This window comes from Lichenostomus cassidix, chromosome Z (assembly GCF_008360975.1).
Source record: "Lichenostomus cassidix isolate B80296 chromosome Z, HeHo_3.0, whole genome shotgun sequence".
NCBI classification, from domain to species: domain Eukaryota; kingdom Metazoa; phylum Chordata; class Aves; order Passeriformes; family Meliphagidae; genus Lichenostomus; species Lichenostomus cassidix.
The window spans coordinates 64,706,270-64,822,911 of NC_139511.1; the positions used below are offsets into that span (position 1 = coordinate 64,706,270).

Consider the following 116,642-nt stretch of genomic DNA (forward strand, 5'->3'; position numbering starts at 1 on the left):
AGCAAACGGGTGACCCCGACTCGGCGAGCCGAACGATGTTTCGCGGGGATGACCCCGGGGTCCGCACGAGAAGGAGGAAGGAACATGGAGGAGGGTGTGGGCAGAAACTGGACGAAAAGGGGATGTGGGGTGGTGGGTGCTCCCCGGGAGAGGCTGAGTGTGAGGAGACACAGCAGCGCCGGCGAGGGGCAGGGGATGAGCCAGGCCAAGGGAAAGCAAGGAAAGGTAAGGAAAGGAAGGCGAGCCGGGAACTCCAGGTAGGCGTATCCCAGCCGCCATTTTCCTCCCCTACTCCTCTTTTCCACGGCTCGCGTCGCCCCCCAGGAAAGGAGCCGAGACCTGAACAAGGATGGGGGCGAGCGGGTGGGCAAGCCAGAACACCCAAGTCTTCCCAGGGCAGGGCGGCAGCAAAGGGGCTGCGGGCTATCCACGGTGGGGCGGAGAAAAGGGCAGCAGGGAAAGCAGCGGGCCGGGGGTCGCCGGCGGGCCGGGTCCGCTCCCGGCGCGGGGGGAGCGCGGCCGGGCGCCATCTTCTCCCTCAGTCAGACGCCGTGCCCCCCAACATGGCAGCTCCCCCTCGGCAGCAGCGGTTCGCTCCTCCCGTCCCACAGCGGGGTATCCCTCCCGCTGGGCACGGCGAGCACTCGAGGAACAAGGGGAAGCCTCGCCTCGGCGCCGCCCGGCTGCGGCCGCCCCGATCGGGCCGCGATGTGCCGCGGTGGGGGCCGTGGGAAGGGGCGCGCGGGAGAAAATGGCGGCGTGGCGGGGGCGCGCGGGGCACCGAGCACTCACGTCCTGCTCCGCGCGTGGCTCCTCCGCACCGCACGGCGACACAGGCGGAACTGACGCGGCTCGGAACGCCCGCCCCGGGCCGCTCACGTGGAGGCGGCGGGCAGCTTTAAAGGGGACGCGGGCCTTTGTCCCTGACGTCGCTCGTTCCCGCCTCCGCTGAGGGGGGTGGGCGTGGGACCGCAGTGCTGTAAAGGAGCTCTTAGGGGATCGCAGAGAATCCCAAATTGGCGGAGTTCCACCGGAAACATCGGATCGAACTCCTGGCCTTGCACCGGACAGCGCAAGAGTCAGCATGTACCTGAGAGCGTTGTCCGAACACTTCTTGGTGCTGTGACCAGCTGCCGGGGAGCCTTTTCTAGTGCCCAAACACATTTTCCTGTAGACTGCGACAGACATTAAGAAGAATTTCTTCACAGAAACCATTAGCCACTGGAATGGGCTGCCCCACGGTGTGGTGGAGTCACTGTCCCTGGAGATGTTTAAGGAAAGACTGGGCATGGCACATGCTGCCGTGGTCTGGTTGGCGCGGGGTTGGGTCAGAGGTTGAACTCGACGGTCTCAGAGGTCTTTTCCAAATTGATTCTGTGGTTCTCTGAAGTCTCCCCTCAATCTCCTCTAGGCCGAAAAAAAAAAAAACAAAAAACAAACATAAAAACCCCAAACCCAAAATAATTCACAAGTAGCAGGGGTTTTTGACGTGCTGCAGCGGTTCCTGGATGCCGCCCGGAGCCGCGGGGGCAGCGGCGTGTGGCGGCGTGTGGCTGCGGTGGCTCTGCACAGAGAAACCACACACCTGGGGCGCCTCTCGGGAACCCCTGCTGATGGTTCCGCTGCTGGTGGTTCCCTTTCTGCCACCAGGTCTCCTTTCCGCCACCGGTGACCTGGGTTTCTTTGTCTTACCGCAGGGCTGTGCAGCCGGGGACCAGGGAGCATCAGAGCACACCCGTCCTGCCAGGCTGAAGCGCCGCGGATGGAAGGTTAAAGCAGCCTCAGCGCCTCTTTTAAACGCCTACTCTTTAAAAACTGTCCAAGCAAATAAGGATCTTGAAAACATGTTGACAATGTTGCTTTCTTCTGTAGCGTGTTCACACCGGGATGCATCCCGAGAGCCGTGCTGAGGAGGACTTGACAAGGCCTAGTTCATCTAAAGGAGTTCTGCTTCTGAGACACACCGAAAGGGAAGGGAGGTGAGGAAAGAGCCCTCTGCCCTCAGTTTTGTGAGGAGAGACTTTTAGCAGCCTTTGCAGACTGTAATAGGCCAGTCATGCAATCGGAGCACGAAGTGGCTTCATGTTGTGTCTTCTGTGTTACCTGTTCGAACTTTTCAGTTTATTATGAGAGTTACTAACATTAAAATATGGTTATAATTCACACAAAACTAACCTGGCTTATTATTTGCTGATTGTTTGCAGCAATAGGTCATGTAGTTGTGTTGTGAGCAGTGACAATCCTTGAGACACCCAATACCAGTTCAGTTTAGTCCTCTTCTCCTTCTTAGTTACTCTAGACTTATGCTTTTGCTACCACGTGGGTGCAAGCCTTTGGTACAAAGTGCAAGCAAGCTGTAAGAAATAGGAAGTGGACTGTTATTCCAATCCTAGCTTTCAGACAAAGCTGGTGCAGGCAGCGAGTGAGGTAGTGGCTGATCAGCCTCCATGGTTTCAATAACACCTATTAATAAAGTGTTTAAAATCAAAGGTGTTTGCTTTTTTTTTTAATTGCAAAGATCTATGTTTGTTAGTATAGGCCAGAAGGGCAAACATCATTTTTTGATAGGGGATAATTCCCCAAATTCAGCATAAGCAGCTGCAAATCCTAAGCAGTGTTTCTGAAAAAGTACTTAAAGGAGGTGGGCAGAGGTTTTTAGAGGGGATCCATGAGGTCCCTAAAGGCCTCATCATGAAGTAAACTGGCTTTTGATGAGAGAAGTGGCTTTCACTTCTTCACCTTAATAGCAGGAAAATAGGAAGGACATACCAGAAAGAGGAAGTGTACTCATCTAAATAATCCTTGGTAACTTGCAGTTTCACAGTGTCATGTAGGTCACAAAATGAAAAGAAAAACAGAAAAATACACAATTCTTTCAACATATCTGACCTCTGGAACATAAAAATATGGATTTTTATATAGGAATATAAGCACAGTAAATCACATGCAGTCAATATAGTAATTATCACCACTGCACAGACACCAGCCTTGTCAAGCCATGTAATTGTGAAAGATGGACAGATGATATTGTAATTCCAACGAAATTACAACTTGCTTAATTCCAACAAAAAAAAATTAAAGAATCCCCAAAAAACCCAACAACCAACCCCCAAAAATCTCCAAATAAGGAATATTAATCTGTAAAAAAACATAGTTACTCTTTTCAACTAACTTTCTCTAACTTTTCATGTTAGAAGCACAATGAGCGTTCAGGTATTTGTAATCCCTGTATGCCTTGCTTTCTTACAGGTCAACACTTGGTACACAAAGAATGTTCAGGTTTTAATAAAATCATTAAGGAATTGTTCATTCAAATAAACAATTATTTATATGTTTTTAATAAAGTCTTTTAGCCTTGACATAAATCTAGCTGACTAAAACAAACATTTTCTGCTGGCTCTTAATGAGTTAATTTCTCCCACCTGCAGCATTTCCTCCAGAGCAAGCACCAAGTTTATTTTTACAGCTGAATTCCTAAATAACAGGTCAGTGAGGGGAAGATTTGCCGCAACTGGGGATTTCATATTCTTCTTTTCAGTAATGATACATTTCTTTGAGAAATACTATGGTTACTGAGTGTAGCGGCTGTTTGAGCTTTTGGTGAATTGCCCTCACTATATTTTATTGTACTTAGAAAAGAAGAAAGCTGCTAAGAAAAAATGCTGGCTTTAGAACAGTGGGAAAGGAGCCATAATTTTTCCAAGGTAAACCTCTGCTGTTACCTTCTGACTGAGTCATCTATCCCCCCAAGGGGTATAGTTCACTTTCGGAGCTCTTAAAATAGACTTTTGTAATGGGTTTGTTCCTTCATCAGACACTTTCCTTCTGTAGCTGCCTTAAAAGGGCTTAAATTCTTCTAGTTACTGCCTGATTGCCTCATTTCATATCCCACATGTCTTCGGCAGAGAAGAGTGTTGAAGCATTATTTTTTTCTTCGGTAATAAATTTTAGCATGCAGATTTGAATGGGAATGCTGAAAAATATACACTTGTGCTTCTGATTACGTAGCAATTACAAACTGCAATGGGTGACTCCTTTGGTTAGAAATAGAACTAGCAGGAAAAGCATTTTGGGGCAAATCTAAAGAGGGACAGTTTTTAAAGCTTTGGTGTTCTGTGCTTACTAGCTTAAAAGATGCAAGGAGAAATCTGCTGTGAAAGGGAAGGTTAGCTTGTAAGATGGAGAATAGTTTTATTAAAGTGTCAGGAAAGAGTAAGAGTTGCTACTACACGTTATTTTTGCTTGTGGAATTGGAACTGGTTTGTTTCTCATGTGTATCATGTAATTTGAGTTTGCATGAATACTTGCATAACTTCCTCTTATGTTTGGGAAGTGGGGTTTTTTATGTTGCAATTTGTAACCTAAACACTAATAACTTCCAGCTGTGGTTTAATAAATTGCTTTATATGTTTTAATATGTCTGTTGTTATACTCACTGTGCAATGTCTAAACCCTGTTGTTAAAAATAATATTTTTTTGCTTTAATAATTCAAAAATGTGGGGTCTTTGTCTTTACAGTTTAAAAAAAAATGAAATTTCACTTTAAAAGAAGAAAGTTGATCAGCTGGTGAATGCCTTGTCTTTCTAGCTATCTGAAATAATTTCCCGGTGAGAAGATAGCATTGGACTCTGTATGCTGATTGTAAATCTTCTTCTATCGAGAGCATTTTCAAAGGGAGCACTAAGTATTAAATTACCTTTTCAGGAAATAAAAGAGTGGCTTTTGTTAACATGGTCTGTTCTGTGTTGGAAAGCTTTAACCTTGTGCTGCGTGGCCCTGCCCTCTGGTGGGCACGCAGAGTCTGGCTGAGAGCCTGCTTTTACGTCAACTGAAAGGTTGCCTCCAAGAAATCTTACCTAATCTCACTTAGCGAATCTAGAAATTTAAGAACATTTCGTTTTCCCCATTGTGTTTCAACCACAGTTATGCAGTCCTGTGGCTGCAGCAGAGACATGTATCTCGGGACATGGAAGTAAAATAGTAGGATTGATAACACTGCATGTTATTATGGTACTTTATTCTTCTCACCATATTTCGGAGATCTCTTCTCACACAGTTGAAATGAAGGTTGAAAATGTATTTTTCTGAATGCTAGCTTGCTTGCCATTTTTGTCTGTGATATTTTTAGACACTTTGAACTTTGCACGGATAGAGTATCTGTTGTATTTAATCCCAAATTAAAGATCTGTGTTCCAGCTTACATTTTCATTCTGGAACTTCTTGGCTGTTCTTCTGTAATCTTAATAGGATCAGGGACAGAGAAGTTTCTTTTTCCTGTTTAAAAAATACCTTTTCCATGTTTCACTAAATCTTTTCTGCCTTTCTCTGCCACGACTTGCACTTTATCACTCCATGTATTTTCCTTCCAGTTAAAGATACAGACATCAGTAAAGGTCAAAATGCCCTAAAGGATCTAATCTGAATTTATTACTGTTTCATTTTGAAGCAATCTGATACATGTCTTAAGGAGATAGAATCTTGTTTTATAACCCACTGAGGTTTTTTAAGTATAGACCATGAATCTGATCCTGCAAGCTAGTAGTAACATAAATAGATGTTGTGTAATGGTTCACAAAGTCACCAGGAAGCATCAGGTTCTTATTAGGAAACTGCTGAGGGAAAGACTTGTATAATACTAGTGGGATTTTTTTTCCAGGAAAAAAAGGAAACCTTGGTTTTTAATTTTTTTTGTCACACTCACAAAGTACGAATTCTCATAAAGTTGTAATCTTTTTAAAGTGATATATTCACTGAAGATTCAAAATGCAAAATTCACCCAGGAAAGTAATCTGAAATATCTTCTGAAACTGCAGCTGAATTGGGCTGCCAAATGGCAGCTTATGCTCAGAAATATGCAGGGCTGAAATCACAACACAAAGGGTGTAATATTTGAATTATAACTACTAGAAATTACCTGGATGAAGAAAAGTTATGAAACCTAAGTCAAAAGTCTCAATTGTGAGTAAGAAAGCTGGGGGGATTTAGCGTTTGTTTTTGTTTTAAGGAGATAGTTGAAAAGAGGGTAACTATTCCAAGTTTATTTGGGATAATATATATTAATAGTAGTATATATTAATAATGTAGATATATATCCATGGAGAAAGTCCACAGGAATGTCACCAAGATCAGAGGGATGGAGCACCACTCCTGTGAAGAAAGGATGAGAGAATTGGGTTTGGTCAGCCTGAAGAAGAGAAAGATTTGGGGTGACCTAATTGGGGCCTTCCAGTATGTGAAGGGAGTTTATGGTAACGACAGAGAGAGACCACTTACAAGAACATAGTGACAGGACAGTGGGGAATGAATTCAAACTGAGAGAGAGCAGGTTTAGCTTAAATATTCTTTACTGTGAGGGTGGTGAGGCCCTGGCACAGGTTGCCGTGGAAAGCTGTGGATGCTCCATCCCTGACAGCATTCAGGTCAGGCTTGGATGGGGCTCTGAGCAACCTGGACTAGTGAAAAGTGTCCCTGTCCATGGCAGAGGAGTTGGAATTAAATGATCTTTAAAGTCCCTTCCAACCCCAGCCAATCTGTGATTGCTATTCTATGAAGTTTACCTCATAAATGAAAGGCAATGTCAGGCCTGCCTGCTTTGAAAACATAGCTTTAGTGATGCAGTGATAAAAGGTCTGTGAATGTCTGTGTGTGTATATAGATGCTTGTATTTTTAATGAACTGTGTATTGAATATTGTCTATTTATCACTATATTGGAAGGTTTATGACTGAAAAAACTTGAAAGACAGCAGAACAAAGAAAACTTCTGTTGTCTTCTTGTCCAAACGTCATGATCCAGGGGTCTAATTATGAACAATTTTAAATCAAAGTAAGGATATAAATAACTATATAAATCATATATCTAATTATAATTTGTATATCCATGAGGTTTTCATGCCAGAGATCATATCCTCTAAGTTCTTCTACAGAAGTTTGCTGTAGAGTCCTCTCCTCAAGTACGGTCATATAGAATTTGGGGTTAAGGCTTTCTTTTATAACCTGTAGCAATTAAATATCTTCACCCAATAGCCATCTTCTTCCCAGAAATGCACTTTTCTGTAGAACCGTGCAGATTCCTTTTACTGTTGTGCTTGGTTAGGATAAGAATGAGCAGGAAGCACAGTAATATTCAGTAATATTCAGTTCCTATGCAAAATTAATAATAATGACCAACAAATTATGTTCACCGAATTGGCAAGGATGTTTAGCATTGGAAATAGTTGTACTTCATATGCAGCTGCAATAATGTTAGCTTTAGGTGAGAAAGTACTTTCCTCTTCTCATTTTATGAACAATAATATCTTTGCAGTCTTACTGCCTATGACCACAGCTATTATGGAATATGGGAACCCCCTGCTTTTGTGAGGACTATGGGAGGATGTCCCAAGCAGGGGTGTTTTGAGTAGGCTTGGCTTACAGTAAACTGTAATTTACTTTAGATAAAAAAAACCTGTAGATTAACTAAAAAGCATCATTCTGAAATGATGCTTTTTAGTTAATCTAAAAGCATTTTATAGATCTTGATTAGCTTATGAATAAAGCACACTGTAACACAGACAAATGGGATGGAAGTATTTAAGCCTTTAAGTTTTGCTTTGTTCAGAATTTATGGAGATATCTGATGCTGAGAGGGAAGGATTGCCAGAAGGAGGGGCAGAGACACGGGGAGCGGACTCTCATTCAGTGCCTTTGGTCGGAAGGTCACTGCACTGGCCGCAGTGTGCTGCCCAGTGCATTTGAGGAGAAATCTGACGGCGTGCTGGCTTCTGGAAAAGTCACACGAATGGACCCGGTGTGGGTGAGGCCGTACCTGCGTTGCACGTGCAATAAGCACGCAGGAACTATGGCAGGATTGTACGTGTCACATACACATAGGTACGTCTGCACCTGAGCATATATATCCTATAGCCTGCCCCGAGCGCGGCTCCCCATGGCCGGCGACCGGGACTACAGCTCCCAGCGGCCCCCGCGCACATCCCGCGCCTGCGCACGCGGGCCCCCGTGGCGGAGGCGGCTCCTTGTTCTACGGGCGGGAGACGTGCGGCGGCCGGACTACATCTCCCAGCGGCCTCCACGCACATCCCGCGCACGCGCAGGTGGAGCCGGCCCGGCCGCACTCCGCCGTTGTCGCCGTCGGTGGGTGGGTGGGGGAAGGGAGCGAGCGGGAGGAGGAGGAGGAGGGAGGGGGGGGAGAGTTGAGAGTTCACCCGCCGCCGTCGCTGCCAGGCCGGACTCATGATTCCCATATGCCCGGTAGTTTCGTTCACCTATGGTGAGTAGTGGTGCTCGGCGTGTCCGCGCTTGGGGAGAGGGCGGTGGGCGGGGGTCGGTCCTGAGGCGCCGAGTCTGACCCGGCGCTCCCGCGCTCTCTGTCTCTCTCTCCCCCTTGTCTCTGTGTGTGTCCCGTTCTTTCCCCACCGCCTCCTCTCGCCGGGCCTCCTGTCATGGCCCCGGCCGCCGCCGCCCCTCGGTCGCCGCCGCCGCAGTGCCCAGCCGGCTGGGGGAAGATGCCAAAATGGCCACCGGCAACTACTTTGGATTCACCCACAGCGGGGCTGCTGCCCAGTACAGGTAAACACCGCCGCCGTGCCCCGGGAGCCCCCAGGGCCCCTCTCCCCGGCCGGGACCCCGGGCAGCTCCCGCCCCTTGCCCCCTGCCGCGGGCTGTGCCCCGACCCTCCTGCCGCGCCCCGGGTGTGTGTTCTTATCTCCCCGCACGCCTGGGGGAGGGAGGTGGGGCTGGGCACCGCGGAGCAGGAGGAGGAGGGTGATCAGCAGCAGCATCGGGTCCCCGGGCCCTTAGATTAAAATGGCCACTTGCAGTCAGTCAGCAGCACCGGCGAGTCACCGTGTGCCGCCCCCAGGCCCGTCTCCTGCCTCAGCTTCGGGGAACACAGGCCTTGCTCCCCTAGGCTTTGCTGTCAGTGTGGGAGCACGGAATCCCATCTAACGTAGGTTGGAAGCCAACCTAGGGGAGGCTGAATGGATCAGGGAGAGAAGGAGCGCCGGAAAATACAGGGGACTTAATCCAATTGAAGTAATGTTATGATTGATGTGTCTAAGAAAGTAGAGAAGGTACTTTTAGGGACAGATACCTTTTTAAAAAGTGTCCTATTCTGTTTTTTAAGGCCAGGAGCAGTATTCTAGTGGAACTTGAGGTGTACAGTATGCATACCTGTGTCTTATCTGTCTAGATAGATCTATCAATACAGATCTGGTGTAGACTCACTGCCACAAGTCTTTGTATCTTTGTAACAGTTTTTATTCATCTAAATTGTGGCCAGAGTGTTAGAAAGTAACTGGTAGCATTTATTATATCTCATTTTCTGACATCAGATTACTTAATTTGATAAATACAGTCAGGAACATATTTCTTAAAGTCCACGTTTGAACCTTATGTTGCTCATTCCATAAATCTGTAATAAAGACATTCCTTGATCCCTAAGTCATTGTGAATGAGAGAAAAACCAAAAGAACAAAGCAAATATATTGGGGATTATTAACAAATGAATGCAGGTATGTGCTACGAGTTAATAAAAATTGCATACATAATGTAGTTTTAGGAATGTACACTTCTGTGGAGGTGTTGGGATCACTCCAAGTCTTTTCTGTTGATTTTTTTCCTGAGCATGAACATGAAGTACGTTAAATACTCCAGTGTTTAATAGAAGATTAAACTTAGCTCATCTGCTAGTTCCCTTGGGTGCTCACAGTGTGTGTATGTGTTTACATTTTATATTATAATTACAGAGAATTTACAGGACACATATATAGGATTTTTTTTTAAGTATAAAAGTGGATAATTAACCGAGATCTATATGTCTGCAGTTTTGAAGTGCAGATGAATTTTTGAATTAATGTTTTATTGTGGGGCTGAGGTGGTCTTTAGGCTTAAGATCCTGAACAACTCATTTGAAGTTTCTTTTTGAATTGCAGTATAAAGATGTATAATTGGAATGACATTCAAGTTCAATACTTGTTTTCATAGTTGATCCTAAATGTGTTCTTGAGAAAATGGAAAACAGATCAAAAGCTTTTTCCTTCGCTATTGTAAGTTCAAGATACTGTTTTATTTCGTATCAGTTAAAGACTCAATGTCCTGTAAATGGTTTGTATATTTACCACATCTGTAAGTGAAGAGACACAGCAATCAGTGCTTAAGCAGTCCTTTCCTAAGAAGGAATTTAGTAGTTTGAGCTGAAAACACAACAGTCACTTAAAATGTTTGAAGGGGAAATTACTGTCACAAAGCAGTAAGGACCTTGGTAGGTAGAGTGCTGCAAATCATGTATTCCACTCCAGTGTATTTGAGAAAGAGATTGTGGTGGAGCATGGTAAGATTTAATATTACAAGTCCTTTAAGTTTGTTTCTAGTGTTTTAAGTGACAGTTCATAGAAAAAAAAAATCACTGTGTTCTTGGAAACCAGGACAATAGATAAACAAACAAATGCTTTTCTACATATTTAATACATAGAAGAGCCTCATAAATTGTAAGAAATAAAAGGTGATTCTGGTTGTTGTACTAATCTACGGATTTTAAAAAAGTTGCTTAAAACAACAAGTTGTTTTAGGAGAGCAAATCACACTTGCAGTTGAAATCTTTAATTCTTTATATGTGCACCATCTAGAAGTCCTGACACTGTAGTTTTATAGCAAAAAACAGAAATTCTAATAATAAACACAATATTGGTCACATTTTTGAAGGATCTCTTTTGCCAGAATGGCTGTGAAAAATTCTGATATTTTGATAGACTATTAGTCTGTAACTTCATTTGCAGACTAATAGTCTATTGCAGAACCTACAGTGATTGTCCAGTCACCTGCCTGACCACTTGAGGGCTGGCCAAGCTCAAGCACGTTGTTAAGGGCACTGTCCAAATGCCTTTGAACACTGACAGACTGGGGCATCCACCACTTCTCTAGGAAGCCTGTTGCCGTGCTTGACCACTGTTTCTGTACAGAAATGCCTTCTAATGGCCAATCTAAAGCTCTCCTTCTGCAGCTGTGAACCATTCCCACATGTCCTGGCCCTGGATAGCAGGGAGGAGAGCTCAGCACCTCTCTGTGCCCTTCCCCTCCTCAGGAAGCTGCAGAGAGCCTCAGCCTCCCTTTCTCCAAACTGCACAAGCCCAAAGCCCTCAGCTGCTCCTCACAGAAAGTTGCTTGCAGCCCTGCCAGCAGCTTTGTTTCCCTGCTTAGGACACATTCAAGGACCTTCACATCATTGCCCAGCTGCAGGGCCCAGGCTGAGGCTGCCCCAAGGCTGAGCCCAGCAGGATCATCCCCTCTGTGTGCCAGTTGTGCTGTGCTCAGTGCTCTGGGATGGGTTTTCCCTCAGGGCTGCCCAGGCACTGCTGACCCACACTGAACCCAGCCCAGCTGGCCCCACATCCCTCTGTGCTGCTGTCCAGCCACTCCTCTCCCACTTCATACCAGTGTCTGGCATTACTCCATCCCAGGTGTGGAATCTAGCATTTGGACTTGTTAATGCTCATTCCATTTAATGACTGCCCAGTGCTCCAGTCTTATCTAGATCCTTCTCCAAGGCCTCTTGTCCCTCAGAAGGTTCCACAGCACCTCCCAGTTTGAATCATCAGCCAACCTGCTAATGCTGCACTCAGCTCTTGGTTGCCAGACATTTGTAGCCCCATTCAGTACAGCCCTTTGAGCACTGCTGTCCAGCTGGTTCTTCACCCGGAGTGCTGTGAACCTGCTCATCCCACAGCTGGGCATCTTGTGAGAAGCGTGCTGTGAAGGACAGTGTTAGCAGCTTCAATCAAACCAGAATTGCATCCACTGCCTCCCCTTCATCCAATAGGCAAATGACCTCATGATAAAAGGTTAGGTTGGTTAAGCAGGACTTTCCCATTGTGAACCCGTGTTGACTGTGACAGATGATTGCATTGTTCTTTAACAATTCTTTCACCTTCCAGTCGCAGTTAGTATCTCCATAATTTTTCTAGGAGCTGAGGTTACACTAATAATTCTCTAGTCCCCTGTTTCTTTACTCACACCTTTGTAAACAGGAGTAGCGCTGGCAAACTTCCAGTCAGCAGTGACCTGCCCACACTCCCAAGGCCTTTGGTAGATGGTTGAGAGAGGTCCTGCTGTAAGGGCTGCTGGCCCATTCAGTGCACTGGGCTGAATCTCATCAGGGCCCACAGAGATGTGGGAACATTCAATTGATAACTGAATGTTCTTTAGAATGTCCCTTAGAATATCAGTGTTCACTGTTGTGGATCTCCCACTCAGAAGACTCAAAGGAGAAAATCTGCTTTACTAAATAATAGCTGAAAGGTGCTTTTAAGGAAAGTTCCTGTATTTAATTCTAGACTTGTTGGAGACCAGTATAAACCCTTTGAGAATTGTAGTTCCTCAAAATGACAATATTCTGCATTATTAGTAGTGAATCATAGAATCATAGAATATCCTGAATTAGAAAGAACCCACAGGGAACATCGAAGTCCCACTCCTGGGCCTGCACAGGATATCGCCAAGAATCACACAGTGTGCCTGAGAGCATTGTCCAAACACTTCTGGAACTCTGTCAGGCTGTGACCACTTCCTGGGGAGCCTGTTCCAATGCCCAGCCACCCTATGGATGAGAAGCCTTTTCCTGATACCTAACCTAAACCTCTCCTGACACAACTTCAGGCCATTCCCTCAGGTCCTGTCACTGGTCTCCTCTGCTTCCCCTTATTAGTGTGTTGAAAACCACAGTGAGGTCTCCCCTCAGTCTTCTCTCCTCCAGGCTGAACAGACCAAGTGACCTCAGTTGCTCCTCACACATCTTGCCCTCCTGACCCTTCACCATCCTCCTGGCCCTACTTTGGATGCTTTATAGTAGCTGAATAGTCTTTCTTACATTGGTGGCACCGAAAACTCCCCCAGCACTCGAGGTGAGGCTGCCCCAGAGCAGAGCAGAGCAGGACAATCCCCTCCCTTGCCCAGCTGGCACTGCTGTGCCTGATGCCCCCAGGACAGGCTTGGCCCTCCTGGCTGCCAGGGCATGGCTGGCTCATGTTCAACTTGCCATCGACCAGAAACCCCAGGTCCCTTTCTGTGGCACTGCTTTCCAGCCTCCTGTTCCCCAGTCTATCCACATGTTCAGGGTTGCCCTGTCCCAGGTGCAGAATTTAAATTAAAAACTGAAAAGGCAGCGGAGCTATTATTGGCATAGAAGTCGCTGTGTCTTCCTGGAATTCCAGTTTATCCATGGCCATGGTGAATCATTTAAATACTCTCTCATTCTTCACATGAAGAAGAAATTCAAATTTGTCGAACTCTTAAAATTAAATACTGATATTTGAAGCAGTTACAATGGCCAGATTAGTAGCTGCTCAGGTGGTAAATCTTGCATTTGGAAAATTTAGGAATACTGGGTTGTTGCTGTTTTAACCCCAGCTGGCAACTAAGTACTACACAGCCTCTTGCTCACTTTTCACCCACCCTGGTGGGTAGGAGAATCAGACAAGTAAAACTCCTCGATTGAGATAGGAACAGATAATAGTTGAAAGAAAATAAAGTGTAATGATACGAATTATAGTAGTAATACTAGTAAAAATAATAGTAGTAATGAAGGGAATAGGGGAAATAAAACCCGAGAGAAGAAAGCAATGCACGATACAATTGCTTGGCACCTGCTGGCTGATGTCCAGCGTGTTCTCCAAGAACAATCAGCAATTCCTGGTCAAATGCTCCTCGTTTATGCACTGGGCATGATGTTCTATGGTGTGGAATATCCCTTTGGCCAGTTTGGGTCGGCTCTCCTGGCCATGCTCCCACCCAGCTTCTTGTGTACCTGTTTGCTGGCAGAGCATGGGAAACTGAAAATTCTTGACTTAAAGTGAACCCTACTGAGGAACAACTAAACCATGTGTGTGTTACCAGCACGATTCTCATGCTAAATCCAAAATACAGCACTGAACCAGCTAGTATGAGGAAAATTAACTCTACCCCAGCCAAAACCAGCATGCAGGACTGGATAATATTTACTGTTGTGACAGTATTATCAGTAAAGTTCCTTCAATGGATCAGATAAGAAGAGGAATAGATGACTGTCTTTATAAATACCAATTTTTTTAAAGCATACTTGAAATCTAGTTTCATATTTAATTAAAGACAGCAAAAGAGCTAAGTGCCCTTTAAACCTGTAAATAATGTATTAGAAGCATTCTTGTTCCTTTCAGTGTTATTGCTGCATAAAATTTCCTGCTACCCTACTCATTTAAAATTCTTTGTGTGCACTACCCAGTAATAGTATGACTTACTGAGAGAAGCATTAGATTATGCAAATACTAATTCAGGAAATTTCTCTATTACAAGACCTTTTCAATTCATGCTTTCTGCTAGTGGTGGTATTAGGGCCTAAGGTTATAAACCTGCATGCAGTGCAAACCTCATTTGTTACTTATTTAAGTGATTGTACTAATTCATCTGTTTAGGAGCCTGAAATAACTGTGGAATTTGGTGATACTAGTCTTCTTTGTGTGTGTGCTCTGTGTATCGTCTGAGCCACTATGTATCTATTCAGTTTGAAATTAACACCCTAATATTGGCTTGTCTTTCCCATGTAAAGTAATATTAGCATGCTTGGTTCAGTGCTGGAGAGAGGTATAGTTATGCTTTTAATCATAATTTAGTTGGTTAAAATGCTGATGGAGAGATAGGGGCATTGAGTAATGTTTGGACAGAGAGGTGTGCAAATGTGATAGTTTCTTTTAATTAACCTTGTGTTATGGTTTTGGTTTCTGTTGAAAAGGTGAAGAATTTTTTTAGTGTTTTGAGTTTCATTTTGATGATATTCATACTGTGTCTTGCTCTAATGAGACAGGACATGGATGGGAGATGCTTGGGTAGTTAGGAATGATTTGTTAACTTTGAATTGCCTTCAAGCAGCGTGAATATTACTGAGTGTGGTGAGCCATCACAGATAAAGGCAATTTTAGCAGTTCAGGTTCAGAGCAGACCACAGTGCTTGTGAGTTCAGGTTAAGATGCAATCTTCTAGGCAGCCATATGGAAGTGAGCTCTTGCAATTACACCTGGTTTGGAATTCAAATGTAGTGCACCATGTTACAGTATATTCAAGTGTTGCAGAACAACAAAAGAAAGTGAATTGCTGTGCATGGGTGAGTTGTCTATTGAGAATTGATTGGGGGGTGGAGTGTTCTTTTCACAGTTGCTGGTATTTCTAATTACTTTTGTCTTCAATGTCTGCCCAAGTTAACTCTTCCTCATCTAGATACTGGTTTGAAAAGTATTCAGTCTTTCAGAGGTGTTAGGGCTATAATTAACACAGGCATACCAGACCAAGCTTAAGGTATCACTAAACGTAATTCAGTCTTGTGTTGGTGAAAACAGGATAGTTAAGGACAGCGATGGATAGGACTTCCTTCTGAAGATAGCATGTACTAGTAGACTTAAATTCATGTTAAGGAAAGCATTTATTCATCTTACAGTATATGCACTTGTGTTGGTTTTGCTTAGCCCAGAATATCAGCAAGGTATCTTTAGCATTTAACAGAAATTTAAACCCTTCAAAAGCTGTTTTAGGCTTGAAGAAGTGGCTGAAGGGTTGGGAGATAACGTACCCCTGTGTTCATGAGTTAGTTTTGCTTATCCCCGTTTTGCTAGGGGTGGGCAGGGGCACAAAGATGGCTCCTGTGTGTCCTGTGTGAAGGTTCTGGAAGTTTTGCACGATGTGCAGCAGAGCCAATCTCTGATGGCTCTGAAGATGATGGACATGCTGCCGGCCAAGCCTGGGCCAATTAGAGATGTTAGTGACGCCTCTGTGATAACATATTTAAGAAGAACTCAAAACAATGTGAACATACACTTCTTTTTAGCCAGAGGAGGAGGAGGTGAGAATACGTGAGGGGAAAACAACATGGAGACACCAAGGTCAGTGGAGAAGGTGGGGGGCGGGGAGGAGGTGCTCCAGGCGCCAGAGCTGAAAACCCTCTACTAGCTGTGATGCAGACCATGGGGGGAGCAGGTGGTCCCCCTGCAGTCCATGGGGTCCTTGGGGGGGTGCAGAGATCCACCCGGGGGGAGGTGCCCACACCAGTGCGGGTGGATGCCTGGAGGAAGCTTTGGGAGTCCCAGAGGAGGGAAAGGCTTTGCTCCCGAGATGGAAACAGCCTGGCCTTGGCTCGGAGGTCTGCACCCTGTGGACAAGGACTCATGTTGCAGCAGATTAGGGCAGGCTGATGTTCCTGAGATTTGGACCCACACCAAAGAAGTTCTTAGAGGACTGCATGGGTGGGACCCCATGGCAACCCCTGAGGACCCCTCTCCCTGAGAAGTGGAAGAAATTTCGGTGATGGACTGACCAGAAAAAAACCCCACACCCTGTCCCCCCACCCCGTGCTGTTGATGGGAAGGAGGGAGGGAGGTGAGCTGAGAAACGGTGTCTTAAGAGCTTATTTTTACTTCTTATTTGCTTCCTCTGACTCTGTTTAGGGTTAGGTTAGCATTAAATGACTTTTCAACTTTAAGTTTTCAGCCTGTTTGCCCTTCGGTGCATCTTCCCCAGTTCCTTATCTCAAGTCATGAGGCCTGTGTGTTCGGTGTGTTAGTTTTTTTCCCCTCTGCTCTGCACAGTTGTGGCAGGAGAGAGCAGAGAGAGCAGATATCTTAAGTGCCTTGCATTTGGTCAAGGGCAAACCACGACAGCACCTTACTCTAAAATGCTTAGACAGTGAAAGTAATCATACCACAGGATGAAGCTAAAAACTCAGAAGGCTTGCTCTGAGTACTTTATGCCCATGCTTTCTTGAGTTGTATCACATATTGATGCATACACATTCTTAGCAGAAGATACTTCTCTTGTGAGTGAATATGACAGAGCTGTGTGGAGCTGATTCTCTTTTGGTCAACCAATGTTAGTCTGAAGTGTTATGCTAAACATGCTATTCTTGCTTAGTGTACATGAGAAGCCTCTAGTACTGTTGTTTCTGAAAGGATTTTGATGGACCTCTTTTCAAATCAGTGAGGTTTCAGTCAAATGAGATACACCAACATTAGAAAGGCAATAAGGAGCTCTGAGTTTGTTAACATGGGTTGTATGCCAGTATTGCAGAAGGCTATAATGGGGAGACAGAGAAGGTAGTAATTAAGGAGGAAAGATGCCTCGAGTCAGAGAAGCCTTTGTCATTTTAAGGAGGGAAGCCTGCCAACTAGTTGAAATTTGCAGCAGGCTCTTGTCGTTAGGAACTGAGCACTTGGGGAAGATTTTCTGTTAATGGTATAGTTATGTCCTTTGTAGTTGTATCCCCAGAATGGATTGATGGTTGTAGGCTTGACTCTGGGGTGTTAAATTATGTGTAAAATTTTGTCTTCTACTAAAATACAACAATGGTAGCTTAAAGCATAGTTACATTATTGGTGCTAGAAAAGCAAAGTAGTAGCTTAAGGCAGGAAATACGGAATGTTTTAACAATTTAGCACAATTTTCCATACTAGAGAAGTTTCTTTCCTTTTACGGAGAACTTGCCAATTTTAGTGTTTTTTCTGTTTAGTATCTTCATTAATGGTCCAGATGTTAGGGCAGAATGTACTCTCGGCAAGTTTGCTCATGACAGAAAATGAAGAGGAGTGACTTATGTGCCAAAGAGTTACAGTGACATCCAGAGGGACTTCAAAGGGCTGGAGAAAAGGGCTGCCAAGAATCTGAGGAAGTTCAGCAAGGGGAAGGGCAAAGTTCACCATAAAAGAACAGCCCCATGCACCAGTATATGCTGTGGGCCACCCAGCTGGAAAGGAAGAGGACCTGGGGGTCCTGGTGGACACCAGACTTGAACATGAGCCAGCAGTGGGTCCTTGCAGCAAAGGAGGGGAATGGGCATCCTGGGATGCATTAGGCCAGGCATTACCAGGAGGGCGAGGGAGGTAATCATTCCCATCTTATACAGCCCCTGTGAGGCTACACCTGGAATCCTGTGTCTGTTTCTGGGCTTCAGTACAGGAGAGATATGGACATACTGGAGAGAGCCCAAGAAGAGGCCCACCAAAGATGCTGAAGAGTCTGCAGCATTTCTCTTATGAGAAAAGGCTGGGATAGCTGGGACTGTTCAGCCTGGAGGAGGGTGAGGGGAGTCTTCTTAAAGAGTATAAATACCTGGAGGAAGGATGCAGAGAGAACAGGCAGGCTTTCTTTCAGTGTGCCCAGTGTCAGGACCAGAGGCAGTGGGCACAAACCAAAAGATGGGAGGTTCCCTCTGAACATGAAGAAACACTTTTGTTATGAGGATGACTGAGTCCTGGCACACGTGGCCAAGGTAAGTTGCGCAGTATACATCCTCGAAGATACTCAGAAGCAGTCTGGATGCAGTCCTGGGTGTCTGGCTATAGGTGACACTGCCTAGGAGGGATTGGACCCCTGATGACCTCCAGAGGTCACTTCCAATCTCACTGATTCTTTGTTTCTGAGATTTTGACAGGGATAATGTTAGTAGTTGCTCCTTTTTTAAGCAGGTGTAACCTCTCAAGCTCAGTTCTTTTTGTTTTGCGTGCTGTCATTCAAGGCTGTTGAATAGACTTGAAAAAATCAACTTTTTGAAAAAAGCAGTGGAGGCAATGGGCTGTCTGTTGTGTGCAGCTGAGCAAAAAGACATTGACACAGAGCATATATTACATCACTGTTACAGACACTTGCAGTAGGTACAGTGAACAAAACATGGCAGAATTTGATTTGATTTAAATTACGTTGTGAGAGTAAATGTACAGATTATCAAAGAAGAAAGGTGTGTTGAAAACACAGGTTCTTAATCCTTGAGGTGAGTTATTGATAATTACATGGTTTAGCTATCTGGTGGCAATCACTAATTTGTGTTTGATGATGCAAAGAAGTTTTTAGAGCAAGGAAGAGGAAGGGAAAACTCAACATTGCTACAAAACCCTGTCTTTTTTAGGCTTGATGTAGTTGAACCATAGAATGCATTACTGCTGAAATTTAGCAGTATTCAGGAGGATTGCATATTTGCATGCGTTCAGGCCTGTCTTGGATTCCTGGTTAATTGCATTGCAGTGTTCTGTTCACAAAATAGTAATAGGAAAAAAAATTTCTGTGAAGTTCTAAGAAGATATATTCAAATACCGAAAATTTTATGCCTGTAGTGAGGGACAGGCTCTAGAAATACAGAAGCAAAATCACTCCTGAAGTACAATGTACTGTAGTGTGACATTTAATTTCACCATTTTATGCTGTTTATTGTCAAGTGTGTTTAGGAGAATAATGCTCACTATTTTTTTTTTCTGTTAATTATTATTTTGTTTTTGCTTTGCTCTGTCCATGTTCCATTAGCACATCTGAAACTTCATCTGACCAGTTATTCAGGAGTGCCTCTTCTCAGGTTAGAATCTGAAGCAGTAGCAGATTGCACTGCTTCTAACAGCTCTTACAGAATTAGATCATACTTGTTTTAATCATCATGTTCCTTAAAGAACTGCAAAACTGTGTATTTTCCTATTCTGCTATTAATAGAATAATCCGTGAAACTTGAAGAAACGTGGCAGATAGATGTCACCAAATATGGTTTTCTTAATGCTAAAATGTTCCAATGTTCTTAAAAGGTACAAATCAAAAAATACATCCTAATTAGTGAAAGGTTTCATTCAAGATACTTGTCTTTTAAAAACTATTTTAAGACTAGCTTAAATGTTATGCTAAGCTAGCATGAAAATCACTTCTTTAAATGAAAAAAAACCTGCAAGGAGTATGTTTCAGAAGTTGTCATTTCTGAGGAATATTGGCTTTTGGGTAGAAACATGCTTGGTTTTAGGCCAGATCCTAGCTCTCTATCAAAACAGCACTCTTCAGAAAACTGAAGCTGAAAAATTGGAGATGTTCTTTGCCTCTTGCAAGAGAGTTTTCTGTGTTCAGCCTAAACAGAGCTGCAATAGTAGCAGCATTTGTGTGCATGTCTTGGTTGTTAGTATGGCAGCGTGCTGAAGATGAGCAGGTTATGTGCACATAAGTAACAACTTTTTTTTCCAAATAAATGAATGAAGTGCAATGAAAAGCAAGGCTACATACCTTTTATGTGCTGTTTATCTTACTTGGCAGTAGACTGCCCTTTCCTGAAAAAATGTTATGTCTCTGACAGTAACTGCTACAGATGGATTATCGCATTTCTTAGCACATGACTTACTCTGCAAATATCTTAATGTGGAAAATTAAGTATTTTACAGTCTTCTGAGATTCAACTCTTTTTACTAACTTACGTAAGTTATTTGATAAAATAGATAGCATTATATCAAAATATTGTATTTTCTATATAGTGTTAACATGAAAACAATAAATAAGGCTTTCTGCTTCCCATTTAGTTTTTAACAAAAAAATAAAAAGGCTCCTTTTTTTTCTAGAAAAGGGCAGTAGCTGGAAATTAAAAAAGACATGACACAAGTATCTCAGAGAAGAGAATTCAATATTTGTTTCAGAATTGCTCTTAATACTGTGTCATTCTTTGGTAATCCAGATCTTTTTTAAGTGTTGCTGCCTGGGAGTAACTAACAAGGGTTCTCCTGTATTCGGTCTAACAAGTTCTCATCTAAGCTTTTTTTGTGGAATAATGTTGCTTATTTGCAAACCTACCTTACATGGCTATTTAAGTTAGACAGACGTGGTTTTGGAACTGATGAACAGTGTTTTGCCAAGTGGACACCTGTACCCCATTAACTGCTGTTGACCAGCAATTTCTGATCGCTACAACTTTGGGCTGCTTAAATGTGCTGCCAGCTTTTTTTTTTTTTTTTTGCTTTGAAAGTCCATGTTTCTTTTTTGCATCCAGAACACTGCTACAGTTTCCTTGCTGAAGATCTTTGTGCAGTTCAGAAAAGGTTATTCATTGCTGCTTGAATTTTCTGCTTTTTGACAAGATAAATAAAAGTTAACAACAGAATTATGAAATTATTCTAGTTATTTTAATAAATACAGAGTAGTGATTGCTAGCACCTTCTGTTTGAGAGCTTGTCAGTGTGTGGACTTTTTGTTGCTGATGCTTTAATACAACTTGGCCAAATGTTCAGGGTAGAATTTTTCTGGCTTAGTATCTACCTGTTATTGCACTGGTTATTGTAAAGCTATGCTGTAGCTGATTTGATTTTGTAGTGTAGAATTGGGCAGGGAGAACTTTGTAACTGTTTAGTGCCTCAGTGTTTGCAACGGAGGCTTTGCAAGCAAGAAAAATATTTTTACCTACTACTCTGTTTCAGAATGACAGTTCTGGGTGTACACAACAGGCCCAATGTTGATACCATGGAAGCAGCTGCTGTGTTACTCTTATATCCAGCTTGCAAAGTGTAGGGGCAAAACATGCACCTCCTTTGAGAAGAATACTTGTATTTGAGGAAGGAAAGTCCATGCACATGGCAGCAGTGTGGACAAGGCCAATTTTTGCTTTGACCTTTGCTCTGGGATGAATTCTGCAAGATTGTGGGGTGGCCTCTCACCCCCACCCCTAGGAAATCAGATTATCATGGAATTAGAGATTACTGTCGAGAAAGATACAAGGTCATAGCTCACTGCAGTCAGTCTTATCTAGGGGGTTTAATATCACAGTGATATTTCACAATATGGGGTACTTGTTCTGATAGTAATGCAACAGACAGATTAGGATTTCCCATCATTAGTGTCAGTAGAAATTATAGTAGATGTTATTCAAAGATTTGAGTGAAAGGTGTTTTACCGAAAATACTTATGCACAGTAATACAATATTGCTAATAAAGAATTAACCTCTCATTCTTGAAGTTACTTAATTAAAATATGAAAGGTGAGGGCAAGTTAATACACACTGGAGTGTAAAACTTCTGAATAGAGATGACCTTGTTGAGAAGAGGAAGCAAAGAGCATGAGAAAATAGTGTTACAGATGTAGAAGTTAAAAAGCAGGTAAAGAGAGAGAAAACACTTTAGGTAAGGTCCTGCAAATGACCTGTAGTTAACTGAAACATATGCCTACAGAACCTGGAGCAGAGCAATTGGGTTCAGCATGTGCACTATACACTGGCTCTGGATGAGATGGTGAAATGAAGTGACACAGACACCTGAGCTAGAAGATGAGCATGGAAAAATGTGTTGTTCCTAGAAAACAGACATTAAATCAGCTTGGTAGGGAAGCACTGTTACTATTACAATCGGCTAAAGAAGTAGGTTTGGTATCAATAAAATACATTCTTTTTGAACAAAAATTTCTGGTAGAAGATGTAGTGTAACAGTAGTACAGTAACAGTAGTACAGTAGTACAGTAATGGTAGTACAGCGGAGTACAATTTGAAGCTACCCATAACTTCCTAAATTAAAGAGTGATTTATTCTGAAAGTGAATTTAAACACTGTAATAATTATTAGTTATATGTTATATTAGTTATATTATTATATAGTTATGTTATTATTAGTTATGTGAAGTTACATTGACTTGAATGGTCAGAAACTGGAACTGCCTTTGTAAGTGTTGGTCTAGAGCTCATTTGCTTTTGAATGTACTGGAGCTTCATAAACTAAGGAAAAAATCTGTGACAGGATGCTCAAATGCAGTGTGCTGGTTTTGGCTGGGGTAGAGTTAATTCTCTTCATAGTGGCTGATAGTAGTCTGTGTTTTGGGTTTGTTCTGAAAGCAGTGTTGATAATACAGAGATGTGTTCATTACTGCTGAGCAGCGCTCAGACAGAGTCGTGGTGTTCTCTGCTTGTCACCCCATGCACCAGTGAGGGGTCTGGTGGTACACAAGAAACTGGGAAGGGACAGGGCCAGGACTGCTGACCCCAGCTGACCAAAGGGACATTTCATACCATACAGCATCATGCTCAGCAGTAAGACGGAAAAAGGAGGAACGGGGTGGTGTTCAGAGTGATGGTGTTTGTCTTCCCAAGTAACTATTTTGTGTGATGAAACCCACCTTTCCTGAGAGGGCTGAACACCTTCCACTCTTCCACTCTGGACATTACTGCAGCACCTCAAGGTTTTGTGAGGAGCCCAGAAATGGACAAAAGATTCTATGTGTGGCCTCACTAGTGCCAAGTACAGGGGGGAAATCACTGCCCTGGTCCTGCTGGCTACACTGTTGCTGATACAGGACAGGATTCCATTGGCCTTCTTGGCCACCTGGGCACACACTGGCTCATGTTCAGCTGCTGTGGACCAGTCCTTTTCCACTGGGCAGCTTTCCAGCCATTCTTTCCCAAGTCTGTCATGTAGCCTGGGGTTGTTGTGACCCAAGGGCAGGACCTGGCACTTGGCCTTGTTGAGCCTCATGTGATTGGCTTTGGCCCATTGATCCATCCTATCCGAATCCTTGGTTTGCCTTGCTTGTGTACATGGCTTTTGCCTTCCCTATTAAACTTGTCTCTCTCAACCCACAAGCTTCATCACTTTTCTACTTCTCTCACCGCTTCCACTGTGCGGGAATGAGCAAATGGCTGCGTGGGGCTGAGTTGCCAGCTGGGGTTAAACCATGACACCATAGTGGAACAGGTTGTCTAGAGCAGCCTTGAAGTCTCCATTGGTGATGATCAGAACCTGCCTGAGAAATCTAGCTTTGAAATAAGCCATGTTTTGAGCCTGGGCAAGAACAGATGACCTCCAAATCTTTGTTTAAACCTAAATTATTCTGTGAGTTTTAAGCTCCTCCTAGTTAATAAAGCAAATTGGACGAGTGTCTTTTCCTATTACGAGAGGTGGAATTCCTTGGACTCAAAAACACTAACAAGGGATATTGGAATTTATTTTGAGGAAGAGAAGAATTGATTTACAAAGAAAAGTGGCTAGGTCAATGAGTCAGCTTCTCTCTGCAGTCCTGCAGTACCTGTTGTATTCTTAGCTCATAGAACATACAAAGTAATTTGTATAAATTCACCTTTTCCCCCCACCGTGGTGAAGAACATGCATGTGGTTTGTTACGATAGCTCAGCTGACATACTGTATTTCACTGTTGCTCAAATAACTCAGTGATGCACCTAGATCTTTTGGAGCCTTTTTCACTGAGACAGGTTAAATACTTGATGTGGTGCAGAATTAAAAACTACTACTTCAGACAGAGTTTAGTAAAAGAATTGTAGAGAAGAAGCTGATAAGAGGAGATCAGTAGAATTTGAAGAGTGAATATCAAGTAGGAGTAATTGCAGTGGAGTTCCCTAGGGATTGGTTGTGACAGTATTAGTTTTAGTGTGGCATGTTGTGCTATTTGATGTGAGGAAAATAGTCAGTACATAGGTAATGTTACAAGAAGCTGCTTGAGGATGCTAGACTGCTGGGAAAGAAAGTGTCTGGAGCAGAGTGGGTGGCACAGCTGAAACTTCGTATGAAATGACGCATGAGGTTCTTGCCATCTGTAGTCAAAGCAAAACAGATAATACTAAGATAGGTGCACAGATGAAGGAAGAGTGGAATAGGGAGTTTGGGAAAATAATCTAGGAGGAACTAAGTTCATCTCAGCAAACGCGATGAGGCACTAATCACCAAACAAGGATAAGAACTCTTGTAAATTAATTGAAGAAGTTGACACAAGGATATTTTTATGTAAATTAGTTACATGAAAATGTCTGCTCATTTTAAATGTATTCAGTAAGAGCATGGAGAGAAGAATGTCACAAATGTAGAGGAGATGTCACCATAAATTACATAACATTACACAACTTTTAGAAAGGAAGAAGCAGTCAATTCTAGAATACTTTTCCTGCAGTCTTGCAAACTCGATCACTAGCTCTGCATGATGTTGCAGAAGCAAGGGGAACAGGTTTGCTAAAATAAACATGGTCATAGAATTGTATTAGCCTTAGAAATCAAATTATTTGGGTTGTTAATTCTGTGCCATGATAAGGAATTTTGCTGCACAGTTGCACAAGAAATTAAATTGTCTGTACCATAATCTTATTAATAGTTTTGCTGGTAATGTTCGTAATCTAGTCACAATTTTAAATACTGAAAACTATCAGGTATCTTTAATTGTAACTATTCTGAGAACAAAAGCATTTTCTTTGATACATTCACTAGTCCTGTTACTTTGTAGTGTGTTGTGAGCATTGTATCTTATTTTGCAACAATAACAAATGCAGTTCCGTGAAACTTGGAAAAGCCAAGCTAGCGCTTCAGCGCAAGCCTTCTGATCCCTTTTTTCCCCTTGTTTCGCTATATACATATATATATATATGTATGTATAATTAATATGGATTCTGGCACTCAGCAGACTTATTTTGTAAGCTGCTGTGTTTCTCAGCATTTCTGCCATGCTAGAATATGACCCCAGCAGAACATCCTCACATTGTTCTCTGCAGATTAATGAGCTAAGTCAGTGCACTGAATGGCCTGACAAGTAGCAGAATTAGCACCAGGGACAGAATAAGATGGCTTAGCCAGGATTGGTATATGGGAGAAGGAAAGACTAAGAGTGGGAATACTGTGAAGCAAGACTTACCTTGTACACAGTATTGGACTGTTGATGTATTCAACTGCAGTCAGTAAACAGTCTGCTGTCTGTTTACTCAGTCTAATGTGATTTTAGTAGATAAAAATTGATGCCTGATGATTTTCTGCCTTTTATATACCCTTCAATACATTTTTATACCCTTTTTGTATTTTCTGTACCCTTTATACACTCTTTGTACCTTTAGCCTACATGCTTGTAATTTTTATAATCTGATATTCTAGCTTAGTTTTGACGTCCTGCAAGGCAGAAAGACCAAGCATTCACAGTAAGAGGCCAGAGAGCTCAATACTATTTCAAAACTCAAGGCTTCAACCTTGAAGCCTTTTCTCTGAAACATTTTGTAAACTGGGCTCTAGCCTCACTGGGTGGGGGGAGTGATTAGAATAGGGGAGCAACTGCTTCATTTGTTAAGTTTCTTATTGGGAATTTTAGACAGATATGCTAATTTGCAAAGTCCATAAAATTATATACACGATGTATGGTTGGGGGCTGGGGGTGTGTGTGTGTGTATGTGTGTGAGCATCTTGGTTTGTTCCACCTTTGAAGAACTGTGTACCTAGGATCGTATTAAAATACCGAAGTAAAACCCTTTTACCCCTTTAACTGTGTCTGCACTAGTAATTCTGCCAGCTGAAAGGCAACAAAATGACCATGATAATTACCTCAGATTTTGTGAATATTTTACACTTTTGTGCTGTTAGTTAGGTAGATAATGAGGCCTAATTTTATTGATTGCAATTCACTTTTACCATCATAAAACAGTCTTCCTGAATTTTTTGATGGAGTCCAGTTTCTCATGTTAAGTAAACAGAGAATTTTGCTGTGAACTTCAGGGAGGAGGAGTTGTTGCAGGCAGTGATGGGAGGTACATCAAAGTGGTTTAGGTCTTTTCATTTTGCTCTTAGACTAATAAATTGAAAAGAACGTAAAACACTATTTTAAGTACAACTCACAACTGAACCAAAGTTGGATAGAATGCAAGTAGTCTTTTAAACATACGATGGGAAGAAGGTGGAGGAGAGGCATGTAAGTCCATCAGGAATAAAATTTTCTCTCCTTCTGCTGCGAGAATGTTTTGGTGGGGGGTTGTGGTTTTCTATTGTATTGAAGTGGGTTCTGCTGTAATTGAAATGACAAAATCAGAGGTTTTTTAAAATAAGTAAGTGAATAAAAATCACAGAACTCAAGGGAGTTGTGGAAATGTCTTTTGCAAAATTAATATTATATAGATATAGCTGTTATTGAACAACAGTGCAGAAAATGTACTAAAAAATCAGAATTATCACTGAATTCCCACTTGATGTCATTGTTCCGGATAGTGATATTTTGCCTGTTTCACTTTTTTTGCTTAAAAATCAAAACAACTATTTTAAGCTTCTAATCATAATCCACAGTTACATGTCATAATAGGACAACATCATGCAGAGTTACCCATCAGTACAGGACAGTAATACTAGTTTCTGTTCAAACCTTGGAAGCTATCATTTTTTATTTCTGCTGTTAATGTTTGCTGATTTTTAGCAAATCGTCACATATTAAAAGTCCTAACTGCAAATTTTAGAGAGGCAAATTAGTCTCAGCATGTGCTGGGAAGATTGCCAGAGCTCTGGTAGCTGTTTTCTTGCTCTGTATGATTATCTGCACTTTTGATGCTTTGTGTTGCGTCAGTGGACTTCTGCTCAAGCAAGTGGGGCCAGCTCTTATAATTCTAACCATCTGTTGGAGAAGACCTCTATCAGAAGTGTGTATCTAAGTAAATGAAACATTTCTGAGCTAATTTTTGTGGAAGTCTTTAAAATTTTGTTGCTTGAATGTGGTGTTATGAAAAGCTTTGTGCTAGTACAAGTCAGTAATAAGCTCTCACAGAAAAGGAGCATTTTTCTTAATTTGACAGCTGTGCCACTTTGATGAAGAACTACTAAAGCATTTTAAAACTTGCCAGACTGGAAAAGATAACAGGTTGAGACTACTGCATTATTTTGAATGAAAGACTTGTGTTCCACTGCTTAGTGAAAACCCAGCACAAACACCTCCCCTTAAAAAGTAAATCATCACCTGCATGATACGTTAGGAACTGTAGAGATAGGACATGGAGTAATGGGTACAAGTTGAAAGAGGGAAAATTTAGGGTAAATATTAAGAAGAAATTATCAGAAAAAAATAATCAGAAGAAGTGGCAGGACACTGGGACAGGTTGCCAAGGGAGTTTGTGATTGTCCCAACACTGGCAGTGTTGGCCTTGAGCAGTTTGGTCTAGTGGGAGATGTCCCTGCCTGTGGCATGGAGACTGGGACTAGATTATCTTTAATGTCCTTTTCCATGCCTTGCCATTTTATGATTATGTTCTTTGTGGCCATCCACAGAAACTTAAGAATGATACAGCCTTTTTCATTGGGATGGAAGATGATTAATAAAAACCATTAAATAAGAGTATGCACAGATAAAAAGCTGCTCCAGATCTGTCTGTAGAACAGGCAAAGTACCAATCAAGTCTGGGGTTTTGAAATATGTAGGCATTAGCTTTGTACATTGGATTAACTTCTTTACTGTCTTCTCCCGATACAGCCAGCAGCCAGCTTCGGGTGTAGCCTATTCCCATCCAACCACAGTTGCCAGCTACACTGTCCACCAGGCCCCGGTGGCGGCGCACACGGTCACTGCAGCCTATGCCCCGGCCGCAGCCACGGTGGCAGTGGCCAGGCCTGCCCCGGTGGCCGTGGCAGCTGCTGCCACCGCTGCTGCCTATGGCGGGTACCCCACAGCACACACAGCCACAGACTACGGCTACACACAGCGACAGCAAGAAGCTCCACCGCCACCACCTCCTGTCACCACGCAGAATTACCAGGTAGGTTTCTACTCTGCGATTTTTAAATGGTACTTTAGGAGGAGGAAACCTGTTTGGAAAAGAGAATGTGATTTTGTGCAACTGCTGCTGTAAAGAAAAGCGCTGTTTTGTGCGTGCTGGCTCAGATTTTGGGAGTGGTGTGCAGCAAATTGGGTCATGGAGCTGATGTAACTGAAAAGAGTGTTCCAGTAAAAATTTTCAGTAGAGGTAGAAATAGTTCCTTTGTCAGATTCCTGGGTGCCACTGGAGTCTAGTGCTAAGCCTGTGAGGATGGAAGATAAGAGATAAGCTACCCTGTGGGTAGTTTTTGGATACCCTCTTCTGAGATCCCTGCCAGACCTTCTGTGGATACAGGCTTTTGCAAAAGCGAGCCCTCTGTCCTCTTTCCTCCTGGAATACTGTGTTTCTTATAATAATTTTTCAACTTTCTTGTCTTAAACTTATCAAAGCATTGTCTAGATTCTGATTAGCATTTTGGTTTTTTGAAAAGGACTGTATTATTGCTGCATGTTCTCAATTCATTTGCACATCTTCTGTAATTTGTTATGTATTATAATTATGAGGTCAGTTTTTAGATACATTTGGACAAAAAAGAGTGTCCTCTAAACTAAATAAAATAATTCCTGTTTACACAGGTTGGATGAAAAAAGATTTTGTTGTATTTCCTGGAATTAAAAAGAGTTTTAATACATAAGGATATTTAAGCTCTTAGCAGCTCATGCCTTGATCAACTCTTTGTGCTTTGCCATAAACATGGTGAGGATGAGAGAACATATGTACATGCCTATTGTGGCTCCCAGGTCATGCCCTTCTAAGCTTATTAGTGATCTACTGAGTTTTAAATGTGTCAAATGAGCTACTTGCCTTACCTTCATAGACTAGTTATGGTACCCTAATGAGCTTGTTGATACACCAAAAAGTAAAGAAGGCTTTAAAAGTACAATTTCACACTATAAAAAATATAACCAAGAAAAATGTTGATGATGAGATTTTTAAAGCCAATATAGGCTCATGTTTCTAACCTTGAGAATTTATTAGGCCTCTGGTAGAAATTCATGTTTTGTAGAAATCTGTGGTAGGTTTTTTCTTAATATTTTACAGAAATAGAATCTGATACAGATTCTATTAAAAACTATTGACAGTAGATGCTTTTCAAAAGTAATTTGGTAGAGAAAGTGATGAATAGCATGAAGATATTTCCTGTATTGAGTCTGAGAAAGACCATTAGGGTTGTTTCATGCCTGAAGTGTCTATAAAAGTAAATTTAATTTCTCTAATGCATTTATTTGTGTCTGCTGTATGTGTAGGTGGGGAGTTCTTATTCTACTTGGATAGGCCAGAAGACAGTACATTGTTAACATGACTCTGCTGATGACTTCAGTTCCTCTAGCTGTATGCCTACAGTGGTTTCTCTGTTTTGACTCCTTAGGATTCCTACTCTTACGTTCGATCTACCGCCCCGGCTGTGGCTTACGACAGCAAACAGTATTATCAGCAGCCAACCGCGACGGCGGCAGCCGTGGCTGCTGCTGCCCAGCCCCAGCCATCAGTGGCTGAGTCCTACTACCAGACAGGTGGGTGGCATGATTCAAGCTGCTCTTGTTATTCACAGTCTGTTGACTACTTGAAGCTGTAAAAGTAGTTGTTTGACTATTTCACATTATCTTCTTCTTTTTTGAAGTTTTGTCACGTAATCTCTGTCACTGTGTAGAAAGTTCTTCTGTGCCTAGAACTTCAAAATTGTTTGATATTGCCATAGGTAGCTGTCTGAGGTTTGGGCTGCCACTAAATACAGTCAAAACATACTTCTAGGCAAAATTCCTACTGATTTGTTTAGAAACCTTGCTGAAGTAGGTTGACATAATAAGTGTTGGGTTCAGATGATAACTTGGTTAGAAATACTACTTTAATTCTCTAGTTACTTCATGTATATAATTCTTCAATAATTCATATCATGATTGCTACAAAGCATGACTCCTGCTTAGTTTTTTTTTTACTTCACTTAGAAATAAGTGGAAAGTATAGGTGTACTTTGATTTAGAGTACTCTAGTAAAACTGTAGGATAAGAAGGTTCTTTAAAACCTGTTAAAACCTATTAAAAACCATGTTAAAAGCATGATAGCACAGTTAAAAAAAAAAAAAAATTTGAGGCTTACTACTGTGATCTGTGACATGATTGAATTGATATGGGATTTATGGTATACAGTGCAAAACCATTGCAGTAAAACAACCCAAGACAACACAAAAAAGCAAAACAAATTAAGCAAAAATCCCAAAAAAACCCTCACTTTTTATGCTTTTGTTCACCAGCGTGTTGTTAATTTTCCATTCATATGGTTTGCACTTCACTGAACTAAAACATACCAATATTTGTTCACATGTGCTTTCTATCCTCATTAGCTCCAAAAGCAGGATATAGCCAAGGGGCAACTCAGTACACCCAAGCCCAGCAAACACGGCAAGTGACAGCTATAAAACCCGCGACCCCAAGTCCAGCAACAACGACATTCTCCATATATCCGGTGTCCTCGACTGTACAGCCAGTGGCAGCTGCAGCCACTGTTGTTCCATCCTATACTCAGAGTGCGACATACAGCACAACAGCAGTAACTTACTCTGGTAAGAATTTTGCATGTTTTGTTGCTGGGATCTTTGAAGCTGCTGCAGAAGGGCCTTTCAACGCTCAGAATTTCCACAGTTCGTGCTTAATTACATCATGGTCTGCTGAGAAGTATCTACCAGTTTAATCATTACAATGGGAGAATATTTTGTATTTTTAAAAGAGGTCTGGTGTCTTATGTGCCTATTTTATTACATGTGAGAATGTACAAAGTGCTTGCATTGCTACATGAGTAGTCACTTATTGTAAGGTGGAAAGGAAAAAACAAGGGATATAAAAGATAAGTAAATGCATCCACACAGATGTTCCCCCCAGGGAAGTGGGAAGGGTGCATGCAGCTGCAGAGATAGGGACGAACAATTCAGTATCTTTTAAGTTTGGGTTGTTGTGACCCAAAATGGAATGAGGCTTGTGTGCTGAAAAGGCTTTTGTTCAACCATTAGGAATCCAAAACATAGTTAAAGAGGAAAATATGGTAACTTCATAGCCATAGATGGTAATTAATTGGCAAGTTATAGCTACCCTGAACCTTTTGTTTTCTTTTGTTTTCTGCTTAAAAAGGGATTTTGATACTTCCTTGAGACAGAGCCCAATTTCCTTGATTTATTCAACTAGAAATCAAGGACTGTGTAGACATGTTTTAGTAAGCAAAGCATATTCTGTGTACCAAAACAATTTAAATCACTGAAATAGGATGTAATAGCACTAGACATTCTGTCTTTTATCTTAATTTTTTCCCCTTCCTCTGCATATTAACCATCCTTGCCATTTGGAAACTTGAACCGCACATCTGGTTCTGGAAGACTGCTTGCTTCATGTGGCCTTTGCTAAATCTTTCACTAAAATTCTTGTTCCATCATACCCAGTCTTACCAAATGTACCAGGAAATTTCATATGTTCTTTAGGGATGCATTGATACATCTAACATAACTGTGTGTCTTCAAAGATGTGTCTAAAATTGAATATATTCCAACACAATTGGTGGCTGTGTATTTCTCTACTATGAAACATGAAACCAAATTCAAACTGCATGACAAGGTCTCAGTAAATTACTTATATCGTGCCTTGCCCCTCAACAGTTATGCAACATGATTTGAATTAGTGTATTATGTAGTTGATACATTATATATGGTGATGTAACATTTGTTTTTATTTTAATTTTTCAGGTACCTCCTATTCTGGCTATGAAGCTGCAGTGTATTCAGCTGCATCGTCCTATTACCAACAGCAGCAGCAGCAGCAACAGAAACAGGCAGCAGCAGCAGCTGCTGCTGCTGCTGCAACAGCTGCTTGGACAGGGACCACCTTTACTAAAAAGGCACCATTCCAAAATAAGCAACTGAAACCAAAACAGCCTCCCAAACCGCCCCAGATCCACTACTGTGACGTTTGCAAGATCAGCTGTGCTGGACCACAGGTATCTGTATTATGTATTATTCTACTATACTTTATTCATAATTTCTTTGGCTGAAAACTTGACCCTCTTAAGAGTCACAGAATTGTAGAATGGCCTGGGCTGGAAAGCGCCTTGATGATCATCTCGTTCCAAGCCCTGGGCCATAGGCAGGGACACCTCCCCCTAGCCAAGGCTGCTCAAAGCCCAATCCAGCCCCATCCAGTTGAACACTGCCAGGGATGGGGCCTCTACAGCTTCTGTTGGCAACCTGTGCCTCACCTGAGCCTCACCACCCCCGCAGTAAAGAATTTCTTCTTAATACCTAAAACTACTCTCTTTCAGTTTGAAGCCATTTGCCCTTGTTCTGTCACTCCAGGCTTTTGTAAAAAGTCTCTCTCCATCTTTCTTGTAGGCTTCCTTTATGTACTGGAAGGTCCCAGTTAGTCCAACCCAAATCCTTTTCTTTTCAAAACTGAACAAACCAAATTGTCTTAGCCCTCCCTTGTAGGAGGTGTGCTCTATCCCTCTAATCAAGAATATTTGTTAATTTTTAGAGACCTGATTTTGTACACTATACTTTTACTAAAGGAATAATTAAATGAAAATGTGTACTGTTATAGAAAGACTTCCTATTGGAAGATTAAAAGATACATCCCCTGAGCTTGAAACTTTGAATTTGATTTGCTTCTTTAGCATAGGAAACTTCTTAGATAATACTTCCTTGAAAGCTGGGGAACTACATACATTTTGTGAATGGTAAATCTTGAAACTAATTCTTCATTGTATTTCAGCTTGCCAGTTTAGTTTCACAGTGGGTACTAGTGCCTAGAACATAGATACAAAGTCATGCAGAGTGTTTATGTGTGAGTCTGGCTAAACAGTTCTTTTTCTTTAGGTAAACTTCTCATTATTTCATACTCTTATCTGCTCTAGATTGCCAGTGTTAATATAGAAGCTAATGTCAACTTCTGCATTTCTTTTTCAGTACAGCTTTATTTGTGCATTACCTTCTTTTAAATTGATTTTTCTGTTTATCTGGATACACTTACAGTTTGAGGGAACCTCAAAATGAAGAATAACTGAATGCAATGCAGGAAACTGCAGTTTTCTGATCATGCCAAGTTTTCAGTGGTGATATGTGTTGACCACTACTTGATTGGGGAATTGAGAAGTTAGAGGAGAACAGCCTTAGGTATTGTTTTACCTAAGTATGGAATCCTGGTGCAGGAGAAGAACATTTTCTGATCTTGGAAGCGGCCTTTTAATACCTTAGAGCATGTCATACAGCAGAAATATTCAGTGTAGGAAGTATTTCTTAGGTAAAATGTGTGTTTTATGCTATTTCTGTATTACATATATTCATGTGAATGATGAACCAGCAGTACAAAGCAGTACACAGCTTACCGTGTGTGTTTTGTTTATTTAAACAGACTTACAAAGAACATTTAGAAGGCCAGAAACACAAAAAGAAAGAAGCAGCATTAAAAGCTTCCCAGAACACCAATAACAACAGTACTTCTGCTCGTGGAACCCAGAATCAGTTGCGCTGTGAGCTGTGTGACGTATCATGCACTGGGGCAGATGCTTATGCTGCCCATATCCGTGGAGCCAAGCATCAGAAAGTAAGAGTTTTCTCTTGTTCTTGCCATGCAATACAGTATATATATTTCTCCCTATCATTATTTCTCATTTTAAGGAAGGAGAAAATATGCAGAAACAATATTATTTAAATTGTTTTATTTAAAGACATTTAGTTCTTCTTTTCCTTTCAAACTTGTCTTTAGGCTCACTATTAGAAAGGCCTTGCTGAAAGAAAGGGGGGAAATATTTCCATGGCAGCAATGGAAAGAAGATACATTTGGGTATCATGCAAATTGTAGGAAGAAGGTGTGGAGTAAGATGAGGAGAAGGTACCACTATGGACATGTACCATGCTTGTGCCCCCTAACTTTATTCAAGGCTTTTCTTGACATTCATCTTACTTACCTGGCTGTGACAGTAAATCTTTCAGTGCACTTTGAAACACTGTAAGCTGGGCCAGTGCAAAGAATAGGCGTATTAGGCATCATTCCTTGGTAGTTCTTGCAAAGAAAATTGTCCTGAGGAAGTAAGGAAAAATGTCCTGTAGTAGACTTTATCAGCATGCTTGGAAGACTTCTGGTGCACTTGTTTTTCTTACTGTTTGAGTGCTCTTAATGTGAGCATTCTGGAATAAAAACCGTGGGCTGCACTGTGAAATACTGTGACCAGTGTTTTAAATTTGGCCATACAACACTAAATGCAATGATAGGTAGAACATGTGTTTAGTTACTACAGATTTTCCTCATAACTCTGGAAGGATTAATGTCACTAACAAGTGCAGTATTAATACTCTGCTTTTATAGCTCTTTGCATCTAAGAACATGGGCATCAGTAACATTGTTCCTATTAAATAAATCTCACAGCGTATTTAAAATAATTTTCCCTCAAACTGCTGCTGTTTTAGTTTCTTAACAGAGTAAAAATGATACTTCAAAGGACTCTCTCTATTGCTGTGGTAACTAAAGAACTGTGTGCATTCTACTGGAAAAAAGTAATTTTGAAGAGTTGCTTGAGCTTAAATGTATAGTATTGTGTGACATTAATATGTCTGTATTCTGGTAGGGAACATAAAAACTAAGAAAAAAAGCCTAAGAAATTAATTTATACAGTAGTGTGCATATTATAACTGTGTACATGTTCACATTTAAGGCATGTTTGACAGATTTGTAATTTTTTAGTCTGGTCTTTAGTTTTGATTTTGCATGTTTTTTTCCTGTGGACTACTTGCATTGCTTTTCAGGTGGTGGTCAGCAGTCAACAAAAAGAAATATTATTTTGTGACAGACATGTTGTGGAAAGGCCTCTGCTTATTACTTCTTAGGAATAAGCATGTACCTCTTTACTTTCTATGAGATACCAGAGAGCTCTGAAATACCATTTGAATCGTCCTTAATATTTCTGTTCATTAAAAAAAAAAAAAAGAAAAAAGAAAAAAAAGAGGAATACCTTTGCCTAAGGAATCTCTTCAACTTGGCTAGATAACCTGGAAATTCTTTCAGGATGAATACGCATCAAGTGTAGCAATCAAAAGAGACAATGTTGTTGAATGTGAATTACATAACTCTTAATTACAAGTATTGTTTGGAACCAAAATAGTTCAATATGTTGCACTTTCAGAGGGAGATTAAACAGTGACCAGGCAGCAAAACAGATACATTGAAACACTTGGAGCAAAATGTTTACTTGACTTTTCCTGACTTATAAGCTTGTGATTCTGTTCTTAGCCAAAGAGCTGTGGGAGTAAATGCCTGAAGTTCTGATGGAAGTAAAGAATGTGAGATAGCTATTAACTATTTCCTTGTTACAGCTGACAAGAATTTTTGCATGTCCATCTCTTTTTTTTCATAAGACCATTTTTTGTTAAAAAATAGCTAACTTTTTATTTATATTGAATTTTTTCAGCTACATTTATGTTTGTGATACAGTATTTTTGTAGTTATCCCAGGGAGATCATGTTATGAATTTCTCTTCATACTTACAGGTGGTAAAGTTGCACACAAAACTTGGCAAACCCATTCCTTCAACTGAACCAAATGTGGTTACCCAAGCTACTTCCTCAACATCCACATCTGCTTCCAAACCAACTGCCTCTGCTTCAAATATAGCGACTAGCAGCAGTACAGTGAACTCCTCTGTTGCATCCTCTGCAGTGAAAGTTCTTACACCCACGGCAAACACACCACTTAACACTGCGTCCAACAACAAAACATCTTCAACTGCGGCTAATATAGCTGTAAAGAAAATATCTACACCGAAAATAAACTTTGTTGGCAAGTACAGAAGTCAGTCTTTATTTTGAAACCTAACCTATTCTGTAATTTTTTATTAAGAAGTAGTGCAGCAGGTACAAATGTATTTAGTTAACTCCATGAATGAGTAACTCTGTTGTGTTTAAGGGAGTTACTGGGAGGTGAGAATGTCTGTCAAAGTTCTGCTTCAAAATTGATGGTGTTTTCTGCCCAGTTGTCTTCACCTGGCCTCCCTTGAATACTTTTGCCACCTTCATAAGAAGCCTCCCACCTTTGGTTTCTTATGCAGTAGCTGCTGGAGTATTGCAGCTTATAGTCCTAATTTCAGTTCTCAGCCTGGGCTGTTAATACACCTGCAGTAGATTGGCAGGTGGTGATGGGCAGCTGAAACATCCTTGTGACAGTGGAAAACTAACCATGGAAACTTTCATCTGAGCATAACAGGGATGGGAAGCAGCTGTTCCACAATAAGCTATCCTGCTCTTCAAGGGTAGACCTATACAGTTGCAACACTAAGGGTATACTGCCTTTATTAGTACAAACATTATAAGGTCTTGAAATACTTTTTTTGGATACATTTACAAAATGACAAAAAAAGATATTATTATTCTAAGTTGTTCCAATTCAGTCCTATCTCTTGAAAAAGCAGGAAAACAAATAACAAAAATTGTAATTTTGTAAAGCAAAAGCTTTAGTTGTTAGAATAAAACACTTCAGTGTTTAAGTAACTTTAATATTGTTAAACTTCCTATTAAAATATTTTATTGTATGGTATTTAAGTTTCGGTTGCATTTAAAAGACCAATAATGCTTTAGCCAGACCATAGACACCTGCAAATAAAATCTTTGGTTCATACATCATGTTTTAACACATTCTCATTTTATGAAGGGTAATAATTTAACTTTTTTTGATTTCTAGGTGGCAATAAGCTTCAGACAACAGGAAGTAAAATGGAAGAAATGAAATCAGCTGAAAGTGTTAAAACACCTCCTGCTGCTACAGTACAAACACCGGAAGCAAAACCTGACACAGCAGCTGAACCAGTGACTCCCACAACTCTTGCTGCCTTGCAAAGTGATGTCCAACCAGTGGGCCATGACTATGTGGAAGAGGTATTAATATGAAAATATGTATTATTATTTTTAAACTGTTTTAGTGAAACATAATCACAGAGTGGTTGAGGTTGACAGGGACCTCTTTAGGTCATCTGGTTTAGTCACCCTTCTTAATAAGGACCACCTACAGCCAGTCACCCAGGACCATGACCAGATGGCTTTTGAGAATGTCAGACGATGGAGACTCCCTGACTTCCCAGAGCAGCTGTGCCAGGGCTGTACAGTCATGTACAATAAAAAAGAGGTTTCTGATGTTCAGCTGTGTTCCTAGATAATCATCTAGGTGAGACAGTTGAGGTCCCTCTTGCAGCCCTTTGGCATATCAGCCACTCTTCTCAGTTGTGTGTCATCAGCAAATTGGCTGAGGCCAGCAGGAGTGCTGAGGCCAGCAGGAGTGCTGAGGCCAGCAGTAATGCTCCTCATCCAGAGTATTACTGAAGTTGTTACAGGACTGTATTGATCCTGAGAATGCACTGCTGGCTCCTGGCCTTCAGATGGGCTTCATTCTGCAGATCACCACCCTTGGCCAGGCTGTTCAGACAGCTTTCAATCCACCTCACTGTATGCTTATCCAGCCTATGCATTAACAGCTCATGTAGGAGGATATTGTGGTGAGACTGTGTCCAAGGCTTTACTGAAGGCCAAGTGGACAGTCTTGACTGCTCTACCTTCATCTGCCAGGCCTTCACCTTGGTGAAGTCATGCTGACTGCTCCTGATGATTTTCTTGTCCTCATTGGACCTGGAAATGGTTTTCAGGGTTAGCTGGTCTATCACCTTCCCAGAGATCAAGTTGATGTTGACTGTCTGTAATTCCCTGGGCTCCCCTTGAAGATAAGAGTGACAAGGCATTGAACCTGCAAAGCCTTGTGCATTTTTTTGTGTTATTGTATTGTGCATGTTTCTTTTTTGCTCAGTGGGGCATTCTTCTCTTGGTTGGTGTGAGATAGGTGGATCAAGTCTGATGTAAATTTTGCACAATATACAGGTTTGTAATTTATTAGCTCAGTGTGTTCAGCATTGAATTCCCAGCTGTGCACTCTTCAGAATGGAAGTACCTTGTTCCTTGCCCATTACCAAGCACAGTGGTGTGTCTGTCAGAATTGAAGGTTCTACTTCTCTAATTTGCCTTCTTTCAGTTATTGTGTGAACTTCTTAACCTGTTTTGAGACAGGTAGGCATTATCTAGTGTCACTAGATAATTAGATTATTGGATAATTAAATTTTATGTTGGTTTTATTAAAAAATAAAGGCCAAATGTGTTATAACTTTATTTTCCAGGTAAGAAATGATGAAGGAAAGGTGATCCGCTTTCACTGTAAACTCTGTGAATGCAGTTTTAATGATCCTAATGCCAAGGAGATGCACTTGAAAGGGCGGCGGCACAGACTTCAGTACAAGGTAGAAATGCTAATGCTTCTTTCTGAAAATCCACCAGATACCAGCTAACTGGTCACCTGTTCTTAGATTTAAAGACTAGACAAAAGTAGGCACTGTGAGTAAACAGTGTATAAAAGCAGAGAAATACATTTCTTAGGCAGTATGATCTTTAAAGAATAATGCAAACTGTGAAGCTGTATTTTGGTTGGGTTTTTTTAAAATGATTTGAACGTTGCTTGTATTGTTGCTATGCAAGCAACAATAGGTTCTTTATGTTACTTACCATGAATTTTAAATAGTATAAAATAGTATTGCTGTATGTTTTTGGTAGGATAAACAACACACACCCTTTGTGGAGGCACTGAGAAACAAGTGTTGCAGATTTTTTAATGATAAGTGCATTTGTGCAGCTCTAAAGCTGCGTTTTAATGAAATCCCCTTGATTTCATTGTAGATAAGTAGTGTATGTTAAATATGTCAGAATGACTCTGTAACCTTGAGATGAGGACAGGAAACCAACATTTAATTAATTATTTTTCTGAACTAGAAAAAGGTAAACCCAGACTTACAAGTAGAAGTAAAGCCCAGTATTCGAGCAAGAAAGATTCAAGAAGAGAAGATGAGGAAACAGATGCAGAAAGAAGAATACTGGAGGAGGCGAGAAGAGGAGGAACGCTGGAGGATGGAAATGAGGTAATGCATTCTGATGCATGAATGAATGAACGTGACAAAGCTTCTGTCAGATTGTCTGAAACTAAACTCTGTATTTACTTATTTTAAATACTTCAGGGAGCTCTGTACTGTCTTGTTTTAAATTGTCATTCTCTCTCTGGGGTTTTTGTTTGCTACTGTTCAATCCTTCTGAGGAATGCAGAGTTAGTTGAATTACTTTGCTATAAATCCAGACCTACTTTTACAACAATAATTCACGTTAGTTACCCTCTTTTCATTGGTATTTGCTTATGACTGGTGGAAGTTGTTGAGGACAGAGAAGCATTTCTTTATAGCAGTGGCAAGTATTAACTGCTGTATAAAGAGAAAACTTTGATTGATCCACTGCAGACGATATGAGGAGGATATGTACTGGAGGAGAATGGAGGAAGAGCAGCATCACTGGGATGACCGTCGCAGAATACCAGATGGAGGATATCCTCATGGCCCTCCAGGACCTCTGGGCCTGCTGGGAGTTAGACCTGGAATGCCTCCTCAACCCCAAGGGCCAGCTGTGAGTTTCTTAATTTGAGAATAACATTAAACCATTCTTACCAGGAGGCACAGTTAAGAATTATAAATTATTCAGTGCTACTTCACTTGTCTCCAGTGTTTCTTAATAAAGGATTTTGGAAAGTGAAGAAGAAATTATATGCTAATGAAATGGTGTAGGTGGACTAGTCTTCCAAAATAAGTCCAGTGAAATGACAAGAGGATGCTTTAAATACTGTTTCTTCTGAAATACAAGTCATACTGGATTTTCGTACTTTTTATTTTATTTGATTGCATTATACAACATAATTTACGTAATTATGGACAAATGTATGGATAAAAAGTGGCTGGATTGGCAGTCTCAGAGAATAATGCATAGTGGTGCATCATACTCCAGCTCTATGGAGTGTGGTACCACATGGTTTGATCCTGGGGTTAGGCTGATAAGCACCTTATCAGTGATCTGAAAGGTGATGGAGTGGGTGCACACTCCTGAGGTTTGCAACTGGCATGAGTCTGAATCAGCTTGGGGTGGGGAGAATAGCTGATACCTTTGAGGCCAAGGACACCATCCAGAAGGACCTTGGCAGGCTGTAGGAATGGAACATTATGGAATTCTGCAAGGATAAATGCCTATTACTGCACTCAGAAAGGAATATCCCCTTGCACTGGTACAGGCTGGGTAGCAGCCCGGCTGAAAGGGGTCTGGGGATCTTGGCAAACAGCAATAGCATGAGTCAGCAGCATGCCCTGGCAGCAGGGCTGGCAGCAACCTAGGCTTTAGTAACAGGAGCATAATCAGTAGATGAAGGGAATTGATCAGCTTCCATCAGACCCAAACTGCAATTTAATCTTGGGCTTTCTAGTAGAAGATATGTAAACCATAATACGTTCAGTGTGGAGCTACCAGGTTGGTCACAGGCTGTGGAACACACACCCTTTGAGGAGAGAATGAGGCATCTGGGCTTGTTCAGACTGAGAAAGAGAGAGCTTCAGTGGGACATAATAGCCTTGTAATACTTGTGCATTATAAAGAGTATGGTGCCAGGCATTTCGTAGTCATGAGAGGGTGAGATATATCCAGTTTAAGCCAAGAAAAAAGAAGTTTAGACAGAATACAGGAAATCATCCTTTTTCATACCTGTTGTGCAGCCTCTATCCTTGAAGGCTGCCAAAAACCAACAGGCTAAAGCCCTGAGCAACATGATGTGGTCTTACAGCTGACTGTGTTGTGCACAGGAGATTGGACTTGATGACGTTCTGAGGTCCCATCCTATGATTGTACGAAAGGAATCATAGGTATTTTATTTTGCAGCATTATGCAAGTATTTCCCAGTGGATAGGCAAGAGATACTAATGTTAGGGAGGTGCCTCTGATCTTGGGATTTGGCCTTTAATTTTTATATCATTCATGTCTTTCCAGACACAATTGATTGTGAGCAGTTGAGTAGGCTGTTGAGTAGACTTCATGTTTTGTTACATTTCAGTGATGTGAGTTTTGAGTATTCTGTTCTTTAGCCACATGTTTGGGTTTTGGTCATTTTGTCTCATTTGTGAACTTAGAAGTGCACCCAAGTTTCAGAAATACACTTTTTTGTCTGTTCAGCCTCTGCGCCGCCCTGACTCCTCTGACGACCGCTACGTGATGACCAAGCATGCTGCTATATATCCAACTGAAGAGGAACTTCAGGCAGTCCAAAAAATTGTTTCTATTACTGAGCGTGCTTTGAAACTTGTTTCTGACAGCATGACTGATCATGAAAAAAGCAAGAACAAAGAGGGAGATGACAAAAAGGATGGCAGTAAAGACAGGTATTTTTTATTACTTTTTAAGATTTTTATTGTCTTTCCTTACCCTGTTGTCAGTGCTTTCAGGATCTCATCTCTTTGGGTTTTCATACAGTATTTTAAAGTATGTGGAATAATATTTTGCTTCACTTTTCTGTCTTCAGGATTATTTTCTTCTATTTTTACATTATTATTTTAAATGAAACTTTTAACTGTAATTCACAGAGCTTTGAAAGGCGTTTTGCGGGTGGGCGTTTTGGCTAAAGGTTTGCTACTCCGTGGAGACCGAAATGTCAATCTTGTTTTGTTGTGTGCTGAGAAGCCCTCGAAGACATTACTCAGTCGTATTGCTGAAAGTCTCCCTAAGCAACTTGCAGTAAGTAGAATTCAGATTTTTGGATTTGAATTTTTGTAAAAGTACTGTAAAATCTGTGCTCAAATCAAATGTCTGCAGGGCTCACTGTACTGCTGCATGACGTAGCTCAGGTTCAGTTTCTTTCCATTTTCTGAATGTTTTCATCTGAATTCAGAGACTGCTGCATGTTCTGCTTTCTCTATATTGTATCCATACAAGTGTGGGCTCTAGCAGTGTAGTATGAATCACCATTTAATAGATTTCATTTAATTGGGAAATAGAAATGAGCACAAGAAAGACCATTATTCAGTTATCAGCAGCAATAGAGGTAATTGTGCAATGTTACAGGAGACCTGCTGCCTCAAGGTCAAAGTTCTCCTTTAATGCCAATCTTTGTGCTTACATCTTGTTTTCTATTAGTATGTGTATTCCTATAAAGCACTGGCTTTATAGTTCACAATTAGTTAGCTAAGTCTTGTGTGGGTTTTTTTTATAATTTGGACCTTTAAAAAAGCAAACATGCAGTCTTAGACCATTCAGCAAAATTATTATAAACCCTTTGCAGTATTTCCACAAGAAAGTATAGAATAAAGGCTCTGCTCTCTGCTAAACAAAGTTTGTCACTATGGAGTGCTTGTTGCAGCATTTGTATTTCAGTGCAATCTGGTAAAATGCTTGACAGAATCACTGGCATGGTAGAAGCTTTAGCAGGATGAAGGTTAATTGCAAAATAGTCTCAAGTGTGCTCTTGTTTGAAGTAACAGAACAGAAGAAAATTTAAAAATTGGACATCTTATCTGTCTTTGTGGAAACGTTCACTTGTCCATGTATGTGGAAGGAGGTCACAAATGTGCGTACAGCTTACTTTTGGGGCTATTTAGAATTGCTAAATAAAATTGCAAAAAGTAACTAAAAATAACCACTTCGTTAGGTACTCTTAAATTTTTTTCCCTCTTTCATATCTTGCCCTTTATTCTTAGCATGTTGTGACACCCAAGCACAGGATGTACCTAGAAATACCCATCTGTAACTGTGAGCTTGGAAAATAACCACTGCATCTTGGCATTTTAACAGCTTCTATGTTCCAGTGAGAAACACCCTGCTGACATTTTAATTGGCACTGAGGCTTTTCTTAAACACTGTCAAGATTCTTGTTATGTAATTGTTTATTAATTTCCTTTCTGGACGGTTTTTTGTTTTCTTCTGACTTTTCTTGGTTGTGTATTTTCATTAATAATTTGGAAACAATCTGCAAGTCCACATATTTTTCTATCTTTGTAGTATGTACTGTGGTTTCTATGACCACGCAGGTATCTGTTTTGTATAATTATATTGTGTTTCTATCTTTCTGTTAAAATATTACTATGTTGGAATCCTTTTTCTTCTCCATATTTTTATTGGCCACGTGCTAACAGAAATTTCTGTCTCTCGATATTTAGGTAATAAGTCCAGAGAAATACGATATCAAGTGTGCAGTCCCAGAAGCAGCAATAATTTTAAATTCGTGTGTGGAACCCAAAATGCAAGTTACAATCACACTGACATCTCCAGTCATTCGGGAAGAAAACATGAGGGATGGAGGTTGGGAAGTTGTTAAAGATGTTACTTCTTTCTCACCTGGTTTTTTATGTTTATCTATTCTGCTTAAGATGGCACTAAGGTCCTGGAAGGCAACATGCTGGCACATGTATTTGATCTAAACCTTGGTTTTCAACAACCAGTCTCAGTAGAGAACAGCTGGTTAAAATAAATGTGTATATGATGTTTTATTTAATTTTTTAAATTTCTCACTTTATGTCCAACCTCAGCTTTCTGGAAAAGGTACAAACTTGACTTTTTTCCCCCCACTTTTAAAATTATGTGAAAAACTAAGTATTTTATAGCAAGTGGCTATAAACTGGCTTTCTAGAGCAGCCTTGCCTTAAGAGAAAGATTGTGTGGATTTAGAAAATCAAATCACAGGTTTTTGAGTTTGAACTGGATCAGTATTACCATCACTTAGACATTCTAAATAGTACCACTTAAAATGCACTTTTACAGTACTTTTGACGGTAACAGTGCTTCTAACTTTAAAAGATGATGCGATTTTTTCCAGCTCTCTGAGGTTGTTTTTTCGGTCTGGAGTGCTTTTTGAGTATATTTAGGCTCCTGGTATTACAATCAGTCTTCTATCCAACTGGCAAACCCGACTAGTACAATAAGAAATGGCTTTGTCGTTGAGCTGAAGCAGAAGGTGGAGCTTGGGAATCAATTTGCATTTCTGAAGTCCACAGTTTCTCTGGTGCCAGCAGTGTTGCTTTAGGGTCTGTTCTGTAACACTTTCAAAGCTCCAAAAGCTTTTAAGCCAACAAGCATGATTAATGTCTGCAGTACATTGGTTCTTTTTATTTATGGGTCAGATAAAATTAACTTTTGTTTCCTTTTAATCCTGTATTTTCATAGTTGAAAGAGATATAGCAAACAGGGTTCTGGTGTTTGACAGTGAACCTACAAATAGGAAATCTGAGGCTGTTTTAACACTTCTCATATACAGGTTGAAAGAAATTGTATGTGTGTATGTATACATGTGCTTGTGTATATACGTATTTCTATAAGCCACGGAGGTTTTTTTATATTCCATCTCATCATTACATGTCCTCTAAAATACTTGAGGTTTTTATATTGCATTAATAAGTGTCCTGTAGCTGTGACTAGTGCATTTATAAGCAAGCTATGTTAACAAAGTCATCCTACATAATCAGAAAGAAAAATTTCAAGATGCATTCTGTGGTTTGGATGACTTCCAAAGAGTCTTAGAGTGCTTTGTACATGATTTTTAAGCTGTGCATATTATTCCTAGCTATTAATGGCTTTGTATGTGTACTGTCACACCCAACCAATTTTACTTGGTTTTTGACAGTCTGAGAGTAACATGGCTCTGGGCTGAATCCAACTTTCCATATTACTTAAGTTTATAAACAATGGATATTATTATTAAATTAGACTAACCATTAAATGAAATTAACCTTAAACACCATGTTTATTTCTTGATGTACTGTGCAAAAGTGCAATATTGATTCCTGCTACAATACTCAATTTCAACTAAGTGGTTTCTGGCCCAAAATTATATTATGTGGACTAAAACTAAAACAAATTTCAAATTACTACCATCAGTCCCCTAAGTTATGCCACCAAAAGGAAACAAATCTGTATTTTTGTCTGACCCACACTTGAGTTAAATTATATTTGTGAGTTTATTCACTGCTGAATGCAGTACTGCCTCTAGGCAAACAAAGTCAAGTTAGATTTCTCTTCAAGACACTGAGCAGTATAAAAAGGACGTGCAGAAAAGTTCACTTTTGAAACTGAAGCAAACAGGAGACTGAATTGTCAATTATTGCAGCAAAGAAGTTCCTTATTCCGAAGACTGCTGCTTATTTGCTGCAGAGTGACAGTATGTGTTTGTGTTTTCCTTACTGCAGCTTCTCATGCTCTGTGTCTTACATTGGTTTGAAGTTTTCATTTTCCCTAGCCCGCTTGGGGAGCTAGTTGAGGTGTTAAGGAAGGCTTTGCCGGAAGAACTAGTTTGCGTAAAGATGCAACTTGAGTCTTGCACATGGAGGAGAATCATGTTTGATGTGTTACTACATGATAAAAGGCTAAAAAATAAACGGTGAAACTAAATTGTTAACCGCATAGCTACTGTTCCTTACAGTATTGTGCGTTTGACAGTTGACCGAATCTGATGTATTTGAAGAGCTCTAAGCCAGCTGTGGAGTCTTCCTTCAGCAAACCAAGTGTACATACTTACAAACACATCTGTGTGTGCGTGTGTGTCTTTTTTATCCTTAGCTAACAGCCCCGGTCCAAAGCCTTCTAGCAGAGGGACTTGATTCCTGTCAGGGGTTGCTGCCAAGACATCGGAAGGATTTTTGACCAAGGTTTTCTAAAGCTCAGTGTCACACCTGCCATGCTTTACAAAGGAGGGGTTTGGATGCATAGGCCTAGCATCTGCTGTTACTTTGTGTTTGGTTTTGGTTTTTTTTTCCGTTTCGTCTTTGTCTCTCTCCTAGAATGAAGCAGTGTTCACACTAGTCTTATAATAGTTGACTGGATAAAATGTATTTTACATAAAACTTACCTAAATTGACATACCTGTTAACTTCAATGAAGAGGTAGTGTGGACACAGCACGTCTAACTGAAGATTAACCCCTTATGTTTAGGCTAGTCATAAGTTATACAGGGTAAGAATTCATGCCCATGTTTTGTAAATTAATTCCATTTTTGTCTTAGTTTAGTAGGGTGGTAGGTTAGGCATCTGATTTTAGTTAAATAGTCTTTAAGGGGTTAATCCTGAAGTGTGAAACATATGCAAAAATCCACAGATGAAATATTACAGGAGTTCCCTTGACACATTTTTTCAGTCAATGTTTTCTCAGTGTATTTTGTGCCTCAGCAACTTCTGACTTTCAGAGTCTTTTAAAGTTCCAAGGGTATTCTTATGATAGCTATTAGTAACTCATTTTAGATCAACATTTAGATCATTTCCAGCATGGAGTAAGATTCTTCTCTTTACATTTAAATTGCAATTCTCCTTAGTAAAATATTTTACAAAATTAAAGTTTTCAGAGGTAGAAGTAAAGTTTCAAATTATTGAATGAATTATTGTGCTAAAAGTTTGCACAGTGTCACCTATTTGCATATTAGTTTTAGAAGAAAGTAAATAATTGATGGATTAGGCTATTGGCCCAACAGCACATACTTTCATTTTTAATTTCTCAACCTTACTTTGCCACTTTTTCCTGTGGTGGGTTTTCTCAGGATGTGCTCCTTAGCTCATATATTCAGGCTGTACTCCTTTCATCACTTAGCTTTAGCTGGCACCCCTCTTGTATAGGTTTGGAGGGGATTTTTTTATTGTTGTTTTGTTTTGGGGTTTTTCAAACAGTGGTGTTTTAAAAGAAGCACCACTTTAAACATCTTCTGCTCTGCAATAGCCTTGTTAATGAAGATTTTAATCTTTCCACTATAATATACACTCTGTAAGTTGGAATATCTGTGTGAGAAGTTAACTGTGTTCTTCTCAACTTTGCTCTGATGAAGTCCTCATATTTTTATCCCTGTGTGGAACAATGGGACTATCCTATCAAAATGCTCAAATCTGAATGTAGTACTTCACATTAAATTTAGTTACTGTATTGCAAAGCTATACCACCGTGTTAATTCATGGCCTTTTAGCTCTGTGTGGTAAAGAATCCTACTGTTTTACATTTGTGGTTTCAGAGCACAATTTCTGCAACATTCGTAAAAGCTTCTCATTGCAGACATGTTTCATGAGTCTCTTTTTTTTTTTTTAATAACCTAGCTTACCTAAATTTAGATCTAGGAGGATCTAAATTGTACTGTTCCAAACAGACAGCTCCTGTGAAATGTGTGCCATTGAGTGAGGGCTTTTTGTTTCATCTTATCTAGTGTATCACCAGTTATGCTACCAACATATATTGTGACTAGTCACAATAGCCATTTTCATAATGAGTAAAAAAAGAACTTGTAAAGGTGATCACTGATCACTGATCTGATTACACCCATAAAGTTTTCAGATAACCCAAGGATACCATTTCACACTGTTTAGTGGTTCCAGTTTCACTGATTATACCACTTCTGTGGTCTCTTCATTTTTGATAGCAAAGCAGTCAGCTTGGTAATTATTTTCTAAGCATTTAAATATGTACGGTGTACTATGTTTTCTGCATCTTTCAGAAATTTTGCTTTGTTTCTTAGACTATTCCTTGCTGAGTCTTATGTACAGCAGTCCCTTTTCAGGTGCTTCCTTGCATCCCAAATGTTGCTGGAACACATATATTATGAGCTGAGGAATTTTATTTATATGGGTAAGAGAGAAGGTACTCAAAAGCAAGGAACTCTGTAATATTGAAGAACATGTCACATTCCTTTAGTCAGGTTTTTAAAGCAAAATAATTTAATGTTTAAGGCATGATAAAAATAACATCATTACTAAACATTTAGTGCATTTAAGATTTGTTATACTTAGTTTTTCTTTCAATAATAGGTCCCAAATAACACATGACAAAATTTAAAAGAAACTAAGTTTGAATGTTTCTACTTGGTTAAAGTGGATTTTTGTGTTCCTTCTGTCTTGTGTTCTCTGTGCTGGTGCACTGTGTCCAACCATCCTTCCTTCAATATTTAATTTTAGGGGATACTTGTTTTTCCAGTGTTAGCTGAAATGAAGAAGTACTACGCATTGCATAATCAGCAATGCAATTGAAAATAACCTCAGAGCTGAAGTGCATTATGCTCTTGATCTTCCTACTGGGTTGATGCTCTAATCCTAATTGAGCGACTTCTACTGAGCATTTACATTTCTGGCTCAAACGTTTAAACTTTAAATGGCATGTGTGACATTGAAGCTATTTAAGGAAGTGTCTTGCTCACCTGGTCAAACACCCATTCCTCACTGCATTTTGCCAATTCAATCCATTTTAGATGTAACCTCGGGTATGGTGAAAGACCCACCGGACGTCTTGGACAGGCAAAAATGCCTTGACGCTCTGGCTGCTCTACGCCACGCTAAGTGGTTCCAGGTTCGGAACATCATTTTACTTTCTTCTTGTAGCCTTATGAGAGATTAGTTCAGTTGCAATATAAATGTTTAACTGTGTGAAAACACTCAGCGTTGTTCATGCTAATAATACTTAATATTTTTCTGGTCCCTAAATTTAACTGTAGAAGGTTGAGTATGGAGGAACTGCTTTATGCAGTTATTGCTCATTTGACATCATTTTTTTTTCTGGTCATTGAGAAGGCGATGTTGAAAGCTTGACTCGCTTGGGGTAATCATCTGTTGTATATTGGTTATATATTCCATAAGGCTGCAGAGTAACTTGGCTTTAAATAATGGAATATGTGTTTAAAGCTTTGTGTTTAGATTTAAGACTTTTTTTTCTATTTCTTTAAGTGCATTAAGTGTAGGGAATGAAAGGTGAAAACTGTTTGGTTTAGTGACTTTGCATTCTGGCAAAGGCACAATAAAGAAACCAAACAGATTCCCTTGACCTTTCAGTCTCTATACCTATTTCTTAGATCTTTACTTTATCCTTTTTATTTCTAATATAGAAAGATACTGTATTTATTGTTACAAATGAACATAGGTCAAAGTGTATAGGGGATCAAGAAATGTTATTCTTGTATAACCTGTGCACTTTGACTTCTACCACTTTAAATTACTAACCCTGTATAAAATACTGCTGTAAATGGCAGCTCATGGAATAAACTTGTAGAATGATTTATTTCAATCTTGTATCTGAGCTTCCATTGAACAGTGGTGTTTTAGTCTCTCAACAAGTCCTGTTTGCTATAGGTGCAGGGGTTAATTAATTTGATTTTGTATTGCTCTCAAGGCTAGAGCTAATGGTCTGCAGTCCTGTGTGATTATCATACGTATTCTTCGTGACCTCTGTCAGCGGGTTCCTACTTGGTCTGATTTTCCAAGCTGGGTGAGTAATGTTTTGGGTTTTTTTTTTATGAGTCTTCTTAGTAAATATGTTACTACAAGGAAATTACAGGGAAGTGTTAATACAATTTTTTAATTCTAATTTTTTCAACGAGTAGTGTAGGGTTTTGTTTGGGATTTTGGGGGAATTTTTTGCTAACAAATACTCCAGATTCCCTTTTAAAATGCAATTCTCTGAGGTTTTGTCATTTGGAGCCGGAAGTTATTTTTTCCAAAAGGAATTTTCTTATTCTTTTCTATTCTTTGTGGGTAGATTCCTATTCTAGGCTTTAGCACTTTTTTCCTTCACTCTGTACAAAAGTACCTTTTTTTTTTAACCACTCTGGATTGCTTGGAGTTTGCTGAAGCATTTGTTAAAATAATGTCAGCTGTGTCCAGATAGTTCTGTGATAACAGAAAGAACTTGAAAAAAAAAAATCACAGTAATACTTACGATCATTAATATGTCCCTTTCGCAAGTTGAAAGGCCACAGTAGTTCAGTAGAGTCTGTGATTGTGTCACCATCACATTTCAGTCACTGTCACTTAAATCTCTGGGTTGTATCAGGTCACCTCTCTTAATTCTTGCAGTTGAGTCTTTTTGGAGCATCCCTTTTGCATGGACTATCTTACATTATCTCTAAAGGAGTACAAGTTGTACTCCAAATACTAACAGATGTAGGATCTGTGGATTGGACAAAATTAGTGTGAAACAAATACCTGAAACATGTTTCATGTAGAAGTAGACTTAGCTCTGACTCTTGTGTTTTGCAGATCAAATCCAGTTGCACTGTGCTGCTTCCTTTTTGGCAGGAAGAGCACTAACATTGTCAAAAGAGTTTGAGCAGTTGGCTTTATTTCAATGAGAAATGTTTTACAACTCCACTAAATTTGCATACAATTTTATTAAATTTCTCCTAGTAGTATTTATTGCTTCTGGAAAGGAAGTCGAACAGTAATGTCTGTTTTTTAAAATATTAAAAAAAAAAAAAAAAGCAGTGCCAGTTTCAGTGCTGCATTTCATGAAAAGTACACTAAACAAATACAACATAAAAGATGCTAAAAAGTAAGTGCCCTCTTAATGTCACTGTGATACCAAGTAGCAAAAGAATAAACCCTGGCATTCTTTCAGAAAAGTATCCTTACAACTATTGCAACACAGAGCAGGCACATGGGAGAAGAGCAAGGATTGTGGTTTCTTAATTCTCACATTATCTGCTCCAAGGCACATCCAGAAGGGAAGAGAGGTATGCAGCAGTGTATCAGACCTCAGTGTATCTCAGTTCTCTTTAAAAGTGATTCCTGATTTGCTCCTGGTACCTGATGCATTGTGATCAGTGACATGGATCAGCAATCAGCTGTTCTTTTGGCCTGTAGGAAAAGTCTTACTGATAAAAACAATGACAGAATGAAAGTGGTGATTTCTGCAACTACAGATGGAATTTCATAGATTGGAGTAATATAGTTTTCTGGATACAGAGCTTCTCCTACCCTCTATACTAGAAACCTTTTACAAACCAAAGAGAAGACAGAGCTTTTTTTTAAAGTAAGTTGTAAAAAGGTATTAGGAAGTCTGAGTGTTCACAGTAGTAGCACTTACGTGCCTTAAAGTGAAAACTAAATTAGAAGAATTTTGTCAGGTTCCTGCACATTGTTCAAAGTTGAAATCCAGCCTTTTGTGCGCATAAACACCAGGGCATCATAATTCATATTTTTGTAGGATTGAGTTATAGACCTTAGTATATTGTATGAGGATCCAACAGAACAAGATTTTGATAAATGCAAATCCCAAGTTCTGCTCTTTTGTCTTTGCTGATGCACTTTCCTTCCTACTTGGAAACACCTAAATTACTGTTGCCAAATCCAGACTGATACAGTGGGAGTATGGAAATACTCAATAATTGAAATCTGTCAGTTAAATGGAGCTAAAATAGAAAGGAATGGGCAGCATTAGTGAAGGATGGTGATCAGCATTGCCTGTAGTTGCTTGCATACATCAGACCTGGAAAGGAAAAACAAAAGGTAGCATTTGAATAACTGTACATGTGGTGAGGAGGAGAAGGCCCAAACAGCAAGTGCCTCCAAAAAACCTACCAAAACCTATTGTTCGAGAATTAAACTTGCCAAAGAGGTAGCAGTGAAATATCCATTTAATGCTGGGAAAGAAGATAAGGGGAAGTTGTTCTTTACTTTTACAAATACTTCTGTAGTTCTTCTGGAAAAAAATAGTGTCTAATAAAAGTAAGCAATGGAAATATTCACAGAAAAAACCATCAATATTTAAAATGCAGCTGATTATTTAAACCATTTTAACTAACATCAAATAATGCATACATTTCAGAAAACACGTTTATCACAGAGATTTTTTTACTCTTGTTTAACATCTGAGTTAGTGTTGGTCAATAACCAGGAGAGAAACTGCTGCGAGCATCACTTTTGCTCAACTGAAAGACCAGTGAGAATATTAAGCATTTTAGGAACATAAAGTTTTTGATGTTTTAAGTTTCTGTACTCTTGTAGAAAAAAAATTACTTTTATTTTTCTAAAGCATCCTGTTTCATTAGGTATACTCTGTACTGTATTCATCTGGCTGACAGAATCAAGTGTCCTGCAGTGTTTCATACTCCCAAAAATGGCTGGGCAAGTTGTCTATCTGCATATGTAGGCTACTACTGTATAAATTTCTGCAAAATTATTGAACAGCTTCTGATGGGAAGAAGCCCATCATAGAATCAGATTGGGAAAGACCTTTAAGATCATCAAGTTCAGTTGTTAACGCAGCACCACTAAACCATGTCCTTAATTGCCATATTCACATGTTTTGTGAACTTTTCCAGGGATAGTAACTCCATCAACTCCCTAGGCAGCCTGTTCCAATGCTTTACAGCCCTTTCAATCAAAAATTCTTTCCTAATATCCAATCTAAACCTTGCCTGGTGCACCTTGAGGTCTTTCCTCCTGTCCCATCACCAGTTACATGGGAGAAGAGACCAACCCCCACCTGGCTACACACTCCTCTCAGGTGGTTACAGAGAACAATAAGGTCACCCCAAGCCTCCTTTTCTCCAGAATAAAGAGCCCCAGCTCCCTCAGCTGCTCCTCACAGCACTTGTGCTCCAGACCCTTCCCAGCTCCACTGCCCTTCTCTGGACATACTTCAGCACCTCAATATCTTTTTTGTAGTGAGGGGCTCAAAACTGAACCCAGGGTTTGGGATGTGACCTCACCAGTGCCCAGCACAGGGGGATGGTCACTGCCCTGGTCCTGCTGGCCACTCTTGCTGACACATTCTGGTTGTCCTTGGCTTTCCTGCCCTCCTGGGCACACTCCAGCTCATGCTCAGCACTGCTGATCGGCACCCCCAGGTCCTTTCCCCCTGGGCAGCTTTCCAGCCTCTCTGCCCCAGCCTGGAGCTGCCTGGAGTTGCTGTGACCCCAGGGCAGGACCAGCACTTGGCCTGGTTGAACCTCACACAGTTGGCCTAGCCCATGGGTGCAGCCTGTGCAGATCCCTCTGCAGAGCCTTCCTGCCCTCCAGCAGATCCACACTCCCACCCACCTTAGTGCCATCTGCAAACTGACTGAGGGTGCCCTCAGTTCCCTTATCCAGGTCATCATTTAGAGATATTAAACGGGACTGGGCCCAACACTGAGCCCTGGTTGACACCACCAGTGACCAGCTGACAGTATCAAGCAGTACTAGCTCAGTGTTAATCTTGCACCATCTTTCTTTTTATTCATCTTTATAACTCAGGCTTCTTTCCATTTTAACTGAAAGTGTTCTATGATGTGTAATGTTCTTCAGAATTCTAGATTCAAAAGTTCTCTATTGAACAACAGTAGCAGCTTTTTTATGTCTTAGTCCATCTTCTAATTTGGCTGAATCCTCCTGTTGTTGGTCTAGGCTATGGAGTTGCTTGTGGAAAAAGCAATTAGCAGTGCGACTGGACCACAGAGTCCTGGAGATGCACTGAGAAGAGTTTTTGAGTGTATATCTTCAGGAATCATCCTTAAAGGCAAGTTGCATTTGATCCATGTATGCATACTTACGCTTAACTAATCTGTAATTGTGGTTGTAATAAGGTAAAGATGTGCTACTAATTAGCCTGGTTATTGTAGGTGGTCCTGGCCTTCTGGACCCTTGTGAAAAAGATCCTTTTGATACACTTGCTGTAATGACAGATCAGCAGCGAGAGGATATTACTTCAAGTGCACAGGTAAGGGAATGTAATTGTGAAGTAACTAAATTTGATAGATGGTTGTGTTTTATTTTGCTTTGTTTTTTCATGGAGCTTTATACTGGACATGAATTTTGTTTTCTTAGAATGTAGTCAGATCTTACCAGTCTTAAGATAGACATTGAACATGTCACAGGAGAGAATGTATAATAGCATTCATTTTTGCACTAAAATAAATGTATTTTCCTGAAAATTTTGTAGCATTCTCATCTGTGTCTCTACCTATATGGGTCTGTAAACAGGCTCACTCTACAGTGTTGTGTTACTAGATTAGAAATTACTTTAACATTTAATATTTTATAAATACATCTGTGTAAGTTTCAGGTGACGGTATTGACCATTCATGGTTGCAGCTTAAGAGGCTACTGCCACTGCCTCTGCATTTGATCCTTTTGCTAATGATTCCTAATACCTAAAGGGACATGTGACAAGCCTTGGCTGCTTCAGTGCAAGCCCAGAAGCTCAAACACACATACATTATTTTTAAGCTAAGATGCTGCACATACAGAAGCAGCAAATGTGACATACATGTCTTATTGCGTTAACTTTGTTGGGGAAAAGAAGGACAGGATAATTAGAGCTAAGGGTAGTGTCATACATCACTGATGTTCTTCCTTAATTGTTTGACAGAGTGCTCAAAAACAGACATTTGTTTGTAACACAAGTCCTTTTTTTTACCATTTTTCTAGTTTGCACTGAGACTCCTTGCATTCCGTCAGATACACAAAGTTCTAGGAATGGATCCGTTACCACAGATGAATCAACGCTTCAACATCCATAATAATCGTAAAAGGAGAAGGGACAGTGATGGGGTTGATGGGTTTGAAGCAGAGGGAAAGAAGGATAAAAAAGATTATGATAACTTTTAAAAATGTTTGTCATCATTGCTAAGATTGATGGAAATGAAAAGTCCATTTGTTGCCTTGCTTTTACTTCATTCATAATGATGTCTGTTTAAAACATCCAAAACCAGCTTGTGAATTAGATTTGGAAGAGAGCAACCTAGCTCTTCTGTGAGATTCCGAATATTTTAATTGGATGTACTGTACCAGACAAATTATGGATGGAAAGACTGCAAATGGAAACTGTTGTCATAGGAAAAAATAGTTTTCCGTCATTGCATTTTCTTTAAATGTGTTTAGTATCTTTTATTCTTTTTTTTTGGTCTTTTTTATTAACAAGTGCATTGTCTTCCTATCTTGACTGTATTTAATGCAGCATTTGTGCTTCTGTTGCTATGTGTATTTTGACTTTTTATTTAGAAGTATTTTTGTTTGCCTTTGACACTAGTTGTATGAGTTACTTTGTGTTAGGTAGTAAAACTGTTCCCTTCCCAATTAATATTTTACAGAAGTTTTTTGGTTTTTTCTTTTTTGTAAAGTGAGACTGCAGGATCATGTTTTTTTCTAAATGTGAAGGGGTTACAACACATAACTGTCCTGCCATTTGAGTGCTCAGAATTAAATGTTTTTGCCAATCTTGTGGCATTTGTCTCCTTAGTGTGATATAACAGTGTAATTAAGACAAATTTGTGTTAATCTAATCGAGTTTGCTGTTAGTTGTGCATTAGCAGTATAAAAGCTAATATATACAGTATGGTCTTGCAACAGTTTAAAAGCCACTGCATAATTGATCAAAGATTTGCATGATGGGTTTTTTTTTTTAATAGAAGGGCTTTTAAAACTATTATCTTAGGTTAAATGCGTAGGTCTTTGTATGATTGACTTCGTGACATAGCAAGGCCAAAAAATAACTTTCTGAATTTCTTTTCTTAACAAGCAAAGGTGGGCATTTTCCATTTAGACAAAGTCAGTAATTTTTTTCAGTCAACTTTGTCGATATGGCATTAATGCCTCTCAGCCCTTAAAATAAATGTTTGTCATATCAGTGCCTGTGAGGTTATTCCTTATATCTGTTCCTGTATAAACTTTCTGTGATTTTTTTCAATAATTCAAATTTTAAAAGTGAAGTATTACTGAAAAAGTGAAGGTTATCAAAGAAAAAACCCAGAAAATTATTTGCTGTGGCCATAGTGTATGCTTATGTCTCTTTCAAAAATCTAAATATAGCAGTGGTGTAAGTCAAGTTACATCATACTGTTGATGTATGCTCTGGTACACAGGTGTGATTTGTTGTCACAGCACTACAGTGGAATACACAAATAAAAGTTAAAATTTATTAAATTACTAAAATTCATTACACACTGGAAACTGAAGTTTCACTTACTCTGTTAAATGTGTATTATGCTTTGTTGCAAACCCATAAAACACAGATTAACATAGACTAACATTCCGGTAGCTGTTTCATCGATGGCTGTAGGAGAGTATCACACATGACAAAGATAATTTGTTATTTCTGATACCATTTATTAAGAAAAAACCCAACTTCTGTTCCATTTCAAGGTCAAATTTATCTTTGACCTTTTTAATAAAGCAACTATTGGAGCAAGGGGGATATTTCTGTTCCCAACATCTACTGCTAACCAGCGTGAGCCTATGGAATAAAAATACAACATTGTAGAAATATAGAGGGAATCTAAAGACTTAAAAGAAAAACATTTAATAGTAGTGTTCTGTGAGCATCAGAGTGCAATTTTCAAGGGAGTGATTATTAGGGGTTAGCATATAAAAGTTAAGCTTTCTCATTGTAGGAAAGCTTTTTAAATAATTAGAAATACGAAAAGCAGAAATGCTTAAAATTACTTTTAAAAATTACACTCATTGTCCAGCCTTCATGCATAGCTCCAAGCATATGCTTGTTCTTAGGGGATATCTTTCTGCCATCGTGTCTAGTTAGCCATTGCTATTTATTTTAAAAGCTACAGGTGCTATTCATGTGGCTAGTTCAACTCCATACCAAAGTTTCTTTCCTCATAAAGCAAACTTGTCTATTCAGGAATGTGACCCTAAAATAGAGGATTAAAAAGGTCAAAGATGTATTTTAGATTTTCTGTATTTTTGTTCTACTGGCATTTAGCTCCTAACCAGTTTCTGGATCTTTTGAAATATTGTATACTTAAAGTGATTCCACATTAAATATGAAGCTGTGACCATGATTTTTGTGCTGTGTGGTGAAGGGTGAATTTGCAGTTTGTTTCTGGTGTTCCTGCTCATTTTAATGGATAACTTCTGACTCTTGTTAACAAATATAAGAAGAAAGTTAAAACAAGGTTTTCAAAAGCACAGAGCTAGCTTTGACTCTAAATACTACATGGTGCACTTAGGAAGGCAGAACTGTGACTAAATACACATTTTAATACCCTGTGTTTTGGTAATGCTAGCAGTTTACTGATAAGCACTGTTTGCGTATTTTATTCAGCAGTGCTGTGTGTTAAATCCCAAAAATCACAGACACCACAGTCCTCATACAGAAAAGAGAAATGTACATAGGAAAAATATTCCCCTCCGTGCTCACCTTAGAGGAACAGTTTGTGAAAATGTGAGCTTTTCTGTTTCAAAGCTTTTTCAAACTTTGAGTTGTCTTCTAGTTCATAAGTGTGTCTTGTCTGTGAGCAGTGTGGTTTCACATGGATTCATGCATAAAGGCACTGCTAGAAATTAAACTCTGTTAGACATAGTCAATCAACTTCTTGCCCTTTTATGAAATTCTAGATAAACAGTTAAACTTACAGAGCTCTTGAATATGATGGGTTCATTTGCAGCTTCTATTTTTAGACCTTTCAGTACTTAAAATTGTTCTGCCTAGAAAATTTCCAACAGTTGGAATCAACTTTAACTATTCCTACAACAATTTGTATGCTTATTTAACATTCTTGTTGCTGGTTGAATATCTGCTGATCATAATGTCTTAAGTAGTCACACAATGCCGAATTCATTTCTTTGTTAAGCAATTAAGACTTGTTTGGAGTACCCAAACAGATTTGAATAGCATAGCATTAATAATGGGAGGGAATAGGCACTGTTAGCAATGTTTCTTTTCTACTTACATTTTAGATTTACACATTACAGTAATAAATTCTGTTTTCCTTAAATTTTTAGGTTGTTTTTTAATGGCAGCTGTAAGCCAAAGAACCTTCTAGCCAAAAAAAGCTACCAAATTAAATTTCTCCTGAGTGATTCTTCTATAGATCTTCTCAGAAGACTTTTTTCTCCTTCAGTGTGCTATTTCTCAGACTTTCAAAATGAAATAAATAGCTGGTCTTTTTGGGGAAAAAAATCCTAGGAGGGTTGTCTAGAGATTTACTACAGCAATTTTGATTTATATCCAAATAAAAATCAGGCTTCATTTTGTAAATATCTGTTAATATGTATTCTTACATTCTGTTCCACTCTTTCCTTTGCATTATGAAAGTCTGAGAGATGCGTGCTGGTGTTTGTTGAACTTTCTGATTGTTTATAGTTGCATTTTAAGAAACACTACCCAAATAATACTTGACAAGAGTCAAGTTGCTCCAAGGGTAAAGGTCACTGTTTTTCAAGGATGCCCCAGCAAGGGGATCTTGGCCCTGCACAGTGCACACTTTCCTACATGACATGGCCCTTCCATATCAAGGGCCATCATTTAGAGACATCTTTTTTAATACTTATGTTTTCTTAAACTGTTCTGCAATTCCATGGCCACCAGTACTTATTGCAGTATTAAAGCCTATCAGCTCAGCCACCAGCTTAAATGCTTCCACATATATTTTGCATCAGTCCTGTTGGAGATTGATACCCTAAATCAAAATAAAAATAGAATGGCATCAAGAAACCTTTGTAGATTTTGCAAGTTTCGTATTTTGAAATCTAAGACTGCAGAATGAAGTAGCTGACCAAGAGAAAATAAGTGGCTTTTTCTACAGTAAAAATGTTACTTTAACATTAAAAGTGAGACAAAAAGCCTCTTGTTCCTACAAGAGCATCACAAACCTTGCTTCTTTCATAAACTCCTTTTCTGCATGCTGCATCATGTTTGTATTAATAGCATGGTCAGAGTATGTAAAACAGCCTTATCACAGACTTCACTTCTGGCACACATTAGTCTGCCAGTAATTTTTTGCTTGTACAAGTTAACAAAGAATATGGGAGAGATGAAGGTGCCTGAAGACAGGAGTTTACTGTCATGTTTTACATGCTATGGGATATGTGCTGCTTCAAAAGGGGATGAGTTTCTCACAGGTCCAGGCCCACAGCTGCCAGTCCCACATGGATATCTCAGCGTGGCTTAGGATGTCGAGAATGTCATTGCTTAGGTAACTACTTCATATTTTCACATGTGAGAGGTTAAGTGTGATACATTTAAGAACTGAAGCCAGAGTGATCCAGTATTTTGGATTACCCATATGGTTGTGTGAAATTGCAGCTTCAGGAAGGTGGGGTAATCATGAGGGAAGCATTGTGGTATCAACAACAGTGTGTTTGTCGCAGGAAAAGTGTCTATGGTAATTAAATGCCATCCCAATTTCTAACAATAACTTCAATAATTTATTCTAATATGCATTGTAAGTGGAAAGGGAATAAAATACAATAGAACACTCTTCCAGTTGGAAGGGAACCTACAGTGATTGTCCAGTCACCTGCCTGACCACTTGAGGGCTGGCCAAGCTCAAGCACGTTGTTAAGGGCACTGTCCAAATGCCTTTGAACACTGACAGACTGGGGCATCCACCACTTCTCTAGGAAGCCTGTTGCCGTGCTTGACCACTGTTTCTGTACAGAAATGCCTTCTAATGGCCAATCTAAAGCTCTCCTTCTGCAGCTGTGAACCATTCCCACATGTCCTGGCCCTGGATAGCAGGGAGGAGAGCTCAGCACCTCTCTGTGCCCTTCCCCTCCTCAGGAAGCTGCAGAGAGCAGTGGGGTCACCTCTCAGCCTCCCTTTCTCCAAACTGCACAAGCCCAAAGCCCTCAGCTGCTCCTCACAGGAAGTTGCTTCCAACCCTGCCAGCAGCTTTGTTTCCCTGCTTAGGACACATTCAAGGACCTTCACATCATTGCCCAGCTGCAGGGCCCAGGCTGAGGCTGCCCCAAGGCTGAGCCCAGCAGGATCATCCCCTCTGTGTGCCAGTTGTGCTGTGCTCAGTGCTCTGGGATGGGTTTTCCCTCAGGGCTGCCCGGGCACTGCTGACCCACACTGAGCCCAGTGCCAGCTGGCCCCACATCCCTCTGTGCTGCTGTCCAGCCACTTCATACTTGTGTCTGGCATTACCCCATCGCAGGATTGGAGTCCAGCATTTGGACTTGTTAATGTTCACCCCATTAGAAAGGGGAAAAAAAGAAAAATGGCTACAGAAAGAAGTAATTAAATGGGTCCAACTCAAGAAATAAGATGGGGGAGGCCATTTGAGAGCTACAAATCAAAGGTAAATTAAAAAGGAAAAAAATGTTACATTGAATAGTCAACAATAATCAACTCTGAAAATAGTGTAGGAAATCAAGAGAGACCAATGCATGACTGGCCACTCATGTAGCTACTGCAGCATTCCACAAAAACATAGAAGAAAAAAGTTCCAGGTGACTGAGGTGTTTGAGACTGAAATGCTTTAAGCCAGTTGATCTGAGGTGTTAAAAAATAATTCATGTCATGTACTGCAAGTGTGCTGTGGGAAAAGGTGAAGGAAAAGCTGAGAAGGGACTGGAATACTGACCTTTCATGTATCTCTCCTGCTTCACAGACAGAACTACATCTAGACCCCATGCCTTGCTCCCTTACACATGAATGGAGAGTTAACGAGTGTGTGAGGACACTTCTCCAGACACTTGGAAACCTAAGTGAATGTTCCACAGCCAAAAAGGAAAGCGCAGTTTTATGCAGCAAATCCACAGGGCTGTATTTGAGGTGTCCCTGTGTGCTCCCAGCAGCAGAGAGCGCTGTGTCCTCAGCAGCAGCTCCCCTTGGAAAGGCAGAGTTCATTCTCACCTTTTTCTGTGGCAAGCACGAAGGGAAAGCTGTGATGTTTCAGCCATTACACCCTTCCTCTCCATTGCCAAAGAATGTATTTTAAAATAATTTTTAAACAATTTTTTAACGATGCACCAAAGTTGTCATGGCAGCAAAACCCCAGATAAAATCTGCTAGTGAATTAGAAGATAGCAGTGGTTAGAAACACAGCCAGGACTATCTTGTGAATAAATTAAGTAAATACTTTAGGGGTGTAAAGAAATTAGAAAAGTCAGAGTAGACATAGCAGAAGGAAGAAGAAAGATTCAATTTTGAGTCACCGAGGGCTGCAAAGAAGAAATTCTGCAAGGTAAGGATTCCCACTGAGGAAAGCAACCTGAGAAAGAGGTTATAAAGGAAAAGTTGATAAAATATGTGTCAAAAGACTGTATCTGGCAAATCACTGAGAACAGGAGGAGAGGGATATTTCAGATAAAAATACTGTGTGAGGAAGTAGTGTGTGGTTTTATATTCTTGGATCCATTTCTTCAGAAATTTCTTGCAGCTGCTTCCAGGGGTGATTTCAGGGCAATAGATTCAGGGTAAGCATTCCTTATATGACAATGGTAAATAATAAATCAGGATTCTGTATGCTTTAACTAACATCCCCAGCATGTTCTCCAGTGTATCCAAAGGCATAAGATGTACCAATTTACCATAGGATCAACTCAGAGCTCCTGTTACAGGAGTAGCCAGGGCTGAAGTGTTTCCCAAGAAGCAGTGATGCAGTCAGAGAACACAGATCTGAAACCCAAGGGTTTGGGACAAAGTCCACGCAATTAAATTCCACCAGTCCCCTGCTGGTTATATATTCTCCCCGAGGAAAAGTCCCTCAACAAATTTCACCCATGCATCAGAAAAAAAATGGATTTAAAATAACTTACTTCCTTCAAAAAAACTGGAGTTCTGGAAGTGCAAGTGACTTCTGGAACCCTCAAGAAGAATGTTTCCAAATACCCATCTGACATTCAGGCATGCCAAATTCCCATACAAACATCAGCAAGAATATTTTAATTCTAGCATGAATGCAATTTAATTCTAGAAAGTTTGGTCAAGAAACTTTCCAAGTCCCTGAAGATGAAAACCATAGCAATTCAAGAGAAAAATATTCTAGTAAATCAAAAACATTTGCTAGCAGGGAAGAATACATGGATTTATGAGATTTCTTTTACAAGATTTGCTGCTTCAACAAAGTTTGCTGCTTCAAAGATTCATTTGTCTTAGCTAAATAAAAGTGTGCCTTCCTTAGACAAAGGCCTATTTGAAGTCAGGGACAGTAAAGGGAAGCTGAAGTCAGCCTGTAGACTCATGTTTGTGTTTCACCATGAGTTTCTGCTAAAGATCATGTAGCTTTCCTGCAGACATCATTTTTTGCCTGTTTCTCAGATTATCTGGGCTGGATTTTTTTAGTTCCAGCAGTTGTATGGGAGATGGGGACAACAGCACGAGCTGGATGGCTTCTCTCATTACCTGACCTCCGTGATTACTGACACACACGTGCATTTTGCATTAGGAAACCAAAGCCAAGAGTTTGTCGAGGGCCTGGTGGGCAAAGTAAAACAAGCACATTTTTTTACTGGAGTCATGCACTAGATACAAGTTTCACTGCTAAAGGAAAGCACAGAAGAGCCAGGACACAGCCAGCAAAAACTTTCAAGTCAGTATGTGTCTTTCCCAAAGAGAAGGGTTATTGTGTAGGCCTCATAACGAGTATTTCACCCCACGGATATGCTGGAACTGACCTGTCCTGTACCCTGTAATTCGGACACTGGATGGTTCTCACCAACTTTGCTTTGCTTCTCCTCATGCCCAGCAGGAAGAGCCCTGCACAGGCAGAACTATTTAACTAGCTGGACCAGATTCCCAGCTGGTGACAAATAGCTGGAAATCTTTCCCCAAGGACTTTTCATCCAAATTGCATTCAGTGAATTGCATTCTGACTTGGGCAGAAAGAATCAGGGCTTCCCAAGGACACCTTGGCAGATTTGTCCACCACCCAGCTCAGAGACTGGCATCAAACTGGGAGCTGAATGTTTCTCTTTTCTTTCATGGGGTTCATACCAAGACAGAAGAGTCAATTCACATCCTTTGATATCAGGAGAGCCACATTTAGATTTATCAATATTGTATTCCACAAGCTCATGATCCTTAGGACCTCCCTTTGGACTGTAGGCTTAGACGAAACAAGGGTGAGACGTGAGCCCTAATTTAGCTTTGCCTCACATCCAGCCATCGCGTTGGCTTTTTCCTGATACAGACAGGGTTTGGCTCACCCTTTATGTAGTGTTATGGATAAGAAATACCCAGTCTGAAGTAATTTCTGTTCACAGTCTTTTGGAGAATAAAATAAACAAGTTCGCCACACAACAAAGAAGTCTGTGTGTGCCCATGAACAAGTAATTGTGTTTGCTTCAAAAGAGCTAAAAAAAGGTGGGGAACTTCCCTAGCCCTTGTGTTCTTGTTTGTGACACCCATGCTTTCCTGGGTGAGTAGATTTACTAGTTACTCACTTCCTCTTCTCCCACTTGTAGCTATTAAGAGAAGGTGGTTTTGCTATTCATTGTGAGGTGCTTTGTTCCCTCAGTTTTCACAGCTCTCACAGCCATATTTTGTTTTCCATGCTCAGGTTTAAAACATGTAATTCCCAGCTGCATCTTTATGACTAAAGTAAACACTTGGGCCCAGGGTGTGTTCTCAGCAGTTAATCCCTCTGTCCCGCTCTCCATGGCACAGTTATTAATTTGGTCTTTCACTCTTCCGTGTGCATGTTTTGGCACTACATGCCCCAAATGGCAGATGAACCTTCCTGGTTAGTGCTCAGATGTCCCCATGGCCCCTTTCTACAGCCTTTTACTATCTACGCCATCACTTGACCAAGACTTCAAATTTTAGTTGTCTTGCTAGCTCTGGAAGGCCCTGGTAGAACAAAAACATTCAGTAATTACGGGATGGACACAAAATAGCACTGATGTGTATTGCTACCCCTGGAAGAGCTGCTGTTTGTCATCTGAGTCATGATATGTGGCCATGTGGGATGTCCCAGATGGCTTTACTTAAAAAAACGCATCTCTTCAACCACCTTCAGGGAGGAACTGGGCACATAGTGTCTCAGGACTGAGATGGGATGGAAGAGGAATCAGAACCAGAGATTTCAGCTGAGGAAAGCTAGAGTAGATCTGCTTTCCCTTTGTGGGGAGAGACTGACCCAAATTCTCTCCAAAGAGATTAAGTTCTCACAACAAGGAATAGAAAACTCTGCTTAAAAAATTGAAACACACAATACAGTCAGTAGACAAAGGCCAATGCAACAAAACTGGAAGACAAAGAGTTCCTACAAGACAGCCCTACACAACCTCTGACCATATACTTCAAAAATTACTTTACCTCAAAGGTGACAAAATGCAGCCCAAACCAGGTTTGGAAACTAATTCCTGAAGGACACTGAAAGTACTGGCAAATGAAAATGTCAGTGTGAATCCAGTCTTAGAAGTAACATCTTAGAGCAGAACCCTTCTTTTCTTCTTCTTCTTTTTTTTTCCTTTTTAATTGCTCTAATTTGCAGAAGGCTAACATTCATGATTTTTCATAGAAATTTATCGTAGCCTATGTAAAGCAGAGATAGCTGCTGGCTGTCTATACACTGATTTGCCAACCATTTCCCAAAGGACATCATAGCATATTCCTCATTTCTGAATTTTTCCCCGATAGTTCCCAGTAATCTGACTTCCAGCATCATCTTAAGTACTCTATATTTCTTGCATACGGATTTCAGCCACTTTAATGTGTTCTCTTATTGCTTAAGATCCTAAGACCTAAACTGGTTTAATTGAACAGTTGAAACAGGGAGTGTCAGGCCCAGCATGGATGGGAGACCTCTGTATACTCAGGGTAAATCCAACACTTTTGGGACAGCTCCTCCCTTCTGAGTACACAGGAGCATCTGTGATGCTCTGTGAAGTGTCAGAGTAAGTGCACACCTAAGTGCAGTTCTTCTGGTAATGCCCAGACAAGTGTGAAAAAAGGAAAAATCTTCAAATTCTACACCCAGGTGCTTTTCTGAACAGAAAGATCACGGAACCTTGACAAAGGGTAACCTTTTGAGATTCTCTTATGAGCTGCTACTTCAAATCTTTACCTGTGTCATCTTGGAGGGGCATTTACTAAAAGTTGTGTCCAGACCTGGATCCAGCCACGATGAGAGATCAAAGAGGAGCACAGCTGCAGATTCCTGCCTCTGATTAACCACTCTGGAACAGGAGTTATGCACTCTTGTGACTTTGCAGGTTTATACCAGGGCAAAGACTCCCTCCATTTTCTTCAAAAAGAGGAAATAGGGAGTAGAAATCAGCTGTAGTCATGCAAGTTTGCTCAACACTCATGAATGGCTTTAAAAATTCACAGACATCTGTCCAACCTACACTGAAGCACCCACAGCACACTGTGACCTGCACCCCCTGTGCAACCAAGCACCCTTTGCATTCCTCAGGGCATTGAGATTTACAAAGGCCCAGGCTCAGAAAAGCTGAAATGTGACACAGAGAGCTGTGCTCAGTGATCTTCATCAGCTGTGCTCCAGATACTGCCTAGAACAACGCCTTATCCAGGATACTTACTTCCCATAGCCAAGGAAATGCTGACAAGGATTGTCACAAAGGCAAATATGAGCTACAACTTGTAGTAAAGAGGATTCCTGAAAAAACTGATAGAGAAGCTGCAAACAGCTCCTTTGTGTCTCCCTGCCATCAGCTGTTCCCATCCAGCCTGGGCACAGCTGAGAATTCAGACCAAAGAATTAGTCAAATTAATAGCATGTACATTTTTTAAACAAAGTAATCTCTGTTCATGGGAAGAGCAGAGATAAGTATGTGAGATTTCCTCCTGCAGACAGCTTTAAAGGTAAATACTGTGATCATCTTTTTAGAAAGAGCAAAGTATCAGGATGACATGGTGACAGTAAAATGCCATATGTTCTTCACCCACTAGAGACAAACTAGAAATTGACTTTTAAAAAGTTTTACTCCTCTACATTTGCATGATTGTCATTGATATACCTGTAAAATTGAACAAAATTGAATTATATTATTTGATACACTCTTTTTTTTTTTTTAATGGACTGAGAGTTATTGGCAGCATGGAACACTTCCCATTTAGAAGAAACATGGGAAGGCAGATCCTGTTAACACACCATTCCATGAACTTCAATTTGTTGCAGAAATTATTTTTGTTAAAGTCTTTATTAGTGAGGAGAAAAATCTCAAATTATTGAACAGCACTGAACTGTTTTATTTTCTCATCGGGATGGGGCAATTTTCAAAAACACCAGGGGCAATTTGGAACAACAACACTCCAGAGTGGCAATGCTGAAGAGAGGGAGAACATTAAAATGACAAAAAGGTAAATATTTAAATACATGTGAGGCAGTAGGTGACTATGGTGGGAGTGTAAAGCCAGGGTGGGGAAGGAGGGCACTCTTAAAGGCCAAATTCAGCCTGGCCAAGCTGATTTCCTGAGGCGCTCTGAGCACTGGGCAGTCTTTTGTAGTTGCTTCTGAGCAAGGAATTTATTTGCTGCCCCCATTGCCTTCAGAAGGAGCCCGTTTCCCTCCACTGTCTGCAGGAGGAATCCACGGAGATAAGGTAACTGGGCTGAAGTGGACTTTTGCAGGTATTCCCCATGGACTCCAGATTTTAGAAGAGAAAGTGAGAATACACCATTCATCCTGGGAGAAGGGAAGAATATGGAAGCCCTTGGTGCTCAGTAATCTGCTGGGCACAGTGTTGGGGTTGCAGCTGCTCCTTTCAGATGCTAATGTTCTCTGAAGTAAGTTAACTTGCTTGTGATAGCTTTATTTCTTCCATTACAGAAAAGATGAACACACTGACTAAGGGGGGGATCCAAATCCAGCCCTCAAATTCTAGGAAAAAGGCTTGAAATCCCCTCTGCAATGGGTTCAGCTCCACACATATTGCAGCCTGGAGAGCAAACCCTTGGAAGAAGCACTCCATGTTCATTACAATGTGGACATTTTCCTGACGGAGAACAGCAGTTACATTCAGTTTTTCTGGTTTTTTTTTTAATGTAGGGCTTTTTTTTGATCACAAGATGAAGGATGAATTCCCATGTGCTATGTGGGAATTAAGGCTCCTTTTGCACTTCCCATCAGAGTTAAGACTCTGGCCTGGTGTCAAAACATCCCTTCCTCTTTGAAAAATGCTATGTCAGTATGTAGCTGATTTTTGCTTCAGTGTGCTGTAAACCTCATGGCATGCTGAGGTATCCGTGTTATTCCCACTCTAAATTCAGGTACTTTAAAATATTTTTATAGTGCTATTCTCTTTCTTTGAATACTTTAATACACTAGAGAGCTAAGAGGTGGTGTTCCACATTTCCCCTCACCCTGGATTTGCACCAGTTTAATCCCATGGGGAGTACTTTTGACCTATGCAGCTGAGGTCAGCTGCAATGTAAGGAATTATGTGGAAGCAGCTGTGGAGTGAAACATGAGAGCTCTTCAGCGTGGGATCTCATACCAAACTAGCCCTTGTTGTAAAACTACTAATGGAAGCTAATCTCTGAGTTGTTTTGGGGTGGGGTGTTTTTTCCAGAGAGAAAGTGATTAAATCCAAACTTTTCATTCCTTGAGCTTGAAAACAGGGAGATTGTTTTATTTCTGAATTGAAACAGTCCCTTTAACGAAAGCACATTTTGCTTTTATAAATGCTGTCTCATAACTCCATGTAACCCTTTTTCTTCCTCCCGTGGGTTTCCTAGGTCTGGGTTTAGAGCAAGGTGCGTAAAGTCAAGTATTACCACAAAAATGAAAGAATTATATGAAAAGTGCTTATCATTCATATCTGAAGGAGCTGTGATATTCACATCCTGTGGTGTACTGAAGTTTGTAAAGTATGTTTTATTTTTGTAAAAATATTTCCATAAAGTCTGCTCTGTGCACAAATTGTCGCCTGGCTTACCATTCGCCATTGGAATTGCTGGGTAGTCCTGCTGCATTGCCACAGGCAGTTTACAATATTTGCATTGTTCTGTATCCACATAAAAATGAAGCTTTTAAAAGTAACCTGCATACCAGTTAAACCTGGTGTTTATTTACAGTTCTGATTATACAGTGTCCAAAGAGGACATTCCAGGGAGGCTGTGGCTGTAACACATTAAATAGACATTGGGCAGAGGACTCCTCGGGATGCATCAGCAGTCAGGTTTTAGAGGGTTTAGAGGATTATTTAATGGAAAGCTTGTTTTATGTCATTTTCTTCGCTCTTCTCCTGCCATAAGGAAAACTCTGCATCTCAATGCCTTGTATAGATTTTCTTTAATGCCAAATTGTCTTCCAAGTGTGCACAGATACAACACAGACATTTTGCTGCCGAGTTAGAAACAGTGCAGTAGATGAGTTAAACAAAGTTTTGATGTGATATTAGGAAGAAATTCTTTGCCGCGAGGGTGGTGAGGCCCTGACACAAGTCGCCCAGAGAAGCTGTGGATGCCTCATCCCTGGCATTGCTCAAGGCCAGGATGGATGGAGCTTTGAGCAACCTGGTCCAGTGGGAAGTATCCTTGACCGTGGCAACAGGGGTGGAATGAGATGAGCTTTAACGTCCTTTACAGCCCAAGCCATTCCGTAATTTTATGACTCTGTGGAAGTGATAACTGGATCAAGGCACAGGCCAGGAGCAGGTGGTCCCTGCAGCCAAGCAAAAGGGTACGTGGTTACCTCGAAATTAACACAGCGGGCGACAGAACCCCGTTGTCGCCTGCCGCGCCCCGCAGGCCAGGGCCAGAGCCGTGAGGGGCCAGAGCCGTGAGGGGCCAGAGCCGTGAGGGGCCAGATCCGTGAGGGGCACAGCCGTGAGGGGCACGGCCGTGAGGGGCAAGAGCCGTGAGGGGCACGGCCGTGAGGGGCACGAGCCGTGAGGGGCACGGCCGTGAGGGGCACGAGCCGTGAGGGGCACGGCCGTGACGGGCACTCCCGGGGCACACACGGCAGCCCGGGCCGCCCCGCGGCCGTGACGGACAGGGCCGAGCCCCGTGAGGGCGGGCGCGGCGGGAGGCGGTGCTGCAGAAATGGCCGGCGCTGAGCGGGGCCGCGGTAGGGGCTAGAGGCGGGCATGGGCGGTGCCGGCTCCGTGATGCGGCTCGGCGCCGCCGCGCTGCCGCGGGATCGCTCCTTCCGCTGCCTCCCCGCTCGGGACGAGCGCTGGGAAGCGCCGCCGCGGGCCGGGGCCATGTTGGGCGGCGGGGCCAGGGCGGCCAAGCCGTCCTTCGTGTCCTACATCAGCCCGGAGGTGTGAGGCAGGGCGGGGCGGGGGCAGCCCGGCCGGGGCTCGGGCAGCGGGGCGGCGGGAGCGGGGCCGGGGCCAGGGCTGCTGCCAGGGGCTGCGGGGCTCAACCTGCCTGGGCTGCCCCGAGGGTCAGCGCCGTGAAAAGAGCTTAAAAAAATAGAGCTGGCAGGTTGCGGAGTTGTTTCTGTAAGCGGTGGCCAGATGTCGGGCTGCGGCTGCTCGGCCCGTAAGGTGGGACTTTCCGAACCTGTTGTTCTTATTGTCCCTGAACAGCATCACTTCGCGTTCTGTTCGGTGAGCTCCGTGCTCTCAGTTCCGCCGCTGGAGAGCTCTGGATATCCTTCCTTAACATCTCGATGTTGAGTTCTTGGCTGTGTGTATCTTGCTGTGTGTATCTTTCGTATTGTTCTGCCTTTCAATTGTTTCTCGAAACTTGCGTTGACGGTTTGATCAAAGTGACCTAAGGCTCAGTTTACTGAGGTCATCTTGTCAGCACATGGTATTAGGTCAGTATTGTTATTCTGTATTCCTCCATTCTTATTCCTGGTAAACAGCTGTTTTCTAGGAAAAACATTTCATGAATATGAGCCATAAGTGTTGGGTTTTCTTCCCCTGCTAGTTCTTTGTAATCTGTGTCAAACTGATTTGTCTTAATCGTTAATTCTCTTGAGAACTTCTTAAGGAAGAGATTTTTGTCTGTCTTGCTAGTTAGTGCCGACTCTGTCACTGATAGGATCTTGGTGAATCTGCTGTTTTTTATTTTCCACCAGATCTGAAAGATCAGAGTTGTTTTGGCTAAACTCAGCTAAGGTATTTAAAACTTTTGTCCTTATTTTTTGAATACGTGAAAACAGATGTAAATGATAGGTACAAATATTTCTGGAGTCAGCAAATATATCCCTGTTTGAGGTCACTTTTTCACCTTTGGAAAGTACCTTGTACAAATATACAAGGAACTGAATTTTGTGAAGGTAACAGCTTCATTTGTTGGACTTACTGCAAGACATTTCACCATATAAATGAGTATGGTGTATGACTAAAGCTTGCTAGAAAAAATGGCTGGTGGTAAAGAGGTACATGTCAAATATATTCATACTGCAGCAAGATCCCAAATAATAAAGAGTACTTTGATTTTAAATGCAGTGCTGTAACGCTTCAAATATGATCCTGATGGCTGCAGGAAGAGTAACAAAGGTATTTAACACTGGAAGATGAGGCTCTTGATGAAATATCCTCATTCACTAGACATTGTACATATTCATGCTGCTTTTAAGCCTCTCAATTTTTCACTTGAATGTAAGAATTTTGTGCACTCTTGCAGCAGAAACTTCGTGTTATAGATGTGACTTCTGCCACAGAATGGGTGTCTCTTTTGCACCCTCTAAGACACAGTGAAACTTAGGTCTGATGTGATTAGCAAGTAAAGCAAGTTTTGACTCTGCTATTGACAGCCTATGCCTTAATGGTTACACAGGAAACTGAAGACTTAAGTGGATTTTATGATGATTAAAAAGAAAATTTCAGATATGTGGCGAAACCAGTGAGGCTATTCTTGTGTTTAGAAAAAGCATGTTGATTAAATATCCTAAAGTAAGCAGAAGTGAGCATCTCCCACGGAACTGCATGCACCAAAGAAAAATAACTCTCTGAACACAGGTTTCCTGTACAAGTTAACTCATGTGTTTGAGGTTTAAAAGTGGAACTAGACTGATAAAGCAGTGGAGATTTCCAATTCCTCTTATGTGGAACACATTTTGGTCAACTGGGAGCTTTCATCAAGGTGTTGTAGTTTCCATTTGCTCAGGGAGGAAGTATTGGCAACAGGTGTGGTGCTTCTTCTGGCAAGCCCTGTCAGAGGGTGGGAAACAGCAGTTCAGGGGCTTGATGAGCTTGAGGCTTCAGCTGTGTGGGACTGGAGTTAATCCATGAATTTACAGAGCCTTTCCTTGAATCTCCTTGTACTTCCAACCTGAGGCAAGATTTCCAGTCAACCACTGTGCAGTACAGAGTGATATAGTAGTGTTGTGCTGTAGCTCCCCATGCTTGCGGCCTCCAGCTTCTGTGGTCTTGTCCTGGTTTCCTTGGGAAGTTGTTTTAAGACCTTAAACTGCTGCTTCCAGGTTAGGGGAGCCCTAGAATAGGGAAATTAGCAGGCAGAGTTGAGGTTTGGTTTAGCCCTGCCTTGTTTAGTCCATGGTCAGATACCTGAGGACACAGTAGGCAATATTCTGAAAAATAAAATTAAGTCAACTTTAAGCCGCTTTGTGCATTTATTTGAATATGAAAAGAAACAGGAACTCTATTCATGTTAATATATGACCAGATGCAAGCAAGGAGTGAAAAGAAAATGCTGTTTATTAAAGGAACAGAAGTAATTTCTGCTGTGAAACCCCAGAATGTCTGGAAAAGCAGTGTTTGTAACATCTGACTAAATATAACCTAGTTGTGCTCTGCTGTATGGAACCGCAGATCAATCAATGGTCTGTTGAGAGTGAGACCATAGGATGTTGATATTAATGACACACTTCCCCTCAGGACAGACTTGGCTACCCTGCAGGAAGTGGGGTGAATACTAGGGTATAAAGTCAATGTTTTGACATTTCAGATCATAGACTTAGAATATTTGTCTGTGGAGACAGTCAAACCCATGAATTACTTCATGATTTCTAGCTCTTTTAAACTTTGAAAACTGAAATTATTTACAGGGCCAACAAGCTAGATCATATTTTCCTAAAAATCTTAATTTGCATTGAAGACTTAGATATGAAATTTGATTTCAAGCTTAAAGTTGGTTTTTGTGCATGCATTCTTTAAAGCTAAATCCTTCATGTTAATTCTTACGGGATGTTATTTCTTGTGTTAGCCTTTAAACTATAAAAGAGGCCATTCTGCTTCATGCTGCTTGTCTCTGAAATCTGGGGTACACCACAGACTGCTGAGGGTACCTTTCATAACTCATGTAATTTGTGTCTCAGATCCTACACTGTGTCTCAGATCCTACACTCAGATCCTACATGTGTGTCAAAACACACACATGTGCTTTGTGTCTCAGATCCTGCACTGTTGTTAGCTCATAACCACCATGAATGCATTTTGCTTGTAAATCTTGGTACTATATTGTGTGTTCTGTAGTGATCACTCCTAAAAAGGACAGCGCTTCTTCAAAACTGGTACAGTGGAATTGGAGGGTGGAATAAGGAACAGGAGTTGGTGAAATGGACAGCTGGGCTGACATGGGGGAAGCCAGGCTTTGATGTCAGAGATGGACAGGACAATATAAGGAAAAAGGAGAGGATAAGAGATGAAACAGATGTGGAAAATATGTGCTATGATCTAATAGACTTTTGGATAATGGTGTTGTGAAAGGAAGGAAAACAAGCAGTTAGAGATTATTCTCAGCAATGTTATTGAAGTGTAGTAAGTATATGCTCTGGATTGTATGGCATACTACGTGGGATTAGGTTTATTTGACCAACAAGTAGTCCTTCAGAAAGCACCAGCTATATAATGTGGTTTGTTTCTGGCCGCAAAGTAGATACTCAGCATTTGCATGGGTGTTTCTTCTTTTGCGTGAAGTTCCAGTGGAAGTGTTCCACAAAAGTTTATTTTACTCAGGAACACTGTATTCACTTGTTGGAGTACCACAACTAATTTGCAAGTATTTCAGTACACAGTTTGACTTTCACAACTGATAACTTTCTTAAGTATACGTTTATCTTTATCTCACCCCTCTTTTAGTCTTTTAGTGAAGTAAATATGAAAAAAATACAAGCTGATAGCAAACCTCATCAGGATGTAGAGCTTCCCTGTGCAGAGATTACTTGTGGAAAGCTATGTAAAAACACTGAAGTATTCTGTGTCCTTGCAGAACTACTATTTGCTGTCAGCTTTAAAAGCTGTCAGCTGTTTCAGCCAGTGCTCTTGGTGCTCTCGAAGTCATAACTTGCTCCTTCATTATTTGAATCTCAAACATGTTTTCTCAGTATGTTTACTAGAAGTCTTGTTTTTAATTGTTGGAATTACTTGTAGCACAAATGTCTAGCTATGGATCAGTGGAAGCACACAGTAATTTGGATCAGTGGAAGCATTGCTGTGTGTGCATATATACATGTGTCAATAATGATTAAAAAAAGAAAACCCAGATGGATTCTCTATCACGATCTGGATTCTGGCATGCAGGGAATGTTTTTCTCATTACATATTTCTTGTACACAATTGTTTACCTGTGGAATGAGAGGAATTGCCTTCAGCTGTGGGTGACTGCTTTTAGCTGTGGCTGGAGTAGGTGGGGGAGATAGGTCTTCCCGTGTTGTATCTTGAGTAAGAAGTGGCAAAATGCTGCTTGGGGCATTCAAAACAGGAGAGCTACAGATGAAGAACTGTCTGTCTAGGGGTTTGCATGGCTTTCAGTGGTCATATATGGGAAGTGCTTGCATGCTTAGCTTCAACAGATGGCCAGAGGGTGAAGACTACCGAGGTCCAAATGTGTTTAGTTGTTTGTGGAAAGGAGACAGACTTACTTCTGCTGCTTCCCTTTCTTTTGTTTCTGTGCTCATCTGACCTGTTGATGAGCCAGTTCTGCTAACAATAGGCACTAACAACAAAACCAAATGTAGGACAAGTACATACTTCCCAGCTGATTTTACAAACCAAATTACCTCACCGGGTAGTCAGACAAACCCAGGGATAAAGGAGTGGGTGGGTGACTATGAGCGTGTGACTGATTAAAGGGACGTTGAGCAGCATGAATTGAAGTATCAGCAGGCTCTTCAGTTAGTGGTAAGATCTGTGTTGCCCCAAAACTTATATTCATTATGAAAATAAAGTTGAAACAGAGTGGAGATGGTAGCTGAATTAACATGTTTGTTCCTACACAAACTGAACTGACTCATAGTGAGTTAATTTTCCATACAGGTCTTTACCTTCTTGCTGAAAAGAACAAATTCAAAATGTGGCATTAAGAGAATCTAATGTATTTTAATACCCTCCCTAGGAAAATGAGTGCAGCAGCATGGATTCTTCAGCAACACTCATGGCTTGAGGTCATGTACATATATGCTAGGTCATATCCCTGGCATATATGTATCAAAACCACCTTTACTATGTTTATGAATTTATTATAGAAATAGTAATGTTCACTTTCAAATAGAATTATTCTGGAGGCTTAACTGTTGGAATCTGTTGGATGTTGTAGGAATTGTGCCTATAATAAACCCTTCAGTGTCTGTGGGCTTTTGTCAACAAGTGAAACTGGATTTTACAGGGTGATCTCAGTGTTTGTGGTCTCTAATCCATTGTGATGCAATTTGATTAAACTTCTAGCTCCTTTCAGAAGATAACCAATTTTAACTTGTAACCAAAACCCAAACCACTTGTTCGAGATGATTTGCCTTTAAAACCTGTTATAAAATGCTTTATTGCATTTTAACAAATGTATGCAAACTGAAAGAACTTTGGGGTCAAATATTTCTTTTCCTTAGTTCTTATCTGCCAACACTATCTGCCAACACTTTGCTACTCATGGCAAAAAGTACGAACAGTATGTATGCAGGAGCAGTAGTTTTTATATGCCTTATGACATCTCCCAAATAAAAGGTACTGGAAAAGCACCTGGCTAGTATAACTGCTTTACTGTTCCGTGGAAGTGATTGTTGGCATGCAGCTTTCTGAGCAGTGTTGCATGTAGCTGGACACAAAGAGTGATTGTATAAGGCAGAGCTGTTAAAGGCACTTGTAAAACCAAGGTTTAGCTTAGAGCTACCAGTGGTTAGGAGACAACACTGAGGGAAGAAGAGGTGCATGTATTTGTCCTCTGAATGCAGAAGTATTCAGCTTAAGCCGTAGTAACGTTTTAGCTAACTTTTTTAGCTGACGAACCTGAACTTTGGTTAAAATTTACTTCTCCAACATCCACACTTGGAAAACAAAGGCAGCAAACTGGGGATTGTTTTCTCTATTAGCTGTCAGCTGTAGTTATGAATGTCTTTCTTCACACTGCCACCACTCTCATAGCTTTTCTCTCTTTTCAGCCTATCTTGAACATCTCTGCTGCTCTCATGAAGTGGTTTCCTGGTGGTTTTAGCTTTGCTGTGCAGCCTTCAAACTTAGTTCTAGGTCTTCTGAGTATTGAGAACAAGTGTTTATATGAATGGCAGAGGCTGTTTATTTTTGTACTCTCAGGGGCTTTTGTTTCTCTGTATTTAATCCAGCAGAATTATTATTGCTTATATCTTCTTTTGATTGCTTGCCTTGAATTGCAGTATCTGACTCTGGATGCTGGTGACAAACTAAAATTAGCTTGCTTACTGCTGTGCCCCCGGGGGGGTTTCCAGTTAACTAATGGTTTTCCAAGAAAGACTCCAGTGCATGCAAAGTGATTTGGACTTGGAGGAGGAAGTTCTGAACAGGCTGAGCAGGAAGGGTGTAGCGTGTCCTCTAGTTTAATAGTCTTTTGGCTGGAGATTTTAGCCCAACTGTCAGTGCTTAAAGACTAGAATAAGTGACACACAGAATTTAATGTGTTTGGTTTGTGCAATTTGGGTCCAAACTGAAGGATATCCTGTCATCAATTTTTACCTCTTAGCTCCAAGGTCCTGACATACCTTTTCATATGTTTGTCATGTTAGTGCTGGTTAAGTAACTTTTGTACTTTGGTTGAAATAATGCCTATAAGAAAATCAGAAGCAGGGAGTTATTAATGAAATTTGAAAAACCAAAGGGTATGTTAGGAAAAATAGCAAGTCATACATGGGAAAGCTTATGAATTAGCTGTGAAAGGATGTTTTAATACTAGGTTTATGCTTATCCATTTAGGTGTGCTGAGAGAACTTAAAAAGTATTGGTAATGTTTTATTTCTGTCTGTTACTTACACAAATAGTGCATTTTTTGTGTGTTCACAAAGGAATGTAACTGACACTGTGGATGTCAAAACACTTGATTATTTAGCTAGTAGGCTACTGACATGAAGTAGAAAGATCACATTGCAAACATACTCTTCTTAAGTTTAGGAGGTTTTCTTTTGCCTTAATTTTAATTTGCCAGGATGTGAGGAATTAAATTGGGATGGTGTAGTTCTTTACAGCATGTGTGAAAGGTATGATCTTTGCAAAGCAATAATTACTCTTTCTCTCTTTAGGAAATACACATAAAGGAGCCTGTAGAAAAGGAAGTAAATCCTCGCTTATTACCAGGTACCCATTGTATATTACTAGACTTAAGTAATAAAAATTAGTGATTAATAAACAATACTTAAATATTTCCATGTCTGCAGCAAACACTCATGTGACATCAGTGTCACAAGTAGTAAAGTACAGTGTTTGGTTTAACAACCTGTGCAGATTGAAACGTTCTTAACATCTGTATCTGCATGGGGTGTTGAAAACTCTATACAAACTAATACTTTGTAGAGTACAGTGTCCTCAGGTAAGCTGTATGTGGAGAACTGTCTATACTTGAGTTTGCCCTGTTTCTTAGAAGTTAAAGTTGGGTGGGTATTTGTTTGGAACTGAAGACAAGAACTAGAGGAAATTTACCTTCTAGTGGCTTTGCCTATCCTGGGAGTTACTGGGGCCTTCCAATGTTTCTTTCACTGTTGAGATTTTCTTTTGTAATGTACAATTATTTCTTTTAAAAAAATAATTCCAAGATAAGGAACAACAAAATACAGGTAAAAGTTTACAATAAACTAGTATTCTTCTGTTAGGTTTCCTACACTTTTTAGGAAGGACCAAGAGTCTGTCCAACCACATCTATTAAAACTTTACTTTCTTAAATTTGAAGTTCAGTCCCTGTGAATTCTAAAATCAGGACTTAATTGACTATTATTTATGCAGACTTGTGTTTGAGACTTTAAAATCCCCCTGGGAGCTGTATGATAGTCAAAGCTATGAAAAAATAATTATGAACAACCTGAAATAACTGGCTCAAATGTGTCAGCATTCTTAGAGTTTAACAGGGAGGAAAATTGGAACAATTTTCAACTTTTTTATTGACTACTTAAACTGCTCTTGTAAGGTTTGGGGGTTTCTTTTGACTACACACTTGAATGACTGTTCTTCTCCTGCCACTTGGAGTAGGCAATGACACAGGTGCCTCTGGTTACAGAACTCCTAAACATCTGCAATTCAGGCCTTCTGGAATAACATTAGTAACCTGGAAGGTTCTCAGTGTGCTGATTCCAGGAGCTGCCTCTTAGTGGTTTTGTGTAACAGTGATGAAATATCTTTAGGCATACAGTTCTGAGAAACTGTCAGGAAGTTATTGGTGAGTTTGAGATAACAATTTAAATAATTCAATTGTAAATGTCAGTTAATGTTGCAAGTCAGTGTTTGTTCTCTTCAGGTGAGCTGCTGCTTTGTGAAGCCAGCACAGTGTACAAGTATATGCAAGAAGATGGGTCGAATCGTGGCACTTATGGAAAACTTGTGTGCACAAACTTCAAGATTTCTTTCCTTGATGATGATTCTGCTTCAGATGATAATGTAAGAAAACAAGTCTTCTAATTATGACTAAACAGGCTCTGAATAAGTAATCATATCTTTCCCTTATATAAATATGCAGAATGAACATAAATGTATAATATTTCTTAATGGGTACAGACGAACTTCAACAAATGTGCATCTGCTTGATCCTTCTTCAAGCTCTAAGGACTATTTTAAGCAAAGACAATGCAGGCATTTGTGTGGACACTTACATTAGACATAGTTTATAACTCTTTATATTTTGTGAGTTGGTCAAGCTTAAATTAAAAGAACCCGTTGCTTTGAAAACAAATCAACAGTTTGTTTCAAGCTGATTTCTGACTCTTTGTCTTGGTAGCGTTTGTCGAAGTGTTAATGTCAAATGTAGCTCTGATGATGGATAACATCTGCCTGATTTGACTTTGGCCTACATCTGCAGAATCATTTCAGGCTGTACAAGACTGAGTAAGCTGATACTCAGCGGAAATGCTCTAAAAAATTGCGTGGCTCAGTAAAGCTCTGAATTATTTCATTCAAAGTCAGGTGTTTACTGAAAAGATGTAAAAACCTAGTGCTGTTGAGCTTGAAAACACTGAAAAAGCTAAAAACTCCCCAAATCTTAAAAATTATTTCAGTCTTTTTTGGTTTAGGTGCTCCAATTGAGCTGTTGGAGGAGAATGGTAATGCCACAGTTCTTTTAATAAGCTTAAAGCATTGAAACAGTTTAGTCAATTTTAGGTGATAGAAGTTGAAGAAGAGCCTAGTGGCTCCCAAGTTCAAGGTGATCTTGACAGTGAAGGACAGTGAGAATAATATGATTTGACACATGTTGATTGTAGTCAGAAGTTTCTTGGGGTAAAATTTCACAAAATTTAAACATTAAATTAAGGCTTCTGCAGCCAAGTACAGATTATTGGACCTTCTGGAATTAGTTAAGACAAAGCTTCAGAATATTTTGACGTAAATCTCAAGTGATCCCTCTAAAGTTGGTAATGACCATGCTAATTTCTGTTCCATTGCTGGCTTTGAACCTTTGGTTTATAACATGCCAAGTCAGCTATATTTCTTTTAATGAAAGTTCAGTATTACCTACCTGGTTTAGAGTACTGCAGACCTGGAAATAATTTGAATAAGGTTAGCTCTGTTCACAGTAAAATATAACTTGCTGATGTAGTGTACATCAGCCTTTTGATAATACTATTGAAAATAATAGTGTTTAATGGTGTTATCACTCAAATGCCATTTTTAACTGAATTCATGGGATCGTGGAAATGAAAGTAATTCCAAATCACTTCAAATTTGGTTACACATTAGATAAGGTATTTGGGTTGTGTGTGTGTGTCTTCATTTTTCCTGGTGATAAATCTCACTTCAATGTTGGAATGTTCTTGGGATACTTGTTCTTTTAAGAGACTTTGTATTTCGTGCCAGGTTCCCATAGCAAGGAAACTTGTCATAAAAGGGCTTGGATTACATGAAGTTACTGTATTTCCTGTTTACTGCAGTGGTTCTAGTTTGAAAAGTGACTCTCAATAGAAATGCATGCTTTGAAGCTATTTGAAAAATAAAAACTGTACCTACATATCAAGCATGGCTGAGATTAAATAAAACTATATATCTGCAGTTTATAAACTATGTCTGTGTAACTTGCATTTGTCTGTATTTTAATAGCTGTTCTTCATTGTTCTGCCTTACACAGCTTATAAGAATAAGAAGTAATGCTGATATTAAAATAATGTGTGGAAAGCCTTTACTTGGGAGAAGGTGCTACTGCAGTGTGACATTTCTAAGGCTCTTTTTCATGTTTCTAGGAGCCACAATTTAAGAATAAGATTGTAGGAGAAAATGACATAACTCTGCAATGCGTAGATCAAATATATGGAGGTAAGTCAGCTTTCTTCCCCTTGGGGACTTGGAGTGCTGGTGCACCTTGTGCAAGTGCATCCTTTTTAGAAAACCAACAGATTTGGAAAAAGCAGCTGCAATTATATTTAATGATGAAATGACAGATAAGAAACTTGTCAGAACCCAGTCTTACTCCTCAAGCTTGTCATATTAATTTTCATTTATTTGATTAAGATAATTTGATTAAGATAATTTGATTAATTATCTTGCTGTGACAGACAAAACAATTCCTTCAAAATGCAGTGGTTCAAAGCAGGGAATGTACTGTGAAAAGTACATGTGAAATTTGGTAGACAAGGATCTTCCAGTGTATCAACTATTTCTGTAAATATGGATGTATCCACTTCATTTGAGTAATAGCAGGACAGGTACCAAATTCTCAAACAGTTCTATTTGTCTAAGGGAACTTTGTTTGGTGAAATTTATAATGCCTTCAGCATATTAAGGAGATAGAAAAGGAGGTTTTAATTGTCAAGTAAATTAAGGAGTGCTTTGCAACAGGGCTTAGAGGTGTGTCAGTATTGTTGAAAAAAGGTAAATGATAATGGGGCTGATCATTTGTAAGTAGGGAAAGGCTTTATTGAGAAGCCTGATCTTGTACTAGTTATGAGTATTCAGAATGTTTGTAAATGGTGGTGTGGATTTGTGAAGGAGTAAACTGGGGCAGACCAGTGAAGCTGGTTATGAGACACTGTTTAGTTTCATATACAGTGGCCCAGCTGGCAGCACTTGAAGTTGTGAAATGATGCATCCTCAAAGAGAAATGAGCAGAGGTCTGCCTTGGGGACTTCATGGTGGTTAAAAAAATAATATTTTTAAGGAACTTAGAATGATCTCAGATGTTTGGGGACTTCCCCCCAGGGAAAACTACTAAATTGTTCTTTATGTATGTTGAAACTTCAAACTTGCTGTGCAGTCAGAATGTGAACAGAAATAACCACTGGGCAGGTGGTTTGCTGCAAATTTGGATTTTACCTTGTATGAAGTAATTTGATGGGTTTTAAAAGAAAAGGATAGTAATTTGATGAGTTTTAGAAGAGAAGGTTGAGTGTATTAGTACAAGAGCTTGCCAGCATTTGTTGTAGGGTGCTTGTTTTTTCTTGCAAAAACTTGGGCTTGAATTAGTCTCTTGAATTCTGAAAAGTCAGGCAGGGGCGACTTTATCAACATATAACAAGTACCTTTTTGATATTTACTTAACTTTTTAATTTTGCAGTTTATGATGAGAAAAAGAAACTTTTAACAGGACAGCTGAGAAAATACCCAGAGAAGTTAATTATCTACTGTAAAGACCTTAGAGTATTTAACTTCTGCCTGAGATACACAAAAGAAGAGGAAGTGAAAAGAGTAAGTATAGTAACTTAATTTGCTTTTCTATTTTTAACTTGGTGTTGGGTGTTTAGTTGTGAGGATGAGGGAAGGATGAAATTCACTCTGAAAGATCCCTGAAACTTGAAGAGTTTTTCTGATCACTTCCTGCAGAGAGAAAAAGTAGAAGACTGATTTCATTAAACATCATTATTCATAGCAGTTAAAAGATAGGTGCACTATCTCTTTAAAGAGAACTGGAACTTCAGAGTGCTACAGGAAGTTAACTCCAGCTCAGGCAAATTGTAAAGCTGTTCTATTTATGACATGTAATTTCATAATATTTTAGACTTCAATATAGTGTTACTTTCCTGATAACTTCAGTTTTTTGACAAGTTAGTAAGAACTCCAAGCTCAGAGTCTACTAAATTAAGTATGAGTAATTCTGGAGGCTGAACATATATAATACTTCTTAGGCAAAGTAGGTACAGTGTCTTGCAGACAACAGAGAAACCTTCCTAAAAGTCGGGTTTCAGCTGTTGGGGATAGAACCCATTGGTTTTATTTAAAACCTGGATAGAGGGGTTGCACTTTTTTTTACACTAATAGTCTTGGTGTGTGTTTAGCCATTGATTTTTGGTCTTTTCTAGATCGTCAGTGGTATAGTTCATCATAGCCAGACTCCTAAGCTGCTTAAACGTTTGTTTCTGTTCTCTTATGCATCAGCTGCTCCAAACAACACAGGTAAATGTTTTTCTATTTTTGATCTGTTTGTTGCATAGTTAGTTCATTAAGCACTCTGGGAGGCCTATTAGTTGTGTGTATGCTTGGCTTATGGCTCTCTCCTGCTGGCAGGTAGCCTCAAAAGATTAATTTTTGTTTTGTTGTACGTTGTTAGGCATGTTGCTAAAAACCTCTAAAATTGCCTGCTGTTGATTTCTGTGCCCTTCGGGAAGTTGCACAGAATTTCCAAGCAAGAGCAGCATCCCTGGATTGAAAACTTACTGTGACTAAAATGTACAAATGCTTTTCATGTGGTTCATCTAGAAAGTATTTTATCAATGTGGTTTTTCTGTAGTACTGCTGTGAACTAGACTTCCTGCTCTTAGTTCTGGAATTACTGCATTTGCAGTGGCATCTTATCAGAAAGTATTTGCCTTTTTGCTCTTATTTACAAGCACTATGCTTCTTCTAGGCAGTTGCAAAAAAAGCATAGGTTTGCAAGGCATCTGACTTCCTCTTATATCTGACTTATTGCATAATCTTCCCACTTGATAAAACTTGGCTGAATAATACAGTAAGCTGCAAAATTCAAGATAAAAAGTTGTCAGTGCACTTTATAGCGTTCCATAATTCAGACTTCAGCTGAAATAATAGTGCTGTTTTGAATTAGGAGCCTGAACCTTAGTGCACCAGCAACACCTGTTCTTTCACAGAGGGAAGTTTTGACATACGTGAGGTATCAAACACCGACCAAAATATGTCAAGGAATTCCATGATCATTGAGGTTAGAAAAAACCTCTAGAGGTCATCTAGTCATGTTCCTGTCCTCATGCTACTATTCAAAGTAGCGTTAACTGCAGCAAGCTTAGTCACGTCCAGTTGGGTTCTGAATATCTCTAACTACTTAGACTCCAAAGCTGTTCTGATCATTGTTTGACTCTCCTCCTAGTGAAAAATGTTACTGTTATCTATAAGAGGGATTTACTGTAGTTTAGCTTGTGCATAACTGCCTCCTGTCAAGTCACTGAGTCTAAATCGGTCTTCTGTATGCTCCTGCCTTGCTTCCACCCGCAGTGTTTATACACCCAGGGAGATTGGCCCCTGCGGGGCCCTCTTTTGTTCAGGCTGAGTGATCCCAGCTCTGCCTCTCCTCAGATCAGGTGCTTTGAGCCCTTTGATCATCACAGTGGGCCTTCAGTGGTCCTGGTCCAGGAAGGCTGTGCCCGTCTTGTCCTGGGGAGCTCAGCACTGGGCACAGCCCTCCAGCTGAGAGCAGTGGTGACTTCATTCAGCTGGTACACAATGGATTTTCTAATGCAGCCTGGGAACACATTGTCTGTTTGCTCCAAGGGCACATTGCTGGCTCAGGTAGTTCCTGCAGGCTTCACCTGTAACTGGTGTTCTGTTTCAGCTACAAACAATGGCAAGACTGCAAGCTTTTCCAGGCAGACACTGAGCGAATGTGAGAGAAGCCTACTCTTTAAAGCAACATTGGAATGCTGTCCCACAATTCTTTCATATTTTAATAGCTATTGTCAATAGTAAGTGGCTAGGTGTCATTCTTTAAAGATAAGCCAAGTAAGACTTTAGAAGTGGGGTTTTATGCCTCTTACAGTCTGATACCTCTAAAATCCTGTTTCCAAGAGCTCATCAATAATGTTCTGTTCCAAGCTGTAAATTTTTTATCTACCTTATCTTCTTACAGTGGAAAGTTTCAAGCTGCCATTGTATTTTCCATGGAAATTACAGTTGTTTGGTATTTCAGTGTTAGCTGGGGTTGTAAGATGTTAATTGTGACATGTGCTTAAAACAGCTGGCATTATGCCATAAACTATATGGTTATTATACAAGATTTGAGGCTAAATCAAGCTGCTGTCCTAACTATTGCTGAGGTGACTAAGTAGAATTACAGGGAAGGTTCTCAGTTGAAATTATTGAAACAGAATTGATATAATTAATTTTCTGTGCTTAATGGGTGCCTGAGATGTTCTATTCAATGCTAAACCATTCACCATAAAAGAATGAACCCTAAGTGAAATACATGATCTGAAATTTTTGTAGAAAGGTTTTTGGTATGATTGTTAATTCTGCATTTGAACTACAGTGTTCATACCAGTCAGCTGCATTAGTATAAAATGATACTTGCTGCACAGTATCCTGGATTTTGGGCTGGATGTGAGGATAGCCCTTGCTGTATGGAAGTTCCATAACAACTAATTAGTTTCTGCAGGAGAAACTGTTCCTGAGTGTACTAGTCCCAGCAGTATTTGACAGAACACTGCTGCTGTTAAAGATCAGGCAGAGGCAAGTGTGGTGTAAAAAGGCATGATATCTTTGACTTGAGGCTTTCTGTTCACAAGAGGTTCTGCTTGCTTACCTTAATGGCAACTAACAGGTTTACTTAGGAATGCTTTTGTGTTAAGAGTTCCTGATCGTCTGTAAAGTTAACATTATTGATTTCTAACAGATGGGAGAAACCAAACTGTGATGTTTGAGACACTTGAGGACTGGCGTGATGAGTTGGAGCGAACCAAAGGGAATGTGAAGTACAAAGCAGTGACCACCAATGAAGGCTACAGAGTCTCTGAAAAGTAAGCTTGCTCTTGTTAATAGTGAACTTTGGATTTGTGAAAATCAGCGCTGCGTTGATGCTGGGGATTATACAGTTGTTTAGGGCTTTTTTAGAACCTGGTTTCCATTTTTATTTATGGAATAGTTGGGTTTGTAATCTCTGGAGGTAATCCTGCGCAACACGTGCCTCAAGCAGGGTAAGGTCAACATTAGGTTCAGACTGCTCAGGACCTTAGTCAAATCAAGTTTTGAGTATGATTAGGAGTACAATAGAAAACACGTAGGTTTTGAACCTACACTTCTGTCAAACTCGCTAGGATGACCCTTTCTTGGTCCTGTACTTTTACTCTGGTAAAATTTCAAGTTACATGCACTGGAGATTTTCCACTGTTTTAGCTGGGACGAGGCTGGGTGGGGAAAAAGTAACTGGTTTAAAGTAAATCTGCAAAATGTGCTGGTGGAAGTTAAGTTTTGTTGCCTTTAGGAGAAGGTTAGCTAAGAGTTTAGCTGGGTAGCATTTACTGGTGAGTCCTTTAGTGTATACACAAGGCCTTCTGTTGTTTCATAGTCAAATCTTGAAAGGTTTCACATACCTAGGAAATTATTATTTCAAAGTCTTAACTATTTATTCTAGAACTCTGTCTTTGGGAGACCCAAAATGAGTTTTAAGTGCTTACCTTTGTTGCTTCTCTGGGCCTTGAACATAAATAGTGTTGGCTGATGCTGGAAATCTGTGATATATTAAATGACATTTTTGAATTACGATGTGAACTGCTTAACAGGCATGGAAACAGAACTAGTAATTTAATACTGCGAGGGTATCTTCTGACACAACAAAGCATGAGAGAACCAAGGTGGTATTAACAATCAGTCTTAGAGGTTACATTTAATTACACCTTTGCAAAGGCAGGGGAATGTTGCAATGAAAATAGTGAAGAGTTTAAGGTTGGGGAAAAAACCCTTATTCAGCTGAAAATCGAGGGACAGCTTTGTGGACAATATAATTATCTAATAGAAAAGATTACTGTAGCAGAGTGAATATATAATTAGAATTTGGGCTAGAACACTCACCATCATTAAAAGGAGCTTGGAAATGGTACTTCAGTTTTTGAGAACAAAAAACTCTTACTTGTTATTTTAGGCTGCCTTTGTATTTTGTTGTTCCCATATGCATTTCTGAAGAGAGTATCTTGAAGTATGAAGGCAGAGGCATTCCTGTAAGTATATGTGCAAGGCTGAGGGTAAGAATCCTACTGAGATGGCAGAATTTCAATTAGCATTTCAGATGTTATTGCATGTTGTTTCCAGAACTTGTTTTTAACAGCTTACATCTATACCTGGCCTTCTACAGAAAGGAAAGAGATGTTGGAAAGAGAAGTGCTTGATACATCCTGTGTTTCACTGAACAGTGTAATATGTAGCAAACATATATATAACATATACATAACAGCAAAATATGTATTTACTGTTTACAGTTCCTATTTAATAATGTCCTATAGTCCACATATACTGCTAGCCTGTCTGTCCATCAGCCTGTTTTTCACAATACTGTACTGAGTGGCATCTGGCTGGGGCTAGATGTAGGCCTTGAAATGCTATTTGGATATTGAGGTGAAGACTCTGAATATGAGGTGTAGCTGAACACCTCCAGTTACCTGGCTTGGGCTCTAGTAAGTGCTACGGCTGTGATGATACAGTGTTTTTATGAAGTCAAGTAGTGCAAGTGAAAAACTAGTTCTACCAGTCTAACAGAAAATGAAGTTAAATATACTGGTTTGCACCCTGTAGAGAACTAGCTTTGTCTTCCTGCCTTATAGTTTAAGAACCAGTAAGACAGAGAAGATGGAAACAAGGAGGAAATTAATCTCACTTGTAAGGTCTTACCTTAATTGCTGTACGTCCATTAAATTTGCCAAGGAAAACCATGTTTATTTCATGCTCTTAAATTAATTGGTCTGTGCAAAAGATAGTGCTGTACTGTCCTGCCTCAGGGTCAAGGTAGTTTGCTTCACTTTTTGTCAGAGAATCAGAGACCTATTACACCAGCTCTTACATAGAAACAGAAGTGCTTGGGTTTTTTTATTCCATCTTGTATTCACAGAATTGTAGAATAGTTTGGACCTTTAAACATCATCTAGTCTAATCCCGCTCTGGAGTGAATGGAATCACCTTCTCCTAGATCAGGTTGCATAGAACCCTGTCCAACCTGGCCTGGAATGTTTCTGGGGCACCTACCATGTTTCTGGGCAACCTGTTCATCCAGTGTTTCAGCACCCTCATTGTAAAAAATTTCTTCCTTATATGTAATTCTAAATCTACCCTCTTTTAGTTTCAGAACATTACGCCTTGTCCTATCACAGCAAGACCTATTAAAAAGTCTTCCCCATCTTTCTTGTAAGCCCCCTTTAAGTAGTGAAATGCCACAATAAGGTCTCCCCAAAGCCTTCTCCAGGCTGAGCAACCCCAACTCTTCAGCATGTCCTCACGGCAGAGGTGCTCCAGCCCTATGGCCAACTTTGTGTCTTTCCTCTGGACTCCTTCCAGCAGGTCCATGTCCCTCCTGTGCAGGGACCCCAGAGCTGGTGCAGTGCTCCAGGTGGGTCTCACCAGAGCAGAGCAGAGGGGCAGAATTCTCTCCCTTCCCTGCTGCCCACAGGGCTCTGGATGCAGCCCAGGACACGTTTGGCTCTCTGGGCTGTCAGTGCCATGGCCAGGGCATGTCCAGCCTCTCACCCACAGCACCCCAAGTCCTTCTGGGCAGGACTGCTCTGATCTGCTCATGCCCAGCCTGTGCTGATACTGGGGGTTGCCCTGATGCAGGTACAGCTCCAGCACATTGAACACAGGCCTTGTTGAACCTCATGAGATTCCCATGGGCCACTCCTTGAGCTTGTCCAGGTCCCTCTGGATGGCATCCTGTCCTTGAGGTGTGTCAAGCCACACTCAGCTTGGTGTTGTCTGGAAACTTGCTGAGAGTACACTTGATATCTCTGTCTGTGTCACTGATGAAGGTATTAAATAGTCCTGGTCCTAGTGCAGACTCCTGAGGGACACCACTCATCGCTGATCTCCATCTGGACATTGAGACATGGGCCACTACTCTCTGGATGTGACCATTCAACCAGTTCCTCAGCTCTGAACAGTCCATCCATCAAATCTGTATCTCCCCAATTTAGAGAGAAGGATGTTGTGGGTAACTATATCAAAGGCCTTACAGATGTCCAGATAGGTGACAACATCTGTTGCTGTCCACTGTTCAGTGGCCTTGTAGAATGCTTCTAATTATTTCCAAACTACTTGTGTGAAGCTAAGGTCAAGATAGCTGGACCATATTAAATTGGTTTGAGAAGGCAATGAAAGGACAGTATAGTAATTTTTTCGACCCTTGATGATAGTGAGGTTTCTGCATCCTTCAGAGGTGCACCTCTTTGTTACTGTAAATTGATAGCAGAACTTCAACTTCCTGATTCCATTTGTCTGGTATTCCTGATGAAAATGATTCTTACTCCCTGTTTCAAAGCAAGTTTACAGATCATCTCGAGAGCTTCAAGCAGTAGGTGTGAGTCAAGAAACTACATGCAAAGGGAAGTGAGAAGCTTTGAGGACTGATTTACTACCACGATTACCTGTGACTATGAAATCTGATCCACCTGTGGAGTGTTTAATATTTTATTTCATATGCCTAGATAACTCTTTATGCATAGGCCACATAGAAAAGCATGTCAGAGCATCTGTGGTGAGTTAGCTCAAGGCTGAGCTATAAGAAAAACCTACTATCTGCGTGGAGAAACTGAGGGAGAATATATATAAGTTACTTACATGTTCTGTCTCGCTGTGGCATATATTCTGACATAATTTGGCCGTAGACTTTCTGATCAATTTTTTTTTTAACCTGTGAGGGAAGTTGAGAAAATAACGTTTTGACATAATCTGTCGTTTTATGTTTCTCTGTGCCTATGTAAAAGCCTAACTTAAAAGTTGCAAGTGGTAACACGGTGCACTGAGGCATGTAATTTTGGTGGAGGTGTAGGAGTTTGCTTCTATTGATGGTGTTAAGTATACAAAAAATTAAATGAAGCAAAAGCACTGAGAAATTTTGAAATTGCTCAGTCATTTAAGTAAATACCTTGTATAGGACAATTTACTAACTTTTATCATCTGGTAAATGTCTTTCTGCAGATTTGGTGTTGGTCTTGCCATAACGGTGCTGCTCTTCTCAAAATGTCTGCATTTCCCAAAGAACAGGATGACAGCTCTTCACAAATGCAAAAAGCCTTCTTGGATGGGTCAGTAATAGCTATTCTGTCCACAACACTTTGCTTGGTATGGACCTTGCTTCTCTTTTTCCATATATGCTGTATCTTTTAAGCTTTCACCCATCACGAAACAAGTTCTATATCTGAGAGTAGCTTTCTGTAATGGAATGTGCTTAAGCCTTTGACCTAATGGCATTGGCCACTTGAGCAGGACTGGAACTTCACTGAAGGCTTTTTATGTGGAAATATATACAAATGCCTGAGGAATCTGTACACGCTGTGGTGTGTTATTTAGGTAAAGCAGCAGCAAAGCTTGTCAGGTTTAAATGCAGCTAAAGTATCATATTGTTAGCCAGTGGGCTTAATTGTTTTTGCAAGTAAGAGAAATCTAGACTCCAGCTCTAAATGTGGATTTGCACACTGAATTTTAAGACTCTGCCATCTTCTGAGAGCTAGGTTTGTGTTCTCAGCTTGAGATAAAGTGATCTAAAATGTCTTAGCAGTTTACTATTGCAGCTTTCAGATGAGAAGGCAGACAGCACTTTTTCAGATGGGTTAGTGAGCTGAATTAGTTCAGCAGTTTGAAAAATGCAAAGTTTAACTTAAGGGAAAAAGCAAAGCTGCCTGATGGTTATGGCAATGATTTTTTGCCCTTTGGTTTTGGCTTTTCTTCAACCTGTTGAGTGTCCTGGACAGAACTTCTCTCTCAGCTGCCACCTATTAAATCAGACTCGTATGTACCATCTGTACATTGAACATTGGCTCCTTGCTCTTCATAGCTGGAGAGCCTGTTAATCACACAAAAATAACAGAAAACAGCTTCATTGGGCTCTTAAAACTGCTTTTGTTTATAAAATTGATTATACTTGCATAGGAAAGGCTCATGGCCCTTCCTGCAGATTCACTAATGTTTCTACTCTAAAATGGGGAAGGTGATGTGACTTAGAACTGTCTTCAACGCTATTTCACGATGTGAAAGTAAGTAAAACTAGCAGTAAGCTGTAACAAGGTATTCTCTGATATTTTCATCCCTTCTGTGGGGCTGTTTGAACTTGATGCAGTATTGCTGGGTTTTTTTGCTGTGCAGTACTGGTGCTTAATCACTGGAGTCTGAAATATATCTACAAATTGGCCATCAGGGTGTGTTAAAGCGCCATTATAGTAATAGTCTGAACTCAAGTATAGAGCAGATGTTTACAATTAGCACCTTAACTTTTTGAAAAAGCTGTTCAGAGCCTGATCTTCCAGAACAAGTTCTTTACTGCTTCATTTGGAAGAAGTGTGGTATTTGGCCAGTGATTGCTTTCCCTCACTTCTCTGATCTGATGCATCTTCCGGCAGCTCTGGTAACCTGTGTTTGATGTGGCCCCCTGTAGTCTCACCTAAAGCAGGTTTCTGTGCTGCAGCCTACAGGAAACACAGCACTCTGTTCTGCCTGGAGAAGTGCTCACTAGGCCTCACTTCTGAAGTATGAGCTAGAGCAACTTTTCCCAGGTGTTGACAACAGGAGGCCAGTGTGACGGCAGGTGCAGTTATTAAGTCGATGTTCATCTGAGCTCTGGAACCTGAATGAGAGGGCATGTTCTGGGTCCAAATGAAAGCTTCATCTGTCCTGCTATTTTTTCCTCTCCTTCAAGGGAAAAAAAACTAGCAGATGTATGGGGAAGTGCAAGATACATTGTCTTGAGTCCACGTTGTTTCCTTTACTCATGTGTTTCATTAGAAGACCTGGCAGCTAGGTATCAGAATGTAATTTGGTTGACAAAAGTCAAGAGAAATTGTAAGCTTCTGCTGGGAAGTTTAGGTGTTTCTATCCATATCTTTTTTCTGAATTCATCTCTAGTAGTCCCCTAGTAAAGTGACTTTGGTATGTCTAGTGAAGAAAATACTAAAGAAGCAGTAGTAAAAATCAAGTGGTGCTTCTAATATTCATAACTGCACAAATAGGCACGAATGTAATTTTATTAGTGTAATGGTTAAAAGCATCAAATCTTGTTATAAGCCTGTAGGCAAGCTTCCAGACAGTACTTAAAAATGCATGGAGGCCACTAGCTTTCCAGAATGTCTGTCTTCTGGTATTACAGCTCTTTCATAAATCATGCCTATTAACTTTGTCTTCAGTGATAATAGTTGATGCATTATTTGACTTGTGAATCAGAAGGCTTTAATCTCTTGATGGTTTGATTTAGAATCTATAAGACAATTAGCAAACCTCCCTATGAGCTCCTGAAGATGGATGACTTGTCAAGCAGCCTGCCATCTCTGCAAGAGATCCAGACTGCATACACAAGATTTAAACAGCTGTTTTTGATAGGTAAGTCAGACTTTAAAGCAAAGCATAACAATGATGTGCTGTATCTCATGAGTGCAGTAATTTTCTTGATTGGTGTCTTAATTTTGAGGGTGGTTAAAAGCAGATATTAAAACACGTAATGCAGACTGTGCTTGTGTCTGGGATGTGAATGAAGGTTTGCAGTTCTTTGACTTAACCACCTCTTGCTAAGTTGTCACAGTATCTGAAAACTACTTTTGAAGGGAGTTGAGTCTTGAGTGTTAGCTGGAATACACTAGCTGGAGTGAAGCTTGTGGGGAAGATATTTCAGTCTTCTGTGGTCAGCCTTTTAGCCTTTGTGCTTTGTCAGGAGTGCAGTCTAAATGCTAATTCATTTTTGCTCTAGGTTTTGTTACACACTAATCACATCTCAAAACATATGAAGCTGCTTAAATTCTGTCCTTTAGAAAGCAGTAAATCAGGAGCCATGTGCAAGTATGCTCTAGGCTTTCAGACTTCTTTCTTATGAGACTTTTGAACTGTTTTGCTGTCGTGAAACACTTTGACCTCACCTCCTGAGGTGAAAAAAGCTCCACTCCACCTTTATTACTAGGTATTTGAATTTCACACTGAGGATTTTGTCTAGAATAAACTGTCGAATCCACAGTGAATCTTAAGAGCTAAAAATAATTACGTGTCTTTTTATGTGGTTTCTGATCACTCATCCTTTGTAGGAAAAAGGCCAAAACTTTTAACCTGTCTCAAAAATTTAACCTGTCTCAGAAAATACTGTGTATTTCGATGATGTAATTGTGTCATTGTCTCATATTCACACAAAAGGGAATGTGTTAACACTGCAATCCACTAAGTGTTTTTATCCTACAGATTTTTAAATAAGGTTTGTTAGTAGACTGTACCTCACTGAATATAGTGCTGTGCACTTGCAGTCTGAGAAAAATATTCAGGTCACCTTTTGCAGAAGTACTAAGATCTTACAAAAATCTCCTGCCTTACTACAATCTTACAAAGTCTGAATACATTAACCATTACTTTTGTCCTGTATGGGCCTAGTTAATATGATACAGGCAACTTGTCCTGGCCATGGCACTCACAGCCCAGAGAGCCAAACGTGTCCTGGGCTGCATCCAGAGCCCTGTGGGCAGCAGGGGAGGGAGGGAATTCTGCCCCTCTGCCCTGCTCTGGTGAGACCCACCTGGAGCACTGCATCAGCTCTGGGGTCCCTGCACAGGAGGGACATGGACCTACTGGAGTGAGTCCAGAGGAGGCCATGAAGGTGATCAGAGGGCTGGAGCACCTCTGCTGTGAGGAAAGGCTGAGAGAATTAGGATTGTTCAGCCTGGAGGAAAGAAGGCTTCAGGGAGACCTTATAGCACCTTCCAGTGCCTTAAGGGGCTACAGGAGAATGGGGGAGGAACTTCAGACAAGAATGAAATGCCAGGACAAGGGAGAATGGGCAGGTTTAGATCAGGTATTAGGAAAAAATTCTTTACTGTAAGGGTGGTGGGATTTGGTGAAAACTACGTCTAATGTGAACAGAATTTGAATATGCATTCTAATGCTTTTGTGGAGAACTGGTTTCTGGGCCAGGGTGAAAGAAATTGGGGAAAGGAACTTAAATGTGTAATGAGCGCGATGTGGGGCAGAGGCATGGAGGCAGAACAGCTACAGGAACAAAACACACATATGCCTGTGCATTTGAGGCACAGGTGAAAGATGCAGCAGACACAGAAGTGGATATGTGCTGAAATTAAACACTGGAAGTGTGTGGAGAGACTCTGGGAGGTGAGCAGTTACACAGAAACGTGGAACTCAAAGCTATTATGGAAAGGGTGGGGGAGGAGGGAAGTGTGCGTATCTGGTTTCTCACTAGTAGAACTATTGTAGGTCTTGGGCTTCAAGGTTTATCTTATGCAGGAAATGTAATCTGTTCTGGTTTTAATTGATTGTATCAGCTTGTGGGAGCTTTCCAGTGTCTGTTGACTGGCTTTGCTAGAAATAAAAGCAATGGAGACTTAAGTTGCATTTTAAAAAACCCACAAAATTTCTAATGAAATTCACAAGAGTTTAATGACTTTATGGTATTGAGCTTGGCCTCCCAGTTTATGTATTTTAGTGCCTTTTTTAGTTGCAGCAAAAACTGTTTAAAACATTTTTCGGGTAGTCTTACATTCCAAGCATTTTTGTAACCTACTTCTAAAATTCATTGATGTTTCTGGCTCTAATGGTAATGGTTTTCAAAATCCAGCCTCTTTATGTTAAGCTTTATGTAGATCATCATATCTGATTAAACTTTTTTTTTTTCCTTTTCCATTCTGTCAACAGACTTATTTACCTGGTTTGATTGCTATGTGACCTCCAACATACTTTTTCTAAAAGCCTATGGTGCTGTAAAATTCTACTGGTGTTTGTAGGACTACTTCACTTCCTTATTTAATTACACGAGGTCAGCTTTAATAGTCATTAGGATTTGTTGCCTCCTTATGACTGGTTGATTTATACCAGTTCGTAACTGAAGGGTAGTACAATGGATGGCTGTTAATTAATTAGCACTATGAATATGTGGACAGACTGATTTTTTGGTTTTTCCCTTTTTTTGCAGATAACAGCACAGACTTCTGGGCAACTGATGTGAAATGGTTTTCGTTACTGGAGAGCACAAACTGGCTAGAAATAATCAGGTTTGCTAGATCTTCAATTTTCTATGCTTCAAATTGTTGGTAAATGCATTTGTAGTGGGTTTTCTAGCTAGTTTTTTGAAATTGAATGACCTTCTTTACTGCCAGTAGGGAAAAAAAAAAGTTAAGACAGACTTGTGGCCCCATATACATATCTTATTACTGCCACTTATTCTGTTCCTAACAGTGCAGACTTGTGTTCACCTCCCACTTCAGAGGATGTGAGAAGTAGCAGCTCATTCCAATTACAACGCTTCCAGAAAACGTATCAGAAATACACATCCAGCAATTTTCCTCCTGCACTGTCACGTTCTTTCCAAACTCAAGAATTGTGTTTGTTTCTTGTGTGAAACCATTGTGTCTCTGACTGGCCTTGCCATTCTTTTTTGTACTCTCTACTTCTGTAATGTCCTGTAGGACAGGATGAACTGCAGTGTTCAAGATGTTAGCCCACCAAAGATTTATAAAATGACAGTTCTGTCCCCTTCTTGTGCTGATTGTCCCTCAAGTTCTTTTTTTCTTTTTTCAGCAGTCCACAGTAAGTGTTGGAATGGTGTTGGCTAACTGAAGGCTTGTTGTAGAGGAATATTGAGGAGTTTTGTTTTCAGTGTTACTTTGTGCTAGCTCTTTTGTCTGTCAGTTTATTCTGTAGTCAACTAATTACCATGGGGTGCTTCTACAGTCAGCTCCAGCCCCTTCTAGTCTTAATAACAATCAATAAAAATTGGCAGTCATTAACTCATTAATCCAGAATTTAAATGTGTGTGTTTATTGAAAGGTTCTAGTGAAGACCATCTGTTGAGAAATTTGTTGACATAACCAAGATCACAAGTAGTTTAAAGTAAAAGCCAGGCCATGTTCCTATCCTTAGGCTGTTTTGAGAGTACTTGATTCTCTACTACTTCCATACTTGAATCCAGTTGGTTCCTGGATCAGCCTGTTCTTCCCTCTTGCAGTTATTAGGAATGTCTTCTCACCTGCTCTGCGTGATAGAACAAAGAATCTGACAACTCCACACTTAAGGAATAAACTGTCAGCTTCTATTAGTGACCTAAGCAGTTGCAAGAATCCTAATTTGTGTGCAGGCTTTTGCTATAAATAACCAACTTGATGAAGATTCAGGTCTAGAAACCAACAGTGTTTCATGTGGTTTTGTGTGATCTGTAATTCCACTGTCTTCCTTGCGTAATAATGTTCTCTGAATAAATTCTGTCTGAGTGCTTACAAGAGCTGATTGCTCATCTTTCCCTCTGTCTCTTAAAACCAGATTTTGGAAGAAATGTAGTATGTAGTACATTACAACTTAAATGTGGTGATGTTGACTCTTCCCAGGACAAAGATCTGGTTCTTAACAATTTTAATACTTCAGTGTGTGATGGCTGCTGTTAATCCATAATAAAGTATTGTACCATAGCAACTGAAAATGCATGGTTAATGGCAAACCAAAATGCAAACTGAGCGTGAGTTTTATGTTTTAAAGGACTAGTCAAGTGTCAAGTATGATATTCTAACCCTGTCTAGATGGTTAGAAGACCCCCTTCTAGGGGAAACTAATATAAGAAACTTCACTTAACTTTTCCTGTACCACCACAGGAGGGTCTTGAAGAAAGCAATAGAAGTTGCTGAGTGTCTGGAAATACAGCATACAAATGTTCTCCTCATAGGTAAGTATTTAATGAGATTGTTCTATATATTAATTTTTTTAATTAATTTTTGCAGCTTGCATCTGTAAGTTTATAATTATGATAGAGATTTGCTAAAAGTCATACAGTAGTTAAATAAGACACCTGAATCTTTTACATGCCTGGAAATGCCTCCTGTAGCTAAAAAACCATGGTAAGCACAGGTCCAGACTAAGATGGGATATGAATGAGAAAGCTGCTGATAAATTGGCAGGAGAGTCATGCATAAAGAAGAGGTAATGTTCCTGTTTCCCAGTTTATTTAAGGTTTCATAGACCCTTTTCTGTATTTTAAGGGGAAGGGGAGCCATATTATGCAAAGGGCCAGTAACATGGAAACTTTGCAAAATAAGTTTTTTGTTTTCTAGATACACGCTGGATATTCTGTAGCCTCTGTATTAAAAATACGTGGAAGAATATGCTTGCTATAAACATGTTGGGCAGATTGTTTCCCTAGATTGAATAATCCCATGGAAAACCAAAGCTAATGTTAACCATTAAGTGTCTCTTGGATTGGTAATTCAGTTGGGTTTTTCCCACATACTGCCATTTGAGAAACCTAGCACAGAACAGAGGTGTTTTTGGAAGGCACCTTTTGGAGAGGTGAAGAGGCATGGAGGATAGGAAGGGCAAGGACAAGTAGCTGGGCTGAGGGGCAGGGTGTGCTTTGTGGGAGACCGAGGGGCACAGAAATGTTATAGCAGTAAAGGTTGGGGCTTGCAGGTTTTATTGTCAGAGGATTTTCGTAGTGCAAGTGTGAAAGTAACCTTATGTTTGAAATCGTGAATTAACTTCTCTCTGACTTACAAAAAATTTCTGTGCTGCTCTGATTCTGCAATACGATTTTGTTTATGTGAGCATGGCAATGCTTTCCTTTCTGACACAAAGCATTAGGAATGGCTCAGTAAAGAAATGGCTCTGTTCTCCTTTGTAGAAGAGACTGCTACTGATCTGTGCTGTGTAATCTCGAGTCTGGTTCAAGTGATGATGGATTCATACAGCAGAACAAAGTCAGGGTTTCAGAGCCTTATTCAGAAGGAGTGGGTGATTGGAGGACATAGCTTTTTGGATCGTTGTAACCACTTACACAAAAGTGAAAAAGAGGAGGTATGATTTTTTAAATTACTTTACTTACTTACTATTTACAAGATTACTCTGTTTAAGAAGGGATTTAGCTGTTAGCCCAATAGTTCCAGTTACTCTGAGGATATTTTGTTTGGTTTTATGGGTTGATATTTGTACAGTGTCACTATTTTTGCTGTTTAGAGGTCAGCAATGTCTTCATTATTAAAAAGAACAAATGTGAAATTTCCCGGTCTTGGAGTCTTTTGAAAGCCATGTATCTTGTGCCCTTGAAAACTATGTTAAATGTAGTAGTGTCTGTAGAAATACCTCAAGTTAATTGCTTATTACTCTAGATGTGACCATCTAGAGATCAACTTTATACTGTCTTGCTTTGGGCCTAGATTAGATTGCTATACAGAATGGAAATAATAGGTGTAAACTGACTAATTCTGATCAAGAATTGCTATAAACTAGTTTTGCTTTGCCAAGTTTAAAAGGCTGCATCGTGACAACTTTAAAATGCAGAGTAGAAAGTGCTCATCTCTTGTGTCAATAATTGGCCATGGGGAACTCAGGTTATACTTCTTCAGAGTTCAGCCAAATGTATGTGCAGCAGTTCTGTAGTTAATCAGGCTTCTTGCCTTAAGATTTATGTCTGGAGACACTAAATACTATAAAATAAATAGCATGCACGGTGGAACAATCTTAAATTTTTTTTTAAACTGATGCAGTGTTTTCTTTACTTAGGCTCCTGTTTTCCTCCTCCTGCTAAACTGTGTTTGGCAGCTGGTACAACAGTATCCTCCAGCATTTGAGTTCACAGAAACTTACTTAACTGTCTTGTCAGACAGCCTTTATGTGCCTATTTTTAGCACTTTCTTCTTCAACTCTCAACATCAAAGAGACACTAATACGGTAAGGGTTTGTTGTTTTGTGGATGCATTGTGTTGGAGAATGAATTTGACCAACAAACAAGGAACAGTCAAAAAAAAGCTAATTGCCAGCACCTTTTTCCATACTCCTTGAAGGTCCTTGAAGGGTGAGCGAGTGCAATTTTGGCTATAAGGCATCAAGTTCAGGACTTGGGAGTCTTATGACAGAAGGAATACATAATCAGTAATGTGTGGCTGTAGTTTCATGTCTAATGCTCTTCAGTGAAATTGGAGCTCCTTATCCTACAAGGAATTACCAAGCTGTCCTGCAGAATAAGTTGCCTATGAAATTCCTATATAGTATATTCTGTTGTATTCCAAACTCAGCATCTCCTGAATATTGATTTATATTTGGTTCATGTTCTTCTTTAGCTTAAGAAGCTGGGGGCAATGGGAGTGTCCTTTGTAAGGCTCTGCACAAAAACTAAAAGAAAAAGTGAAGGTCACTGTCTTTCATATAAATAAATTGTTGATCACGAAATCTAGACCAGTAGCACTGCATGACTGCAGCTAAATTTTGATATTTGGAATCCTAACATGCCCCCTGTGTGTGAAGAATCCAAGTGTCTCTCTTGCCCAAGTTTCAAAACCTCATTTTTTCTGAGAATATTTAACCTTATTTTTAACTGTGAAAGTTTAATTGCACTGTTGTTGTTCAGTTATTGAATACATAGAAAGCACGAGTGTTGTTGCAACTCTCTGGCCTTTTTTCTGAAAAGACAGTTTCTTAATATCACCTTGACTTGGTCAGAATTCCCTTCTAACGGTATTAAATGTGATCTGTTTGTTTTGGCAGAGTGGCGAAAGCCTCAAGACACAAAGTGGTCCTTTCAGATTCCTTACTGTGTGGGACTGGTCTGTGCAGTTTGACCCCAAGGCTCAGGCTTTTCTGAACAACCCTCTTTATGCAGAGAAACCAAAACCAGATAAAAGTCAACGGAAGACTTCTCGATTCAAGGTAAGATATGTGCTGCTTAACTATTTTTTTTAAATTCTAGAAATATTTTGCACATCTCTTTTTTGAAATGTACTCACAGTGGAAGTATTGGTGCAGACTTTTTTTAATTGACAAAATGCACCTATACCTCAGACCCACCTGGATCTCAAGAACCCCATTTGCATCCATCTCTGTTGTAAATAACTGGTTTGTAGTAACTATTCATAGCCATGGAGTTAGGGATTCTTTTTCTTTGTACTTCTGTGCAAGTATAGTGGTAAGTCATGAGACTCAACATTCACTTGAGTTGCACTGACATGTTTGAAGGGAGTTTATTTAGTTGTTCTGTGGAGTACCTAACTGAAATCCATAGCAGGTTTATAATTGCCTCCCCAATTTTGTCTGAGTGTAACTGGAGTGTTTAGGTGCACTTGGAGTGGGAGGAGGACAAACAACAGCAAAAACTGTCTGCGTAATGGAGAATTGTGAGTGGACCACCTCATTACTGGAAAGTCACACAAACTCAGGGATAAATGTTAGTTTGAAGTAGCCTCTTTCAATTGTAATTCATAGGTTAAATTCTGTCCTGTACAAAGCATTCTCAAGTGAGGCACTGCCAGTATGATCTACAGCATTAATCTCATACGAGGTGAGATGCAGTGAAGGACTGCTGGATAAAAACCTGTAAATCAAGTGCTCTTTGCTTAAACTAAACACAGACATTTGAAATACTTGAATGTAAGCAAAGGGTTTGGCTTTTTCAAAGAAAATTGCTTTATCAGTGTTGCTTTTGGTTAGTAGGAAGGTAGCTGGCAATACTAAGCCTAGTGTGAAGTATTTGATGTATTGAAAAATAACAGTGTAAACAGAGTCACTGCTTTGCTTTATATTTCAAGTGACTATTGCTTACAAGTGGTTTCTGAACACAACTTTGTTTTTCTTCCTCTTACAGCTGCTTTCTGAAGTCCCATTAATAATTTTTCTTTTCTTTCCTCTTAAAGCATCAACGGCAACTTTCATTGCCACTGACGCAGGCAAAGCCTTCCACGAAGAGAGGATTTTTCAGGGAGGAAACAGATCATTTAATTAAAAACATTCTGGGTAAGAGAATTGGCAAGTTCATAAATTCCTCAGATGAGCCTCCTAATAGCTTAAAGGAGTTTTATGATAGCTGGCACAGCAAACCTGTTGACTACCATGGTCTTCTGTTACCTCGCATCGATGGCCCCGAAATCAAAGTCTGGGCACAGCGTTACCTGCGGTGGATTCCTGAGGCCCAGCTTCACGGTGGTGGAACAATAGCTACAGCTGCCAAGATTTTGGACTTGATGGAGGAAGTGCAAAGCTTGCAGGTGAAAATGGATGAAGAACACAGTCAGGCTGTTTCTGGAGACGTACATTCTGTTCCCATGCTGAGAAATTCTGCCCGTTTGTCATCCTTGTTTCCATTTGCTTTACTTCAGAGACAGTCTGTCAAACCAGCTTTACCCACAAGCACCTGGAAAGACTTGGAAGATGAAGATGACTTGGTCAAGAGGGATGATGAATTTGTTGATCTAAGTGGGGATATGTTATAATGTGTATATAGATTACAGTATGGATTGTATGTGGCTAAGCACTGAGTTTTAAATGTTGTGCTGTATCTTCATATAAGGAACTCAAGCATCTGCAGCCTGTTTAATGGGGTTTTGGGATTAGAAAACCTTGATTGGAAAGAACTACTTGCCATAATTAACTGAGCATGTTTTGAACTTCCATTTCACTCTAACAATATTTATTGCAGAATCATATTTTTGTCATAGGTGTAATAAAAACGGGGGCTTGGTTGGAGTAACCCTGTGGCTACTGTTTAAAAAAAAAACAGCAAAAGAATACTTTCAGCTGTAAAGGTGGAATAATAAATGCATACAGCAAAAATGATGCTGTCTTAACAAAACATCTCTTTCCCCTTATGCTAAGAGTACTGGGAGTGGAGTACTGTGATTTGCATTCTTCCCCCTCCACTTAAAGTAGACAGTGGAAGATGCATCTAACTGCATTCACCAGTTGGCTTTTGACAGTTGAGGAATACACTTGTGGTCAGCAGGGGCTTTCTGTCTACTGTTGGACCAACAGAAGCCATGTGCTTGTCCCCTCCCCTTTGTCCATGTTGGTCTCTGTGGTGTCATGGTCACAGGTTGGCTGCTCTGAGCCTGTGCATGCACTTAGCTCAAGGGCCAGATGCAAGAGCTTTATGACACATTTCAGGTCTTAGTGTATGGCTGCTGTGCTACATGCCCTTGCTGCCTTGGAACATTAAGTTTGCTCTTAATTTTAAGAAATGAGATTCTAATTTGCCATGGAGTATTTTTTCTCCTTCTAAGTAGAGTGAGACTTTAATTTTAACTTTCCCCCATTGATGCCAGTTGCCTTTAAGGCTTTCTGTAGCTTGCACTGAGACTCTCCACATAGCAGGGAAGACTCCTTTCCTGTAATCCTGCAGTGAAGCAGGATTTGCAGTCTGTTGCCACTTGTCATGAATTGGTGGTACAGCTTATGAATGTGGTGTTTATACCATAGAACACTTGTGTCCTGTTGCTGGATGTTACAACAGTACCTCAGTGAAAAAAGCCATAAAGAAATGCCTGTTGACTTGGATCTACTGTGTGTAAGTTTATACAAAGTATTTTTACTGCAAATAATTAGCCTCAGTAAAGCTGAATATTATTTGACTGTCAGATCTGTTTTGAACCCTTAAATTCTGTAATACCCCAAGAACGGGTTCAAGTCATAAAATTATTCACTCTGAGAGGTTAGACATTGAATATTTTTACTGTTCTCATAGCAATTTAGAAATCCATGCTGGAAAACTTAGCTGGTGGATAAACTGTTGCTTAAATTTGATCAGCTCGGTGAAACTGGGGATATTAAACTTTTGTTACTGACTTATCACTTCATACTGAGTTGTATTAATGTATAGCAACAATTCATCAGCAGCCCTCTAAAAATAAATTCTCATAATTGGGAATGGGGGAGAGCTTGATGCAGCTATGCCAAGCTTTAGCTTCCCAGCTCTTAATTGCCTTAAAGTCTTAGTGCAAGGACAATACTTGAGTTTGTAGTGTTTTATTTAAAATTACACTAGTACTTATGCTTTCTTCTGTGATATGTATGATTTTTACAGCTAGCACTCACTAGAATGGGCTGTACAGCACATTTCCTTCAGACTTAGTTGTAATTCATGTGACTCATGTATGCAATAATACTTTGCATGCTGAATGAGCAGTGTATTATTACAGTGAAGAAACACTTGTCATTCTAAAGTCATTTGGGTTCAAGGGTGGGGTTTTTTAACGCTGCCATTCAAAAAGATATTAAAATGATTTTTCTATACTTTTGATCAAACTGTTGTAATATTTCAGTCATGAACATTACATATTTCTATTAAAGAGCAGATGTTGGACATCTTATTTGTACATAAGTTATCAGAAATATATATAGAAAAGGAGCATATATCTGGAATTGAACATGGGAACACTTCTAATGTAGAGTAAATACCATTGTTGCTGGTCTTCTGCACTGAAGGATTGGAAATACCCTTCATATTTTTATTCCAGGCTTTTATTTATACCTCCGAGTTTTAACACTGAATGCAAGCTAGCAGCTTTACAAGTTTGTATCTTCTTTTTTTCCCTTCTTTTTGTTAAATAATGTTACTTCTCTCTAACAGACTGAAGAATGTCAATAAAATATACTTTCACATACGTGTCCTAAAATGAGAATGTATGTTTAAGGTCCACTTTGCAAGTGTTGCACTAAATCACAGCAGACCTGACAATCTGCAGTGACAAGGCTTTTCTGGTTATATCCTGGTTTTTCCAGACCGTTTTGGGGAAGCTGTGCAGTTTTGATCTGGGTGTACTTCTGGAGAGGTGCCACCAGTGCAGGAGAGAGGAAAGTTCAGTGCAGTGGAGTAGGATGGCTGTGGGAAGTTAAAGGTGATCTAGAAATTATCTACAGAGTGTCTGTATTGGGGGGATGTTATTAAACACAGTTTATTTCTGTGTTAGCAATGTACTTCCCCTGTGTCCAGGGCAAAAGTTGTTCTTACACTGTTACACTAAGCAACTTCTTGAAATTGCTACGGGGGTGTTTCTCAACCCAAATCTGTTTGAGATGGACTGAGAGGGGGTCACAGTAAGCTTCGGAGTACAGATTTTAAAATTCCACTTTTTTCAAGACAAATTCCTAGCCCCTGGTCAAAGGCAGCACTAGTGCAAATCACACATTAAAAACTCATGAATGCTACAAGACTGTGCCAGCTTTGTTCTTGAAGCCCCACACAGCAATAGCTGTGGGTCACGTACTACAAGGTGTGCTTGTGCCTCACCCACACCTGCTAAAGCCCAGCGATTGTACTTTGACCACTTGGCTTTGATTTAAGACTGTATTCACTATTGAAAAGGCACAGCTATTGATGTGCAGCATAATGGAATGCAAACATGTACCTTATTAAGGTGCTTACAAACAGCTTGCCCTCCTATTCTTTTCGTGCAGCTAAAGCTTTTTCCATTTGTGCTCGAAGCATGGAAGCGTAACTTCTTCCAGAGGTAGCAGAATGCTTTCTGCTGAGGATTTCTTACAGTGGATTAATTTTGTCACAGCAGAGGTCACCTTCATTCTAAACTACTTGGAGACCTCATGCAGTATTTACGGCTGGGTGCTCCCTCACAAAGAGCTAGGTTTTGCATAAAACTCCATTTAAAAGCCATGTGAAGTACTTCGTTTTCTGGGACAGGAAGATTTGAGTAGTGAACTTACCTGAGTCTAAAAGGAGCTTTCTGTGTACAGAACTATGGATGCTCTTCCAGGGTGAACTGGGGAGGTAGGGGGAGTGGAAGGGGCAAAACCACTCTGAGAGTCTCGAGTCCCTTTTCTTTGTTTACAGTAAAGTCAACATGACAAATGCTTTTTGTCAGCCTTGGCAGGATGGCAGACCTTGGTGGGATAATAGCATTAACTTGAAGAGGAGTGGACACAGAAGATAAGGAGAGCTGATACTTGAGCTGGAGAAACAGTTCTGTGGGGAAGGCACCACCATGTTGAGTACAAAGGCAGCAGCAAAGGGTTGTTCAGCCTGTGTTAGAAGAATGTGGTAGAGATTTACACACAGTTCTGAGCCCCAGAGGACTCCCTCTGCTTGGGAGGCAAGTTTGGCTGGGCTCATGGCTTTAAACTTGCTACGGAGGCTGAGAAGAGGTTAGTAGAGGACTGCTGCTATCTTGGCAAGTGTTTGGATGGGCAGTGGGTGCTCAGTGCTGCCCTGGTTTGGCTGCTGTGGAGCTGTGTGGAACAGTAAATGCTGGTGCTTGATTGCAGCATGTCACTTTGCTTCCAGCAAGCATTTGGTTTCCCTGGTTTTTTTTCAGCAGCCCAGTAAAATGAAATAGGCACTTACCTGAATGTGATCCCTGGATGCGTAAAGCAGGCAGGTAATGCATACCTAGGAAATGCATTTGTAAATTTGCTTTGAGAACAGCAGATCTAGGAAGACTGATTTCCTGTGGCCTTCGCTTCTCTGGCCGTACCACTGATTTTTGTCCTTTCTTGTGGCATTTCCTGCCCTTGCTCATGCCAGAGCATTTCAGTCTCCATCCATCTCCTCCCTGTTTCTAAGTCATGTGCCATAACAGCAGTTTACAGGTTTGTCACTTCTGCTGACTTGCTGGACAAGTCAAACTCAGTTCCTGTTAGACCAAATAAATGCTCATGACTTGCCATGGCCAGGTCTCCAGACTGCTTGTTGGATTCTAGCAACTTCTGAAATAATTTTTTGTCAAATACGATCAAAATTATTTACTAGTTTTCAAAGCAAGTGGTTGGACAGAATATTGACTAAATGCCCTGTGTGGTTACTAAGGAAATCAGGGTAGGAGAATGCAACAAAAACCCCTGTACCTGCAGCTCAGGCATGATCCAAATCTGCAGCTCTCAGGCTAAAAGCAATGCTTCTCTCAGATAGGCATATCTGCTCATTTACAGTCAAATCAGGTATCCTAGTTTTCTCTTAATGCAACTTTTTTTTGTCTTGCATATTGTCTGGTTTTGGGTCCTGAAATAAAATCTTTGTTATACTGTAGGAGTCAAAATTCAGGCTATGGAACCACTAAATTTCCTGGAAACCAGCTGATATTTCTATGTGTTCTAAAAGGTCACTTACAAACCTTGTTGTTATTTTTATTCCTGTCTGAAGAACATTTCCAATTAAGAACAGCTAACACTGCTAGAATTAATGTACAGTTTTGCTAATAGAATGTAAATCTTTGAGTCTTCTTCTGACTTTTAAAAGTCAGCACTCCATGGGCTCATTTTGCAGTCAGTGGGACCCATTTCCTTTTGTTTTAGAGACATTATTTAAAGTATATTTACGCATTAATGTAATGATAGAGATGCTAATTTTATGCAGAGGGTGTAAGTGCTCATTGCTTCATGTTTTGGTGATGCAAGAAGATATTTCCACTTTCACTCTGACCCCAATTCATAAATCAAAACAGGATGTTCCTCACCACCCTCGAGTTCACCGTACATTTGAACCCAATCATTTTCTACAAGCCATTTTCTACAAGCCATATTTTCCAGTTTCCCATCCCAGACTTTTGACAGTGGATTCACTATTGGAAAATACTTCTTGCTTTTCTGATGGCTGTTCATTTAACTTTGAGAAAGACTGCTTTTACACCCGCCAGCTATACTTAGATTTTGCTGTTGCAGGAGGTGGTGGGAATATTTGAAAGCCAGACAAGGAGTACTACAGATGACTTAAACAGTTCTCAAAGTACAAGGTCTCTCACTTCCCTGCCAATATGGAGCTTGGCAGATCTGGAAGTTGTCCTGTAATAATTATTATTATTATTTACAGTGAATAAAACCCTCCTGCACAGCATTTTTTTGTGGATGAAAGTCGCATCAAAGAAAAAGCAGGGTGATAATCCCAAGATGTGCTTTCTAGTGCAGCATATCTCCTGTAGGTTCAGCGCTTTGCTGTGATGGTGGTGCCTACCCAAGCAACAGCAGAACGATGTTCTGTTCTCCCAGCAGGTTTGGCATTGGGTTATACCTGATGTGCAGCAAATGCAGACAGCTGCCAGAGGCAGTCCTGCTAAGCACTGCCCAGCAGTGCCCTCACAGCGTTGCTGCTTGCCAGCTGATTTTATGGAAACGGGTGTTTTGCTTTTAGGGATTAGCTTTCCATCAGATCAGCTGGTTGATCCAAATCACCATGTGGGGATGCAGGGGAGCATGATGACGAGAGGAGCAGATTGTTTGAGGATGCCTCTCTCAATTGGCAGCCTGTGTTGGAGCAGATGAGGTGAAAGGTGGAACCACAGGTGCAGAAAAAGTCACTCTCCAGCTGCTGTGCTGCTGAAAAAGAGATAAATCCTGGGAACTACGTTAGTGTGCAGCAAGCTGAAATGCTGTAAATAACACACACAGCCAGCTCCAGCTATTTAAACACTTCTGAGGGGAAACAAAATGATAGGGAAGAAAAAAACACAAACCAAACCAGCTGTGTTTTGAGGTTGCCCATAGAAGACTTACAGGATGGTTTAAAGTATAGTTGCATTGCATCCAACCTGTTTGCCACAGCAGGAAGGTAAGTAAGGTAAGCAAACCCAGTGAATTCAGTCTGTGGCCATCAAACATGCTCTGATGCTCCTCAGGCCTGTAGTTACTTAGGCTTTGCTTTGGCTGGGTCTGGACCTTTGCTTTGGCAGAGGTCTTAAATACCATCATGCTGCCTAGACTGTGAGCTAGCAGTGATTGAGGGCAGCTGCTGAAAAGAAAATACTGCATTCTGACTTGTAATCTAAAACCAGCCATTGCTTGGAAAGTGATTCTGGATTCCTGGTGCATTCCTGCTGTTCTCTTCAAAGCTTCAGCCACACATAGGTGAGCTGATTGGTTACTCCCCCACACTTCTTTAGCATATTTTACATATTGACTTCTCATTTGTATTTAGATTTAATGCCGGTGATCTGCTTTGTCCATAATTCACCCATTATCTCTCTTAGGTGTGGAATCTAGCGCTTTCTCTAATTTTCCATGAAAATTTATCTTCCTAATGTTGTTCTGAAAGCAATGGTCCTTTTTATGATTCAAATTGCAGCTGAAGAGCTGTCTGGCAGAAATGATGATAAAAAGGGCAAGTTAGTGAAATGAAATACAGTAATAGTAAAACTATTTCTCAATAGCTTGGTATTACGTAGAGGCTGCATGAATATGGCAAACCTCTGGAGTTCTGCAGGTAATAATGACTCCTAGAAACAGCTGAAATACAATTACCAGGGAGCCAGAATGATTTAGGCAGAAGGAAATGACTGAATATAAACTTTTTTTATAATCTTTGGATCTTATGAAAGTAGTAATAGCCCTCCTTGTGCTGGTTGCTGACATTAATGCTCTGTCTAGGCTGATGGACATCCTTCTCCTCCTTGAACATTTTTTCTCTCAATTATTAACATACAACTTGCTGCCTTCCAGCTGCAGCCTCACAAGGCAAATGTCTCCCCAGCTGCAACACACTGAGGGAAAAGTTGACTGACATCTTTGGATTTGTCGTAGGAGCACTGTAAATGGCTGTTGCCTGCCAAGAAATTCCTCTGGAAAAGGTATATTCAGTTAGTAAAATAACACCTGAGTGTGCCAAACTAGAAAAAGTTGAAAAAGGTAAACTTAATCATGGAACTGAAAAGGAACTCTGTACTACACCTGAAGTGAGGAAAGAAGGATTAACTCTTTCCATGGGCAGGTGGAGGAAAAGAAACACTGGCTGGCTGTGTCCCTGCAGCCCCTGAGGTCCACATGGGAGCTGAGCTCCACCTGCAGCCCATGCATAACCGCACCATGGAGCAGGTGGATGCCCAAAGGAGGCTGTGATCCGATGGGAAACGTCTGCTGGAGCAGGCTCCTGGCAGGACCTGTGGCCAGTGGACAGAGGACCCCACACTGGATCAGATTCCCTGGCAAGGCTTGTGACCCCACAAGGGGCCAAACCGGAGCAGCCTTCCTGAGATACTGTACCCCATGGAGGGCACCCAGGATGAAGCATTTCATGAAGAACTGCAGCCTCTGGGTAGGACTCATCTCAGAGAAGTCCTTGGGGAACTGTCTCACTGAAAGGAACCTCACGTTGGAGCAGTGGAAGAGCGTGGGGAGTTCTCCCCATGAGGAAGAAGGAGCAGCAGGGACAACACATGATGAATTCATTGCATCCTCCATTCCCTGTCCCCTTGTGCCACTGGGGGAGAGGAGGTAGGGAGACCATGAATGAAGCTGAGCCTGGGAAAAGCAGGGGGGGCATGAGAGAAGGCCTTTTTAAGATTCATTCTTATTTCTCACTATTCTGCTCTAATTTAATTGGCAGTAAGTTAAATTAACATCTGTGAGTGCAGTGTGTTTAGCCCCTGATGGTAGCTGGTGAGTGATCTCTCCCTGTCCTTATCCCAGGTCATGAGCCTTTCATTGTATGTTCTGCCCCTGCCCTTTGAGGAAGGGAGTGACAGAGTGGCCTTGGCAGCCAAAGCCTGCTGTCCAGCCAAAGCCAACACAACACAAACACTTAAACACTGCACCCCTTAACAGTATCTCTTTGACTGTGTGAGCTTTTTGAAAGCTTTTATAGAGGGATTTTCACTCCCTTTAGGTATGGCTGAGTTTTAAAGGTGTTGACAATGTATTTCATGTGTGTGTATTAGCTTTTGTTCAATTTCTTTAACTGTTGCTAACTCTGTAACAGTAGGGGCCACTCAGGCAGCCACACTTGCAGGACAGTCTTGTTTAGTGAGAATCACCCACTGATTCATATTTCCCAAACCTCCTGAATGTCTCCCTGGGCCTGCTAGGAGAAGGTACATGTTGCACTAACAACTGAGTTATCTCAGTGTGGCCATCACCAAATCCTCACTGCTGAGCTATGGCAGTCTAAGCAGTCTGTCTCATACTGGGGCAGGGAGTAGCTGTGTCACCACTCACAGGCCACTTTGTTGGGCCAATTACATCAGATTTTTGAGGTGTATTTGATGGCAGTGAGGAGCATGAAGTGGAGAAGTGGCAGAGGAGAAGCCTTGCAAAAGGGTGCTTGAGTCAGGTGCTGGCTCGAAGAGCTGTGTTAAAGAAGCTGTCTCCAGGTGTTTGATTTATCCTGAGCTCAAAGTAGCAGGGCTTCTCATATTTTTGTAAATAAACCAAACTGTATCAAAGATGCCTTATTCCTAACTGGAGTAACGTATTGGACACTGAGTTGGCCCACTGCCCAGATCAAGAAAGATCTCTTCCTGCAGGAGGGGAAACTGGCAGATGAAGCAGAATTAGGAATCTTGATATTTTTCATTTTTGTCAGCTGTGCTAAAGAGACATAGTAAAAATTCTACTTTGAAATAGTTTTATCTGCCTATGTATTTTCAAATTTCAGAGTTTTTTCTGTGCAACATTATCTTTCCAATAAAAACATGCAAAAAAGAAACCGGCAAAAATGTTATCTTCTTCTTTAAACAGTCTTGGCACTCCATATTCTATGCAATATTTCCTGATGTTAATGGCAAAATGCAGTCCCTGCTGCTGTCTGCTTGGAGCACACCTTCATAAAAATAATTTACTGAAGATTTTACTTCTGATGCAGTAGTACAGCTGAGAGCAACATGACCTTGGGAAGCATCAGAAATAGCTCCTGTCATAAAACAGGATGTTAGAAACACTTTGTATTAGCCTTGTGTTAATAATGATGAACAAACACATATTCAAACATGACATTCTTATCTGGAACTGATTCATAACCTTGGGGTCGTGCAGATGTTTTGGCTTTGGTCGTGTGATGCTTTCGTTGTGGCTGCAGGATGTTTGTGACTGATGGTGAAGTGCTGATGCTTTAAATTGCTAGGAAAAATTTTAGACGCAGACACACAGTATGGGATAGGGGTTTTACCTTCGTTTAATAGGATCTCAGATGCGCACTGACGAACAAGCTAGCTTCAAAGGTTAGCTAAAAAGCTCTAAAAGCTAAAAAGCTAAAAAAGCCTTAAAGAGCTCCTGACGATATCTCTCGTATACAATTTATAGACAGCTTAGATTAAAATACCTATCTAAAAGTCTCTAATAAGAAGTTTAACACATGAAGTAACTGCTCTCTTATTAAAATTGTCTTTTCCTTAAAAGATTGCTATTTAGTTTATAAAAAACATGTCTCAGTGGTGGGGGTTTTTTTTAAGGTTGTGCGTTATGCTTTTGAGATTGAGAGTTTGTTTTGTCTTCTCAAAGGATTTTGAGCAGGGTAAGGGGTACTAGGGTGATAGAATGCAGGGTTAAGATACAGGGAGTGAAAAGTGCAGGAACAGGGAAGGGTAAAAGGTTATATATAAAGGATATATATATAAAGAGAGTAGTATAAAAGTAAAATAAAAAATCCAAAAATTCATCAGGCATCAGTGCCAAGTTGGTTCTCCAGTTCCAGGCTGAGATTGCAGAGAAGGAAACAGAACCCATTCGATTTAAAGAAGAGGGAAAGCCTTAATCTTGGTTTTGGGATTGTTTGAGTTTTGGGCTGCTTTGCAGGGCTGTGTTTCAGAGTGGGACCATGCTTCCAGGATAAGGAGTGCTTTCCTTGCCTTGGCACAGTGCCTGGTCCTGCTCTGCTACTGCGAGCAGTAGATCACCTTGCTGGGTTTCAGCCACAGGTGTGCTTTCACCATTAAGACCACTAAATGCTTGTGTCTTCTGCTCATGCATTTGTTCTGCAGAAACACAAGATTTGTATTTTGCTGCTCCTTTACAATTTATAATTAGAGTAGTTTTAGTTTGGGGAGGGCGATCTTTAAAGAATTTTTTTGTTGGTCAGGGTTTTTTAAAATTTTCTTTCTGAAGGGCTTAACTGTGTAGTAAACAGCTGTTAATTAAAACCATTGTTTTATCCCTTGGCAAAGAGAATTAAGCTGATGCCTGAGTAAATATCAGGGAAAACACTTAGTGAGAAAAGGCCATACATACCGAAGTAGGACACCTTGATGCAGATGGCTGACTCATCAGTGTGACATATTCTGTGTTAAATATGGAAAGCTCAGATGTCATTTGCTGTACCTCAGCAAGAGCAGAAAGATATTTATTTTTATTTTTTTTCTTCCAAAGATGCCTTGTAAACCAGGCAGAGATCTTGATTTACTGTCAATGCAGGTGAAAACACTGATGCACTGTGCAGTTCTTCTCATTCCTCTGCTGCAGCCAAGGGCCCCCCTCACAGATACATCCCTGTTTTTTGGAGGTTCCTGGACCATGCCAGGGCCACCTTTTTAGGCTGCTGGATGTATTTTTATTACCAGTCACCAGCTGAGTTTCTCCACTAAGATTTTGTTTCTAACTTCCATCTTAATTTGCAACCAGCGATAATTAAGCTGCTAATCCTTTTCCATCTCTCCTCCCTGGGGAAGTCATTGGAGCCCTGAAGGTCTAATCCTGGCTTCACTGCCGTAGCTTATTGCTGTGAGCATCCCACTGTCCCCAGGAGCTGTGGGAGGCAGATTTTTGGGAGGCGGTGTTGTGTAGCCAGTTCTGCAGCTGCATGGGAAAGTGATCTGAGGGTCACCTGCCACACGCTGCTGCTGCTCGAAGCCTGAGGCTCTGCGGCAGACAGATATCATTGCTCTGGCTTGGAGTTGTAATGTAAGTGGATTCAGGAGGAAAGGAAAGCTTCTTCTGGCCAGATCAAAGCTTAAATTTGCAACAACTTAGTACCTTAAAAAAAAAAAAGATAATGCAGAAGTTGTGGCCCTCAACGAGATACCAGTTCATCAAACCAAACAAGTGATGCAAGCACTTTTTCACATGTTCTTTCTTTTTCCTCCCAGATACAGAAAAGAGTTTTGGGGAGCCATTCTCTTGACAAGTTTTTCAACACTGTTTTTGTGAGGCTGCCTGGCTGTTGCTCATTGCTGCTGCATGTCTGGGCATGCAGGAAAATGCACCAACCTGCCAGTTCACTCTGGAGCCAGTGAGGCTTTGGGACACAGAGTCCTTTTCCATACCAGCATCCCTAGGAAAAGAGTCATGTAACCTTTGCAGCTCTGCTGTGTATTTCTGGTGTTGTTTTAGCTCTTTTTGCCTTCGACAAAGAAGTTTCAAATACCCTATCTTCTTCCTCAATCTCATTTTCTCTTTTCTTTCAGGGAGAGAAAAAAATACACAGGTAGAAACATGAGCCTGCTATGGGCGTACAACACTGATGGTAAAATTACAATTTTTTCCAAGTTTTCTGACAATCCCTGATTACTAGTCAGGTTTCTGTTCAAATCCACTGTGATAGCTACAAACACTTGTTTTAAAACACAGAAGACACTCTAGCATCACCTCCCTCCATGTCTCACAGTTAAATGTTGTACATCTCAAGCCTGAGATGAGCTCAGACGGTTAGAGAATGGTGCTAATAATGCCAAGGTTGTGGGTTTGATGTCCATATGAGCCATTCACTTAATAATTCTTCCAGCACAGAATATTCTGTGACTCTGTGATCTTAGTTCTGTGAATGCAGTCCTATGTTTGGGGCTACATTAATACATAGCAGGAGTTTTTACACATTTATACCTCATTAATGAATCCTTAAATGCAGTCAGGACTTATGAAAATGTACTTATTCAGCTGGACAGCAACAAGTTTTTAAATAACTGGCTAACCTTAGCAACAATGTTGTGTTTAATGCTAAAATGCTCATCAATCTCTGTTATGTGGGTAATGTCCTAAACTGCCTTTGTCCGAACCATTCAAATTACTATGTCGATTTTAACTAATAATGTGGTCTGCAGCATAGATTTACTTTCAAAATTCTTTGCAGTTCCCATCTGAAGAGATTCCTGTTTGAATAGCTGCTGTTTTGCAGCAGATTTGTATATTTGCATAGATGGTAAAGTGCTTGCTAGTGAAATAGCTTTAAAAGCCATCCCAAAGAAACAATATAGCAATAATACCATTTTACAATACAGAAGATAGATGTTGTTTCACAGATATGATCCAGTGCAGAATTAACTCCCCAGAAAATCAATCCCTATTTGACTTGTTTTAGCCCTTTGGGGACCAGTTCACAGGATAATCCTCTCAAACTCTCTGCCTTGCAGTCAGCAGAGGCACCTGAATTACAGATCAGCACAGAAAGGCAGCAGAGCCAAGGAGAGATCTGAGGCTGAGTGGGGAGTCCCACTTCTGAACTTCCCCAGCTAAGAGCAAGTACATCCCCTCCAAAAAACATCTTCTGGAATTCTCTGCCATTGTCATAGGCAGCTGTGCATGGTAGTTCACAGCAAGATGGTGAGACAGAGTGCTCCCTAGGGCTTTACTTGGGTTTTATTCTTGCATGTTTTCAAAGCTAACTTTAGCAAACTAATTAGACATGCTTTCATCGTGGCTTGACGCTTGAATGAATCAGGGAGAAGGATAACCCAGTGATGTCCATATGTTCAATCTAGAAATGTTTCTCAGTGTTTTTTGTTCCCTGGCTAGAAGGTACTATGGAAGGTATTGACAACTGTGCCAGACTTAAAAACCCTTTGGCATTCCTGGTGATCACAACCTCCTGGCTGCCATCGGGAGTACAAACCATCCCGCACAAGCAGGGTGTGCCACCTCTGTCAGAAGCAGCACAGACAGTACAATGCACTTGGCTGATTTCTCAGGAACAAGACAACTTGAAAATGTAGCTTTATCTCCCTTCCAACAGTTTTTATAGAGGTCCAGAAACGGCTGCTGCCAAATACTTCTAGATTTTTCCTCTATTTCCCAGCTGCTCACACACCTTTTCCAAGTCATTGTGACTACTGGTTCCTGGAATCTGTACTTTTCTCCCTCACTGACCCCACAGCTCTGCCTCACATTTAGTTTCAAAATTACCACTCATTATTTGATTCTGTCTACATGGGTCTACAGTCATAACCAGGGGGTGTAAACCTACTAAAAGTATTCGACATTTATTCTACACACACTCTGAATGCACACAAGTACTCTCTATTTAGACAACATGAATGCTGCTCTAATCACTATTTATCTTGTAAATTACAACTCTATGGAAACGTTTTCTTTGCGCCATCTGGCTTGATGTATTTTTTAATCAGTTGATGAGTATTTATATACATTACAAGGAACAGATAGTAAAGCATTTGTTACATTAGGACATGAAGTAAAGATTTTTCAAAGCTTCATCTGTAAAAAATTCACTGCATTAAACATTTTAAACTTTGCCGAAATACCAAAGACAGTTTTGGTAAAGGTTTCATAGGACTCATTTTGCACAATGAACATCTGTCAAGAAAACTGCACATTTTTCCTAGGGATGCTGGTTGAACAGGACCCCTGTGTAGAAATGAAAAGACATCTCAATTACAAACAGCACTTTGACTGATAATTTTGTCCATATGATTTCAGTACTATAACTGTAATATTATAATAACCAGTACAGATCCTTGCCGCTGTAGAATTTCACTCAGATACAAGGAGGAAGATGCTATTACAATACAAAGATTTTGCTAGAAATCATTTGAACTCTCCTGGAGATAAGAAAATGAGACTATCTGGAAATACCTGAAATTAAAGAAATGCTTTTGAAATGAGCAAATGTGCACAGCACTTTAGCATGTCTGCCTTTGGTCTTCCTAAAATGCCAGTCACTCTTTCTCTAAAAATCCACAATTTATTGTATTTGTAGATACAAAATTTAAAACCAGCATGTGCTGGCTTTTAATTCAAAGTCCTTTGAAGATAAATTTTACTATTTAGTGGCTGCATCTGGTTTTATATAAGCTCAGTGTAAAACGCTGACACTCACACTGCTGAAAGTAGTAATTAAATGTACAAATTTTTGAGAAGCCTAGAGCATTGCCCTTGAATCACCCTAAGGGAGAAGCTTAAAAAGTGGCTATTGCAAAAGGTATGTTGGCAAATTTTGATTTTATAAACTGACAATTTAAGCTATGTCCAAACAGTTGGGCATTAAAAGCTGCCAAATGAGAGTTTGTTGCATGGATAGAAAGAGTCATATCAACAAGTGTTTTTCACTTAGAAAATTTGCTGTTAGTATTGAAAAACCCAGCTAGTCTGCACTGTCAAATGAAGCATTTACTTAGTAACCAAAACAACAGCATGAGTAAAACAGGTGCAGCTGAAACTGAGAGTATTACACGATCAGTGTGTACCAGACATGATTTCTATGGTTAGTTAATCATTGACTCTGGTTTCTTCCCACATACAGTATCACACACACAAGTCTGCTCACTCCTCTTGTCCCTTATCTCTGATCTCCTTCTTTCATCACTCTCTATGTTTCAGCATCTTGATTCTTCTTGGCAGTGAGAATCCTGTTCTTGGAGATAACACTGATAATACTGGACAGAACAAATCTCACAATAGTTTGTTTCCAGTTCTTTTCTGGCACTAATGTCTAGTCTAGCACTCAAAGAGCATGTCTGTAACCAGCATGGTTTTGAAGACTTTCTGGCCTTAAGGAATTCCTGTCACCATTTGGTCCTGATCCTTGGGTTTCCATACTTTGTACTCCAGCACAGTGCTCCCTCAGCAGTGATTCTGTGCCTAGATGTGAGACTGCTTTGTCAAATAGATCCCTGAAATGATACAGGGGAGCATGGCCCTTTTCTTGACTGTTGTTTTTAAGTCAGATCCTTACAGGGATTCAGGCCATGGCTCCTCTTGCTTTTAGTGGCCTCAGTGGGAGTGTCAAACTTTCACTGGGAGGGAATGGAAGACACAGGCAGGAATGCAAACAAGCTTGACTGGTGAAACTGCTGGATGGTGAAGCCATAACAGACCCAGCAGCCTTCTCCTGGAAAACAACTCATGTTTTCTTGCTCTCAGCTTCAAAACATGCACATCCTATTAATCTAATTGTCCTCCAGGAGAAAAATCTGCCCACCTATATCTTATGATGATGCTGTGACAGTAGCAGTAGGATTCACCCGTTGTATCTGAAGTTCCAGAGCCTGGCACCTGTGTCAGTCTGAGGTTTCTGCAACTTCTTGATTTTGCCAGACCTGTGTCATGCTCCTGATGTTCAAGTTGTGAAACGCTTGTAGTTAAGAGCTTGTGAGCTCCTACTTCAGGTATTAAATAGTTACTCTTTGCCAGACCCGCTGTCCCAACACACACTTGCAACCAGTTTGTGAGTCACTTTTCCTGCTGACATCACTGAGGTAATCCCTGCTCCCACGGGGAAGAAAATCACGGCAACTGCAACTAGCACAACAGAAAGTAAGACTCTCAGATTCATGCCTTTGCTCTTTTCTCTTTTATTTCAACCTTCCAGTTGGCTAGCAGCAATTAAAAAATCCTAGCTACTTCAGAAGACTACTGCATTCCGCCAGATATGGGCTCAAGGATAAACTAGCATGCATCATAAGGTCAATATTCTGCAGGATGAACAAAACTATTAACAGAGCACAGCCTGTGCTTTTGCATTATTACTTCTTAACAGAGTGTTTTGAAGATTTCAGGCCTCAGCTCTCTGGATACCACTGGCATTGAGACTGGGGAGGAAGGGGAGTCTGTACCCAGCAAGATGCCCAGTGACAACCCAAACAACATTAACCACACATTGCAGTGTCAGGGACTACAGCCTTCTGAACCCCTGATAAAGGCATGCAGTACTCAGAAATACTTTTCAAATACTGCCTAGCACTGTAAAATATATTGCATTTATGAAGGTAGTGACAAAGGATATCCTAGGTGGTATCTGAGTGGTACTCTCTGGCACACCAGCTCTCTGCTGTGTAGAAAGGATCAACACCTTTCTCCAACAAATTTACCCTTTCACCAACACAATGATGGGCTGAAACATGTTTGTTTGCTCTCCTTTCCATTCAGATTTTGGTTTTGTATATCAGTGTTGCAATGGGGTTAAAAAAAATTAATTGGCTCAAAATTTAATTATATGTGTTCTTCATAATTCACACTGAACATCTTAGTTTACGTTCATCAAATAATGAGTCAGAACTGAAATTAATAATGAAGAAATACATGTGTTTGAAATTACACTATTCAATTTGTGCAAACACCTGAGCCTCTAAGTAAAAAAAGTGACTGTTAAGTATAAAGGACTTCACTGTACACCTCATCCTAATGAACATTAAATTGATCAACAAAATTAAAAATTATTAACCTACAAGTGATCCTAATTTGTACACTTTTGTAACAAAATACAGAAAAGTGGGCAAATCAATAATATAATTAGCAACTAACTATTTTTAAGAACTAATTTTTATAAAACTGAAAACTTTAAATTCTTTGAGGCCCTTTCCCTTGACAAAAGGACTCAAAAAAACCAAATGAAAAAAATTAGGAGCTGATAATGAACATTCCATTGGTCAACCTTTAAAATGTAATCAGGACAAAACCCAAATGTACTTAAATGCCACACTAAACTAGTGGGAAAGTGAAAATAATTGTAACAGCCCAAACAGTGCATTCAATTGATAAAAATGGAGACAATAAAATTGCCTTAAGATAGGAATTATAGAAAATGTAAGTTGTGCTGGAATGTGAATTGAATGTAGGTACAAGGCAAATTATACCAATGATATTACTAAAGTGAAATGTAAGAATTGCTAACAGTCTTTTAAGAAAATGTATTCAACACATAGCTCCGCATTCTGGGGGAAAAGGTAAATATTATCAGTCAGGACAAAGATTAAATTCCTTCCAGTAATAGTACTTTAATTTTTCTTTTTTTTAACAGCAGCACTACAGCTAAGTAAATTGTATCAGTAAGCCAGGATAGCTTGCATACAGGTTTTTGAAAGAGCTTTTTGGAACCCCTTTTTCATCTCCAGTTATGATCCTCAATAAACCTTGGGAGATCCAAAGAACAGGAAGAAAGCTAACACAGTGACTACATTAAAAGGAGAAAAGGGAATGACCCTGGTTAATTACATGCCTGTCATCTAGACTGTAATCCTGAGAAA

General features: G+C 40.4%; 4 protein-coding genes and 1 non-coding gene across 17 annotated transcripts in view; 4 read left to right on the forward strand and 1 right to left on the reverse strand.

Annotated features, from left to right (window-relative positions):
• SUB1 (SUB1 regulator of transcription) overlaps positions 1–933 on the reverse strand; it is a 15,387-nt gene extending 14,454 nt beyond the window's left edge. Inside the window, exon 1 of one of the 4 annotated variants that reach the window (XM_085043746.1) lies at positions 793–933. Coding sequence is in view for 2 of the 4 variants with exons in the window: in XM_085043744.1 (XP_084899870.1) it covers positions 340–530 (191 nt within the window). In the remaining 2 variants the exon portion in view is untranslated. Of the gene's footprint in view, positions 1–339; positions 676–792 lie in introns of those variants that run through there. The other 3 variants (XM_085043748.1, XM_085043744.1, XM_085043745.1) reach the window with 3 other exon arrangements.
• Positions 1–3,014, forward strand: part of LOC146425099 (uncharacterized) — a 3,042-nt gene extending 28 nt beyond the window's left edge. Inside the window, exons 1-3 of one of the 3 annotated variants that reach the window (XM_085043749.1) lie at positions 1–363; positions 1,698–1,769; positions 1,873–3,014. The exon at positions 1–363 is cut by the window's left edge and continues 28 nt beyond it. In XM_085043749.1, the coding sequence (XP_084899875.1) occupies positions 1–363; positions 1,698–1,769; positions 1,873–1,910 (473 nt within the window). In that variant the 3' untranslated portion in view covers positions 1,911–3,014. Of the gene's footprint in view, positions 364–941; positions 1,242–1,697; positions 1,770–1,872 lie in introns of those variants that run through there. The other 2 variants (XR_014847111.1, XR_014847110.1) reach the window with 2 other exon arrangements.
• Positions 3,015–8,124: 5,110 nt separating this feature from the next.
• On the forward strand, positions 8,125–56,738 carry ZFR (zinc finger RNA binding protein). Of its 5 annotated transcripts, none has more exons than XM_085043391.1 (20): positions 8,125–8,268; positions 8,483–8,567; positions 27,984–28,266; positions 29,696–29,840; positions 30,668–30,886; positions 32,054–32,304; positions 33,714–33,905; positions 35,846–36,146; positions 37,032–37,225; positions 38,509–38,628; positions 39,155–39,300; positions 39,670–39,832; positions 41,417–41,622; positions 41,824–41,974; positions 43,393–43,534; positions 48,441–48,538; positions 49,355–49,450; positions 53,350–53,461; positions 53,565–53,662; positions 54,373–56,738. In XM_085043391.1, the coding sequence occupies exons 1-20, from the start codon at positions 8,232–8,234 to the stop codon at positions 54,550–54,552; spliced, it is 3,219 nt and encodes a 1,072-aa protein (XP_084899517.1). In that variant the 5' UTR covers positions 8,125–8,231; the 3' UTR covers positions 54,553–56,738. The 5 variants fall into 5 exon arrangements, with proteins under 5 accessions (XP_084899517.1, XP_084899518.1, XP_084899521.1 ...); XM_085043392.1 differs by having other exon boundaries at positions 35,846–36,134; XM_085043394.1 differs by lacking the exons at positions 8,125–8,268; positions 8,483–8,567 and adding an exon at positions 15,829–15,898.
• LOC146425101 (small nucleolar RNA SNORA66) lies at positions 24,677–24,813 on the forward strand. The gene has a single exon (XR_014847127.1). It is a non-coding gene; the product is annotated as a small nucleolar RNA SNORA66 (small nucleolar RNA).
• An 11,413-nt stretch (positions 56,739–68,151) lies between the features above and the next one.
• Positions 68,152–101,420, forward strand: MTMR12 (myotubularin related protein 12). Of its 4 annotated transcripts, none has more exons than XM_085043537.1 (16): positions 68,152–68,279; positions 75,996–76,050; positions 77,201–77,340; positions 79,131–79,203; positions 80,441–80,571; positions 81,183–81,276; positions 83,723–83,846; positions 84,968–85,043; positions 88,006–88,112; positions 90,272–90,396; positions 92,975–93,053; positions 94,644–94,714; positions 95,666–95,838; positions 96,544–96,711; positions 97,525–97,686; positions 98,667–101,420. In XM_085043537.1, exons 3-16 carry the CDS (start codon positions 77,242–77,244, stop codon positions 99,240–99,242), a joined length of 2,058 nt encoding a protein of 685 aa, XP_084899663.1. In that variant the 5' UTR covers positions 68,152–68,279; positions 75,996–76,050; positions 77,201–77,241; the 3' UTR covers positions 99,243–101,420. The 4 variants fall into 4 exon arrangements, with proteins under 4 accessions (XP_084899663.1, XP_084899660.1, XP_084899662.1 ...); XM_085043534.1 differs by lacking the exon at positions 68,152–68,279 and adding an exon at positions 68,692–68,862; XM_085043536.1 differs by lacking the exon at positions 68,152–68,279 and adding an exon at positions 68,972–69,090.
• The last annotated feature ends 15,222 nt before the right edge of the window (positions 101,421–116,642 follow it).

Bases quoted from the DNA above. Each gene is read 5' to 3' on its own strand.
- ZFR (XM_085043391.1), top strand. From the start codon at position 8,232: ATGATTCCCATATGCCCGGTAGTTTCGTTCACCTATG. The intron at 29,841-30,667 runs GTGGGTGGCATG...TATCCTCATTAG, and splicing joins TGAGTCCTACTACCAGACAG to CTCCAAAAGCAGGATATAGC. The intron at 36,147-37,031 runs GTCAGTCTTTAT...TTTGATTTCTAG, and splicing joins CTTTGTTGGCAAGTACAGAA to GTGGCAATAAGCTTCAGACA.
- MTMR12 (XM_085043534.1), top strand. From the start codon at position 68,707: ATGCGGCTCGGCGCCGCCGCGCTGCCGCGGGATCGCTCCTTCCGCTGC. The intron at 81,277-83,722 runs GTAAATGTTTTT...GATTTCTAACAG, and splicing joins AGCTGCTCCAAACAACACAG to ATGGGAGAAACCAAACTGTG. The intron at 95,839-96,543 runs GTATGATTTTTT...TTCTTTACTTAG, and splicing joins ACAAAAGTGAAAAAGAGGAG to GCTCCTGTTTTCCTCCTCCT.